The sequence below is a fragment of the Crotalus tigris genome, unplaced genomic scaffold (assembly GCF_016545835.1).
Source record: "Crotalus tigris isolate CLP2741 ecotype Arizona unplaced genomic scaffold, ASM1654583v1 scf7180000018154.1287802725:315790, whole genome shotgun sequence".
Taxonomy (NCBI): domain Eukaryota; kingdom Metazoa; phylum Chordata; class Lepidosauria; order Squamata; family Viperidae; genus Crotalus; species Crotalus tigris.
The window spans coordinates 21,624-160,729 of record NW_024096850.1 but is presented as its reverse complement, the minus strand read 5'-3'; the positions used below and the strand labels follow the sequence as shown (position 1 = coordinate 160,729).

The 139,106-nt window shown below is 47.2% G+C and overlaps 8 protein-coding genes across 16 annotated transcripts in view; 3 read left to right on the top strand and 5 right to left on the bottom strand.

Moving 5' to 3' along the window:
- Positions 1–5,928, bottom strand: part of PFDN6 (prefoldin subunit 6) — a 6,341-nt gene extending 413 nt beyond the window's left edge. Inside the window, exons 1-5 of one of the 2 annotated variants that reach the window (XM_039348440.1) lie at positions 5,771–5,841; positions 5,238–5,299; positions 1,023–1,150; positions 148–218; positions 1–59 (exon numbers count right to left, since the gene is read on the bottom strand). The exon at positions 1–59 is cut by the window's left edge and continues 66 nt beyond it. In XM_039348440.1, coding sequence (XP_039204374.1) covers positions 1–59; positions 148–218; positions 1,023–1,107 — 215 coding nt within the window. In that variant the 5' untranslated portion in view covers positions 1,108–1,150; positions 5,238–5,299; positions 5,771–5,841. Of the gene's footprint in view, positions 60–147; positions 219–1,022; positions 1,151–5,237; positions 5,300–5,770 lie in introns of both variants that reach the window. The other variant, XM_039348438.1, reaches the window with a different exon arrangement.
- Positions 5,929–20,246: 14,318 nt separating this feature from the next.
- Positions 20,247–28,630, bottom strand: LOC120310233 (H-2 class II histocompatibility antigen, A-R alpha chain-like). Its single transcript, XM_039348432.1, has 5 exons — positions 28,472–28,630; positions 27,106–27,384; positions 24,523–24,804; positions 22,492–22,642; positions 20,247–21,724 (listed from the first exon to the last, which is right to left on the bottom strand). Exons 1-5 carry the CDS (start codon positions 28,554–28,556, stop codon positions 21,721–21,723), a joined length of 801 nt encoding a protein of 266 aa, XP_039204366.1. The 5' UTR covers positions 28,557–28,630; the 3' UTR covers positions 20,247–21,720.
- A 7,375-nt stretch (positions 28,631–36,005) lies between these two features.
- Positions 36,006–52,876, bottom strand: LOC120310234 (H-2 class II histocompatibility antigen, E-S beta chain-like). 3 transcript variants are annotated; one of them, XM_039348433.1, is made up of 6 exons: positions 52,706–52,876; positions 49,244–49,516; positions 47,673–47,954; positions 47,399–47,512; positions 47,138–47,161; positions 36,006–36,059 (listed from the first exon to the last, which is right to left on the bottom strand). In XM_039348433.1, the coding sequence occupies exons 1-6, from the start codon at positions 52,794–52,796 to the stop codon at positions 36,046–36,048; spliced, it is 798 nt and encodes a 265-aa protein (XP_039204367.1). In that variant the 5' UTR covers positions 52,797–52,876; the 3' UTR covers positions 36,006–36,045. The 3 variants fall into 3 exon arrangements, with proteins under 3 accessions (XP_039204367.1, XP_039204369.1, XP_039204368.1); XM_039348435.1 differs by lacking the exon at positions 52,706–52,876 and adding an exon at positions 50,825–51,988; XM_039348434.1 differs by lacking the exon at positions 36,006–36,059 and adding an exon at positions 46,451–46,518.
- LOC120310236 (H-2 class II histocompatibility antigen, E-S beta chain-like) lies at positions 46,124–60,571 on the bottom strand. Of its 2 annotated transcripts, none has more exons than XM_039348437.1 (6): positions 60,407–60,571; positions 58,864–59,136; positions 57,315–57,596; positions 57,043–57,156; positions 56,779–56,802; positions 46,124–46,516 (listed from the first exon to the last, which is right to left on the bottom strand). In XM_039348437.1, the coding sequence occupies exons 1-6, from the start codon at positions 60,492–60,494 to the stop codon at positions 46,503–46,505; spliced, it is 795 nt and encodes a 264-aa protein (XP_039204371.1). In that variant the 5' UTR covers positions 60,495–60,571; the 3' UTR covers positions 46,124–46,502. The 2 variants fall into 2 exon arrangements, with proteins under 2 accessions (XP_039204371.1, XP_039204370.1); XM_039348436.1 differs by lacking the exon at positions 46,124–46,516 and adding an exon at positions 55,095–56,180.
- Positions 60,572–67,564: 6,993 nt separating this feature from the next.
- LOC120310232 (zinc finger protein OZF-like) lies at positions 67,565–76,167 on the top strand. Of its 3 annotated transcripts, none has more exons than XM_039348431.1 (5): positions 67,565–68,059; positions 68,254–68,387; positions 69,814–69,896; positions 70,714–70,840; positions 73,920–76,167. In XM_039348431.1, exons 2-5 carry the CDS (start codon positions 68,345–68,347, stop codon positions 75,053–75,055), a joined length of 1,389 nt encoding a protein of 462 aa, XP_039204365.1. In that variant the 5' UTR covers positions 67,565–68,059; positions 68,254–68,344; the 3' UTR covers positions 75,056–76,167. The 3 variants fall into 3 exon arrangements, with proteins under 3 accessions (XP_039204365.1, XP_039204364.1, XP_039204363.1); XM_039348430.1 differs by adding an exon at positions 69,557–69,687 and having other exon boundaries at positions 67,565–68,387; positions 73,923–76,167; XM_039348429.1 differs by adding an exon at positions 69,557–69,687 and having other exon boundaries at positions 67,565–68,387.
- A 5,879-nt stretch (positions 76,168–82,046) lies between these two features.
- Positions 82,047–88,321, top strand: LOC120310228 (zinc finger protein 93-like). The gene is made up of 5 exons (XM_039348419.1): positions 82,047–83,654; positions 83,853–83,979; positions 84,127–84,179; positions 84,835–84,961; positions 86,170–88,321. The coding sequence occupies exons 1-5, from the start codon at positions 82,152–82,154 to the stop codon at positions 87,795–87,797; spliced, it is 3,438 nt and encodes a 1,145-aa protein (XP_039204353.1). The 5' UTR covers positions 82,047–82,151; the 3' UTR covers positions 87,798–88,321.
- Positions 88,322–92,822: 4,501 nt separating this feature from the next.
- On the top strand, positions 92,823–100,616 carry LOC120310227 (H-2 class II histocompatibility antigen, E-S beta chain-like). Of its 3 annotated transcripts, none has more exons than XM_039348418.1 (6): positions 92,823–93,970; positions 95,144–95,416; positions 98,884–99,039; positions 99,283–99,396; positions 99,637–99,660; positions 100,279–100,616. In XM_039348418.1, exons 1-6 carry the CDS (start codon positions 93,886–93,888, stop codon positions 100,290–100,292), a joined length of 666 nt encoding a protein of 221 aa, XP_039204352.1. In that variant the 5' UTR covers positions 92,823–93,885; the 3' UTR covers positions 100,293–100,616. The 3 variants fall into 3 exon arrangements, with proteins under 3 accessions (XP_039204352.1, XP_039204350.1, XP_039204351.1); XM_039348416.1 differs by having other exon boundaries at positions 92,828–93,970; positions 98,884–99,130; XM_039348417.1 differs by having other exon boundaries at positions 93,636–93,970; positions 98,852–99,130.
- Positions 100,617–108,915: 8,299 nt separating this feature from the next.
- LOC120310243 (vomeronasal type-2 receptor 26-like) lies at positions 108,916–110,630 on the bottom strand (the record flags this gene model as incomplete). Its single annotated transcript, XM_039348444.1, has 2 exons — positions 110,612–110,630; positions 108,916–109,604 (listed from the first exon to the last, which is right to left on the bottom strand). Coding segments are annotated over exons 1-2 (708 nt in total), but the record flags the coding sequence as incomplete, so codon positions are not given.
- Between the last annotated feature and the right edge of the window lie 28,476 nt (positions 110,631–139,106).

Genomic DNA, 139,106 nt, shown 5'->3' with positions numbered 1-139,106 from the left:
ACCAGCACCGGCCCGATGAGCTTGTAGACCGCGTTAGAGGAGTCCAGCAGGTCCAGTTCCTGGAGGGGAGAAGAAGAGGAGGAGGGCTGTGGCCAAAAAGGGGGCTCAAGGCAGGGGAGGGGGAGGGACGACCAGCTTCACCCTCACCTCCTTCACTACATGGTTCTCCGTCAACTGAGCCTCCAGCTTCTGACGGGCGGTCATGCATTTGCTCAGATCTGCGAAGAGGGAAGAGAAGAGACCCCCCCCCTGTTTAGGGTCCTTCTGAGCGTGTTTCCAGAAGCCACACACCCCTCAGGTCCAACAGAGAGGAGACTTTTTCTAAGAGTTTCAAAGGAATCGAGATGGGGCTCTGTGGACCTCCCCCCCCAATACTGCCGAAAGGCTCTCAGATGGAGAAGAGCACTCGGGGTCCCTCTGAAGACCATCCACACCTTTGTGAACCTCTCCATAGAGGGACCCCAGAGGGATCCCTCTACGGGGGTCACAATCCTTCTGTCTCCGGTGCCAACTCTCCAGGATGCAAGAAGGGCTGATAGGCTCTGTCTGGTTTGGGGGAGCCCCCCCAAGAGGTCAAAGGAAGGAATGGAACCATGCTCCAGCACCCCAAGAGGCGGGCACTGAAGGGCAAAAGAGGCCACGGGGAGGTAAGGAAGGCGAAGGCGCTTGTGGGCTTCCAGATACCCTCCCCAGCCCTTGTAGACCCCACCTGAGCAAGCTCTCTGGATGTGTTTGGTGCCCACGCAAAGTGTGGGACAACAGCTCCTTTTCCCGCAGCCCAGCCGATGGGCTGCTGGCTGGGGAGGATGGGAGCTGCGGTCCATCCCATCTGGCTGGATCCCGACTGAGAAGCCATTTTTAAAAAGTGTGCTTCTAAAATGGCTGCCGTGTCCCGAGAGCAGGAGCCTGCAGAACGGCCTTGCGCACACGCTCTCCTTCCAGGAGCGACTGGAAGGAAGGGGAAGGTGGTCCAGGGGAGCGTCCTGGGACCCTCCTTCCGCGATCCGGGGAAAGGTCCCGACCTTTCTGCATCTGCTGATATTTCTCCAGCTCTGCCTGTAACTTCTTCTGCAGCACTTCGCCCATGGCGTCTTTCTCGCCTTGCATGGAACGAGGGCCTTTCTTCTTCTTCTTCTCCTTCTCCTTCAAGCTGCAATAAAGAACGCGAGGGCTTCAATCGTCTGGTTAAACCGAATTATTACATCCAGAGGTGTTTCCTTCCTGGCAGCTTCACAGGACAGATCAGGGGCATCAAACTCGCAACGTCACGTGACGTGTCGCGACGTATCCCGACTTTTTTTTTCCATTGCCGGCAATGGGGTGGGCGCGGTTTCACCACAACACATCCGGCTCACGGGCCGGCAGTTTGACACCCCTGGTATAGATAGAATTACAACAGCTTGTTTGGTTACAAGGGCCCTGAAAAAAGTGACTCCGGACCACTGAGTTCAAATCGCCAGGACCAGACGGATTACACCCCAGAGTTCTCAAGGAACTGGCAGATGTGATATCGGAGCCACTGAACTATATTTTTCAAAGATCCTGGAACACAGGGGAACTACCAGAGGACTGGAAAAGAGCTGATGTAGTTCCCATCCTCAAAAAAGGAAAAAAAATGGATCCAGGAAATTACAGACCTATCAGCCTGACCTCAATACCTGGGAAGATCCTGGAAAAGATAATCAAACAACGAATCAACGAACACCTAGAGGCAAACAAAGTCATTACTAAAAGCCAACATGGGTTTGTCAAAAATAGATCATGCCAGACAAATCTTATTGCATTCTTTGACCAAGTGACAAAATTAGTGGATCAGAGGAATGCTGTGGACATAATTTACTTGGACTTCAGTAAGGCATTTGATAAAGTAGATCACAACCTACTACTTGACAAGATAGAAAAATGTGGGGTAGACAGAACCACCACCAGATGGATCCGTAGCTGGCTGACCGGCCGTACTCAGCGAGTGGTCCTCAATGGAACTGCATCTATATGGAGGGAAGTGTGTAGTGGGGTGCCCCAGGGCTCTGTTCTGGGCCCAGTACTCTTCAACATCTTCATCAACGATTTGGATGAAGGGATAGATGGGGAACTCATCAAATTTGCAGACGACACCAAGCTGGCAGGAATAGCCAACACTCCAGAAGACAGGCTTCAGATACAGAAGGATCTGGACAGACTTGAACACTGGGCACTAACTAACAAAATGAAATTCAATGGTGAAAAAAGCAAGGTTCTACATTTAGGCAAGAAAAACCAAATGCACAAGTACAGCATAGGTGGCACCATGCTCAATAGTAGTAACTGTGAGAGGGACCTCGGAGTCCTAGTAGACAATCACTTAAATATGAGCCAGCAGTGTGCTGCAGCTGCCAAAAAGGCCAACACAGTGCTAGGCTGCATTAACAGAGGGATAGAATCAAGATCACGTGAAGTATTAATACCACTCTTCAATGCCTTGGTAAGGCCACACTTGGAATACTGCATCCAGTTTTGGTCACCACGATGTAAAAAAGATGTTGAGACTCTAGAAAGAGTACAGAGAAGAGCAACAAAGATGATTAGGGGACTGGAGGCTAAAACATATAAGGAACGGTTGCGGAATTGGGTATGTCTAGTTTAATGAAGAGAAGGACAAGGGGGGACATGATAGCAGTATTCCAATATCTCAGGGGCTGCCATAAAGAAGAGGGAATTAAGCTATTTTCCAAAGCACCTGAAGGCAGGACAAGAAGCAACGGGTGGAAACTCATCAAGGAGAGAAGCAACCTAGAACTAAGGAGAAACTTCCTGACAGTGAGAACAATTAATCAGTGGAACAACCTGCCTCCAGAAGCAGTAAATGCTCCAACACTGGAAGTTTTTAAGAAGAGACTGGACAGCCATTTGTCCGAAATAGCGTAGGGTTTCCTGCCCGAGCAGGGGGTTGGACTAGATGACCTCCAAGGTCCCTTCCAACTTTACTACTATTACTATTACTTATGACGGTTGCAGCCTCCCCCAGGCCACGTGGTTCACATTCGGAGGCTTGGCAACTAGTTCATATTTATGACGGTCGCAGCGTCACAGGATCCCCTTTTGCGACCTTCTGACAAGCAAAGTCAATGGGGAGGGAAGCCAGATTCACTTAACAACCGGGTCAGTAACTTAGGTGCAGCGATTCATTTAACAACTGGGTCAAGAAAGGGAGTTAAAATGGGGCAAAATTCACTTAACACATGCCTCACTTAACAGAAATTATTGGGCTCAATTGTAGTTGTAAGTCGAGTGCTGCCTATATCAGGCTGTCAAATTCAATTTCATTGAGGGCCGCATCAGCACTGTGGTTGCCCTCAGGGGGGCTGGGTGTGTGCGGCCTACTGGGTGGGCGTGGCCAGCTCTACAACGTTTGCATCAAGGGGGCCTGTGGGGGCCTTGGCAGGAGTGGGACAGATCTGAGGGTGTCTGGCAGAAAGGGGTGGGACCGGGGCAAGCGCCAAGGCATGGTCCATTTCTTCATTCCTCACAAAGGGTGACACCTCCCCAGCATGCACCCAGGGGGCAGGGCCAACACAGCAGGGGCTGGTTCCTTGTTGTTTCTAGCTGGCCTTGTGGAACTAAGACTGAATGCGTTTCAGCATAGATGGCCACCACAAAATTGTACATTGGCTCCCGGCCGGCCTGGGCCAGGGCCAAGGCAGCAGGGGCTGTTCCCTCACTGTTTCCAGGATGGCTTCGCGGGCCACATGAAACCACTTCGTGGGCCACATCCGGCCCCCGGGCCTTGTGCCTTGACATGTCTGGCCTCTGTGTGTGTGTGTGTGTGTGTGTGTGTGTGTATGACCATATCTGTATCTATATCTGAACATATCTATCTATCTATCTATCTATCTATCTATCTATCTATCTATCTATCTATCTATCTATCTATCTATCCATCCACCCACCCACCCACCCACACACACCTGTCCTTAATAACACTAAAAATGCGAATCCTGGGCATACACATATCAATAAAAATAGAAAAACGAACACCAGGATAAAAATAAACAAGACCGTTTAATATAAACAAGCTTGTAAGTAAAAGAGTTACTGAGTTTTCATTGGACAACTCTGATGACATCGGCAGTCTGGCCGACGAAAGCTCAGTAACTCTTTTACTTAGAAGCTTGTTTATATTAAACGATCTTCTTTATTTTTATCCTGGTGTTCGTTTTTCTATTTTTATTGATATCTGTCTATCTATCTGTCTGTCTGTCTGCCTGTCTATCTATCTCTTATATATATATATTCATGTATGTGTGTGTATGTATATAGGTCTTTGGTTATTCGGGTTTTCTCCCGCGTAAAATTGGAAGTGTCTTGGAGACGTTTCGACGAAGTCCCATTCGTCATCTTCAGGCTGGTGTTTTCAGCTTCGTGCTTCGAAGCTGAAGCTGAAAACACCAGCCTGAAGATAACGAATGGGACTTTGTCGAAACATCGCCAAGACACTTCCAATTTTACGCGGGAGAAAACCCGAATAACCAAAGACCTGTTACATAGAAACACCCGCGAAAACCTCACTCACTCTATATATATGTTCGTGTGTGTGTGTGTGTGTGTGTGTATAAATTATCTGTTGGGTGAGGCACCTGGTCCGCCAAATATAGATCAGTCTGTTCTGCGTTTCACTCCAATCTAGGAGCATGTTTTGCTGGCAGATGTCATAAACTGTAAACACTATAAATTTAAAATTTATAGTGTTCCTGAAATAGCTATACTAGTCTCCCACTAACTCTTTGCCAGCCACAAATTCTATATGTGTGTGTGTGTTCCATATGTGTGTGTGTGTATATACTGTGAATACTGTAAATTCAAAATTTTGTGGCTGACAAAGAGTGGGAGATATGTATGTATGTATATATGTATACGTACACATACAGACATGCACATACACTTGTATGTGTATAGATAAAAATAAAAAAAATGTGTGTACAGGTAACCCTCAACTTACGAGCACAATGGAACTCAAAATGTATGTTGCTAACTGAGATATAAGTGAATTCTGTCCCATTTTACGGCCTTTCTTGCCATGGTTATTAAGTAAATTATTGCAATTGTTAAGTTAGTGACACAGTTGTTAAATGAGCCTGACTTTGCTTGTCACGAAGGTCACAAAAGGGGATCACGACTGACCGTCATCAATATGAGTCAGTTGCCAAGCCACATGGCCCTGGGGATGCTGCGACGGTCGTTAAGTAGAAAAAGGGTCATACGTATCCCTTCTCAGTGATGCCGTAACTTTGAGACAGTCACTAAACGAACTGTTGAGGACTACCTGTATAAATAAAAAATAAAAAATGATAAATTGGCAGGGCTCAGCCACAGCAAAACCACAAAATAATAAGTTTGGTGGATTTTTTTGAAGGCAGAAGTATGACTGAGACCATGCTGCACTGCCTGGGGGGGGGGAATGATGCAGCTCCCCCGAAGGGCAGTTTCCCTCGCCCCTCCAAAAGGAGCGCCTGCGTTCCTTGGGGAGGATGGGAGTTGTAGTCCAGCCCCTCTTGAAAAGGGAGAGGGTCGCCTGGTTCCTCCACAGTCTCCCAGCCCAGGCACATGGAGCTCTGCCGGCCAGGATGATGGGAGAGGTAGCCCGCTGCCATCGCCCTCCCCCCGCCTGCCTGGGGGTGATGGACTCTGTAGTCCGACAGCTGGAAGGGGGGGCCCTCCAGGTCCTTCTGAGGGTCTCCCGGCAAGGGAAAGGGCAGCCCCGCTTCGCCGCGGACCATGGGAACGGCAGTCTCACCTCGGAATCGCGCAGCACCCGCCAACAGCTCCGCCCCCGCCGATACCGGCCGCCGCTCTGGCCTCGCGGGAGGGCGGAAACCCAGCAAACCGGAAGCCGCGGACGCCGCCACGGAGCTCACTATCACCCGGTTTCAAGATGGCGGCCGGGATTATTGCGTCGGAGGAGACCCTGCGGCGGCCACGTGACCGGACGGGCCCCGCCCCCGCAGTGCCCGCCAGCCTTTGAATCAACCTGAGTCAGAATAGAACTGGAGAGGGACCTAGGAGGTCTTCTAGTCGAGCCCGCTGCTCAAAAAGAAAAAAAGCCAGGAAATGAACGTGATTTATTTCATTTCATTTCGTTTGATTTATTTTATTTTATTATTTTATTTTATTATTTTATTTTGTTATTTTTATTTTGTTGTTTTTATTTTATTCTATTATTTTTTATTATTTTATTCTATTTTATTATTTTATTTTATTATTTTAATTTTATTTTATTTTACTCTATTTATTCTGTGCTCTTGAGATCTACGAAATTAAGAACGGTTGCTGGAATTGGGGATGTCTAGTTGAATGAACAGAAGGACTAGGCTAAGGGGTGAGATGATGGCGGTATTCCAGCATTTGAGGGGCTGCCACAAAAGAAGAGGGAGGGTCCACTTATTCTCCAAAGCAAGACAGGAACAATGGATGGAAACTAACCAAGGAGAGAAGCAACCTGGAAGTAAGGAGAAATTTTCTAACTACTTCTTCTTCTTCTTCTTCTTCTTCTTCTTCTTCTTCTTCTTCTTCTTCTTCTTCTTCTTCTTCTTCTTCTTCTTCTTCTTCTTCTTCTTCTTCTTCTTCTTCTTCTGCTTCTTCTTCTTCTTCTTCTTCTTCTTCTTCTTCTTCTTCTTCTTCTTCTTCTTCTTCTTCTTCTTCTTCTTCTTCTTCCTCTTCCTCTTCCTCTTCTTCTTCTCCTCCTCCTCCTCCTCCTCCTCCTCCTCCTCCTCCATCTTCTTCTCCTTCTTCTTCTTCTGCCATATCCGTTATCGGACGTTGGCGATCCTGTTTTTATCAGCAATTTTTCTAACAGTGAGGACAATTAATCAGTGGAACAACCTGCCTCCAGATGCTGTCAGTGCTTCATTACTGGAAGTTTTTAAGAAGAGATTGGACAACCATTTATCTGAAATTGTATAAGGTTTCCTGCCTGAGCAGGGGGTTGGACTAGATGACCTCCAAGGTCCCTTCCAACTCTATTACTCTATTCTAATCTAGGTAATATACTCTAATATACTCTTGTCTAGTCTTATTCCTATTCCTATTTCTATTCCCACTCCCATTCTCTACTCTACTCTACCCTACCCTACCCTATCCTATCCCGTATTCTATTCTATTCTACCCAGCCTACCCTACCCTACCCTACCCTACCCTAGCCTACTCTAACTCTACTCTACTCTACTCTACTCTACTCTACTCTACTCTACTCTACTCTACTCTACTCTATTCCATTCCATTCCATTCCATTCCATTCCATTCCAATTCATTCCATTATTCTATTCTATTCTATTCTATTCTATTCTATTCTATTCTATTCTATTCTATTCTATTCTATTCCATTCCATTCCATTCCATTCCATTCCATTCCAATTCATTCCGTTATTCTATTCTATTCTATTCTATTCTATTCTATTCTATTCTATTCTATTCTATTCTATTCTATTCTATTCTATTCTATTCTATTCTATTCTATTCTATTCTACTCTACTCTACCCTACCCTACCCTACCCTACCCTATTCTACTCTACTCCATTCTGTTCTAAATATTCCTCTTGTTCCTATGGTCTAAAACAGTGATGGCGAACCTTTTAGAGACCGAGTGCCCAAAAACTGCTCTGCCCCTGTCCCGCCCCACCCCCATCCCGCCCTCCCGCAGCATCACCCACCGCCTCCACGGCCCACCGCAGCAGATTGCCCAGGTGGCCCTCCGCCCGTGCCCTGCAACAACATCTGCATACGACAGGGCATGAGGGCGGAGTCTTGTCCCCGGTGCCCAGCTGCCATGTCCTTGGCTGTGCTACTCTGCGCAGGCCGTGCCCGGGGTCAACTCTCCTCTTGAGGGCTGCTGGTGAGGAGGGGGCCACGGGGGGAGGCGGGGCTGGGGTGACAGCATACGTGCCTAAGAGAGGGCTCTGAATGCCGCCTCTGGCACACGTGCCATAGGTTTACCACCACTGATCTAAAATGTCTTCCTGCCCAGAATCTCTTTAATAACTTCCAGAAAATTCCCAAAGGTGATTCTGGGGGAAACCCAGCAAAATTGTGCCAAATATCTATTTAGAAAACCAGAATCATGGTATCCGGCCCTCTCAATTCCTGGCAAATAGATGGGGAAGAAATGGAGGTAGTGACAGATTTTATTTTTCTGGGCTCAAAGATCACCTCAGGTGGGGACTGCAGCCAAGAAATTAAAAGACGCTTGCTCCTGGGGAGGAAAGCTATGGCAAATCTAGACAGCATTCTAAAAAGCAGAGACATCACCCTGCCCAACAAAAGTGCGTATAGTCCAGGCCATGGTTTTCCCAGTTGCAATGTATGGCTGTGAAAGTTGGACCATAAGAAAGGCTGAGCGCCAAAGAATTGAGGCCTTTGAACTATGGTGCTGGAGAAGACTCCTGCAAGTCCCTGGACTGCAATCGATCGAACTGGTCAGTCCTAGAGGAGATCAACCCCGACTGCTCTTAGAAGGCCAATCCTGAAGTTGAAACTCAAATACTTTGGCCACCTAATGAGAGGAAGGACTCCCTAGAGAAGAGCCTAATTTGGGAAAGATTGAGGGCAATAGAAGAAGGAGACGACAGAGAATGAGATGGCTGGATGGAATCACTGAAGCAATAGGTGTGAATTTAAATGGACTCCAAAAGATGGTAGACAGGAAGACCTGGAGGAACGTTGTCCATGGGTCGCGATGAATTGGACACGACTTCGCAGTTACCAACAACAACAAACATCTATTTAGAAGTCAAAGGATGCTTGTCCCTCTCCCTCTTTCTGCCAGAGGCAATTCCTTTCTCTCTCTTTCCTCCTACAGCTCAGAAATAGCATGTTTGTTATTTTAGGATTAAAAAAAAATCAGTTTCCAAGGTCTGAAAGGGGAATTAGTTACAGGTCATAAGAAACACATCAGCGTCACAAACCCTGAATTGTTAATAGAATCACTAAATTCCTGTTATTCCACCTACATTTTTGTCTACATTTACATTTGTTTATGAGACTTATATACGCTTTAAGTGCAAGCACTCTCTAAGCCAGTGGTTCTCAACCTGTGGGTCGGGACCCCATTTGGGGTCGAACGACCATTTCACGGGGGTCGCCAAACAGGCTGTCTGCCATTTTTTCCCCCCTTTTCTTTGGCCACGCCCCTGGCACCCTTTGATGTATAAGTGGTGTGGGGGTCCCATTAACATGGGGAACTGTATGAAAAAAAAAAAATTATGGGGTCGCGGCATTAGAAAGGTTGAGAACCACCCCTCTAACGGTGTACACCATAAGCAATTTATATATATATATTTACATTGCCCCCAACCATCTGGGTCCTCATTTTACCTACCCCGGAAGGATGGAAGGCTGAGTCAACCTTGAGCCGGTGAGATTTGAACCGCTGACCTGCTGAACACAGTCAGCTAAAGTGGCCTGCAGTACTGCACTCTAACTGCTGCGCCACCTCGGCTCTTACATTTGTTTTTTGTCATTTTAATTTGTTGTGCAATAATAATATTTATTTCTGTCAATTGGTAGAGTTTCAGAGGCCAAGCATTGTACTTGATTTGATCTGAAACTCTACCAATTGACAGAAATAAATATTATCTTTTATAGCTGTGTTTGTTGCCGTTTGGCCTTTTCAGGGAAATTATATTCCTTGGATAAGGAATAACCTCAAGCATTGTTAAGATTCCATGTCGGAGTCCACCTTTTCCAAAAAATAATATGTTACCACAGAGCTGAATAAGATTTTTCTTCCATAAGAGGGAAAACTGCCACAATTAAGATGAAAGGATAAAAGGAGAAGTTATCAAATTTGCAGACAACATGAAGCTGAGGTGAACAGCGAAATACTTTTGAACAGAGGTGGGGAACTATGACCCCTTAATGATTTTTGGACTTCAACTCTCAGAATTCCTGAGCCAGCCTGGCTTAGGAATTCTGGGAGTTGAAGTCCACAAGTTATAAAGGGGCCATAGTTCCCCATATCTGCTCATGATCCAGAAGGACATTAACAGACTTGAGCCTTGGGCCCTATCCAACAAAATGCAGTTCAGCGATAAGAAAATGAAGGTCCACAAGGTTTTGCTGGCCCGCTAATTTACTCACTTTCTCAAAGAATGCAATAAAGCATGTTCTGTTTTTGACACACACACGTTTGGCTTCTAGTAATAGCTTTGCTGGTTTCTAGGTGTACGCACCTCCGTTGCTTGATTATCTTTTCCAGAGACTTCCCAGGTGTTGATGTGAGACTGCACCCATCTCTGGACCAAGGGCCCTTGCTCAATGTCACATCTGACCACTCATCTGGAGTACTACAATGCGCTGCACATGGGGCTGCCCTTGGAGAGCATTTGGAAGCTCAACTGGAGTAGAATGCAGCAGCATGCGTTGTAAATGGTGCCAGTTATTTGGCGTGTGTAACACAGCAATTCCGTGAGCTGAATTATGTGCCAGTGTGCTTCCAGGTTCATTCAAGGTGCTGATTTAAAGGCCTTCATGATTTGGGATTGGGTTAATTGAAGTACCCTCTCTTCCCCGTTGTTCCTATCCGTTGGATCTGATCAGAAAAGACGAGCGTGCATCAGGTAAAGAATATTGGTTGGTCCAGAAAACATGTTTGTTTGTTTTTTGCTGTAACACCCAGTTTGGCAAACATTCTCCCTGCCCTGATTGTGATACCCTCAAATACTGGCTCACACACTGTTCCTAAGATAGCTCACAGTTTACTCAAGATCAACTGAGAGCAAAGGAAGGCAAACTAAAGAAGAGCTTGCCTGAATTAGTTTGGTGTTAACAGAAGTGCACCGAACAATAGTCCAAAATCAGTCCAAAGTTCCGAGTGCCGACTCAAGGTTGTCAGCCAGTCCAGAGGTCAGACTTTCACTGGAAGAATCCTCAGGAAAGTCACAGAAGAGCTAAATCAGGGGTGTCAAACTGCCGGCCCGCAGTTTGCATCATATGGAGGCCGCATCCATCCCAGCTCTGGCAAAGCAAAAAAAGTCACGATACGTCGCAACATGTCACATGACATGGCGAGTTTGACACCCGTGAGCTAAATAATATATGTGTAAGGACCCACCCCACTTTGCATCTTAAGAAGACAGAACTCTAGGAATCTTTCTTCCAACAGGCATCTTTATTAAGAGAAACTGGTTGCAGGTATTCTAGACAGGACTTGGGGGCCAAGCCCTACGGTTCAAGGTTTTAAGGGGTCCCCAGCAGCCCAGCCCACCCCACCATCTTTCCAGCGGCAATCTCAGGCGTTACATTTCCACCCCCTTTTCCTCACTGCCTGTGGAAGGGAGATTTCAGAGAGGAGCAGATCAAAGCTGATGGCCCCATTGTTAGTCCTTTTGGTGAAATCCACATTCAATCCCCTTTGAAGCTGTAGTGAAGGAAGTGAGGGCCATAAAGCCCCTTTGTTCACCCCCCCTTCCCCTTCATCGAATGACAGAATCCAGAGAGGGCAGAAATGGGGTTTTCCATAGGCGATAACTAGAGATGAAATATAATTGGATTCTGACAATATGGTTGTTTCCCTGCACAGGAACATGGGTTAGAGATGCCTCTTTTATCTGGCTTCAGCCAGCTGTCATTCCTCAAGAAATTTACTCCCCTACTTGGCGAGAAGCCTTATAGAACATCTCTGCTCTGCATTTCATTCTACTTGCCTGGTGTGGAGGCTGAGCGGCCTTATGTCATCCTGATCTAACTGCCCCAGCTGTTCAGGTGGTGCCCATATTTGATCAGCCTCCTGTGAGTTCTGGCTTGGGGGTCTCCTGAGGCTGACATTTCATGCTTTCATCTGGAGCAGGTTCTTCAGAATCAGATTCACAGTCTGAATCCTTAGCCTGGGCCATGGCATCACCCCTGGAGAATAGGATGGCGCCAACTCTGTTGGCTTTTTATTAGGCTCTGAAAACTTTGTTCTGTGCCAGCGTCGGAGGTGCCAAGGGTGTGCAGGGATTGGCTTCTTGGTTATGTTTCTGATTTGAGTTGTTGCATTGCTGTATTTAATTTTTCTAATATTTATGATTGTTCTTATTTATTAAAAAACTCTGCTGCTCAGAGGCACTTGCTGAGATGAGCAGCTACATAAATTAGATCAATCAATGTTTCATTTTATTAGATAGAGGCCAAGATTATTATTTTGCCTTTTTTCTGTTATTTAAAAATTAAAATTGTTCCTGCATTTGGTCTTCTGTTCTTGGCTCTGTTGTATCTCTCATGTCCCTCCTTCTTTCCTCCAGCCAAGCCCACCGTCACCATCTCCCCCACCAAGATAGAGCTTGCTTCCCCCAACACCATCCTCATCTTCACCGTGAGGGGCTTCTACCCCGTGGAGATCGAGGTCTGGTGGCTGAAGAATGGGCGGCCGGAGGAGGAGGGTGTGGCCTTCGGGGAGGAGCTCCAGAATGGAGACTGGACCTACCAGCTCCAGGTGATGCTGGAGACCCAGCCCCAGCGGGGGGGGGACGTCTACGCCTGCCAGGTGGAGCATGCCAGCCTGGAGGCCCCGATCATCGTCCAGTGGGGTGAGCCCCTCCCTCCCCCTCTGGGGACGCCCTCCTGCCCTGAGAAGGGGTGAGAGAGGCCCTCCCTGTGGGGGGGGGGGAGTTAGGATGGACCCTCCTGGGGGGGGGGAAGCTGGCCTTGATCCTCCTGCTCAGGGGAGGCTCCTTCTCCTTCCCCAGAGCCCGTTCCTCCAACTCTGCCAGGAACAAACTCTGGACGGGGATTATGGGGGCCATGCTGGGGGTGGCCTTCTTTGCAATGGGGCTCTCCCTCTACCCGAAGAGCAAGAAAGCTGAGTCTGGGGGACTAGAGAAGAGGTTTTGAGGATGGGACCATCTAGAGGAAGGATCTCATCAAGCATAGTGAGCTGATGGTCAAGAGGGTCCCCCTGACCCCTAAATCCCAAGGCTGATGGTCCCCCTGAGAAACTTGATTTTGAGGGGGGCTATAAATAGAGACTGTGCAACCTATTATGGGCTATCAATGCGGAGGGGGACCCCCTGAGTCCTCCAGCCCACGAAGGGTCCTGATTGGGTTTTTTTCTTTCTTCCAGCAACTTCCATCTCACCACCTGCAGGTGAGCATCTTCTATTTCCCGTCCATTAATTAATAGGCTTTTCTAATTCTCTGTTCTGCACACGCGCGTCCCCATTTTTTTCCCCATTAGGATTTTTGGCAGCCTTGGGACCCCAAATGCAGTGTAAGTAAACACAAAAAGAACACTACAAAACACTAGTAACTGACCTAGGGTGTTTCTAGGTATTGGGAAATTGCAAAAGGGAAGGGAAGGAGGGGGCATCCCATTCATTGGGGAAGGAGAGGGAGCATCCCTATTTTGTGATTTGCTGTTCCTGATCCCCCTCTCTCTTGATCTTTACACGTTCTGGTAAAAGCGCACCCAGCTCTCTCCTTGGCTGCTACCAGCATCCTAGCCCATCTTCTTTGTTAATTATGAAACATCTGCTAGGAGAGAGGGTGGCTTCCGAAATGGTGTAGGGTTTCCTGCCTGAGCAGGGGGTTGGACTAGATGACCTCCAAGGTCCCTTCCAACTTATTATTATTATTATTATTATTATTATTATTATTATTATTATTATTATTATTATTATTATCAATCATCGCACAGTCAGCCAGATGTTCAGACTGGATTTGGCATTTTGTCTACCTATCGAGTCCTTACCCAGGACCGGGGATAGGCAGATGTGGATGTTTGATGGTATTACAGATATCGTCGCAGGATGGAAGCAGTTCCTAGTAAGGCCGCCTTTTGCAATTGACTAATAGCGAATTTGTCAATGCCAATGGTGTTCAAGTGGTGCTCCAATTGTTTTGTGATTGCACCCAAGGAGCCTATTACTATTGGTACTACCCTTGCTTGCTTTTGCCACAGTCTTTCTATTTCTATTTGTAGATCTTTGTATTTTGTTATCTTCTCCAGTTCTTTCTCTTCTATTCTGCTATCTCCAGGCACTGCCACGTCCACTATCCAGACTTTTTTGTCTTTCTTTTCGACAATTGTTAAGTCTGGGGTGTTATGTTGCAGGTGCTTGTCTGTTTGAATTCTGAAGTCCCAGAGCAGTTTAACTTTATCATTTTCTATGACTTTCTCTAGTTTTTGCTTACAGGTATTATTATTATTATTATTATTATTATTATTATTCCCTCTAATTGTTAATTAGGGATCATTCTATCTTGTCAAGGTCACTCTGGAGTCTTCGTTTGAACCCCTCGGCTGAACCTGGACCCCCTTCAAGTCCTGGCAGATGAAATGGGGAAGAATCCCTGCTCCTAAAGGGGCAGATTCTCACTCCATCCAGTCCCTTCCCTTTCAACCACATCCCTGCAGTGTGGGCCTGCTTGGGAGGCAGATAGAAAAGGGGAGGTGGAAGCCCACTCTGTGTTTTTTCCCTGAAGACTCTCCAAACAGAAGTTATTTTCATTAAAAATTTTACTATATACATACACTATTACTAAAACTTGCGTCTGTTTATAACCTTCATCTGCGGTGTCTCATTGGGCAACCATGGAATTAAGGAGAAACTTGAATTAGCTGGTGAACAGCAACGGTGAGAGGGACCTTGGAGTCCTAGTGGATGATCACTTGACCATGATTCAGCAGTGTGCAGCAGCAGCCAACAAAGCTAATACAATCCTGGGTTGTATAAAGAGAGGGATCGAATCAAGATCACACAAAGTACGAGTGCCGCTTTACGAAACCCTAGTAAGGCCACACCTGGAATACTGCAGCCAATTTGGGTCACCCTATTACAAAGAAGATGTTGAGACTTTGGAAAAAAAAGTTCAGAGAAGAGCAACTAAAATGATCCAAGGCCTACAAAGAACGGCTGCAGGACTTGGGTTTGGCTTGTCTAAAGAACAGAAGAAACAGGGGCGACATGATAGCCGTGTTCCAGTAATTGAGGGGCTGCCACCAAGAAGAAGGGATCATGTTGTTCACCAAAGTACTAGAGAGCAGGACAAGAAACGATGGTTGGAAACTGATCAAAGAGAGAAGCCAACCTGGAATTAAGGAGAAACTTCTTGACAGAGAGGACAATTGACCAGTGGAACAGCTTGCCTCCAGAAATCGTGGGCGCTCCATCACTGGAGGTTTTTAAGAAGAGACTAGAGCAGTCACTTGTCTGAGATGGTATAGGTCAGGGGTAGGCAACCTTGGCTCTTTTATGACTCGTGGACTTCAACTCCCATGCTGGCTCAGGAATTCTGGGAGTTGAAGTCCACGAGTGATAAAAGAGCCAAGGTTGCCTACTCTTGGCCTAGAAGCTTCACTTTATTACTTGGCTCTTTTATGACTGGTGGACTTCAACTCCCAGAATTCCTGAGCCAGGCATGCTGAGGGGAAAGGGAGAGGTTTCCAAGCTGAACCAGGCTGGCTCAGGAATTCTGGGAGTTGAAGTCCACGAGTCATAAAAGAGCCAAGGCTGCCTACCCCTGCCCTAGGCCTAGGCCGCTTTATGACTCGTGGACTTCAACTCCCAGAATTCCTGAGCCAGCCATGCTGAGGGGAAAGGGAGAGGTTTCCAAGCTGAGCCAGGCTGGCTCAGGAGTTCTGGGAGTTGAAGTCCACGAGTCATAAAAGAGCCAAGGTTGCCTACCCCTGGCATACATAGGTTCTCCTGATCCAGCAGGGGGCTGGACTAGAAGGCTTCCATGGTCCCTTCCAGTTCTATTCTGATCGATCGCTTATTCCCCACCATCAGAGAGGGCGTCCAGCCTCCAATGACCACCAGATGGTGGCCGCGGCCCACAAGATCCTGGATCCGCCATCCCCGGCCAGCCTGGTAGAACCAAGAATAATCACCCCACGCTGCCTCCCCTAAAGCTGGGCGGGGCAGAGCTGAGCTCCGGGTGGGAAGAGGAGAGGCAAGCTATGGTTTACCGGGCCCGCTTCGTTTCCTTGCTTGGCTGGACCAGCGCAGCTCATTGGGCGGGGCGGGGAGGGGAGGAGAGAGGAGAGGAGGGTGGGCAAGGAGGACCCCGGCTCCCAGGGTGACTTTGGGCCACTCTCCCTCACTCCTCCCGTCCTCCCCTTCCTCTCTCGCTCTTCCTCTCGCTCTCCCTCTTCCTCTCGCTCTTTGTCTCTCTTTCTCCCTTTCTCTTTCCCTCCCTCTCCCTCTCCCTATGTCTGCCTCTCTTTCCCCCTCCTTCTTCCTTCCTTTCTTTCCCTCTCTCTCCCTCCATCCATTTGTCTGCCTCTCTCCCCCTCTCCCTCTTGCTCTATTTCTCTCCCCCCCACGCTCTCTCCCTCTCCCTTTCTCTTTCCCTTCCTCTCCCTCCGTCCCTCTCTCTCTCTCTCTCCCCCTTTCTCTTTACCACCCCCTTCCTCTTTCTCTGTCTGTCACTCCCTCCCTCTCTCTCTCTTGCTCTCTCTCTCTCTCTCTCTCCCTCTCTCTGGCTCTCTTTGTCTCCCTCCCGCATTTGCTCCCTCCCTCTTTCTCTCCCTGTCTGTCTGCCTCTCTCTTTCCCTCCCTCCTTCTCTCTCTCCCTCTCTCCGTCTTGCTCTTTTTCTCTCCCTCCCGCACTCTCTCCCTCTCCCTTTCTCTTTACCGCCCCTTCCCTCTTTCTCTGTCTGTTTGTCACTCTCTCTCCCCCTCTCGCTCTCTCTCTTGCTCTCTCTCCCCCTCTCTCTTCTTCTCTTTGTCTCCTTCCCGCGCTCTCTTCCTCTCCTTATCTGTCTGCCTGTCTCTTTGTCGCTCGCTTTCACGTTTGGGCACCTTCTGAGGCTGCGGGAACCCCGCCCGCCTTTGTCTTGTGACATCAGGGCGTGTAACACAATCCTTGGCTTTGTGAGGCCAGGCTGTCTGCCGGGACAAGCGTTTGTGCGTTAAGGCCTTTGCTTGCAAAGCGTCCTCCGTGCTGAATCCTGTTTCGGCCAGCAGCTTCTTCTGGGGCCACGCAAACCCCCCCCCCCCGCAATAGCGGCTGCTGGGGAGAGTCTGCCAAAGACCCACATATAACCCCCACCCCACTGATCACTAAAACACATGCTGTAGTCCTGACCCCCCTCTACACACACACACACACACACACACACACACACACACACACACACACTAGTGAAGATGGGGCGCTCCCCTGCTGCACCCCAGTTGCCAGCCCCCTCTCCTAAGGGTCAGGTCCAAGGACTGCAGACGCAGGACGTGGGTGCAAGACTGAAACGGGGGGGGGGCTTAGAAGACAGTGCCTCTGAGCAAGAGCAAAGTGCATTTTCTTCCCAGTGGAATCACCTCTCAGGATCAAAGGCAAAGGATTACCTGGGGGGGGTGGCTGGAATATTCCAGCAGCGGATTTTTGAGGGAAATAAAAATCGCCATCACGTATTGGCTTATTACCATCTGATAAAGCAGAAGGGGGGGTCCAATTTCCCCCCAGGAGAAAGTTGTTTGGCAACGCCCCGCCCCCTTTCTCCAGCCCCCCCCTTCCCGCTCCGCTGGACCCACGCCAGGGGGTTTCCTCGCTTGGATGGGACTTTCCATGAATTGCCCAATCACAATTCTGAAACAGGCCTCGTCACTAGTTGCCAGGCAGGGACAGTCTCTTTCTCGTCCGATTCACCACTTAGGCTGCGCGGCTGCCTTGAAAATTTCGCATCTCTGCCGAAGCGATTCTGTCCCCCCCCCACAATACTTTATTAAAGTTTAATATAGCATAAAATACAATAAAAATAAAGATTTAAAAAAGAGGAGGGAAGGATAAAAAAGAAAAGAAAAAAGGCGTTTTTTCCAGTACAGTGAAAATACTTACCTTTGACTTTTGAATTATGTTGTTGTTGTTAATGATTAATATTTATATGTTACTTATATGTGAGTGTGAAGGTTTAGACAGTAGTGGCCAAAATTGTGGAAACCTTTTGGGAAAAGTGTACATTTGAGGTTTGATGGCTAATAACACCACTTTTTTTTGGGGGGGGGGGAAACAGTACCATAAAATTATATATCAATGGAAAGATAATTTAATCAAGAATGTAATGCAACAAAGTTTGTTCAATCACCTCTACTGTATTCTATGAAAAGTTATAGCCAAATAACCAGAAAAAGGAAGCACAATTTGCTTAGGTTGATATCAGGTAGCTTTCCTTCATCTGATTGTAGCCAATGAGTGTGAGTGTTTAGAGAGCCAATCAGGTGTCATCTTGTTTTGGCAATGAGCCAATCAGATCACGGCAGGATTCAGTTATTGATGTCATGTATTGAAGCCGAGAGGAGGACATTGGTCAGTGAGTTATGTGATGGCTATCAAGTCGGTTGGGGTTTTTTGTGTTGTTTCATTTAGTGAGCTTGTAAAACATAATAAAATTAAATTAATGGTGCAAAGAGTTGACTGGTTGCCCAGAAAGCGATGTAAAATAGTATTATTAAGTGAACAAGGCTACAGTTATAAAGAAATTAGAAAAATTGGTGGAAACTTAACCAAAAGTGGCATTTCTACTGTACACTTTTCCCAAAAGGTTTCCACAATTTTGGCCACTACTGTACATATGTTGTATATAGCATGTTTTAAATGTGTGTTATGTATGCGTACACTTTGAGAGCAAGCAACTGAATTTCATTTTTAATCTGTCCTGTTGTGCCCGCAGGAAAAAAATGACAATAAAGTGTTATCTAATCTTATTATTAGTTATTTCTGCAACTAAATAATGATTCAGCCTTCAAACTAAAGTCTAATTTTTTTTCCTATTTCAAACCTAAAAAAAAGAAGTGATTTCCAAGTGGAACCGGGACTGAGTAAAAAATCTTCTCTTTGTTTAAAAAAATTTCTACTGCCGTACCAACCAAAACTATTTTTCCCCATTCATTTTTTTCCCATTGTGACAAATAACATATTTCTTTTTACACTTATTTAATTTTCTGCACTGTCATCTAAGGTTGTTGACTTAAAACAACAACAACAAGAACAACAACAACAAAATAATAATAATAATAATAATAATAATAATAATAATAATAATAATAATAATAATAGAAAATGATAAAGTTAAACTGCTCTGGGACTTCAGAATTCAAACAGACAAGCACCTGCAACATAACACCCCAGACTTAACAATTGTCGATAAGAAAGACAAAAAAGTCTGGATAGTGGATGTGGCAGGGCCTGGAGACAGCAGAATAGACGAGAAAGAACTGGAGAAGATAACAAAATACAAAGACCTACAAATAGAAATAGAAAGACTGTGGCAAAAGCAAGCAAGGGTAGTACCAATAGTAACAGGCTCCTTGGGTGCAATCCCAAAACAACTGGAGCACCACTTGAACATCATTGGCACTGACAAATTCGCTATTAGTCAATTGCAAAAGGTGGCCTTACTAGGAACTGCTTCCATCCTGCGACGATATCTGTAATACCATCAAACATCCACATTTGCCTATCCCAGGTCCTGGATAAGGACTCAATAGGTAGACAAAATGCCAAATCCAGTCTGAACATTTGGCTCATTGTGCAATGATCCATAAGGTTGGAAGGGATCTTGGAGGTCATCTAGTCCAACCCCCTGCTGAGGCAGGAGACCCTCTACCATTTCAGACAAATGGCTGTCCAATCTCTTCTTAAAAACTTCCAGTGTTGGAGCATTCACCCCTTCTAGAGACAGGTTGTTCCACTGGTCAATTGTTCATTTAGTGAACATTCAAAGTAACAACAACACTGAAAAAAGTGACTTATGACCATTTTTCACACTTATGAACATTGCAGCCTTCCCCAATGGTCATGTGATTCACATTCGGGTGCTTGTCCACTGACTCATATTTACGACGGTCGCCGTGTCCTGGGATCACGTGATCCCCTTTTGCAAACTTCTGAGAAACTCAACAGAGGAGCCAGATCCACTTAACGACCATCTGATTAATTTAACAACTTCAGTGATTCACTTAACAAACATGGGAAGAAAGGTCATAAAATGGGGCAAAATTCACCTAATACATTTGGGCTCAGCTGTGGTCGTAAACCAAGGACCACTGTGCAACAGCACGAATCACAAGGTTTTTTCAAAGTCTTTCCCCAACAATCCCCGAAAAGCAAACTTTTACTTCCAATTTGACGTTCCTTTTTCAACATCTGCAGAAGGGATCCTTCGGCCAGTCACGAAATCAACCGCTTTCTGGGTTAGATTTCTGGTAGGTTTTCTCGAACCCTTTCCCCCACCCCATAACCTACAAACCACAATCAACATCGCTTCCTTTTTTTCCAATCGCACAAAAGGGACGACACACAAGTTGAGTAATATCATCTTTATTGGAAAGAAGAAGCAGCCCAAAGCTCGGAAGCGTTCTGATTCTGCAGCGGTTGCAGAGCTGAAGGGGCTGATTTTGCAGGACAAAAGAGGGGTGGGTGGAATTTTGTGGGGGTGGGAGGGTGGGTGCAGAAGGAAGGCACTGTTCAAAAAAAAACCACACACCAAAAAAACCCAAAAACCCTTAATCATTCTACAGGCCGCGGAAGAGAGAGATTGCTTAAATCACTGTCCAGGGTCCTGACAAAGAAGGAAACGGACCTCTGGATTTGGCTACACAAAACAATTTTCACATTCTATTCAAAGGGAGCCAGCAGACTGCAATTGGATCATTGGGGGGGGGGGGTTATGACCTGGGATGGGAGCTATAAAAGTCAATGCAGTCAGAGATTGTTTAAGGGAGGTTTCTGAGATGGGGGGGGGGGACATTGAAGAGAGATGCTAAGGCAGGGGTAGGCAACCTTGGCTCTTTTATGACCTGTGGACTTCAACTCCCAGAATTCCTGAGCCAGCCTGGCCCAGCTTGGAAACCTCTCCCTTTTCCCTCAGCATGGCTGGCTCAGGAATTCTGGGAGTTGAAGTCCACGAGTCATAGAAGAGCCAAGGTTGCCTACCCTTGTGCTAAGGGATCACCTGCCCTTGCCTTCCTCGTGGACAAAGGGGTCCCAAAGAAACCCAGAAGCTGATCAGAAAGGGAGGGGAGAAAATAATACTCAAGAGGTAGGGGGGATGGGCACCACAGAGGGTGCCCCCTTCAGCTAGCCCTGGTTCCTGGGCTTGGACCAGGTGCCCCCTTCAAACTGGCCTTCTCCATCATTGGTGGCAAAGGACCCCCCCGTCCTGTGTTTTCTCTCAATAAAGGAGAATATTTGTTGCTGGAACTTGGTGGTTTTCTTGCAGACGTCTCACGACCCAACTAGGGAACATCATTAGAAGGGAAGGGAGGAGGAGGAGGAAGACTATGGGGTCCTTGATGTTCCCTGAGCTTGGTGGCTTTCTTGCAGACATCTCATTACCCAACTAGGGATCATTATCAGAGCTCAGAGCTTGGGGGGGTTGTTTCCTTGTAGACGTCTCATGACCCAACTAAGTATCATCATCAGTGCTAGGGAAGATGTTACCTAGTTTTGATCACGAAAGGTCTGCAAGAGGACAACCCAACTCAGACAGCACCCTTGCCAGCTTCTCTCCACTCCAAAACCCCCTCCCGACATTTCCCTCCAGTCCCAACGCTTGAAAGACGAGGCGGACCCCTGAGAAGGTTGCATTTCTCGGATCTCCGACAAGGCAAGTGGGGAAGAACATTGGCGGGGGGGGGCAGAGAGCTCCCCCTCCCTCTTCCTAGTTTACTCTGGAGTCGTCACAAGTGTCAGAAAAGAAAAAAGTGTGCAGCACAGGTAGAAATGCAGCTCACGGGAGGGGTGGGGGTGGGGACTGACGCTCGTCCCAATCCTGGTTTACCTGGAAGGAAGGAAAGAAAGAGGGAGGGGTGAGAATCCTGGATGGGGGGCCCCATTGGAGAGAAAGACTCGATGTGCCTGATCTCTGTGGGTCTTCCATGGGGGGAGGGGCTTCCCAGACTCACTCTTTCCTCTTCAGCCCCTCCCCCGTTCCAAGAGGGAGCCTCACCTGGTTGAGGGGCCAAGGGGGCAGAAACCAACCCATCGTGGCTTCCTCTCAGTGAATCATGCAGATGGTTCAACTAAGGTCTACGGCGGTGGGGCGGGGGAGAGGGGGGATCCAAAAATCAAGACGGAGGCCACGATCCTGCAATCAAAGCAGGCCCCTCCCCTTTCTAGTTCCGGTTGCCATCTTGATTGTTTTGATCTGCCGCAGAATCCTTGACTGCGAGGGGGGGGCGGTGTCACTAGATTGGCTCTCTTCAGCGTCTTGGTTTGTTTTTGTTATTTTTAAAAAGAATGGTGGTTTGTTGAAGAAGCAACAGAACCCGCAACCGTTCCGCACATCACACTCCGGATAGGAAGCTCTGCTGGAGCTCCCTCGTGCAAAAACCTCAGAGGGCCACTGGGGGGGGGGCACAGCAGAGACTCCCACTGGCTGCCCCCTAGTGGCTCTCTGGGGTTTTGCAGCCCAATATCTCCCCTGCTTCCTAGCTTTGCCTAACATTGGAGTCCTGATGTGAATCTTCCCCACCCCAACCTGGTGGATTCCCCCCTCCCTTGCCCTCCCCCCCCCCAAAGCAGAACTTGGAGGGTCCGGGAACTTACAGATGCCCTCGGCGGTAGCTGGCTTCTCCCATGTTCCTGCTCTTTATCATCAGGAAGGTGCCAACCACAATGCCCAAAATGCCGATCGCCAGGCCCAGGGCGCACACCACGTTCTCGGTCGTCTCCGAGAGGGGCTCTGGGATATTGGCATCTATGGGGAGGGGAAGGAGAAAAGGACAAGGTGGGGAGACTGCATCCAATCCCCTGTTCCAGAAGGCACGCAGGGATTCCCCGGGAGGTTCCAGAGTGAGGGGCGGAGGGGGAGGGGACAGCCAGAACAAATCAAATTTCAGCAAGTCACAGATGCCTAGAACCGCAAGGCACTTTGGAGGTCATCTAGTCCAAACCCCCCCCCCGCCCGCCCAGAGCAGGAATCTTCAAATTTTCTCAGACAAATGGCTGCCCAGCCCTTTCTTGAAACCCTCCAGTGAAGGAGCCAAACCGGTGCCCCCAGTGTGGCTTCAAGTGGCAGGTAGTTACCCTGCTTCTGTTCTGTTCTGTTCTATCCTCTTCCCTTTCCTTCTATATTCTATTCTGTTCTGTTGTTTTATTATTCTGCATTCTCTTCTATTCTACATTCCGTTCCTCTGTTCTATTCTATTCTATTCTATTCTATTCTATTCTATTCTATTCTATTCTATTCTATTCTATTCTATTCTATTCTACTCTACTCTACTCTACTCTACTCTATTCTACTCTACTCTACTCTACTCTACTGTTCTGTTCTGTTCTGTTCTACTCTACTCTGGTCTATATTCTATTATTCTATTCTATTCTATTCTATTCTATTCTACTCTACTCTACTCTACTCTACTGTTCTGTTCTGTTCTGTTCTACTCTACTCTACTCTGGTCTATATTCTATTATTCTATTCTATTCTATTCTATTCTATTCTATTCTATTCTATTCTATTCTATTCTATTCTACTCTACTCTACTCTACTCTTCTGTTCTGTTCTACTCTACTCTGGTCTATATTCTATTATTCTATTCTATTCTATTCTATTCTATTCTATTCTATTCTATTCTATTCTATTCTACTCTACTCTACTCTACTCTACTGTTCTGTTCTGTTCTGTTCTACTCTACTCTGGTCTATATTCTATTATTCTATTCTATTCTATTCTATTCTATTCTACTCTACTCTACTCTACTGTTCTGTTCTGTTCTACTCTGGTCTATATTCTATTATTCTATTCTATTCTATTCTATTCTACTCTACTCTACTCTACTCTACTGTTCTGTTCTGTTCTACTCTACTCTGGTCTATTCTATTCTATTCTATTCTATTCTATTCTATTCTATTCTATTCTATTCTATTCTATTCTATTCTACTCTACTGTTCTGTTCTGTTCTACTCTACTCTGGTCTATATTCTATTATTCTATTCTATTCTATTCTATTCTATTCTACTCTACTATACTCTACTCTACTGTTCTGTTCTGTTCTACTCTACTCTGGTCTATTCTATTCTATTCTATTCTATTTCTATCTATTCTATGTCTATTCTACTCTACTCTATCTACTCTACTATATTACTCTGGTCTGTATATCTATTTTATTCTATTCTATTTATCTATTCTATTCTATTCTATTCTATTCTATTCTATTCTATTCTATTCTATTCCATTCCATTCCATTCCATTCCATTCCATTCCATTCCATTCCATTCCATTCTCCTCTTCCCTTCCCTTCTATATTCTGTTCTGTTATTCTGCATTCTCTTCTATTCTGCATTCCCTATTCTATTCCACTCCTCTCCTTCTACTCTACTCTACTCTACTCTACTCTACTCTACTCTACTCTACACTACACTACACTCTACTCCTTCTACTCTACACTCCACTCCACTCCAGCCCACCCCACCCCATCCCATTGACAGTTTCAGGAGTGGGATTTTCCAAGGGGACACCCTCCTTTTCCCATTGGCTTAGATATATGGGACCCCCTGACCCAAAAGGCTGCCCTGTGTAAAAAAAGCCAAGGGGGCCTGATTCCCACCCAGTGCTGCTCCCTTCCTTCTTCTGCTTACTCCAAAGCTTTCCCACAGGCTCCTTGAGGCCCCAGTGATCCACCTCACAGATGTAGTTATCGTCCTGGTTTGGGACAAAGGTCAGGTAGGAGAACCGGCGGAAGGCGTGGTTCTTCTTGGGGTAGTAATCCATGGTCTGCACCCCTTCGGTCACCAGATGGCCGTTCTTCAACCAGGTCATGTTCAGCACCGGGGGAGAGAAGTCGTCCGCCATGCAGATGAGTACGTTGGGTTCCCCCAGCTCCACCTCCTGCTCCGGGTAAATCATCATTTTTGGAAGCTCTGCGGGGGGGGGGAGAGAGGAGAGGGGCCTCAGTTGGGGAGGGGGTTTACTTTGGCGTCCTCCACATGCGTGGTTGGCAAGCACGCTCGTGCGCAGCCCCATTTGTGCACCACTCATCCCAGTTCTGGAAGGCTCAAGACTCAGTAACAGGCTGTGGGCCACGGGCCGAGAGTTGGGGACTCCTGCGGTAAGCAGTTAGCAGCAGGAGAGAGAAGGTTGGGGGGTCCCACCTCCAGTTTGGACTGAGGGTTTGGGTCAGAGGGTCCCCACGGGGCATCAGGGATAGCAATGAGATTAATATTTGTTTTTATTTTATTTTGTGTTATTTATTGCTTGTTTGTTATGCCACCCTTCTTCCCCACATGGCATCAGGGATAGCAACAAAATTAATATTTGTTTTTATTTTATTTTGCTTGTTATGCCGCCCTTCCTCCCCACATGGCATCAGAGATAGCAACAAAATTAATATTTGTTTTTATTTTATTTGCTTGTTATGCCGCCCTTCCTCCCCACATGGCATCAGGGATAGCAACAAGATTAATATTTGCTTTTATTTTATTTTATGTTATATCATTTATTGCTTGTTGGTTATGCCACCCTTCTTCCCCACATGGCATCAGGGATAGCAACAGGATTAATATTTGTTTTTATTTTATTTTATTTTATTTTATTGTTTGTTATGCCGCCCTTCTTCCCCACATGGCATCAGGGATAGCAACAGGATTAATATTTGTTTTTATTTTATTTTATTTTATTTTATTTTATTGTTTGTTATGCCGCCCTTCTTCCCCACATGGCATCAGGGATAGCAACAGGATTAATATTTGTTTTTATTTTATTTTATTTTATTTTATTTTATGTATTTATGATGCCACACTTCTTCCCTACAAGCTGACTCTGGACAGCATACAATTTTCTAGAAAAGGGAGGGTACAAAAGATTCTGAGAAAATGCCTCCCAAGCTTGCTGCAGTTTTGTTTGGAAATATCACCCTCTCTCAACCCCCCTCTCCTCCCCCCCCCCCCGCTCGTGAAAGAATAAGCTAGGGGAATTCAAGAAAGGGAGGGGCGAAAAGGAACCAGTCGTCAAATCTAGATCGAGATCATAATCCGGCGTAAAAAGGGCGGAATGCAAATAGTAATTTAAAAAGAGAGAAGGGGAGGAGTGTTGCACATTGAGGGCAAAAGGAAGAGGCTGAATCTCCTCAAACCCCCCCCCCCCACGGAACCCTTGTCAGTTGTGTTCATGGGGAAGCATCTTCCAGGGATTCATCTGGAAGATGAAAAAAAAAAAAAACCCTTCGCAAGTGTCCTCCGAATTTCAAGTGGGCTCATAGAGGTATCTGTGTTCCCATGAGAGAGAGGGGGTAGGGAGAGAGAGGGAGGGAGGGAGGGAGAGAGAGAGGGAGGGAGAGGGGAGAAAGGGGGAGAGGGGGGAGAGAGAGACGGAGGGAGAGGGAGGGAGAGAGAGGGAAGGAGAGCGAGGGAGGGAAGGAAGAAGGGAGGGAGGGAGAGAAAGAGAGAGGGGAGAGAGGGAGGGAGAGAGAGGGGGAAGGAAGAAGAGAGGGAGAGAGAAGGGAAGAGGGAGGGAGGGAGAAAGGGAGGATGGGGGAGGGAGAGAAGTAGGGAGGGAGAGAGAGGAAGAGAGAGGGGAAAGAGGGGGAGAGAGAGGTGGAGGGAGAGAGGGAGGGAGAGAGAGGGAGGAAGAGCAAAGGAAGAAGGGAGGGAGAGAGGGAGGGAGGGAGAGAAAGAGAGAGGGGAGAGAGGGAAGGAAGGAAGAAGGGAGGGAGGGAGAGGGGGAGAGGGAGGGAGGGAGGGTGGGGGAGGGAGAGAAGTAGGGAGGGAGAGAGAGGAAGAGAGGGGAAAGGGGGAGGGAGAGGGGGAGGGAGAGAGAGAAGGAGAGAGAGGGAGGGAAGGAAGAAGGGGAGGAAGAGAGTGGAGAGAGGGAGGAAAGGAGGAAGAAAGAGGAGGGAGGAAAAGAGAGAGAGAGAGAGAGAGAGCAGAAAGAAGGGAGGGAGAGAGGAGGGAAGGAAGGGAAGGAGTGAGGCAGAGAGGGAAGGGGAGAGGGTGGGAAGGACCTCAAAAGAGTCAAGATGGCAGCTAGCCATGCCAAAGAACTGCAAGCCTTCCACGGCTCCATGGCTGCGGCCGCCATCTTGACTTTTCTGACCGCCCCACCCCCCTCCGGGGAGGCCAGGGCGCGGATGGGTGGGGGGAAGGAAGGAAGGAAGAGAGACACGCGCGCCCCCTCTCCCTCCCCACCCGTCCCTCCCTCGGTCCCTCCGTCCCCTGCCGGCTCACGGTTGGCGGCGGGCGTGTAGTTGGAGCGCTTCATCAGGATCTCCAGGTTGGACTGCAGGACGGCGATGTTCCCTTGCGCTCCCTCCGCCTGGAAGCTGGTGAAGCGCCCGAACTCCGGCAGCCGCCAGATGGTCCGCCTCTCCTGCAGGTCCACGTGGAAGATCTCGTCGTCGTCAAACTCGAACATGAACTCGGAGCTGCCGCTGGTGTTGCGGAGGGTCGTCTGAACGAAGGCCACCTGGGACAGGATCTCCTCGCCTGGCTCCGGGCTGTCCTGGGCTGGAAGCGGGAGGAGGGGGGGGAAGGGAAGGGGGGGAGGGAGGGGCCAATCAGGGCCGGGCCGGGACTCTCCAGCCTCTGAGTCCACGGAAAGGGGGCGGCACCTCTTGGCACGCCTCCCCTCTGGGTCACAGTCCCCTCCCCCCCACCGCGACAGCGAGGGGGGGCGGGGAGGGAGAGGAAGCTGCGCGCTCTCCGTTCCCCCACCCATCTCGGTCGAGGGGGGGGCAGAGGGTGGGGCGCCACCCGGAGGACAGCCATCCGTCCGAAAGGGTCTACTACGGTCTCCTGCTTGAGCAGGGGGTTGGACTAGATGACCTCCAGGCTCCCGTCCCACTCTTGTTATTCTAATTGGCGTTCCAGGGCACCCGTGGGGAGAGGATTAACTAGAAATAAAAATAAAGACTTGGGGGGGGGGCAGAAGGGTCTCCCCAGCTCGGGGGCGGGGGGGCCTCCTCCCCCTGTCCGCTCCCTTGTCTTGGGGGGGGGGCAAGCGGACGGGCGTGCGGTGAAAATGTCAGCTTCAGCTCCCCCCCCCAAGGAGGGCGGGGGGGGTCTGCCTTCTCTCTGCGCCCCGACTGGGTCCCGGACGGGCCGTTCTTGCCTGGAGAGGCGGACGACCGGGCCGATCTTGTCAGGCCGCAGGCGGTGGCTGCGTGCGTTCCCACGAAACTGCCGAACTCGGCCGATTTCCGGCTTCGCGGAAAGCCATGAACACGCTGGCTCAGGGCCGGCTTCGCCCGACACCTTTGCCTGGCTCCCCACCCGAGGGCCGCGCCCAGCGGGTTGCTGGCACCCCGGCGCAAGAAGACACGGAAAGCCCCCTTTCTGAGAATAGCCCGTCGTGTGAATGCACCCCGTTGACCTTCCCCACGGATCGGGTCGTCCCCAACTTTTCCAACTCGGACAACGCTGGGGTTTGGGGGGAAAAGTCGGGGGGGGCGGGCAGATATTCACCCCCTCTTCTCTCTGGGGGGGGCAGCCTCAGCTTCTTTTCCCTTCCCCCCACCCCACCCCCCCCGTGGGTGAACCTCTCTTCCCCCTCCCCCCCCGCTCTCCGAGGGACCCCCCAGAGAGGCGCCCCTACCTCTTCCGAGCTCAGCCAGAGCCAGGAGCAGCAGCAGCCACGCCAGCCCCTCCGAGATCCCAGCTCCGTTGCCTTTGCCAGCCATGGCGACACGGTCGTAGTAGCGAGAGGGCGAGAGAGAAAGTAGAAGCTACGCGCCGCCCAAGGGCAATTTAGCTCAGCCGTCGGCTGATAAGTGCGGCCCCGCCCGCGGGGCGACCAATTGGAAAATCGAGCGCCTGTGACGCCGTTGTCGCCAGGTAAAGATCTCCAGCAGGTGGACGGTCCCGTAGATAGAGCGCGCCCGGGCGCTGCAGCCTCCAGTCAGCCTCCCTGCAGTTCCCCCCCCCCCAGGACTCCTTGCCCGGGGTCTTTGGTTCCGGGGGGGGGGTGTCTGCTGGATATCCCCCTCCCCACAAGACGGGCGGAGGTGGGTTCGGCCTTCACCATTCCAAATGGGGCAGAAGGGACGGTGCCCTGCCGGCGTCTCTGATTCATTCATTCAATCAGAATAAAGTTGGAAGGGACCTTCGAGGTCTTCTAGTCGAACCCCCTTGCTCAAGCCATTCCACACAGGTGGCTGTCCGGTCGCTTCTTAAAAGCCTCCAGGGATGGAGCCCCCACCGCTTCTGGTGGCAAGAAGTTCCGCTGGTTAATCGTTCTCACCGTCGGGAAGTTTCTCCTTAGTTCCAGGATCCCTTCAGATCCTCCCCGTGCTTGGCTAGGGGTTCGTCAGCTGGGCCCCTCCAAGGATCGGGTGGCGAGAGTTCTAATTCTGCTTTGAGCGTGAAAGTCGGCTGGGTGAGCCAGACTCTCTCTCTCTTCTCTCTCTCTCTCTCTCTCTCTCTCCTCTCTCTCTCTCTCCCTCTCTCTCGCTCTCTCTCTCTCCCTCCTCTCTCTCTCTCTCTCTCTCCCTCCCTCTCTCTCCCCTTCCCTCTCTCTCTCTCTCCCTCTCTCTCTCTCTCTCTCTCTCCTCCCTCTCTCTCTCTCTCTCCCTCTCTCTCTCTCTCTCTCCCCCTCCTCTGCTCTCTTCTCTCCCTCCCTCCCTCTCTCTCTCTCCCTCTCTCTCTCTCTCCCTCTCTCTCTCTCTCTCCTCCCTCTCTCTCTCTCTCTCCCTCTCTCTCCTCTCCTCTCTCTCCCTCCCTCCTCTCTCGCTCTCCCTCCTCTCTCTATCTCTCTCCCTCCCTCCTCCCCCCTCCCTCCCTCTCTCCTCCCTCTCCCTCCAGCCCCCCAGGGTGTCGTTATGGGGTACAAGAGACTGGCCGAAAGATTAAGTTACATTCGCTGCCTTGCATTATATGTAAAAGTCACTTGAACTGGGCAGGAAATACATTTGATAAACAAATATAAAAAGACGGGGGGAGGGAATAAAAAAATGTAGTAATGCTATGGTAATTAATTATTTCCACAAAGAAGCTGAAGAAACAGTGTACCACTTGGTGAGCCCCTGCAAGAAGACCACAGGGACTGACAGTATAGCCAGAGGCGTGACAAAGTCGCAACAATGGAAGAATCTGCAAAAAAAACAACCACCACCATTTGCCTGCAAGTCAGAGCTTTTCTGAGAGCAGAAATAGACAAGTAACACAAAATGAGGAAGCTGGGACTTTAGAGCTCAAATAGACGGCGCCTGCCACACAACAGCCCAGAACTTGACAATTGTCAATAAGAAGGACAAAAAAAAAAAAAAAGTCTGGATCGTGGACGTGGCATCACCTGGAGGCAGCAGAAGAGAAGAGAAAAACTGGAGAAAAACTCACAAAATGCAAAGATCTGCAAATAGAAATGCAAAACAATGGTGGCAAAAAAAGCAACCGAACTCTAAATTTCCATCGCTAAGCAAGACGGTTATTCAGTGGTTGCACCACCTTTTTATGACCTTTTTTTTTTTGGCCACAGTTCTTAAACGAATCGCTACAGTTGTTAAATGAGTCATGCTTTCCCCACTAAGGTTCCTTGACAGAAGCGGCTAGGAAGGCCACAAATGGTGATCGCGTGATCCCAGGAGGCTGGGATCCTAAGTACAAGTCAGTTGCCAAGCGGCCGAATTTTGATCACATGACCATGGAGATGCAGCAAGGGTCCTAAGTGTGAAAAACGGTCATAAGAGTCACTGTTTCAGCGCCGTTGTAACTTGGAAACGGTTGCTAACTGAATGGTGGTAAGTTCAGGACTCACTGTAGTATCCGTAGCGACGGGGAACTTTGAGTGGCAATCCCAAAACATCTGGAGCACCCCTTGAATACCTCTCGTGGGCGTTGAACACATCGCCCTCAGTCAATTGCGAAAGGCAGCTTTGCTTGGAACGGCTTCAATCCGCAAGGGGAGCTTTCACGCCATCAAACGTCCGCCCGGGTCCTGGGGAAGGACCCGATGGGGTGGACAAAAACGCCAAATGCAGCCTGAACATCTGATGTGGGACCCAGCCCAACGCCAGCCGCCCCCCCCCCGGCGCCTCGGATCTTGCCGCCTCTTCAGCCGAGACAACCATCTCCTGCAAAGGACGCCAGCGGTTGGCTCCTCTGCCTGGAGACGGATGACGCTTCCAAAGCTCGCTTTTCCATTGGTTGGGGCGGAAGTGCGCTTTCTGGAAGTCAGAAATAGAGTTTCGCTGCGCTGCCGCTCCCCCTTCGCTCTCTCCCCCCGCTCTTTCGCTCCCCATTCCCTCCCTCTCCCTCAATCCCTCTCGCTCCCTCTCCACTCCCCCCTCGCTCTTTCCCCACCCTTCTCGCTCTCCCTCTCTCCCTCCCTGCCCCACTTCTCTTATTCCCCCACTCTCCCCTCGCCTTCCCCTTCCCCCTCCTCCCTCACTCGCTTTTCTTGCTCCCCTTCACTTTTCCCAACTCCCCCTCGCTCCCTTGCTCATTCTCCCCTCACCTCGCTCTTCCACCCCTCCCTCGCTTCCTTACTCCCCCACACTTTTCCCCCTCCCCTCGCTTTCTTCTCCCCCCACTTTTCCCCTCCCCCTCGCTCTTTCCTTGCTCTCCCCTACTTTTTTCCCTCCCCCTCGCTCTTCTTTCCCCTCACTTTTCCCCTCCCCCCTTCGCTTCCTTACCCCCCCTCACTTTTTTCCCCTCCCCACTTTTCGCTCTTGCTCTTGCTCTTCCTTACTCCACTTTTTCGCTCTTCCGTCTCGCTTCCCCACTTTTTCCCCTCACTTTTTTCCTCTCTTGCGCTCTCCTTTCCCCCCACTCACTTTTTCCCCCTCTCCCCTCGCTCTTCCTTTCCCCCCTCACTTTTTCCCCTCCCCCGCTCTTACTTTTCCCCCTCACTTTTTTCCCTCCCCCTCGCTCTTCCTTCACTCCCCCCCTCACTTTTTCCCCCCCCTCGCTCTTCCTTTCCCCCCTCACTTTTTCCTCTCCCCCCTCGCTCTTCCTTTCCCCCCTCACTTTTCCCCTCCCCCTCTCTCTTTCCTTACTTCCCCTCACTTTTTCCCCTCCCCCTCACTCTTCCTTTCCCCCCTCACTTTTTTCCCCTCCCCCCTCGCTCTTCTTACTCCCTCCCCTCACTTTTTCCCCTCCCCTCGCTCTTCCTTACTCCCCCCTCACTTTTTCCCCTCCCCCCCTCTCTCCTTGCTCCCCTTTGCTCTCCCTTGCTTTCCTCTCGGTCCCCCTCATTCTTCCTCACCCCCTTCTCCCCTCCCCCTCGTTCTCCCCCCTTCTTTCCTCGCCTCCAGTTTTCCTTCCTGCTCTGCGTGGGCGCCATTTCCTCCCTCCTGATGCAGGGCGGGGGCTCGGGCTTCCTCATGCATCTGAGACCCACAAAAAAGGGGGGGATCGGCCCCAAGGGAAGAGGGCAAGGCGGTTGAGGACCCCCAATTACATCCCTTGCGCCCTCGGGAAGGTGCCAAAATCTAAAGAGCCTCTGCAGCTAGAGATGGGGGAAAGGGGGAAGGGAGGTGAGACCCCCCCATTGCCCTCTTTAGGGTTTCGGACAGGGGGACTTGGGTTCCCACGAGGCCTTCCCAACAGCAGGATGTGAGAAAGGGGGGAGGGGGGGAGTTTCAGGGAGACCAGGCAAGGCTAAAAGAGGAATGAGAAGTGAATCTTTTGAGGGAGGCGAGTTCCAGAAAGGCTCACGGCTGAAGCTTGGTGCTTATTGCCTGGAGGTGTTTCAGCCCAGATGCTTCCTGGTGGTCTCCCATCCTCAGACCAACCAGGCTGATCCCTCTCAGCTTGGTGCGGCCATCTGAGGCTGGACAAGGTGCTGTCAGCTCTTGAGGGCAGATCTTAAAAATATTAGTTAACTCTTGGTGCTACCAGATCAGGCCAATGCTCAGAGCTCCACCCCTTTCCCAACTGCAGCAGGCAGACATCCCACAGGGTGTGTATCCTGGCCTGAATCCTTTCCAGGGATTGGGGGGGGGCGGCTGGAGGGGCCAGACTCCCCCCTGGCTCAGCACCAGCCTCGGCATGCCAGAGTCGGGTCACCCCCCTGCAGCTGCAGGAGGCGGCAGAGTCCGAATGTGCCCCCCAGTTGTGTGTCTGGACACAGCCAGTCGCACAAAGTCGATCGCACAGATCCAGGCAGCCTTGGGAGGAGGGGGGAGGGGCCTCCATCGCTCACCAAAGCAGAACTACTCGACTCTTTTCATGTATCCTCCCTAGCACGATTTTGATTTTCTCTTGAGTTCTTCCTGCCACCCCAGCCCTCAACACACACACACACACACACACACACAAATACACAGAGCAACTTTGTTTGTTTCTGCAACCCCCAACAGCTGCAGAGGCGCTCGAGTTTCGCTTCCCCACGCGCCCAGCCTGAAGCGCTGGGCCCCTCCGAAGCGGAACCGAGAAACTGGCCCTGATCCAGCAGGTAACTAGCCTGGATTCTTCTCCGGGGCAGCTCCGGGACTCTCCCGCTCCGCCTCCTGAGTCTCCAGGTGGGGCGGGCAGGCGGGCCGCCTCCCAGCTCCCGAGGAGATCCCGGACAGCTCAGGAAACAAACTGATGGAGGTTTGGACAAATGTCCATAAGCTTCGATTCTCCTCATTCACACATTACGTGCAGACTCGGCTCTGGAGGGTGGGGGAGAGGTTGAAGGGGCTCTAATGCCGTGAAAGGTGGAAGGAAAGAGAGGAAAAGGATGAGAAGAAGGGAGGGGGAGGGGCTCAGTTGCAGAATGGGGAGGGATGCTGACAGAGGACCTGGAGAAGTGGGGTGGGGTCAGGTCTCCCCAAAGAAAGTCTATCCATGGATATCTCCATTCCTTTCCCCACCAGTGAAAGCGCTGGTGATGGTGATGACTTAACACCAGCTCATTTAATGGCTGTTCAAAGTAACAACGACACTGAAAAAACTGACTCTTCACCTAATGTTTCTTCTTTTTAAAAATTGATATTGTTTTTAAGTTTTTTAAAAGTAATTTCACGTCTGTATCTGTGTTTAGCTTTGTGTAACCAACCCAGTCACTTGTTGTGAGATGGGTGGTTATATAAATTTGATATCTAGATGATAGAGTGAGTGAGTGAGAGAGAGAGAGAGAGAGAAGGAAGAGGGGGGTGGAGAGATAGATAGAAATGACAGAGAGATGATACAGAAGACAGACAGATAGATAGATAAATAGATAGATAGATAGGTAGAGAGATAGAGAGATAGAGAAATGGAGATAGAGAGATTGAGAGATAAAGAAGATATAGGGAGAGAGAGATGATAGATAGATATAAAATAGATATAATGATAGAGAGATAGAGAAGAGAGATTATAGAAATGATAGAGATAAGAGGGAGAAAGAGAGACAGAGGGAAGGAAGGCAAGAAAGAGGGAGGAAAGGAGAGAGACAAATAGTGATAGATAGATAGATAGATAGATAGATAGATAGAGTCATCTGTCCAGCTGCTGAATTCAACATTGAAGAAACTCTACCGTCCTGAGGTGCCATAAGAGGTAACCTTTATTGAATACACAACCTGACACTGAAGAAGTAAAATCAACTCTAGTTAGTTAACTCTGGATAGTTAATCCTAGCTTTTCATAACCCCGCCCACCCTGTGTTCACGTTGCCCAATCACATTCTTTCTGTTTGTTATGGGAAAGGTCCACTTCTCTGCCAGACATGTGATTCGGATGACCTTGGATCTCAAGGTTCATGGACGACTTCCTGAAAGTCCCATTTCTTTCCCAGACTCCCCCTCTCCCCTGTTTCTATGGCAAGTGGAGCAGCAACAGAAGTTAGCAAGCATCTTAGCAATTCAACCTTGACAGGGAGGAAGGAAGGAAGGGAAGGAGAGAGAGAGAGAGAGAGAGAGAGAGAGAGAGAGAGAGAGAGAGAGAGAGAGAGAGAGAGAGAGAGAGAGAGAGAGAGAGAGAGAGAGAGACAGATCTTGGGATTTCCAGACCTCTTCATCCCAGGACTAGCCTGGACTGGCCTTGCAGAGTTTCTGAGATCAGCCCAAGTGAGCGAGGCATTTTTACCTGCTGACAGGTAGCATTTCCTCTCTAGCTAATCCGAAAAACAATCCTTGAAGAGAGAAAATAGTCTGCCAGGTTTGTCAGAAACCTGTTTGATCTTCCACTTGGTGCAGAGTTTGCCTCCCAGTTGATGTCCGGGTAATTAAAGTCCACCATGACTAATTTGGTGTGCTTTCTACATGCCTTAGTTAACTGACTAGTAAAAAGTTCACCTATTTCCTCTGTTTGGTTGGGTGACCTGTAGTATACACCTATGGCAATGCCATTTCCCCCCTTTTATATTGACCCAAAGGCACTCAAGACAGTTTTCATCACTGTTGTGCTCCATTTCTGTAGAGATGTAGTTATTTCTTATACGGAGAGCAACTCCACCTCCTCTTTTATTTGGTCTGTTTCTTTTAAATCATTTACATCCCTCTAGCTGCGTGTTCCATTTGTGGGTTTCATCCCACCAAGTTTCCATAATGGCATCAATATCATATCTGCCCTCATTTACCTGAATTTCTAATTCACCCTGTTTGTTGCTCATGCTCTGTGCATGAGTGTTGTCTGAATGTAGCTACATCCTGCCCCCCCCCCGTTGCTGAGCGATGAGGGGAGTTGTAGTCCTAGCCCTCCCCAAAGGAACTCCCCCAAATTTATCCCTTACCAGACATGGCAGCTTGGGGTGGGGGAAGCGGGATGGACTGGAGGAGAGCTGTTCGTAGGTAGAACATGGAAGAAGGTGGAAGGGACCTTGGAGGTCATCTAGTCCAACCCCCCTGCTTGAGCAGGGGAGACCTTATACCAGTGATGGCGAAGGAAGGAAGGAGTTCCAGGGTTTTCCTACAATGTTTATTCTTTTATAGCAAAGTGAAGGGATTTGTAGGAAGAGTAATGAAGATGAAGCTGCTGTGGATTCAGAGCTGGGAGAAATGGGGGTGGGTGGGTTTGGAGCGACAGGCAGGCCTGGAGTCCCTGGGGTCAGTCTAGATGGCCTCCACCCCTCCCTCCCAAGAAAGGGAGGCCTTCAAAGGAAGCTGGGAGGGGGATCTCAGCAGGAGAAGCTCCAGGCTGCCGTTCTCCTCCTCCCCCCAATCTAAAATCTTGAGCTTCCATTTTTCAGAGGTTGCGAAAAAGCCAGAAATTCTTCAGCTACTGAAAAAAAAAAAAACTTCCTTTCCCATCAGGAATCAAGAAGGATTAATTCATGAGTGCTGTAGAAAAAAAGAGATGGGAAAGAAAATTAGAATGTAAAGGGAAACCTTCAGTGTAAATACCTTATTATTCCTCTCTTTCAGCCCCCCCCCCCAGACAGGCCCACATTGTAGAGGGGGGGTTGATAGGCAGGGGCAGAATGAGGGAGAACCACACACACCCCTTTCAGGGAGGAAAAGGATGCAAAGAACCAGCAATTCATCTTCTGGGGCTGATGGAATTTTCCCCAACTGAATTAATTGGGGGGAGGTTAATCAAGAGAGGAGGCCTCCCCCCCCCAAACATTTCATATTAACAAAGAAGATGGGGCCAGGATGGGGGGTGGCAGCAAAGCCGGGTGTCACGTTGCCAGGAATTGTGCGAAATGTCACAAGGAGACTTCCCTTCCCTTTTGCATTTTCCCAAACTTGGAAACACCCTGGGCCAGATTTTAATGTTTATGTGTGTGTGTTTGTTTTTGATTGCAATGCATTTGCAGGTCTCTGTAGGGAAAAGCTGCCCAAAATTTCAAAAATCTGTTGCATCCACAGCAAGGAGGTTTTGTTCAGGCACATTTTTTTTTTTTTTACAAAAAGGAACAATTAACGAATGTTAAGGAAACATCTATAACCTGAGGACAAACTCACCTGCAGGAGGCTGGATGGGAGTTGCTGGAAGGAAAAAAGAGCCAATCAGAACCCTTCATGGGCTGGAGGACTCAGGGGGGCTTCCTCCCCATCAATAGCCCATAATAGGTTGCAGGATGCTCACTTATACAGTAGACCCTCAAAGAACAGAATTTCCCAAGCAAATCTCCAAGGGGGCCTCCTTGCCATCTGCTAAGCTTGGTGAAAGGCCCCCCCTGGATGGTCCCCTCCCCACAATCTCTCATCCAGCCCCCCAGACTCACCGTTCTTGCTCTTCAGATAGAGGGAGAGCCCCATGGCAAAGAAGATCACCCCGATCACGGCTGCCACGATCCCCGTCCAGAGTTTGCTCTTGGCAGAGTTGGAGGATCGGGGCTCTGGGGAAGGAGAAGGAGCCTCACTGAGTAGGAAGATCAGGGCCAGCTTCCCCCCCAGGAGGGTCCGTCCCAGCTTCCCCCACAGGGAGGGTCTCTTCCCCCTTCTCAGGGCAGGAGGGGGTCCCCAGAGGGGGTGGGAAGGGAGGGGAGCTCACCCCACTGGACGATGATCGGGGCCTCCAGGCTGGCATGCTCCACCTGGCAGGCGTAGACGTCCCCCCGCTGGGGCTGGGTCTCCAGCATCACCTGGAGCTGGTAGGTCCAGTCTCCGTTCTGGAGCTCCTCCCCGAAGGCCACGCCCTCCTCCTCCGGCCGCCCGTTCTTCAGCCACCGGACCTCGATCTCCACGGGGTAGAAGCCCCTCGCGATGCAGAGGAGGATGGTGTTGGGGGAAGCGGGGTCCAGCTTGGTGGGGGAGATGGAGACGGTGGGCTTGGCTGGAGGGGAGGAGGGGGAGGAGGGACACGGGGGGGGGAGAGACACCACAGGTAAAGATTTCTATAGCAATAAAACTGGAACTCCCAATCAAGATAAAATTATAGTTAAAAGATGGGGAGGAGGGAACAGGATGCATGGCGGGGGAGGGGAGATGGCCTCTGCAGTCAATAACCCCCCCCTGTGTGATTCTACCCCAGGGGGGCTCCAGCTGAACTGGAGAATCTGAGTTTGTCTTCTGGGGTGTTGGTTGTTCTTTCCCTCCAGTTTAGTGTCATTGGCAAATTTCACGAATTTCCCTTTCAATTCCGTCCTCTGAGTCATTGCTGAAGATATTGGAGGGGCCCAAGACGGAGATAAAACATACCTACGTCCTGGGCAAGGGAGAGACCTTGCTGGATTCTCTCCCCCCCCTCCCCCTTCAAAAAAAATGTAATATTTGGATGGATTTTCTGGCGGGAACTTTTTCTGGGGAGGAAAAACTTTGGACCTTGGGAAGAAAAGAAAGATTATGTGACTGATGGGAAGGAGAGGGATGTAGTTTTTTCCCTTTGGATGTTTAGCTGTCATCATGTCAAGCTTTAAACAGTCTTATTTTGGTGCAGCCCTTGTTATCTTGTCACTTGCAAGAGAGGCAGGTGGGAGGGGGGATCAATCCGAGGGGTTTGGACCAGTTTAATATGGCAAGGAAGGTCCTGCTGGATTGTTCCTAGCAGAGGAAGGATTTCTCTCACAACAATTGTCTGGGGCTTAACTGTCTGTCTGTCTGTCTCTCTCTCTCTCTCTCTGTGTGTGTGTCTTTGTGTTTGTGTTTGTGTGACTTGCTCTCTCAGGGGGAGACTTTTAATCTGTCCTTCTGGCCCCAAAAGGCCAGAGATGGTTTCCAACTCCTTCCCTGCTGGGATTCTCTGCCCAAGGAAGTTCTGCATTGGGGAGGGGAATCTCTCCCGCCTGCTTCCTTCCCTGGGATCTTCAGCCAGAACCAGGACACCTTGTTGTGTAATCCCACCTTTTTTTAAATTGTGACTTAAATTTTGACTTTGATCTTTATTCATGGGTTACGTTCTATCCTACACCCCCCCAGAGCCCCTCTTTGGGGGAGGGAGGGGGCAGTTTAGAAGGATCCATCAATAGCAACAGATACAAATGAATAAATTTTGTAGATTTGAGAGGAGGGAATGTATGTAAGGAGTGGATCTTTCCCAGGGAGAATCCTAGTAAGTGAAAGGAAGGGGGGGGTCCCGGGATCCTCTCCCAAATGTCCCCTCCCCCACTCACCTCTCCGGCCAACCACAGAATTGCCCTGGAGAACCCCATAGTTGTGCCGGCAGAAAGAATCCACTTCGGCCCTCTTGATCTGCATGACAGCCTTATCGCTGTTCCAATAGTCCACATCAGGCTGCCCCAACGGAGTGACGGCCACGTATTTCCCGAGGTCGCCGTCGAAGTAGGCGATCTCCTGCCGGTTGTAGATGTACCAGTCCAGGTATCGCACCCGCTGCGTCCCGTTGAAGAAATGGCACTCGGACCTGCACTGGACCAGGAAATGGGCTGCAGGGAGGAGGAGGAGGAGGAGGAGGAGGGCCATCAGGAGGGACTCCAGGGCCCATCGTTCCCAGCCGCTAGCAAAGGAGGGACCCATACGCCAAGAGGGAGGTCGGGGAGGCCTTCCGTGAGAGACTGGCGGAAGACGCCCCCTGGAGGAGAGAGGGGGAACTCTCTCAGTGCCAGAGGGAGGACTTGCTGGGGGGGGGTCTGGAGGGGGGGAGGAACTTCCTGCTGGACTCCTCCATCCTCCCCGGGTGGAAAAAGGCAGGCAGAAGTTCAACTGGTCTAGCAGATCTACTCTCTGCAGGGAGCGTTGGATCTAAAGGGGAGGAATTGGGGGGGGGCTGAAACTTTTTGGGGTGGAGGGAAAGTAATATCCATACCCTCTCTTCCTTTGGGGGGGCGGGGAATATGGTAAAGGGGGCAGAATGAGTGACACTCCTGAGGGGTCCCAGCCCTTCAACTGCCCACCTTCCCTGGGTCCCCCCCAACTTATCTTTTACCCCCCCAATCTTCAGCCCAACTCCCTGCCTTGGGATGATTTTCGAGATTCAGACTTGTTTCCTCTCCCCCTCCCCAAAAGGCCCCCTGCAGCCCCCCCAGAGCATCTCAAAGGGAGGGTCTCCAGCCCCCCTCACGATAGGGATTGTTTTGGGGAGCCATGGGGGGCAATTCAGAGTCCCCCAAATCCTTCTCTCTCACTTCCCCCCTCCCTCCATGTCCCGATAGAGCAACGGGGGATTATGGGGTGGGGGTTTCTTGGCCTCCTCCCCAAATTCAGAGCCTCCCCCGGAAGGGACCGAAGCTCAACTCCGGCCTGACTTTGAAAGCCTCAAATCTGAGATTTGGAGATTAAAATTGACGTCTTTGAAGAAGCAAAAATACTTTGGCCAAAATGCAGCTTTTTCCTTGTGTGGATTCAGTCTGAAAATACCTCAGTTTCCCTCTTTCGCTTTCGCTTTCCGTCCCCTTCCTCTTTCCATGCAGCCGACTCCGACCCAGCCACTGGAGGGGCGAGAGAGGGGCCCGGCTGCGACACCCCACCTCGGCTACAATCGGGAAAGAGGGGGTCCCTCTCTGTCCTCTGGGGGGAAAGGGGGGAGAGAAGGGGGAGGAGACCACGCAGAGATCGAGGCTGTTGCCGGCTCCCGTCACTCTTACCCTCGACCCGTTTCCCAAAGTCACGTCTGGAGACCCAGCAGCTTTCTTCCCCCCTCCCCCACGACCATCTGGGGTGCTCCCCAACCATATCCTTCCCCCAGCCCCTCTCCTCCCCCTTCTGAGCCCCCTCCTTACCGGGGATCTCCTGCCCCCCTTCGCTTCCGGGGATCCGGGCCAGCGCCCCCGCCAGCAGCAGCAGCAGCAGCATCAGGGGGAGCCCAGCGGAGCCCATGGACGCCGCCCCACAAGCGCCCCAGAGAGAGAAGAAAGAGAGACGCGGAGGCTCCCAGCCCCAGAGGCGGAATCGGGGGGTCTGGATGGGGGGGGGGGGGGAAGGAGGCGTTTTCCTCGAACTTCGGAACTGGGAGGGCCCAGAAGAAGCAGGAGGACCAATCGGAATTCTCCCCTTTGTAGCGTCATCAATCTCCGGGCAGGGCCTCCTTTGATTGCACCCGATAGAGGAGATAGTTCGGCGCAGAGGGAGAAGCGGAGAAGCGGAGAGGGGGGGGATTTTATGGGGAGAGGAATCAGCCCTGGGACCCCCTCCCCAGAATCGACCCTCTTGAGGTTGGCTCCGTTCCTCTGGGTGGGAGTGGGAGGGGATATTTTGCCCGAAGAAGAAGAAAAAAAATCCATATCCATGGACGGGATGTATAAGAGGATCCGCGCAGGTTTTCTCCCTTGTGAAAGATCTCAATGCTATTTTAAGAAGGATGGAGGGATGGATGGACAGCATAGTAAACCAAACAATACATTTATAATTTATAAAATAACCCGGAAAGTTAATAGAAATTATGTGGACTTCAGTAATTCTATATACCCTAAAGTATAGGATTACAGCCTTAAGCAAAGTCTGAAAACCTCCCCCCCCCCAAACTATCCCAAAAACCACACATTCTTTTTTTTTTTATGTTTCACTACATCCATGGAAACCATTTTTTTCTAGGACATTCGGGTTGTGGTCAGTTCCGCAAAGGCGGGTCAGGCAGATCCTCCATTCCCGATTCTGTTCAAAAGAGCTTTGGGGGTCCAGAGGGGGCCTGAATCCTTCCAAAGGAATGGGAGGGGGACTGGAAGGGTCAAACTACCCCCTGGCCCAGCACCAGCCTCAGCAGGCCAGAGCCGGGTCCACCCCCCCCCCCGCAGCTGAAGGAGGCTGCACCACAGTTGTGTATACACAGCCAGTCGCCCAAAGTGGGTCCCAGATCCAGGCAGCGTCTGGGGGGGGGGCTCCATCGCTCGCCTGATCAAAGCAGAACTCCTGGACTCTTTTCATGTTTCCCCAGGAAGATTTTGATTTTCTCTGAGTTCCTCCTGCCCCCCCCCAGCCCTCAATACCCCCCCACACACAGAGGAACTTTGTTTGTTTCTGCAACCCCCGACAGCTGAAGGAGTTTCGCTCCCCGCCCCAGCCTGAAAAGCTGGGCTCCTCCGAAGCGGAACCGAGGACCTGGCCTTGATCCAGCAGGCAACAAGCTCGGATTCTTCCCCAGGACAGCTCCGGGATTGTCCTGCTCTGCCCCACGGCTGAATCTCCAGCTGGGGCAGCCCCCCGAAGATCCTTCGCCCTGCCGACCCCCGAGGAGACCCCGGACAGCCCAAGGAACAAACCGAGGGAGGGTTGGAGAAACGTCCCCGGAGGCCCAAAGGTCCCGAAGGCTCCGATTCTCGATTCTCCTCCTTCACACGTTACGGGGAGACTCGGCTCTCGTGTGTGTGTGTGTGTGTGTGTGTGTGTGTGTGTGTGTGTGTGTGTGTGTGGAAGAGGTTGACGGGGCTCTGATGCCGGGAAAGGTGGAAGGAAAGAGAGGCAAAGGATGAGAAGCAGGGAGGGGGAGGGGCTCAGTTGGAGTGGGGGGAGGGGGATGCTGAGGAGGACCTGGAGGAGGGGGGGGGTCACAGGTCTCCCCAGAGAAAGTCTATCCATGGAGGGGGGGGGGATTAAACGTTGACATCAACTTGATGGCACCTAACCATCATTAGCCTGTCTGGTTATAGGAGATCTCTAGTCTTTTCCCCACCAGTGAAAGCTCTGGGGATGGTGATGACTTAACAATATTTCATGCCTGTTCAGAGTTACAAGGGCACTGAAAAAAACTGACTCTTCACCTAATATTTCTTCTTTAAATTTTTGTTATTTTATTTTTTTTAATAATTTCATGCATATACCTGTGTTTAGCTTTGAGTATCCAACCCAGTCACTTGTTGTGAGATGGGTGGTTGTATAAATTTGACAGCTAGATGATATAGAGAGTTAGAGGGGGGATAGATAGATAGAGACGATAGATAGATGATAGAGAGAGAGAGATGATAGAGATAGATGAGAGATGGATGGATGGATAGATAGATAGATAGATAGATAGATAGATAGATAGATAGATAGATAGATATGATAGAGTTATAGAGAAGAGAGATAGGGAGAGAGATGATAGAGATGATAGAGATGATAGAAATGATAGATGGATAAGAGATGAGAGAGATGATAGATAAATAGATAGATAGATGATAAATGGATGGATGGATGGATGGATGATAGATAGATAGACATATAAGATAGAAAGAGATAAAAGAAATGATAGAGATTAGACGGAGACAGTTGGAGGGGGAGAGTGGGAGGGGGAGAGTGGGAGGGAGAGAGAGAGAGAGAGAGAGAGAGAGAGAGAGAGAGAGAGAGAGAGAGAGAGAGAGAGAGAGAGAGAGAGAGAGAGAGAGAGAGAGAGAGATATTCTGGGATTTCCAGACCGCATCATCCCAGGACTAGCCTGGACTGGCCTTGCAGAGATTCTGAGATCAGCCCTGCTGAGGGAGGGATTTTCACCTGCTGACGGGGAGTCTTTCCTCTCCAGATCACCCGAAAAGCCCTTGTGGAAGAGAGAAAATAGCGTATCCCTAACAAGACTCAAATGAAGGAGCTGCTGCTTCTTTACCCGTCATATAAAGTGTTTGATTTCATCTTCCAAAATACGTTCTCCTTGGGGCACACTGATCAAAATGGGTGAAATAATCAAATTGGTTAATTCCCATTTGAAAAAGCATGCTTTCAAACCGGCGCAAAGAATGGCAAGAACACTGGATTAAAAAAAAAAAACAATGTAAAATTATGGGAAACAGAAGGAGACCATTTTTCCTAGGCAGCAAAAGGAGGGAAAGAAAGGGAGCAAATGGATCAGTCTCCAAGGAAGGATTTGGCCCGAAGGCTTTGAATTAAAGCGGTCAGGAGTCTCCTGGCCTTTCTCCACATCTGATTTCAGTGCCCGGGGAGACGCCCCAGATGGGAAGCATCCAGAATCTGCTGTGCAAAAATATAACAGAATAACAGAATAACACAGCTGGAAGGGACCTTGGAGATCCTCTAGTCCAGCCCCTTTCCCCTATACCACTTCAGACAAATGGCTGTCCAGTCTCTTCTTAAAAGCCTCCAGTGATGAAGCCATCACAACTTCTGGAGGCAGGTAGTTCCACTGATTAGACTAGACAAAGGCAATTTCTCAACCGTTCCTTCTATGTTTTAGCCTCCAGTCCCCTAATCATCTTTGTTGCTCTTCTCTGCATTCTTTCCAGAGTCTCAACATCTTTTTTACATTGTGGGGACCAAAATTGGATGCAGGATTCCAAGTGTGGCCTTACCAAGGCCTTGTAGAGTGGTATTAACAGTTCACCTGATCTTGATCCTCTCACTCTGTTAAGGCAGCCTAGGACTCTTAGGGAGATTGGAGTCCGGTGGGGCTGACCGCCTAGTTCCCTTCTCTACTTTATGGGGGACAAAGTTGTCTGCTAGGTTCATCAGGAGCCAGCTGGATCTCCCACTAGGCGCAAAAAAATGTGTCCCAATTGATGTCAGGGTAGTCAAAGTCCCCCATTGCTATTTTGCTGTGCTTTCTCCATGCCTTAGTTAACTGACTAATAAAAAGTTCATCTATTTCCTCTGTTTGGTTGGGTGGCCTATAGTATATACACCTATGGCAATGTCATTTCCCCCCCCCCCTTTTATATTGACCCAAAGGCATTCAAGACAGTTTTCATCACTGTTGTGCTCTATTTCTGTAGAGATATAGTTATTTCTTATAGAGAGAGCAACTCCACCTCCTCTTTTATTTGGTCTGTTTCTTTTAAATCATTTAAATCCCTCTAGCTGTGGGTTCCATTCGTGGGTTTCATCCCACCAAGTTTCCGTAAGATCATATATCGTATCTGCTCTCATTTACCTGAATTTCTAATTCACCCTGTTTGTTGCTCATGCTCTGTGCATGAGTGTTGTCTGAATGTGGCCACATCCTGACCCTCCCTCCCCCCCCTTGCTGAGAGATGAGGGGAGTTGTAGTCCTAGCCCTCCCCAAAGGAACTCGCCAAAGTTTACCCCTCACCAGACATGGCAGCTTGGGGTGGGGGAAGCGGGATGGACTGGAGGAGAGCTGTTCATAGGTAGAACATGGAAGAAGGTGGAAGGGACCTTGGAGGTCATCTAGTCCAACCCCTGTGCTCGAGCAGGGGAGACCTTATACCAGTGATGGCGAACCTTTTAGAGACCGAGTGCCCCAAAACCACCACCCCACCACTGTCCCCGCTCTGCCGTGCCCACTGGATCACCCATCACCTCCACGGCCTGCCACAGATCACCCAGGCAGCCCAGCAGTGCCATGGTGGCCATGCCCTCTGCCTGTGCCCTGCACTAATGATCTGCGTGCAATGGCGTGAAAGGGCAGAGTCTTGTCCCCTCTGCCCGGCTACCATGTCCTTGGCTGCGCAGCATTGTGTGGGCCGTGCCCAGGGATGACTCTCCTCCAGAGGGCTGCTGGTGAGGAGGGGACCATGGGCAGAGGTGGGGCTGGGGCAATGGTGTGTGTGCCCACAGAGAGGGTTCCAAGTGCCGCCTCTGGCACCCGTGCCATAGGTTCCCCACCACTGCCTTACACCATTTATGCCATTGAGCAGGATACCCTAGTATAGGCCTATACCAGGAGTAAGCAACCTTGGCTCTTTTATGACTCGTGGACCAACTCCCAGAATTCCTGAACCAATATGGCTCAGCTTGGAAACCTCTCCCTTTCCCCTCAGCATGGCTGGCTCAGGAATTCTGGGAGTTGAAGTCCACGAGTCATGAAAGAGCCAAGGTTGCCTATCTCTGGCCTAGGCCTAGGCCGCTTTATGATTCGTGGACTTCAACTCCCAGAATTCCTGAGCCAGTCTGGCTCAGCTTGGAAACCTCTCCCTTTCCCCTCAGCATGGCTGGCTCAGGAATTCTGGGAGTTGAAGTCCACGAGTCATAAAAGAGCCAAGGTTGCTTCACTCTGGCCTAGGCCTAGGCTGTTTTATGACTCATGGACTTCAACTCCCAGAATTCCTGAGCCAGCGTGGCTCAGCTTGGAAACCTCTCCCTTTCCCCTCAGCATGGCTGGCTCAGGATTCTGGGAGTTGAAGTCCATGAGTCATGAAAGAGCCAAGGTTGCCTATCCCTGACCTAGGCCTAGGCCGCTTTATGACTCGTGGAATTCTGGGAGTTGAGGTCCACGAGTCATAAAAGAGCCAAGGTTGCCTACCCCCTGGCCCTATACCATTAGAATCTGAGTCCCAATGAGGGAGGGAGAGGGAGGCGTTGGGTGCCAAGAAGGGGCAGGACCCTCCCGTTGTGGAGCGGCAGCCTCAGGTGCTCCCAAATGGCTCCCCACGTGTGCTTGGGGAGGACTGCTGACATTCTGGTCCTCAAAAGAGGGCTTGAGGGGAAGCAGAGCATGGGGGGGTCCTTCCCCTCCCTGGGATCAGCCCACCCTCCTCCCAAACCAGTTCTGGGTTCGGATTCGAACAGGATGGTCAGTCTACAGGCAGGCGAGACCTCAATCTGGGGAGGGGGAGGGGAGAAGGAAAAACCCTCCTGGGGGGCAGAAAAGAGGAGTAGGAAGAGGAAGGAAGGAGGAGTTCCAGGGTTTTCCTACAATGTTTATTCTTTGATAGCAAAGTGAAGGGAAGGGATTCGGATGAAGAGTAATGAAGATGAAGCTGCTGTGGATTCAAAGCCGGGAGAAATGGGGGTGGGTGGGTTTGGAGCGACAGGCAGGCCTGGAGTCCCTGGGGTAAGTCTAGATGGTTTCCACCACCCCCCTCCCAAGAAAGGGAGGCCTTCAAAGGAAGCTGGGAGGGGGGTCTCAGCAGGAGAAGCTCCAGGCTGCCGTTCTCCTCCTCCCCCCCAATCTAAAATCTTGAGCTTCCATTTTTCAGAAGTTGCGAAAAAGCCAGAAATTCTTCAGCTACTGAAAAAACAAAACAAAAACCATCCTTTCCCATCAGGAATCAGGAAGGATTAATTCATGAGTGCTCTAGAAAAAAAGAGACAGGAAAGAAAATTAGAATGTAAAAGGAAACCTTCAGTGTAAATAACTTATTATTCCTCTCTTTCAGCCCCCCCAGACAGGCCCACATTGTAGAGGGGGGGGGTTGATAGGCAGGGGCAGAATGAGGGAGAACCACACACCCCCCCCTTTCAGGGAGGAAAAGGATGCAAAGGACCAGCAATTCATCTTCTGGGGCTGATGGAATCTTCCCCAACTGAATTAATTGGGGGGAGTTAATCAAGAGAGGAGACCTCCCCCCCCCAAACATTTCATATTAACAAAGAAGATGGGGCAAGGATGGAGCATGGCAGCAAAGCCAGGTGTCACTTTGCCAGGAATTGTGTGAAATGTCACAAGGAGACTTCCCTTCCCTTTTGCAATTTCCCAAAACTTGGAAACATCCTGGGCCAGATTTTAATGTTTCTCTGTTTCTTTGTTTTTAATTCCAATGCATTTGCAGGTCTCTGTAAGGAAAAGCTGCCCAAAATTTCAAAAATCTGTTGCATCCACAGCAAGGACGTTTTGTTCAGGAACATTTTTTTTTTACAAAAAGGAACAATTGACGAATGTTAAAGAAACATCTATAACCTGAGGAGAAACTCACCTGCAGGAGGCTGGATGGGAATTGCTGGAAGGAGAAAAAGAGCCAATCAGGACCCTTCATGGGCTGGAGGACTGGGGGGGGGGCTCCCCATCGATAGCCCATCGTAGGTTGCAGGATGCTCACTTATAGAGTAGACCCTCAAAGAACAGAATTTCCCAAGCAAATCTCCAAGGGGGCCTCCTTGCCATCTGCTAAACTTGCTGAGAGGCCCCCCTGGAGGGTCCCCTCCCCACAATCTCTTATCCAGCCCCCCAGACTCACCGTTCTTGCTCTTCAGGTAGAGGGAGAGCCCCATGGCAAAGAAGATCACCCCGATCACGGCTGCCACGATCCCCGTCCAGAGTTTGCTCTTGGCCGAGTTGGAGGATCGGGGCTCTGGGGAAGGAGAAGGAGCCCCCCCTGAGCAGGAGGATCAGGGCCAGCTTCCCGCCCCAGGAGGGTCCATCCCAGCTTCCCCCACCGGGAGGGTCTCTTCCCCCTTCTCAGGGCAGGAGGGGGTCCCCAGACCAGGAGGGGAGGGAGGGGAGGGGCTCACCCCACTGGACGATGATCGGGGCCTCCAGGCTGGCATGCTCCACCTGGCAGGCGTAGACGTCCCCCCGCTGGGGCTGGGTCTCCAGCATCACCTGGAGCTGGTAGGTCCAGTCTCCGTTCTGGAGCTCCTCCCCGAAGGCCACGCCCTCCTCCTCCGGCCGCCCGTTCTTCAGCCACCGGACCTCGATCTCCAAGGGGTAGAAGCCCCTCGCGATGCAGAGGAGGATGGTGTTGGGGGAAGTGGGATCCAGCTTGGTGGGGGAGATGGAGACGGTGGGCTTGGCTGGAGGGGAGGAGGGGGAGGAGGGACACAGGGGAAGAGACACAACAGGTAAAGATTTCTATAGCAATAAAACTGGAATTCCCAATCAAGATAAAATTATAGTTAAAAGATGGGGAGGAGGGAACAGGATGCATGGCGGGGAGGGGAGATGGCCTCTTAAGTCAATAACCCCCCGTGTGATTCTACCCCAGGGGGGCTCCAGCTCAACTGGAGAATCTGAGTTTGTCTTCTGGGGTGTTGGTTGTTCGTTCCCTCCAGTTTAGTGTCATTGGCAAATTTCATGAATTTCCCTTTCAATTCCCTCCTCTGAGTCATTGCTGAAGATATTGGAGGGGCCCAAGACGGAGATAAAATATACCTACGTCCTGGGCAAGGGAGACACCTTGCTGGATTCTCTCCCCCCCCTCCCCCTTCAAAAAAAATGTAATATTTGGATGGATTTTCTGGAGGGAACTTTTCCTGGGCAGGAAAAACTTTGGACCTTGGGAAGAAAAGGAAGATTATGTGACTGATGGGAGGGAGAGGGATGTAGTTTTTTTCCCTTTGGATGTTTAGTTGTCATCATGTCAAGCTTTAAACAGTCTTATTTTGGTGCAGCCATTGTTATCTTGTCACTTGCAAGAGAGGCAGGTGGGAGGGGGGATCAATCCGAGGTGTTTGGACCAGTTTAATATGGCAAGGAAGGTCCTGCTGGATTGTTCCTAGCAGAGGAATTCTCTCATAACAATTGTCTGGGGCTTAACTGTCTGTCTGTCTGTCTGTCTGTCTGTCTGTGTGTCTGTCTGTCTCTCTCTGTGTGTGTGTGTTTGTGTGTGTTTGTGTGTGTGTGACTTGCTCTCTCAGGGGGAGACTTTTAATCTGTCCTTCTGGCCCCAAAAGGCCAGAGATGGTTTCCAACTCCTTCCGTGCCGGGATTCTCTGCCCAAGGAAGTTCTGCATTCGGGAGGGGAAGGTCTCCCGTCTGCTTCCTTCCCTGGGATCTTCAGCCGGAACCAGGACACCCTATTGTGTAATCCCACCTTTTTTAAAACTGTGATTTAAATTTTAACCTTATCTTTATTCAAGGGTTACGTTCTATCCTACACCCCCCCAGAGCCCCTCTTTGGGGGAGGGAGGGGGCGGTTTAGAAGGACCCATCAATAGCGATAGATAGAAATGAATAAATTGCCTGGATCTGAGAGGAGAGAGTGTATATAAGGAGGGAATCTTTCTCCGAGAGAGTCCTAATAAGTGAAAGGAAGGGGGGGGGGTCCTGGGATCGCCTCCCGAACGCCCCCTCCCCCACTCACCTCTCCGGCCAACCACAGAAATGCCCTGGAGAACCCCGTAGTTGTGCCGGCAGAAAGAATCCACTTCGGCCCTCTTGATCTGCATGAAGACCTTATCATTGCTCCACTTGTCCACATCGGGCTGCCCCAACGGAGTGACGGCCACGTATTTCCTGAGGTCGCTGTCGAAGTAGTCGATCTCCTGCCGGTCGTAGATGTACCAGTCCAGGAGTCGCACCCGCTGCGTCCCGTTGAAGAAATGGCACTCGGACTTCCACTGGACCAGGAAATGGGCTGCAGGGAGGAGGAGGAGGAGGAGGAGGAGGAGGAGGAGAAGGAGGAGGGCCATCAGGAGGGACTCAAGGGCCCATCGTTCCCAGCCGCTAGCAAAGGAGGGACCCGTAAGCCAAGCGGGAGGGGGGGAGGCCTTCCGTGAGAGGCTGGCAGAAGACGCCCCCTGGAGGAGAGAAGGGGAACTCTCTCAGTGCCAGCGGGAGGACTTGCTGGGGGGGGGGGTTCTGGAGGGGGGTAGTAACTTCCTGCTGGACTCCTCCATCCTCCCCGGGTGGAAAAAGGCAGGCAGAAGCTCAACTGGTCTAGCAGATCTACTCTCTGCAGGGAGCATTGGATCTAAACGGCGAGGAATTGGGGGGAGGGCGAAACTTTTTGAGGTGGAGGGAAAGTAATATCCATACCCTCCAGTCTCTCTCTTCTTTGGGGGGGGGTGGGGAATATGGGGAAGGGGGCACAATGAGTGACACTCCTGAGGGGTCCCAGCCCTTCAACCGCCCACCTTCCCTGGGTCCCAACTGATCTTTTACCCCCCAATCTTCAGCCCAGCTCCCTGCCTTGGGATGATTTTCGAGATTCAGACTTGTTTCCTCTCCCCCTCCCCAAAAGGCCCCCTGCAGCTCCCCCAGAGCATCTCAAAGGGAGGGGCTGTAGACCACCTCACGATAGGGATTGTTTTGGGGAGCCACAGGGGTGCAATTCAGAGTCCCCCAAATCCCCCCTCCCTCCAGGTGCCGATAGAGCAATGGGGGATTATGGGGTGGGGGTTTCTTGGCCTCCTCCCCAAATTCAGAGCCTCCCCCGGAAGGGACCGAAGCTCAACTCCGGCGTGACTTTGAAAGCCTCACATTTGAGATTTGGGGAGAAAACGTGAAGTCTTTGAAGAAGGAAAAATACTTTGGCCAAAATGCAGCTTTTTCCTTGTGTGGATTCAGGTCTGAAAATGCCTCAGTTTCCCTCTTTCGCTTTTGCTTTCCCTCCCCTTCCTCTTTCCATGCAGCCGACTTCGACCCAGCCACTGGGGGGAGGGAAGAGGGGCCCGGCTGCGACACCCCACCTCGGCTACAATCGGGAAAGCGGGGGTCCCTCTCCGCCCTCCTGCGGGGGAAGTGGGGAGGGAAGGGGGAGGAAACCACGCAGAGATCGAGGCTGTTGCCGGCTCTCGTCACTCTTACCCTCGACCCGTTTCCCAAAGTCACGTCTGGAGACCCAGCAGCTTTCTTCCCCCCTCCCCCACGGAGCATCTGTGGTGCTTCCCAACCATATCCTTCCCCCAGCCCCTCTCCTCCCCCCTCTGAGCCCCCTCCTTACCGGGGATCTCCTTCCCCCCTTCACTTCCGGGGATCCGGGCCAGCGCCCCCGCCAGCAGCAGCAGCATCAGCATCAGGGGGAGCCCATGGACGCCGCCCCACAAGCGCCCCCAGCGAGACCAGAGACAGAGACGCGGAGGCTCCCAGCCCCAGAGGCGGAATCGATGGGTCTGGCTTGGGAGGGGGGGAGAGGCGTTTTCCTCGAATTTCGGAACTGGGAGGGCCCAGAGGAAGCAGGAGGACCAATCGGAAGTCTCCCTTCTGCAGCGTCATCGGTCTCCGGGCAGGGTCTCCTTTGATTGCACCCGATAGAGGAGATAGTTCGGCGCAGGGGGAGAACCGGAGAAGTGGAGAAGGGGGGGGATTTTATGGGGAGAGGAATCAGCCCTGGGACCCCCTCCCAAGAATCGACCCTCTTGAGGTCAGATCCGTTCCTCTGGGTGGGACTGGGAGGGGATATTTTGCCCGAAGAAGAACAAAAATCCATATCCATGGACGGGATGTATAAGAGGATCCGCGCAGGTTTCCTCCCTTGTGAAAGATCTCAATACTATTTTAAGAAGGATGGGTAGATGGATGGACGGATGGATGGATGGATGGATGGACAGCATATTAAACCAAACATTAAATTTATAATTTATAAAATAACCCGGAAATTATGTGGACTTCAGTAATTCTATATACCATCAAGTATAGGATTACAGCCTTAAGCATTAAAGTCTGAAAACCTTTCCTCCCCCCCCCCGCCAAACTATCCCAAAAACCAGACATTCTCTTTTTTAATGTTTCACTACATCCATGGAAACCATTTTTTCTGGGACATTCGGGTTGTGGTCAGTTCCGCAAAGGCGGGTCAGGCAGATCCTCAGTTCCCGATTCTGCTCCAAAGGGCTTTGGGGGTCCAGAGGGGGCCTGAATCCTTCCAAAGGAATTGGGGGGTCTGGAAGGGTCAAACTCCCCCCTGGCCCAGCACCAGTCCCGCAAGCCAGAGCCGGGTCCACCCCCCCCCCGCGCAGCTGAAGGAGGCTGCACCACAGTTGTGTATACACAGCCAGTCGCCCAAAGTGGGTCCCAGATCCAGGCAGCGTCTGTGGGGGGGGGCTCCATCGCTCGCCTGATCAAAGCAGAACTCCTGGACTCTTTTCGTGTTTCCCCAGAAAGATTTTGGTTTTCTCTGTGTTCCTCCTGCCACCCCAGCCTCAACACTCCCCCCCCCCACAGAGGAACTTTGTTTGTTTCCACAACCCCCGACAGCTGAAGGAGTGCTGGAGTTTCGCTCCCCCCCCCGCCCCCGGCCTGAACCGCTGGGCTCCTCCGAAGCGGAACCGAGGACCTGGCCTTGATCCAGCAGGCAACAAGCTCGGATTCTTCCCCAGGGCAGCTCCGGGACTGTCCTGCTCTGCCCCACGGCTGACTCTCCAGCTGGGGCAGCCCCCCGAAGATCCTCCGCCCTCCCGATCCCCGAGGAGACCCCGGACAGCCCAGGGAACAAACCGAGGGAGGGTTGGACAAACGTCCCCGGAAGCCCAAAGGTCCCGAAGACTCCGATTCTCGATTCTCCTCCTTCACACGTTACGGGGAAACTCGGCTCTTGGGGTGTGTGTGTGTGTGTGTGGAAGAGGTTGAAAGGGCTCTGATGCCGGGAAAGGTGGAAGGAAAGAGAGGCAAAGGATGAGAAGCAGGGAGGGGCTGGGGCTCAGTTGGAGTGGGGGGAGGGGGATGCTGAGGAGGACCTGGAGGAGGGGGGTGGGCACAGGTCTACCCAGAGTCACGTCTGGAGACCCGACAGCTTTCTTCCCCCCTCCCCCACGAGCATCTGGGGTGCTTCCCAACCATATCCTTCCCCCAGCCCCTCTCCTCCCCCCATGAGCCCCCTCCTTACCGGGGGTCTCTTTCCGCCCTTCACTTCCGGGGATCTGGGCCAGCGCTCCCACCAGCAGCAGCAGCATCAGGGGGAGCCCAGCGGAGCCCATGGACGCCGCCCCACAAGCGCCCCCAGAGAGAGAAGAGACAGAGACGCGGAGGCTCCCAGCCCCAGAGGCGGAATCGGGGGGTCTGGATTGGGGGGGGAGGAGGAGTTTCCCTCGAACTTCGGAACTGGGAGGGCGCAGGAAAGCGGACGGACCAATGGGATTTCTCCCTTCCGCAGCGTCATCGGTCTCCGGGCAGAGCCTCCCTTAACTTCGCACGATAGAGGAGATAGTTCGGAGGAGAGACAAGCGGAGAAAGTGGGAGGGGGATCCTTTCAGTCCTGGGGGGGGGGGCTGTAACGTCGGGAGGGGGCTGTTTCATGCCAGCTCCGGAGGGGAGTGTGGATTTCCCTTTGCGCCCCCCCACCGCACGATTCTCAACCAGTCTTCCTTTCTCTGTGGGCCTGGAGGGGTAGACTAGATGCCCTTTTGGTTCCCACAGGGCCTAGAGGGAGCCCAGGCTGGAGCTGCTGAGACTCCGGAAGGGAAAAGTGGAGCCAGAGCTTGATGGATCCTTTTGAGTCCCCCCCCCCCGCTCAGTATGGAAGGAGGAAGCCCCCAGCATTAGATGAGAAGAGGGGAGGGGCAGCCCCACAGCCAGCCAGGACTTGGGAGGGTCACCTAGACCAGTGTTTCCCAAACTTGACAATTTTAAGGCATGTGGACTTCAACTCCCAGAATTCCACAGCCAGCATTGCTGGCTGTGGAATTCTGGGAGTTGAAGTCCACATGCCTTAAAATTGTCAACTTTGGGAAACACTGACCTAGTCCAGTGGTTCTTAACCTTTTTGAACGAATCGCCCCCTTGAGCCAATGAGGAAGTTGTCATCGCCCCCTCCCCCAACATAACCTCTCAATCACAACATAGGAAATAATTCTTCAATTTATGCAAACCCTTTTTTTGTTTTCTTTAAAATTGTCATCAGGACATATCGATGCAAATCATTTATTTCCAGTCTTTTCCCCATATCTCCCATATTCTGGCCAATGGCGTGCCACTGAATGGGTAGAGGCTGCTGTGCAATGCGCATGAAGATAAGCGATGCGTCTTCACATATGTACGGCATTCTGTACTGAAGCTAGCTGGAGGAACATTTGAAAACACAATTCAATCCACTAATAGCGAGCGATCTGATGTTTTTTACGACAGATATACAGCAATTCAGTGTACGGAAAAAGTCTCAAAAGTGTCCCCCAAACTTCTCGCTCCATCGCCCCCATATCACCCCCTTTTCGTTCCTTCACCCCCCTGAAAAATGAAATCGCCTCCTGGGGGGCAATATCGCCCAGGTTAAGAACCACTGACCTAGACACCCACATAACCTGACGCACCTAGACGCACGCATGCACGCACACACGCGCACACACACACTCTCTCTCTCCAATCCGAAGAAAACCCTGAGCTAAACCAGGAAGAGAGGAAGAGAATCTGCATGATCCCAAGAATCTGCAAGAATCGGCCCCTTCCGATTTCCCTCCTCTCAGCCCCAAATGTGACGGGATCTCCCTCTTTCTTTCTGGGGTTCAGGATCCCCCTTTTTTTCTGGCAATGCAGAAAAAAATTTTAACCTTCTTTTTAATACATTTTTTATTTATTTATGGGTTATAATTTGCACCACCCAGAGCTCCTCTTTTTTAAAAAACAAGTTTTATTAATTTTTATTAATTTATTAATTTTTCAATTTTTACATCCAAGTAATTAGAAAGAAATGTAATGATTGGGTAATCAAAAATCCAATGGTAGAATCATTCATATATATCTCAGGTTACCTCCTTAAAAGTTCCCTCTCTATTTCCCTTAATTTTTATATCATATTCAAATTAATACATTTCTAGATAGAGCTCAATCAATTAATACAATTATCAGTAAAATTTTATTTATACATATCCAAATCCTGTTTTTTAAGTTTTACTTAATTCCAATTACCATATTCCAATTTGGCCATTAATAACCGTAATAATTAAACTTCGGGTAACCTCAATTTCCCTCATTCCATTACCAAATAATTATCGTATCTAGAATACGTATATTATTCCGAAAATTAAATTCTTACTTTATTTCACAACTATATTCTATTTCTCGTCCTAATAGCTCCTCATTTGCTTATAAAATACCTTTCAGTGTCACAAACCCATTTCCATATTACAATTCAAAACTATAATCTGAGAATTAATTTTCATTCTCATTATAAATCTAGGTCCTAACTATTAAATGAATCAATATCTCTAAAAATCTCCTTAACCCATTAAGTAGAGTTTTAAGCTATTCCATCATCAATCAAGAAGGGAAGGAGAAGAAGAGACTTTCAACCTTATTTTAATACATTTATTTATTTGTGGGTTATAATTTACACCACCCAGAACTCCTCTTTGAGGGAGAGGGTCAATTTAGAAATATCAATAAATGACAATAATAAATGAATAAATTTCATAGGCCTGAGAGCACAGAATAAATCAGGGGCAGATCTTTATCCGGGAGAGTCCTAATAAACTTTAATTTAATCCTAATAAATAATAAATGAAATGAAAGCGGTGGGGGGGAGGGGTGTCCCAGCTTTGCCCCCCCTCATGGAACTCTCTTTCCCACACTCACCTCCCCAGCCAACCACAGAAAGTCTCTGGGCAACCTCGTAGTTGGGCCGACAGAAGTAATCCACTTGGGCCTTTGCGTCCTGCAGGATGCCCTCATCTCTGTTGAAATTACTACAAATCTGACACCTTTTCTTTCCTTTGTCCACAACAAAATACTTAATATTTTACATGACTATAAATCTCCTCCCATTTGAATGCGTTCTGATTTATAGAGAACTACTAGGCCTCCCCATAACTTGACAGGAACCTCACATAGTCCTTTAAGTGTTTGGGTGGACCTCTGGCCCACTCTGATCTTCTTAGAACAGGTGTGCTTGCCTGATCAGCCAGATCCCCTGCCAGGCTCGTCAGACCAGGACTTTGATGCCCCCTATATTCAGGTGACCCTCCATCATGCTGACTGGCCGGATCCTGTAAACCCAGACCAGAGTTCCTTGGTGAGGTGGAATTCCCCACGTCCACTATGGATTCGGAGGAAGAGTGATGGAGATGAAGCTGCTGTGGGTTCAAAGCAGGGAGAGATTTGGGTGTCTGGAGGGACAGGCAGGCCCGGAGTGCCTGGGGTCAGTCTAGATGGTCTCCATCCCTCCCTCCCAAGAAAGGGAGGCCCTGAAAAGAAAGCCGGAGGGGTCTCTGTAGGAGAAGCTCCAGGCTGTCATTCTCCTCCTCCCCCCAATCTAAAACTTTGAGCCTCCATTTTTCAGAGGTTGCAAGAAAGACAGAAATTCATCAGCTACTGAAAAAAAAAAAAACATTCTTTCCCATCAGGAATCAAGAAGGATTAATTCATGAGTGCTGAAGAAAAAGAGAGACACACACAAAATTAGAATATAAACCTTCAGTGTAAATAACATATTATTCTTATAGCCCCCCCAGGAAGTCCCACACTGCAGGGGGGTGGTTGATAGGCAGGGACACAGTGAGGGAGAATTGCCCCCCCCCTTTCAGGGAAGAAAAGGATGCAAAGGACCAGCGATTCATCTTTTGGGGGTTGATGGAATTTTCTCTAATTGATTTAATTAAGGAGAAGGCCTAATTAATCAAGAGAAGGCCCCCCCCCTAGATGTTTCAAAGAAGATGGGGCCAGGATGGAACATGGCAGCAAAGCCGGGTGTCACTTTGCCAGGAATTGTGTGAAATGTCACAAGGAGACTTCCCTTCCCTTTTGCAATTTCCCAAAACTTGGAAACATCCTGGGCCATATTTTAGTGTTTCTGTGTGTGTTTGCTTTTGATTGCAATGCATTTGCAGGTCTCTGTAGGGAAAATCTGCCTATAATTTCTAAAATCTGTTGCATCTGCAGCTAGGAGGTTTTGTTCAGGCACATTTTATTTTAAAAAAGGAATAATTAACGAATGTTAAGGAAACATCTATCACCTGAGGACAAACTCACCTGCAGGAGGCTGGATGGGAGTTGCTGGAAGGAGAAAAAGAGCCAATCAGAACCCTTCATGGGTTGGAGGACTCAGGGGGTCCCCCTGCCCATGGATAGCCCATAATAGGTTGCAGGATGCTCACTTATACAGTAGACCCTCAAAGAACAGAATTTCCCAAGCAAATCTCCAAGAGGGCCTTCTTGCCATCTGCTAAGCTTGGTGAGAGGCCTCCCCTGGATGGTCCCCTCCCCACAATCTCTTATCCAGTGCCCCAGACTCACTGTTCATGCTCTTCAGGTAGAGGGAGAGCCCCATGACAAAGAAGATCAACCCGATCACAGCTGCCACGATCCCCGTCCAGAGTTTGCTCCTGGCAGAGTTGGAGGATCGGGGCTCTGGGGAAGGAGAAGGAGCCCCCACCCTGAGCAGGAGCATCAGGGCCAGCTTTTCCCCCCAGGAGGGTCCATCTCAGCTCTCCCCCATAGGGAGGGTCTCTCCCCCCTTCTCAGAGCAGGATGGGGTCCCCAGAGCAGGAGGGGAGGGAGGGGCTCACCCCACTGGATGGTGATGGGGGCCTTCAGGCTGGCATGCTCCACCTGGCAGGTGTAGACGTCTCCCCGCTGGGGCTGGGTCTCCAGCATCACCTGGAGCTGGTAGGTCCAGTCTCCATTCTGGAGCTCCTCCCCGAAGGCCATGCCCTCCTTCTCTGGCTGCCCGTTCTTCAGCCACTGGACCTCGATCCCCATGGGGTAGAAGCCCCTCGCGGTGCAGAGGAGGATGGTGTGGGGGGAAGCAGGGTCCAGCTTGGTGGAGGAGATGGAGACGGTGGGCTTGGCTGGAGGGGAGGATGAAGATGAGGCACAACCACAAACGTAAAGCCAAACAATAGCAATGCAGCTCACCATCTCACATTCCCCTGCAACTCAGACTAACCTGAGCACAACAAAGCCCCCACCCAAACAGAACACCCCCCCAACCAATCAGAGCACAGCCAACCCCCCATCCAATCAGAACACAGCCAACCCCCCATCCAATCAGAGCACAGCCAAGCTCCTAACCAATCAGAACACACCTCCATCCAATCAGAACACAGCCAAGCTCTCATCCAATCAGTTCATACCCCCACTGGCAATTAAAAGGAAGAAACAGCTAGGATCACACATTGCTCCTAGAAGCACGAAGCCGAAGACACCAGCCTGAAGATGATGAATGAGACACTTCCAATTTGACACGGGAGAAAACCCGAATAACAAAGACCTACATACAAACACCCGCGAAAAATGTAATATTTGGATGGATTTTCTGGAGGGAACTTTTTCTGGGCAGGAAAAACTTTGGACCTTGGGAAGAAAAGGAACATTATGTGACTGATGGGAAGGAGAGGGATGTAGTTTTTTCTCTTTGGATGTTTAATTGACATTGTGAAAAGCTTAAAAAAGTCTTATTTTGGTGCAGCCTTTGTTATCTTGTCACTTGCAGGAGAGGCAGGTGGGAGGGGGGATCAATCCAATGTATTTGGACCAGTTTAGTCTGGCAAGGAAGGTCCTGCTGGATTGTTCCTAGCAGAGGAAGGATTTCTCTCAGAACAATTGTCTGGGGCTTAACTGTGTGTGTGTGTGTGTGTGTGTGTGTGTGTGTGTGTGTGTGTGTGACTTGCTCTCTCAGGGGGAGGGGGAGTTCCTATACTTTTAATCTGTCCTTCTGGCCCCAAAAGGCCAGAGCTGGTTTCCAATTCCTTCCGTGCTGGGATTCTCTGCCCAAGAAAGTTCTGCATTCTGGAGGGGAATCTCTCCCGTCTGCTTCCTTCCCTGGGATCTTCAGCTGGAACCAGGACACCTTGTTGTGTAATCCCACCTTTTTTTAACTGTGATTTAAATTTTAACCTTATTTTTATTCATGGGTTACTGTTCTATCCTACACCACCCAGAGCCCCTCTTTGGGGGAGGGAGGGGGGGCGGTTTAGATACAAATGAAAATTTTTTGTGGATTTCAGAGGAGAGAATATATGTAAGGAGTGAATATTTCTCCCAGAGAATCTTAATAAGTGAAAGGAAGGGGGGGGGTCCCGGGATCCCCTCCCAAATGCCCCCTCCTCCACTCACATCTCCGGCCAACCACAGAATTTCCCTGGAAAACCCGGTAGTTGTATCGGCAGACGGAATCCGCTTCAGCCCTCTTGATCTGCAGATAGACCTTATCGTTGTTCCACTTGTCCACATCGGGCTGCCCCAACGGAGTGACGGCCACGAATTTCCCGAGGTCGCTGTCGAAGTAGTCGATCTCCTGCCGGTCGTAGATATACCGGTGCAGGAGTCGCACCCGCTGCGTCCCGTTGAAGAAATGGCACTCGGACTTCACTTGGGCCAAGAAATGGGCTGCAGGGAGGAGGAGGGCCATCAGGAGGGACTCTAGGGCCCATCGTTCCCAGCCGCTAGCAAAGGAGGGACCCATACGAGAAGCCGGGGGAGGTGGAGGCCTTCCGTGAGAGACTGGCGGAAGACGCCCCCTGGAGGAGAGAGGGGGAACTCTCTCAGTGCCAGCCGGAGGAGGACTTGTTTGGGGGGGGGGTCTGGAGGGGGGGAAAGAAAGAGGGGGAGGGGAGGAACTTCCTGCTGGACTCCGCCATCCTCCCCGGGTGGAAAAAGGCAGGCAGAAGCTCAACTGGTCGAGCAGATCTACTCTCTGCAGGGATCGTTGGATCTAAAGGGGGAGGAATTGGGGGGGGGGGCTGAAACTTTCTGGGATGGATGGAAAGTAATATCCATACCCCCACTCTCTCTCTTCCTTTGGGGGGGGCAGGGAATATGGGGAAGGGGGCAGAACGAGTGACACTCCTGAGGGGTCCCAGCCCTTCAACCGCCCACCTTCCCTGGGTCCCCCCAACTTATCTTTTACTCCCTAATCTTCAGCCCAACTCTCTGCCTTGGGATGATTTTCGAGATTCAGACTTGTTTCCTCTCCCCCTCCCCCAAAGGCCCCCTGCAGCCCCCCCAAGAGCATCTCAAAGGGAGGGTTTCCACCCCCCCTGACGATAGGGATTGTTTGGGGGAGCCATAGGGTGCAATTCAGAGTCCCCCAAATCCTCCTCTCTCACTTCCCCCTCCCTCCAGGTGCCGATAGAGCACTGGGGGATTATGGGGTGGGGGTTTCTTGGCCTCCTCCCCAAATTCACAGCCTCCCCCGGAAGGGACCGAAGCTCAACTCCGGCCTGACTTTGAAAGCCTCAAATTTGAGATTTGGGCATTAAAATTGAAGAAGCAGAAATACTTTGGCCAAAATGCAGCTTTTTCCTTGTGTGGATTCAGGTCTGAAAATGCCTCAGTTTCCCTCTTTCGCTTTCGCTTTCCGTCCCTTTCCTCTTTCCATGCAGCCGACTCCGACCCAGCCACTTGGGGGGGGGGGCGAGAGAGGGGCCCGGCTGCGACTCCCCACCTCGGCTACAATCGGGAAAGAGGGGGTCCTTCTCCGCCCTCCTGCGGGGGAAGTGGGGAGGGAAGGGGGAGGAGACCACGCAGAGATCGAGGCTGTTGCCGGCTCCCGTCACTCTTACCCTCTGAAGACCAAACAGTTTTCTTCCCCCCTCCCTCCACGAGTCTCGGGGGTGCTTCCCAGCCCCCTCCTCCCTCCACTCAGCCCCCCCCTTACCGGGGGTCTCCTTCCCCCCTTCGCTTCCGGGGACTCGGGCCAGCGCCCCCACCACCAGCAGCATCAGGGGGAGCCTAGCGGAGCCCATGGATGCCGCCCAGAGACAAGAGGCAGAGACGCGGAAGCTCCCAGCCCCAGAGGCGGAATCGGCAGGTCTGGATTGAGGGAGGGGGCGTTTTCCTCGAACTTTGGAATTGGGAGGGCCCAGAAGAAGCAGGAGGACCAATCGGAATTCTCCCTTCCGCAGCGTCATCAATCTCCGGGCAGAGCCTCCCTTGACTTCGCACGATAGAGGAGATAGTTCGGAGGAGAGACAAGCGGAGAAAGTGGGAGGGGGATCCTTTCAGTCCTGGGGGGGGGGGCTGTAACGTCGGGAGGGGGCTGTTTCATGCCAGCTCCGGAGGGGAGTGTGGATTTCCCTTTGTGCCCCCCCCACCGCACGATTCTCAACCAGTCTTCCTTTCTCTGTGGGCCTGAGGGGTGGACTAGATGCCCTTTTGGTTCCCACCGGGCCTAGAGGGAGCCCAGGCTGGAGCTGCCGAGACTCCGGAAGGGAAAAGTGGAGCCAGAGCTTGATGGATCCTTTTGAGCTCCCCCCCCCGCTCAGTATGGAAGGAGGAAGCCCCCAGCATTAGATGAGAAGAGGGGAGGGGCAGCCCCACAGCCAGCCAGGACTTGGGAGGGTCACCTAGACCAGTGGTTCTTAACCTGGGCGATATTGCCCCCCAGGGGGCGATTTCATTTTTCAGGGGGGCGATGGAACGAGAAGGGGCGACACGGGGGCGAAGGAACAAAAAGGGGGCGATGTGGGGGCGATGGAGCGAGAAGTTTTGGGGACACTTTTGAGACTTTTTCGTACAGTGAATCGCTGCATATCTGTCGTACAAAAACATCAGATTGCTCGCTATTAGTGGATTGAATTGTGTTTTCAAATGTTCCTTCAGCTAGCTTCAGTACACAACGCCGCCGCCGTACATATGTGAATACGCATTGCTTATCTTCATGCGCGTTGTGGAGCAGCCTCTACCCATACAGTGGCGCGCCCTTGGCCAGAATATGGGAGATATGGGAAGAAGACTGGAAATAAATTATTTGCATCGATATGTTCTGATGACAATTTTAAAGAAAACAAAAAAAGTGTTTGCATAAATGGAAGAATTATTTCCTATGTTGTGATTGAGAGGTTATGTTGGGGGAGGGGGGCGATGACAACTTCCTCATTGGCTCAAGGGGGCGATTCGTTCAAAAAGGTTAAGAACCACTGACCTAGACATACAGATACCCTGACGCACCCAGACACATGCAGGCACGCACACACACACACACACACACACACACACACACACACACACACACTCCAATCCGAAGGAAACCCTCAGCTAAACCAGGAAGAGAGGAAGAGAATCTGCAAGATCCCTTGCTCAGAACGTCTGCAAGAATCGGCCCCTTCCGATTTCCGTCCCCTCAGCCCCAAATGTGACGGAATCTCCCTCTTTCTTTCTGGGGTTCAGGATCCCCCCCTTTTTTTGGCAAAGCAGCTCCGCATGAAGATCCTGGAATAAACTTTGGCCGTTTCTCCTCCGCTTGGATAACTTCGACGTCTATCTGCCATAATTTCAAGGTACTCTTTTTCAACAACCAAAGACCTACATATATATAATAACAATAAATTTGCTGCTCAAAGCACGAAGCTGAAAGCACCAGCCTGAAGATGACGAATGGGACTTCGTCGAAACGTCGCCAAGACACTTCCAATTTTACGTGGGAGAAAACCCGAACAACCAAAGACCTACATACAAATACCCTATTTTTTGTAGTATGGTGACAGAAATTGGTTGCAGTATTCCACCCGTGGTCTCACTTTTCTCTACAGTAGCCAAACCCAAATCCTGCAACCGTTCTTCATATGTTTTAGTCCCTAGGCCGCCTCGCCCACGCCCGCCGCCGCGCCTCCGCCTAGTCCAGTGTTTCTCAACCTTGACAATTTTAAGGCATGTGGACTTCAACTCCCAGAATTCCACAGCCAGCAATGCTGGCTGTGGAATTCTGGGAGTTGAAGTCCACATGCCTTAAGATTGTCAAGGTTGAGAAACACTGGACTAGTCCGTAGTCCGCATCCTCGCCCGGCGCTCCAGACGCGCAGGGATTAAAAGCAGCGAGCGGCGCCGCCTAGAGGGGAACGGGCGGAAGCGTCTGGCGCAGGCGCCTTTCGGAGCTGAAGCCAAAGTGCCGCCAGGACTGAATGCGGGCTTCGGGGACGGGGAAAGGCGGGAGGGGGAGGAGCCCCAAGTGGGAGGGGGAAGAGCCAGCCTGTGAGAAGTAAGGGCGGAAGACAAGCGCAGTTTCTAGGATTCCTTTTAGGCTGGGCAAGAGGGTCCTTTGGTTGGGGGGGGAGGAGGAAAAGAGATTTCTGCCCCTCTGAACCTCCCCCCCAAATAATTGCTTTGAAAGCAATCAAGGAAAACAGGCCACTCCCACCAATCCAAGCTGGGGCAGCTACCGGATATAAAGCAAATCGCACTCCTCACTAGCCCTGATCATGTTATCTAGTTGGGTCACGAAAGGTCTGCAAGAAAGGAACCAAGCGCAGAGGGCACAGAGGACTCCGACTCAATCTACAGATATTCTCCTCTGCTAGAAGCCATTGTCTTTTGAATGCCTGCCCCAGGACTACAGATCCCATCCTCATCAGCTGACCCTGAGACTTCTCCATTTCCCACAAGGTTCCCCCCCCTCCCCCAGTCTGGGACAAGATAAGATAAGGTAACCTTTATTGTCAACGGATCATGACAAGCATCTTCTCCTTCCGCCCGTCTGAACCCACACGAAATGTCAGTCTCATCTGAGGCCTTGAAAGCAATAAAACATGCCCCTCTGTGGGGATCCTGAAGCATTTCTCCACACCCTGAGAGTTAAGAAACCAGACACAGACACACAGTCGTTGCCAACACTTCCTGGGACACCACACAAATCCACCACCCAGTGGCTTTTCAGTCACCCCGCATGGACCTCCCCAGAGGAATGTTTCCAGTCATCTTTGAGGAAGAGGGAAAGATACAGATGAAAAGGGAAAAAAAATCATTGACTTCTGACTCTTTGGCACAGTAAAATAAATAACAACGTACAACCTCAATACAACAATAGACTAGACTAGACTAGACTAAGGTTAGGTTGGAATAGAACAGAAATAGAATATAGAATAGAATAGAATAGAAAAGAATAGAATAGAATTAAGATAAGGAATAGAATAGAACAGAACAGAATAGAATAGAATAGAATAGAATAGAATTAAGATAAGTAATAGAATAGAATAAAATAGAATAGAATGGAATAGAATAGAATAGAATTAAGATAAGGAAATAGAATAGAATAGAATAAGATAAGGAATAGAATAGAATAGAATAGAATAGAATAGAATAGAATTAAGATAAGGAATAGAATAGAATAGAATAGAATTAAGATAAGGAATAGAATAGAATAGAATAGAATAGAATAGAACAGAACAGAATAGAATAGAATAGAATTAAGATAAGGAATAGAATAGAATAGAATAGAATAGAATTAAAATAAGGAATAGAATAGAATAGAATAGAATAGAATAGAATTAAGATAAGTAATAGAATAGAATAAAATAGAATAGAATGGAATAGAATAGAATTAAGATAAGGAATAGAATAGAATAGAATTAAGATAAGGAATAGAATAGAATAGAATAGAATAGAATTAAGATAAGTAATAGAATAGAATAAAATAGAATAGAATGGAATAGAATAGAATAGAATTAAGATAAGGAATAGAATAGAATAGAATTAAGATAAGGAATAGAATAGAATAGAATAGAACAAAATAGAATAGAATAGAATTAAGATAAGGAATAGAATAGAATAGAATAGAATTAAGATAAGGAATAGAATAGAATAGAATAAAATAGAATAGAACAGAACAGAATAGAATAGAATAGAATTAAGATAAGGAATAGAATAGAATAGAATAGAATAGAATAGAATAGAATAGAATAGAATAGAATAGAATAGAATAGAATAAGATAAGTAATAGAATAGAATAGAATAGAATTAAGATAAGAATAGAATAGAATAGAATAGAATAGAACAGAACAGAATAGAATAGAATAGAATTAAGATAAGGAATAGAATAGAATAGAATAGAATTAAAATAAGGAATAGAATAGAATAGAATAGAATAGAATTAAGATAAGTAACAGAATAGAATAAAATAGAATAGAATGGAATAGAATAGAATAGAATTAAGATAAGGAATAGAATAGAATAGAATTAAGATAAGGAATAGAATAGAATAGAATAGAACAGAATAAATAGAATAGAATTAAGATAAGGAATAGAATAGAATAGAATAGAATTAAGATAAGGAATAGAATAGAATAGAATAGAATAGAACAGAACAGAATAGAATAGAATTAAGATAAGGAATAGAATAGAATAGAATAGAACAGAATAGAATAGAATAGAATAGAATAGAATTAAAATAAGGAATAGAATAGAATAGAACAGAACAGAATAGAATAGAATTAAGATAAGGAATAGAATAGAATAGAATAGAATAGAATAGAATAGAATAGAATAGAGCTGGAAGGGACCTTGGAGGTCTTCTAGTCCAGCCCCCTGTTCATGCAGGAGAACCTATTCCGACTCAGACAGGTGAGTGTCTAGCCTCTTCTTAAAAATCTCCAGTGATGGAGCGGGTTCTCTACCCCCCTTCGCTTCTGGGGATCCGGACCAGCATCAGGGGAAGCCCAGCAGAGCTGATGGATGCCGCCCCACCAGCGCCCTCAAAGAGTGTGGAGAAAGCATAGAAGGTATCCCAGCCCCAGAGACGGAACCCGGGAGGTCTGGATTGCGGAGGAGGGGGCGTTTTTCTCGGATTTCGGAATTGGGAGGGATCAAAAGAAGGGTCGCCAACTTCTGATAACGGAAATGGCAGAAGAAGAAGAAGAAGGAGAAGGAGAAGGAGAAGGAGAAGGAGAAGGAGAAGAAGAAGAAGAAGAAGAAGAAGAAGAAGAAGAAGAAGAAGAAGAAGGAAGAAGAAGAAGAAGAAGAAGAAGAAGAAGAAGAAGAAGAAGAAGAAGAAGAAGAAGAAGAAGAAGAAGAAGAAGAAGAAGAAGAAGAAGAAGAAGAAGAAGAAGAACCAATGGGAAGTCTCCCTTCTTCAGCGTCATCGGTCTCCGGGCAGAGCCTCCCTTGACTTCACCCTGTGGAGGCGAGAGTTCCACGCAGAGAGAGAAGCGGAGAAAGTGGGGGCGGGGGGCGGAGCCGGGGGGAGGATCTTTCTTCGTTGGAAAGACCCGGGGCTTCTGCTGGGTTCTGGCTTCGTGTTGAGGGGGGGGAGGGGAGGTCACCTGTGGGGCGATTAAGAAGGAAGTTCTCCCCCCTCCCCTTCAGGAGATGAACCCCCCCCCCCAGGAGCAGATCCGGGCAGATCACGGACGATGCTGGGCCGGCTGTGGGGGATTCAGCCTCTCGCCTGAGGCAGGAGGAAGGGAGGACACGAGGGGAGGGGGAGGACATCTGGACTGACCCTCCTGAACCCCCACCTTCACTTGGTCCCCCCTCCCACTTTTCTTCTTCCTCCTCATCCTCGGCCCAGCTACCTGGGTGATTTGGGCAGGGATCACACCTGCTTCCTATCCCCCTCCCCCAAAAGTCCCCCCCCCGCAACCCCACCCAAGAGCCTCTCAAAGGGAGGGTCTGCAGCCCCCTTCCCCAAAGGGGGAGTTTGGGGGAGCCAGTTTCGGAGAAGGAATTCAGAGCCCCTCCCCCCATCCTTCTCTCTGAGTTCCCCTCTCCTCCCGTTTGAGCAATGGGAGAATATGGGGGTGGGGGGCTTTCTCAATCTCCTCCCCAAATTCAGAATCTCCCCCCAAGAAGGACCGAAGCTCCACTCGTTGCCTCACATTGGAGATTCAGAAGAAAAACTGAAGTTTTTGAAGCTCCAAAAATGCAGCTTTCCTTGTATTTTGGGTTACGCGTGTAGATTCAGGGGTGGAAATGCCTCAGTTTCCCTCTTTCCCTTTCCGCCTCCTTCCTCTCTCTCTCTAGGCAACCGACTTTGGGGGGGCTTTGGAGCAAGAATAGGATAACAGAGTTAGAAGGGACCCTGTAGGTCATCTAGTCCACCCCCCCTCCCAAGCAGGAGACCCAGTTCTGACAGATGGCAGTCCAGGCTTTTTTTGAAAACTTACAGTACTTCTGAAGGCAACTTAATTGTTCCCACTATCAGAAAATTTCTCCCTTTATTTCTAGGTCGAATCTCTCCTTGGTCAGTTTCCATCCGTTATTCCTTGCCTGGCCTTCAGGTGCCTTGGAGAATAGCTTGACTCCCTCTTCTTTGGGGCAGCCCCTGAGATATTGGAACGCTGCTATCTTGTCCCCCCTCGTCCTTCTCTTTGTTAAACGAGACATCCCCAATTCCAGCAACCGTTCCTTATATGTTTTAGCCTCTAGTCCCCTAATCATCGTTGTTGCTCTTCTCTGCACTCTTTCTAGGGTTTCAGCATCTTTTTTACATCGTGGGGACCAAAACTGGATGCAGGATTTCAAGTGTGGCCTTACCAAGGCCTTGTAAAGTGGTATTACCACTTCCCGTGATCTGGAATCTATCCCTCTGTTAATGCAGCCTAGCACTGTGTTGTATGTTTCTGCCTCCAGTCCCCTCATCATCTTTGTTGCTCTTCTCTGCACTCTTTCTAGAGTCTCAACCTCTTTTATTTTTAACAGTGTGGAGACCAAGAGTGGTATTATTCATTACTTAATTTCGTGGTGAGTTACCCAATGACGATAAAGATATATTCTATTCAGTCAGTAGCTCACGCGATCTCGATGGGATCCCTTCTGTTAGAAACGTAGGGAAGGGCTCGCGCTGACCGATCGAGCGGTTGGCCATCATTCAAGTGGATTTCAGCTCCTCGGCTGCCGTTTCCTCTACCCGACGGAGTCCCGGAGCGCGGAGATCAGCGGGGCCTGCCGGAGATCAGCCCGGCTCTTCTCCCCGCGTCCTTTCCTCCCTCCGGTTGGGACCCTCGCGCTCCGTCCGGCTCCTCCGTTGCTCTGCAGGGCCGGCCCCGGAGGAGGAGCCAAGCCCGGCCGGGCGCTTCCTGCTCGGCCGCAGAAGAGGGGGCGGGGGTCCCTGGACTGCGCGGGGGAGGCGGGGAGGGTCTGGAAGAGCTCCGTCCGAGACCCTCCCAGCCACCCCGTCTGCCTGCTCCGCAGGCCGGACTGCCACTGCCGGTGCCCGAGCCCGCAGGACCCCCCGGCCCGGGTCCGCGACCCCCTATCCGCTCCCCCCGGGAGCAGGGAGGGAAGCGCCGCGGAAGGGCTAGGAAGCGGGGAAGTCGGGGGTCGGCCCGCGCCCCCTCCCCATCGGCCGGCCGAGCGGAGGCCCGGGGGCGACGGAGGACCCCGGGAGGGGCGCCTGCGGGGGGGGGGAGAAGCGGGAGCGGCCGGGGAGCAGCTCAGCCGCTCCCCTCGCTCTCCGGGCGCTCGAAGGGGAAGCCCCCTCCCCGGCCAAGGCCCGTCCGCGCTCGGCTTTGGGGCTCGCCGGGCTCCCGCCGTCCCGCGATCCAGCAAGGAAGCGAAGCCCCCTCCCCACGGCACGGCGTGCGACGTTGGCTGGATCGAGGTCTGCTTGTGGGAAGGGTCTCCAGGGTCAGGCGGAGGAAGGGGCCCCTGGGATGGGGGGCCAGCACCCCGGTGAGGAGGAAATGGACAGGGGCCCCTGGGCCCACCAGGGTGGGGGATTCTGGGAAAAAGGCCTCCGGAAAAAGAGCCTGGATGGCAAGGCAAGCCACCCACACATCGTGGATCACCGCTTAGGGGACTTCTGCCACCGGGAGGCCACGGGGCCACGGGAGCCGGGCAACTGCCGCCTGCACAGCCGGGCCCATGGGTGGCAGCAGCTGGAGAGATGCAGCAAGGCGCAGATGCTGGACCTGGTGCTGTTGGAGCAGGTGAGACCTGGTTTGGATCCTGGTTTGCTGAAGAAATGGCCCACTGTAACAAGGCCTAAAGTATAGTTTAAGAGGAGCAAGGCTGCTCCCAGATGAGATGGGGGACCAGCGTGACCTTTGACTTTCCCTGAACTACTTGTCCAAAGTCTCTTTTTTCTTTTTCTTTCTTTCTTCCTTCCCTCCCTCCTTCCCTCCCTTTCTCTTTCCTTCCTTCCTTCCCTTTCTTTTCTTTCTTATTTTCCTTCCTTCCTTCCACACTTCCTTTCTTTCTTTCCTCCCTCCCTCCCTTTCTCTTCCTTCCTTTCTTTCTTCCTTTCCTTCTTTCCTTCCATCCATCCTTCCTTCCTCTTTCTTTCTTTCTTTCTTTCCTTTTTCTTTCTTTTCTTTTCTTTCTTCCTTTCTTTCTTTCCTTTCTTTCCTCCCTCCCTCTTTCTCTTCCTTTCTTTCTTCCTTTCCTTCCTTCCATCCTTCCTTCCTTCCTCTTTCTCTTTCTCTCTTTCTTTTTTCTTTCTTCCCTTCCTTCCTCTTTCTTTCTTTCTTTCTTTCTTTCTTTCTCTTTTTTCTTTCTTTTCTTTTCTTTCTTCCCTTCCTTCCTTCCTTTCTTTTTCTTTTCATTCTTCTTTTCCTTCCTTCCTTCCTTCCTTCCTTCCTTCCTTCCTTCCTTCCTTCCTTCCTTCCTTCCTTCCATACTTCCTTTCTTTCTTTCCTCCCTCCCTCCCTTTCTCTTCCTTCCTTTCCTTCCTTCCATCCATCCTTCTTTTCTTTCTTTCTCTTTCTTTCTTTCTTTCTTTCTTTCTTTTTTCTTTTCTTTTCTTTCTTCCTTTCCTTCCTTCCTTTCTTTCTTTTCTTTCTTTCCTCCCTCCCTCTTTCTCTTCCTTCCTTCCTTTCTTCCTTTCCTTCCTTCCATCCTTCCTTCCTTCCTTCCTCTTTCTTTCTTTCTCTTTCTTTTTTCTTTCTTTTCTTTTCTTTCTTCCCTTCCTTCCTTCCTCTTTCCTTCTTTCTTTCTTTCTCTTTCTTTTTTCTTTCTTTTCCTTCCTTCCTTCCTTCCTTCCTTCCTTCCTTCCTTCCTTCCTTCCTTCCTTCCTTCCTTTCTTTCTTTCTTTCTTTCTTTCTTTCTTTCTTTCTTTCTTTCTTTCTTTCTTTCTTTCTTTCTTTCTTTCTTCTTTCAGGGCTCTGAGTCATTCCTGGAGGCTGCCACTGATTCCTCCCCCTTGGAGAAGGATCTCTCCCACCCCCGCAGGAAGCCTCTCTTGGTGGGCATCAAACACGAGGAACCTCTGCTGGACCCCCCCCCCATTGGGTAAGCAAAGGATCCTGAGCATGAATTGAAGAGCTGCAGAATGCCCTCCTTCTCCTCCTCAGGGTGTTTCTTGAGGGCCTCATCTCCCCCACTTCTTCAAGGCCTGCCTGGTTCTCCCCCTTGCAGGCAACGCAGCCATGGGCCTGGAAGTGGCTGAAATGTTTCTCCATCCAGAAGGGACAGAAACAGCAGCTGCACCTTCAGTTCAGGTAGGAGCAAAGGTCGGGGGGGGGGGAGGACGACATAGAGACTTCTGACATGTTTTGGGGGCTCTGGAGCATCCCCTCTTCCTTCACTGAGAGGCTTCTGGACAAAATCTCCCTCTTGGGCGACTTGCTGGGTTGAGGCAGACTCAGGTTTAAAGTTCTTTCCGTGTTTTTCCGGCCCTGCTTTTTTTTCAGACTCCCCAAATATAAAATTTATTGATTTAATTTTAAGAAAATTTATTTGACTGCCCAGCTCATTCTCAGGGACTCCAGGCAGCTTGGAGTAATCTGCTGAGCAACCGAAGTAATGGAATAAATTAAACAATAAATAGTGCATCGATAAAATCTCTTAAAATATAAAAAGAGAAAGGGGCAGCTGGAATATGTGACTTCTGATGATCCATGATGAAAGGAAACACCAGCCAGGACTTTTGGGGGTCACCTTGTGTGGGACCTTCCCCACGAACTGACATGACTCCTCCTCCCGTCATGATGTCACCTGGCCCTGCTTTCATCGTCCACGGGATGGGGTGGGGGAGGGGCTAGTCATCCTCCACAGCCACCATTCTGGATCAAGTGGCGTTGCTGGAGACAGATCCAGAGGGGATCCCAAGCATCCTCAAAAGCCCTACAGGTGTGTAGAAGAGGTGATGATGCCCCCCCCCAGCGCCATGTGCATCACCCACTTGCGAGGCCAAAGAGAACAGAGAACATGGAGTACCAGGGCTGGAAGTGAGAAAGGCCTGGACAGCCTCACCCTTAAATCCCAGACGGCCTGTCCCACATGAAAGACCCCAACCGAGGCATCTCCTTTTTCCAGAGCCCCGTGTCCTTTGAGGAGGTGGCCGTGTATTTCACCAATGAGGAGTGGGCCCTCTTGGCCGCTGGCCAGAAAGCTCTCCACCGAGAAGTCATGCTGGAGAACTCGCGCAACGTGGCGTTCTTCGGTAAGGCCTCTTCTCGGTTCAGGGCGCCAGAATTTAGGGATGGGTGAGAACCTGGATTGCAAGCCTTTGGCACCTCTTGTGCTTGGACCCCCAAGAGAGGCAGCAAATCTTCCAGCTAGAAATGGAGGTTGCAGCTGGGGGACAGAAAATGTCTCTCCTGCCGAGATGCTTCCTGCATTTCGTGCTCCATTCCTTCGTGGCTGGGGGTTCCAGGAGGCCTTCCGTCTGATCCAGGCTGATCTTTTTAGGCCTCCTCGGGGTCTCCTTAGGCTGAGGTTGAGGGTCAAGGCAACCCTGACTCCATCTAGGAGAAACAGTGGTTTCTGAGGAACGTCTGTTTGTACCCGGATGCAATTCCCGGATCCACCCTTCCACGTGGGAGAACACAATTTTTCCTTCGTACCGAGAGAGTTCTCAGTTCCAAAACTGAGCCCAAAATTTCTGTTGTTAAGTGAGACATTTGTTAAGTGAGTTTTGCCCCATTTTACGACCTTTCCTGACATGGTTATTAAGTAAATAACTGCAGTTGTTAAATTAGTAATACGGTTGTTAAGTGAATGTGGCTCCTGCCCCCATGGACTTAGCCTGTCAGGAGGTCGCAAAAGGGAACCACATGATCCCAGGATACTGCAATGGTCATAACTGTGAGTCAGTTGCCAAGTGCCTGCAATTTTAATCACGTGACCTGCAATTTGATCACGGATGCTGCAATGGTCGTAAGTGTGAAAAATGGTCAGTGCCGTCATAACTTCAAATGGCTACTAAATGAACTGTTTTACATTGAGGACTCCTATATTTGTAAGAATTTTCCACAATGATGTCATAAGCTCCGACAGAAGAGAATCTCGGTAGCTCAGGGTTGAACCGTGGAGTCCTCGGTGTGCTACTTTGATGCTGTGTGGTTGTAACATCTGTTGGCTGTTCCAGAGATACTTTTGACAATGTTACTCTTTTCATAGCTAGTATTGGATGTGCTGTGGTTGGTTGAGTGGGCGGGCACTTTGTGATAAAGTTGTGTGGTTATATCCATTTTGCTGGGAAATGGCAGTCTGTGTCCTTTTTCTGGTGTTCTGGGTTGCTGCGGTGCATTTGTAATTATCTGAATAATATTTTAACATAGCAACTCTTGTGCAAGAATAGAATAGAGTTAGAAGGGACCTTAGAGGTCATCTAGTCCAACCCCCTGCTTAGGCAGGAAACCCTATACCATTTCAGACAAATGGTTGTCCAGTCTCTTCTTAAAAACGTCGTGTTGGAGGATTCACAACTTCTGGAGGCAGGTTGTTCCACTGGTTAATTGTTCTCACTGTCAGGAAATTTCTCCTTAGTTCTAGGTTGCTTCTCTCCTTGATTAGTTTCCATCTGTTGCTTCTTGTCCTGCGGCAAGGGGCTTTGGAGAACAGGTTGACTCCCTCTTCTTTGTGGCAATCCCTGAGATATTGGAAGACTGCTATCATGTCACCGCTGGTCCTTCTCTTCATCAGACTAGACATACCCAATTCCAATAACCATTTTAGCCCCTGATCATCTTTGTCACTCTTCTCTGCACTCTTTCGAGGTTGGGTTGTTACTCTGTGTTGCTTTGTGCCTGGAAGGAGAAAGTTATGGTGTCATTGTAATAGTCACATGAAGTGTATCATTTGTACACTATATGTGTCATTTGATTGAGACAACTAGCCACAAATCATCGTTTGTCTGGGAGAGAAGTGCGGCACTGCGAGGTCTGGATTCTCATCCCTCAAATGTGAAAAAGTCTGCAGGGACTCGGGGAGGGCAGGGGAGAGGGTGCATTCAGGCTGCGGATGGCCCACCTCTGCTCTCAATCAGATTTTTAACTGTTTTGATTCAAAACTCGCCTCTAGACAAGATGGCCGACAGACAGATAGAATGAATGAATGAATGAATCTACACCAGAGGCAAGAAAAGGGCTGACGGCATAATCTGCCTGTCAGGGAATGGCACCCCATTTGGTGTCCAAATGAAGTCAGAGACACGGACACAAATTTGTACCGTACTTTCCGGCGTATAAGACGACTTTCGCAAGTGTTAAAATCGGCGCCGAAGTCGGGGGTCGTCTTATACGTCGAGTTGTCTTATACGCTGGAAATAATGGTAGTTTCCAGCATATGACTTTCTAGGCATGCGACTCGGCGCCGAAGACAGGGGTCATCTTATACGCCGGGTCGCCTTATATGCCGGCATATATGGTAGTTTTATAGAAATAAACATATTTAATATCTACATTTACAGCAGACAAGATAGTCAGGCGCATCCCTACATCCTGAGGTAAATCACAGAACAGCAGACAGAAGAAAAAAAAGGTGGGGAAAAAGGGAAACTCCCCCTTCTCATGCAGCAACCAATCATAGCACAAATTGCCTCAGACAGGAGCCCACACTCTCCAACTAATCAACTACAACTGTGTGTCCTGGCCCTTTATCCACTTTACTGTTCCAGCTATTAATTTAAATATCTTAACACTGCCCATTTCCAACTTCCAAACTGAGCCCCTCTTGTTTATGGATACATAGTCCTTGATTTACAACCATTTATTTAGTGACCATTCAAAGTTACAACTGAAAAAAGGGGACTTATGACCGTTTTTCACACAACCGTTGCAGCATCTCCATAGTCATAGGATCAAAATTTGGACGCTGGACAACTGGCAGGTATTTCTGACAGCTACAGTGTCTCACGGTCATGTGATGCCCTTTTTGTGACCGTCTGACAGGCAAGTCCATGGGGAAGCCTGATTCACTTAATAACCGTGTTATTCACTTCACAACTGCAGTGATTCACTTAATTGTGGCAAGAAAGGTCATAAAATGGAACAAACCTCAACTCACTTAACAATTGTCTTGCTTAGGAACAGAAATGTTGGGCCCAGTTATGATCCTAAGTCGAGGACAGAGGTGCTGCAGATAGAGGGAGGAATGTGGAAGCAGGGCCAGAGAAACATGGCATTAACAGCTGATCTGAGATCTGTTAGGTTTGCCTTCTGACCAGGTTTCTATTTCTATATTTCTATAATTCTATATTTCTATTTCTCTCACTTTCACTTTCACTTTCTATCTGCCAGCAGGAGATGAAGGGAAAGGGGGCAGCAGCAACAACAGCAATGTCAGCAGGTGCAGGATGTCACCGGTGGTCCCCAGCCATCCTGGGATGAAGGAGTCATGGAGAAAGCAGAAAGAAGCCAAGGAGCCGAGGGGAAACCCAAATGAGAAGCCGAAGGAACCGCTCTCCCTGGGGGACAGTCCTCAGAAAGCACCATTGCAGCAAAGAAATGGCAGGAAGAGTGTCCCCAACCAAGTGGAACTCTGGCCAGGTCGGACAGAGCAGAAGCAGCACTGGTGCCCAGAGTGTGGGAAGAGCTTCCGTCAGAGCTCACACCTGTTGTCCCACCGGAGTATCCACACAGGCGAGCGACCGCACCAGTGCTGGGAGTGTGGGAAGAGCTTCCGTCAGCTGGCCTACCTTGCCTCGCACCGGAGGATCCACACAGGGGAGAAGCCCTTCCGCTGCCCCGAGTGTGGGAAGCACTTCAACCGGAGCACCAACCTGACCTGCCACCGGAGGAAGCACACAGGTGAGAAGCCTTTCCTCTGCCCCATCTGCAACAAGGGCTTCTGTGACAAGTCAGGCTTCAACCTCCACCAGCTGATCCACTCCAAGGACAAACCACACAAGTGCCTGACCTGCGGCAAGACCTTCATCCGGCGCTCGCAGATGACTTCTCACGAGGGGATCCACACAGGCGAGAGGCTCTTTTGCTGTCCCGAGTGTGGGAAAAGCTTCCACCGCAGCTCCAACCTCACCTCCCATCGGAGGATCCACATGGGGGAGAAACCCTACGGCTGCTCTGAGTGCGGAAAGAGCTTTTACGACAAGCAGCACCTTCCGCGGCACCAGAGGAGGCACACAGCGGAAAAGCCCTTCTCTTGTACTAAGTGTGGGAAGACCTTCAGCCAGAAGAGGAACCTGGTGAGACACCAAAAGCTCCACAGTGGACCAACACCGCCTCCGTCCTCGCAGTGGTCAAAGAGGTTCTGTAACAAACGGAAGCCACGGAGGCATCCAGACACTCACGGGAAGGAACGAGGACCCTTCATGTCCTGGAGTGTTGAGGTGGCATCTGACGGAGTCCTGGTCCTGCTTCCCTGCCAAGAATTCGCACATGGAGATCAGTATGTCACAATTTCTCAGATCAAATGACAGTTATTATTGCTCCATTAGTCTTTGGTTTGACAATTTCTCCTTTTTAAAAATCTCTTGCCAGTTAGAGCAGGGGGTTAGACTAGAAGACCTCAAAGGTCCCTTCCAGCTCTATTCTGACTGACTGATCATTTGTGCCTTAATTCTGTGCTTACAGTCCTGGCACGCTTGGCTGACAGCAGTGCTGAGCGTGGTTCTTTCAACTCAGCTGTAGATGTAAGAAGATTCATGCTGGAGAGATCAAGTACTCTCATATATTCTAATTCCCTCCCTTTCTCACATGTACTGGGTATCTATATCACTCAGGGTGGCGTGCAACACTCACAATTGGTATCAATGCAATTATAAACTGTAGAAAGGCCAAAAATGCAGACTTAAAAAATAATGTGAAATGGCCAAAGGAAGTCACAAAATCTGCAAGGCAGGTTGACAACACAAGAGGTTGTACAATTGGCACGTAACAACTGCCTTGCTTAGTACAGAAAATTCTGGTCCAAATTGTGGCCGTAAGTCAAGATCCGCCTGTACTTGGGTCAGATAATGGAGGTCATATCTCTGTCCTGGAGATCAATGAAGCCTCCAGTTAAGGGGAAAGGAAATTGCAAAGCCAGGAAGTGCAAACACAGAGCAAGTACTTTGCCTCTCTGGATCAGGCCCCCATCTTCCACTTGTGAGCAAAAGTGGAAAAAAAGTGGTGTCTTCCCACTATGTGAACTAGGCAGATATTTTTTGGGACAGCACAATATGCAGATCCTGACATGATAGCCTCGATGCAAGGGTTGGCGTTCTGTCAAGCTTCTCGTCTTGAGGACTCAGCGCCACACCCGGAGTCCCCCAGATGAACTCAGGGAGAGACCAGACCACCAGGGTGGGAATCCATTTCCAGAGTTGGAGATCAGGGATATTCGTCCCTTTTTCCATGCTGGAATGCTCCATGGTGGAATTCACTGGGTGATCCTGGGTTCGAGTCTTCCTCTCCCAATTGAAGATCACGCTAAAAAGCAGTACAGCTGCAATTGCTCCTAATCATTCTGATTAACCGTTTGTTTGTTTTTATGTGGAGTTTTTCCAGCCGTAAACATTTTGTATAATAAACAATTACATTCGCAAAATGGGCATTTTCAGTTCTTTTTTGTAATATTCTTCCAAACAGAACTGATCCTTTCCTCACAACAACTCCATGCTGGTGTCAAAACCATGGACCTCCCCAAACCGAGTTAATTATAGTCGATTCTTCTTATTTGCAGTAGCGAACATTCTGTAAAATTGCTAATAATGTGAATTAGCAACTTCTGAGACTTCACGTGTGAACGTGGGCATTGACTGATGTAAATATTTTGCCGCTCTGCATATCCACCAATCCCTGTGACGTCGCTGCAAGTATCGATTTTGCTATTACTGTAAAAATATTTTTTCCAAGTTTTTTATTAATTTTCTTATATTATATTTACATATTTGAAAAGTAGCGTGCCGGCTGAGCACAGTAATTCCTTTCTTTCCTTCCTTCCTTCCTTCTTTCTTTTCTTTTCTTTTATTTTCTTTCTCTGTCTCTTTCTTTGTCTTTCTGTCTCTCTCTCCTGTTTTTCTCTGTCTCTTTTTGTCTCTTTCTTTTTCTTTCTTTCTTTCTTTCTCTGGTCTCTCTGTCTTTCTTTCTCCCTCTCTTTCTCTCTTTTCTCCCTCTCCCTCTCTGTCTCTTTTTCTTTATCTCTTTTTCTTTCTTTCCTTTCTTTGTCTCTCGCTTTCTTTCCTTTCTTTCTCTGTCTCTCTGTCTCTTTTTTCCCTTTCTTCTCTCTCTCTCTCCCTCTCTCTCTCTCTGGTCAGTCACTAAACAAACAGTTGTAAGTCAAGGACTACCTGGAGCGTGACCTCGGAAGGATGGAAGGCTGAGTCAACCTTGAGCCAGTGAGATTTGAACTGCTGAACTGCTGGCAGCTGGCAGTCAGCAGAAGTAGCCTCCAATACTGTGTTCTAAGCACTGTGCCACCAATGCTGTTCATAGCCTTGATGGAAGATGTTGTTGGGGGAAAGAGTGGGGGAACTCCAAATCTGTGGGCTGTCTTTCCTGATTCCCCTCCCCCCCCACACTTAATACAAGTTCTGGCAAAATGACACCAGCTGTCTTCTGCCTACCAACATCACAACACTTAAATCAAGCACTGGAGAAGACAAACTGGGATACTTGATGGATGTAAAAAATCAGGAGGAATCTGGTTGTACCTGACTGACAAATTGTACTTGTAGGTCTTTAAACAAAATTGGTTCATGGGAAAGGGTACGATGAAAATCTCTTGAATTTTTGTGAAGTGTCCCACAAAGAAGGCGTCTGCCAGTCTCAATTAAGCCCTGAATCAACCATTACAAATTGGGAGTACATCCTGCTAACAGCAGGGTGGAAGCTTTCTTTTGCAGCCCCTCGGTGAACCTCAGCCCCGTTTGAGAAATCCCTGCTCCTTCATGGTTTTTTCCTCCCTGATCTCTCTCCACCTGGGCCCTGCTCATCAACCACCCCTCCTGTGAGGGTCTGCCTCGGGAGGGGTCCCACCATTTGCTTGCACATTTTCTCAAAAATGTTATTTATTTATTTCAAAGTTTCTGTATACAGTACTCGGTACTCATCATTTGGTTCTGGGAAATATGACAAATACTAAAAACAATGAATACCAAACAAACCACATGATTATTCCCTCTACATTGTGTTTTTATTCTCTGTAACCTATTTAGAGTCGCCATGAGTGAGTAGACAGCTATATAAATTTTCCAAAATAAATAAAATAAATTAGAGCATAACTTTTTGTTTTCAACAAAAAGGCTAGCGAGTCATGAGGTAATTGTCATTGACAAGTTCTAGCTTGCACATGAAGTACCAAACAAACAACAAGTACTGAGACTACATTTTCACATCAAAATGTGTTGAGTATCAAATTCAATGAGTTTGAAAGCAGTCTAGTACCAAGATACCGTTGTATTCTCATTTTCTTCCCCATCTCTTTTTTCCACAGCACTCATGAATTAATTGTTCTATTCCTGTGATCATGTGCAAAAATACATTTGTTTTGTTTTTGCTGCTTGCCAAATTTTCATCCTCCATTGTTTCCATCAGGGATGCAAAGCTGCATGATCCGACTGCAGCCTGGACCTTAGGACCTCATGGACACTGAGAGCTGCAAGGGTCCCCGGAGGTCTTAGGACCTCATGGACACTGAGAGCTGCAAGGGTCCACCCGCTGGTCCAAATGGCTGTCCATTCAGGGCTTGGAAGCCCCTTGTGATGCAGCTCCTTATTTGGATATCTCCTACATATCTTCCATCCACTGTTCTTCCCTTGGGAGCTATGGGAATAAATCCATCCTGTCTGGCTCCGACAGCTCTTTAAACCAGCCAATGTTATAATGTGTTGTATTGTGTCATTGTACCAAGAATTGTGTCAGCCCAAAAGGGTTATCACAAGATTGATGAAAGTACTGATGGGTTTGTTGGAAAGAAGGCACATCTGGAAAACAAGGACAGCTTCAAATTGTGTTGATCTTTTGAGAGCACAGCCAAGTTCAGTTCCCCTCAAATATTTAAAATAAACCAACACAGTCATTGTTTTTCTTTTATGAAATTATCTCTTTTAGCCTTGTGGTTCTTGCAGGATCAGGATGGATTTAGCATCCCTGGGCATGCTTGCAAACTTTCAATAGGAGGAAACTGAATATGCAGGAACTCTCATTTATTTTTCCATTTCCAGGGTTTTTACACTGCCCTGCTCGAGGGGACGCCTGGTTGTTTAGAGTCGACAAAATTGAGGCATATTGAATAAGTGCCTTTCAAGAAGTGCCTTTGGCTCTGCAACAGAGGCAGGCCCTCCCTCCATCTTCCATGTCCTGCAAAGGGACCTCACTTTGGGATTCTGCTTCCCCATTCAACAACTTTTGGGGGTTCGGGGGTGAAGGTTCATTCTTCAAGCTTGTGGGTTGGTTTTCGACCATTTCATTACCAGGCTAGGATACATCTTCAGCAGAGTTTAGGGGATGTCTGTGTCAGTGCTCTTCTGTTTATAAGGGCTTCAGGTATGGGTGTGTCAAGTGAGGGTCTTGTGATGGGTCAGGTATGAGTCGTCAACGAGAGACTTGTGATGGGTCTTGTGATGGGGAGGTTACTTCAGGTCAGGGTGTTTGGACAGTGAACTGCTAGTGGTGGGGAGGAGGCTTGCGTGGGATGGTTGAGGGTTGATGCTGTCTCTGGTTGGCTGTGCGGTTGATTTGGATTCTGCGGACTTAGTAGGCAGTTTTGTAGGTTGATGTGTCTGTTGATGGAATTGCTTGTGGAGTGCCAGGTTTCGATGAACTCCCTAGCGTACCAGGTGGTAATGTGGCTGATGGTTTTGGTGTTGCTCCAATCGAACTGATGCTGTTGGGGGTCAGTGTGGGTAGAGATTAAGGATTTGGGATCATGACATTTGACTGCCAGCTGGTGTTCATGGATCCTGGTTTTTAACTGATGTGATGTTTTTCTCACGTAGAATTGGTTGCAATAGTTACAGTTGATCTTGGGGGTTCAGCAGTCTTTCCTCCTGATCAGGCAAAATCTGCATTAACTTGGTCACTCCAGGCCCTGCCTCCTGGAAGAGGTCGAGAAATGGCTTTCCCCACCTGAGAGGCTTTAAGCATGGGTTGGACTCCAATGCCCATGGCTGACTGGGGAATTATGGGACCCCAACTGGCATGGCTGACTGAGGCATTACGGGACTCCCAGAATTCCCTGATCAAACATGGGAGTCAGAGTCCACCTGTTATGTATTGAGTTTGAACTGAGGAACAGGTGCATGGAGCTGCACTGAAACCATTAGCAGGCCAGTCGCCTGCTAACCCAGACAGGCTGTCTAGAAGTTAGTTAGTATGTATTTAAGCAGGAAAATACGTTGCATTCATTGGCTGACACCGCCCCTTGCTGAATGTATAAATAGGGGCGGAGCCATCTTGGTTTGAGTTCTGTTTAGCTGAAATAAAGAAATACCTGTTCATTACTCCTGTCTCATTTTCAATGCCTACCAATGCAAGAAACAGAACACCACCCATCTTGAAGTCGCTCAGGCAGAGAATATTGTCTTAGACCAGTGGTTCTCAACCTTTTTAATGCCGCGACCCCCAACCGGTCGTAAGTCGAGGACTACCCAACCGGCCGTAAGTCGAATACTACCCAACCGGTCGTAAGTCGAAGACATTCCCTGCCCGGGAGCGCCGTGCATGCGTGGTGCCGCCCCCTGCGCCAGCTGAGGCGTAGCTGGCAAGCGGCAGAGATGAAGCAGGCCGACCACCAGCTGGGCCACCAGCTGGCTCAGCCCAAGGGAGGTAAGGCACCCGCAGGCCCCACGCATGCCAGCAACCCTCCCTGAGCCTGCCGGCCTCCCACCTCCCACCCCTGGCCCTCTTTTACTTACATTTTTAGTAGTTGCTCAGCAGGGAGGGGTGGAAACTTCCAGACAGCTCGCCTTCGCTGCAGACAACTTGCAGCACCGTTTGCAGAATGGGACTTTTGGCGGGCTCAGCAGGGCAGAGACAGCCTGGACCATTCCTATTGGCTTTGGAAAGCCAATAGAATTAGACTCTGTTCAAGAGAGTCTATTCTATTGGCTTTCAAAAGCCAGTAGAATAAAAGGGAGTAGCACAGCTAAGGAAAAGGGGAAAAAAATGGCGGACTGCGTTTGGCGACCCCCGTGAAATGGTGTTCGACTCCAAATGGGGTTGTCACCCACAGGTTGAGAACCACTGTCTTAGATGCTGTCTTCCTCAGGTAGCGATAGGGTTGGGGAGCTGCCAATCATTGCAGCACAAGTAGGCTCCTCCTCCCTCTATATATGCTGGTGCAGGGCAGGGCAGAGGCCAGTGAGATGGGAAGGTTTATTAACCTAGGGGGCGGCACATGGGTGCTGCCGCGCAGGGGGCGCCGCCGCGCATGAGTGCCGCACAGGGGGGCCGCCACGCATGCGTGCCGCGCAGGGGCACCGCCGCGCATGCGCACCGCCTGCTTATGACCGGGGTCGCCGTATAAAAAGGTTGAGAACCACTGATTTAAAGTTACCTCATGTGGCATATGCGCTGTATATATAATGCCATATTTGTTTTCTGAGGTTTTCGCGGGTGTTTGTATGTAGGTCTTTGGTTGTTCGGGTTTTCTCCTGCGTAATATTGTCTCTATAAGGTTCCCTGCTGTTTTCTTTACCTCAGGTTACCTCAGCAATATAATAGAGATTACCTGAAACGAAGGCCTGAGGAGGGGAGGAAGAATAATTGAATTCTTTGGTGAAGTAAAATTGGCCCGAAAATTGACCCAGGTGCTCAGAATTAAAAAAACCGGAGGGCAACTAGGGGTGAGGCAGGAACCATTTGGACAAAGGAGTTTTTATTGTAGGTTACCTCTTTATTAGTCAGTTTCTGAGGCTGGGCCAAAATCTAAAAAGGTGCCATCTTGAGTTTTTTTAACCGCCGAGAGGTTTACCTGCCAGTTTTTATCTCAGCAATATAATAGTGAGAGATTACTTCAAACGGAGGCCCAAGAAGGGCAGTCAGAATAATATTCAACTCTTTCGTGAGTTAAAGTTTTCCCGAAAATTGACCTAGGCGCCCAGGAGCGCGGAAGAAGCAAAGAGTCTGAATAATAATGTTCAAATTATTACTTTTATTAGTCTGTTTCCCAGGCTGGGCTGAGATGAGGAAAGCCAAAATGGCAACTTGCCAGCCACCATCTTGATTTTTTTGACCGCCGAGAGGGATAGAAGATTCTCGCGTAGCCTTCATTGGGGGAAGGTGGGCATAAAAGGATCCCGGCGCCGGGGACCGCGAGAGGCCCCTTATTCGCGTGTTGGCGCTTTCCGAAGACTTGGGAGGCGGAGCGAGAAGACGTTGAATGACTGACGGAGGAATTCTGGGAGTTGAAGTCCCAGAAAGCGGTTGTGTGTGTGGGGGGGGGTTGGAGGCGGAAGGCAGCGCGCGGGCGTCGGCGGAGGGGTGGGACTTAAAGGCTGCTCCGCTCCGTCTTCCCCGTCGGCAGCGGGGTAGCCGCGCGCGCCCTCTTGTGGCCGGAGTTGGGAGCGGGAGCGCGCAACGGCGGCGGCGATGGCGGCTCCGGGATTGGCGGTAGCGGAGGAGGTTTCCACGGAGCGGCTGGCGGAGGTGGAGGCCCTGCTGGCGCAGCGGGTATCGGAGCCGGTGCGGGCGCGCTGGCGCTGGGAGATCAACCTGGGCCAGCCCAACCTGCAGCGGTTCCGGGCGCAGCTGAGCGAGGCCCGGCGGGGCAGGGAGACCCTGCTGGCCCGGGACGCGGCGCTCTCGGAGGCGGAGCAGCAACGGCTCCAGGGCTTCCTAAGGCTGGAGATGGCGTTGCTCCGCTGGTTCCAGGCGCGCGGCGAGCGCGAGGCGGCCCGGCGGGCCCGGCGGAGGAAGCCCGGCGGCGGTGCGGGGAGAGCGGCCGCGTCTGCCGCGGGCGGCGAGGGATCTGCTGCGGCGCCGCCGGCCCGGGCGAAGGAGGAGGAGAAAGCGCCGAGCGAAGACAAAGAGCCATTGGGCCCGCCGCCGATGCCTTCCGAGCCAGCAGCCGCAGCCAGGACTACTTCGGTGGGGAAGGTGGCAGCTCTGCGGGAGGCGCTACTGAGCGTGGTGACCGAGCTGGAGGCGGCCGAGGGCCGGGGGCGGCCGATATGGGCGGCGCGGAAGCTGGAGACGGCCCTGGCGGCGTTCCTGGACGACCGGCTGTGGGAGAGCCTTCGGGAGCTGGGCTTGGCGGTGCGGAAGGAAGGGCGCGCTCGGGTCCGGCAGCTGCTAGCCCTGCGGGAGGTGCTGGAGGAGGAAGGTTGGGCCGAGAGCGCGGAGGCGCTGCGGAGGGAGCTGGAGGAGTTGAGGACTGGCCTGCAGGAGGTGCCGCTGGAGGAGCTGCAGCCGCTGCTGGAGAAGGCAGAGGCACTGCTGCGGAAGACTGACTGCTGGGAGGTGGCCTGCCTGGAGAAGGGCCTGTGGGCTGGACCGCTGGAGGAGGCCGAGGCGGCCCGGAGAGAAGCTGAAGCCCTGCGCCAGACCCTCCGGCAGGTCCCCTTGGGGCAGGGTGAGGCAGCCCTGCGGAGGGTTGGGCAGGAGGCACCGGTGAAGGAGGCGCATCTCCTGTGGGAGAAGGCAGCGGCCCTGGAGACGCAGGCCCTGGCCTTCTGGTCGGACACACTGAAGCAGGCGGAGGAGATGCTGGACCAGGTGGATGCCCTGAGGAGCGCTCTGCAGAACTCCTCTCTAAAGGAGGCCCTCTGGGAGAAGGTGGAGGAGCTGCGGGATGCCTTGCGGGAAACCACCAGGGAGAAGGTGGGCCTCCTGCCCTTGGACCTGTGGGGCAAGAGCCCGCGGGAGATGTGCAGCCGCCTCCACAAGCTCTGCCGGGATTGGCTGCAGCCGGAGAAGAAGACCAAGGCTCAGATGCTGGACCTGGTGATCCTGGAGCAGCTGCTGGCCGTGCTGCCTACAGAGATGGCCAGCTGGGTGCAGGAGTGTGGAGCAGAGACCAGCGCCCAGGCAGTGGCCCTGGCTGAAGGCTTTCTGCTGAGCCAGGCGGAGAAGAAACATCAGGAAGAGTTGCAGGTGAGGGGACATCCTCTGAAGCTATGCATTAATCGAGAGTATCTTTGAATTGAGCATTTTCTCCATTTTTTCCCCCCAGAATATGTATTTGGGGCACTTGCTCCATTGTTCCATCTTCATCAAGAGTCAACGGTTCTGCAAAGTTGAGAGATTTTAGCTGAAACCTTATTTCTCTTTTCGATCCTCCTGGTATTTCAGGTGCAAAAGCCATTTCTGGAGGCCATCCCCAGACATCCTAAAGGGAGGAAGGATCTGCCAGATGCCTCTCAAGAGCTGCCTTTCAGGGACATCCCCCAAGAAGATCCAAGTTGGGACACTTCAGGAGGTAAAGGGAGCCCTTCCAAGGGACCTGACAGTCTCAAGAAATGTCTTGTTGGTCTCGTGGTGTCTGAGTCCTTCACGTAATATTTTAAAAGTCTAGCACTATGTAGGTCCCATGCAGAAAATTAAATTATGCCCATGTTGTTTTTAGGATTGTCACCTTTTCCTGGTGGAACTGAAAGAGTGGCTGAACCTCCAGTTCAGGTAGGAGAGAAACATTTAAGGGATCATTTGGACTCCTCTTTCCCTCTGGGATTCAACAGCGTTACTGCTCTTTAAGCAGCCTGAAATGGAACGTGGCAGAATTGGTTAGGAGATCTCTTTCAAGTCATGCTCTTGTCAACTGGCACAGGGATCCAAGAGTAGTACATCACCCTGGAGGGTGGCTGGAGGATTTTCCCTCCATCTTTTTAAATTCTTTAATCTTGTCTTTTTTGTATAGATTGCATAGTTTGTTATCTGTAAACTACCCAGATTCACTTTAATACTAAAGATATATAATTTGGGTTAATAAATAAATCATACCAGACAAAAAAAATCAGAAAACAATATTCTAATCCAGAAACTATAAAAGAGAAAACCAACCCTCTCCGCCATCTAACACTGGCAGGGCAAGCTACTATATAAAAACAGAGAGAAAACCTCAGACTCACTTGTGTTGATGATGTTGTCTAGTCAGGTAATAAAATGTCTGCTAGCAAACCACCAAGCTCAGCTCAACACTGAGCTACATATATTCTTTTCTCTTAGATGATAATTTGTACGAAATCTTGGGGGAATTTGTTGAACAAAGGGTATGAGTTGTAAAGCCTTCCTGGACTACTAATGGAGAAAAGTTTTTTTTCTTTCCCTTTTCCAGGGTCTTGTATCCTTTGAGGAGGTGGCTGTGTGTTTCTCCAAGGAAGAGTGGATTCAGTTGGATCCCCGTCAAAAAGCCCTCCATGGGGAAGTCATGAGGGAGAACTTGAGGAATGTAGCCTCTCTAGGTAAGGGCACAGGCATGTAGAAAAGGCATTTTGTGGTCACATGAAACCAGCTCTTTGGCATAAACCCAACCACACTTTATATGTGGGAGAGGGAGAAGATCCATTCTACAAAAATTCTCCTCTGCTGGTTCCAAGACACCTTACACTGAAGCACAGAGTGGTTGAGGGACAGTGCTGAAGGCAGAAATGGGCCTATAAAGGGGTATGGGGACCACAGTGTCCTTTGTTGACTAATTCAAATTAATCCTTGTGATTGGACAGAGCAAGCTGGATATAGCAAATTATATGCCTAGTGAAGTCAGATGTAACTATGACGTTATAGGGCTGGATTATATAGTGTTTTTAATAGATCAAAGGGATACTTTCTTCCTAGGGCATTACTATTTTCTGCTGTGCAGAGCTCTACTTGCCTCTCAGGATCTTTTCTTGGTTGATAAAACATTCCTTGGTCTTTTTGGTGTTTTATGGCTGAGTTGAAAGTTTTAGTTTTCCTAGGAAAGTGGTTTTTTTGTAATGAAAGTAAAATCCAATTTGACACCCCCATAGTGACCAGTACTTTGTTTGTCTTGTAAACATGCATTGAGTTAGGGTTTTAGGGTTTTTTTTCTATTTGAAACCAAGAACTTGAATGTGTGGGAAAATGTATGTAGTGCAGAATAAAGAGAAAATCATGGATAGCAAGAGGCAAATATTATATTAATCCACTGTGCAGTATTGGTCTAGAACAGCGGCTCCCAACCTTTTCTGTACCCTGCACCCCTCGAATGCTTCTGATATATTCTCGCACCCCTTACAAAAGTTCGAAATAACGGCAATGAATTATGCATATATACTATAATTTTGAAAACCCAAGTTTTTGTACACCCTGGAATATCGTCTTGCACCCCCAGGAGGTGCGAACACCCCTGGTTGGGAACCGCTGGTCTAGAATGAATGGCTTTTAAAATTGTTTTTACTATCCATAAAATATAAATTTATATCCCATGCAATTTTATACAATATTATAACACTGTCAGGAATCTGCATCAGGTCACTCAATTTGATAAGCTTTAAGTCAGATTGTTTCATGTTGGTCAGAATAGCCTATAAAAATACTACAGAGGTTTTTGCAGTATTTGGGGGGGTTGAGATCCTCAATCATGTCATATGTTTTGGTGATTTATTTCCTTCTTTTAGTTTAAACACACTTATTTTCTTTTTCTCTGAAGATGCTGTTGGGCAAGAGAATGTGGGCTATAGGCAAATACTAGAAGCTCTCAGACGCAAAGAAAGAAGAGACCAAACTGAACTAAAAAATCATGAGAGAAACCAGTCAAAGGATGGGAGCAGAAAGTATTCCATTTTTCAGTGCAATGAAATTCAAGATGAAGCAGCCCCGCACATCCCTAAAGGAAAAAGGACAAAGTGTTTTGGGAAAAGTGTGAAAACATTTGGAGAAAATTTAGATTTAAAGGAACATGATCAAAGCCACGCTAAAGAAGAGGAGGATCAGGACAGGGAAGATGAAAAAAGTTACAGTTGGACTTTCATTCTTTCATTGCGTGATAGAATCAACATGGGGGAGAAACCCTACAAATGTAGAGAGTGTGGGAAGAACTTCAGGAGCAGCAGCCAGGTTACTTCCCATAGGAGGATCCATACGGGAGAGAAACCCTATAAATGCCTGGAGTGTGGGAAAAGCTTCAGCTGGAGCAATGACCTGACTTGCCATAAAAGGATGCACACGGGGGAAAAACTTTATAAGTGCTCTGAGTGTGGGAGGAGCTTCAGGAGGAACAGTCAGCTTGCTTATCATAAAAGACTCCATGCGGGAGAAAAACCGTACAAATGCATGGAGTGTGGAAAGAACTTCCTGTGGAGCTATCAGCTTACTTCCCACAAAATGATCCACACAGGGGAGAAACCCTATAAATGCCCTGAGTGTGGGAAGAGCTTCAGGAGGAGCAGTGAACTGACTTCCCACAGAAGGATCCACACCGGGGAGAAGCCTTATAAATGCATGGAGTGTGGGAGGGGTTTCAGAGGAAGCAGTGAACTGACCTCCCACAGGAGGGTCCATACGGGAGAAAAACCGTATAAATGCATAGAATGTGGGAGAACTTTCAGGAGGAACAGCCAGCTTGCTTATCATAAAAGACTCCACTCGGGAGAGAAACTGTACAAATGTATGGAATGTGGGAAGGACTTCTTCTGGAGCTATCAGCTTGCTTCGCATAAAATGATCCACACAGGAGAGAAGCCATATAAATGCATAGAGTGTGGGAAGAGCTTCAGAGGCAGTCGTGAGCTTTCTTGCCATAAAAGGATCCACACATTGCAAGAATTGCACAAATGTTTGGAATGTGGAAAGGCCTTTGGGAGCAGCAGTGAGCTCACTTCTCATAGAAAAATCCACCCAAGGGAGAGACCATACATATGTATGGAGTGTGGAAAAAGCTTCTCTTGGAGTTCTCAGCTTACTTCCCACAAAAGGACTCACTCGGATGAGAATCCATATAAATGCGTAGATTGTGGGAAGAGTTTCGGGGAAAGTAGTGAACTTACTTCCCATAAAAAGATCCACTTGGGCGAGAGACCGTATAAATGTATGAAATGTGGAAAGAGCTTCAGAAGGAACAGCCAGCTTTCCTGCCATAAGAGAATCCACACGGGGGAAAAACCATTCAAGTGTGCGGAATGCGGAAAAAGCTTCCGTCAAAGCAGCCACCTCATTTCCCATAAAAACATCCATACAGGAGAGAAATCTTATCAATGCATGGAATGTGGGAAGGCCTTCAAGAGGAGCAGCGAACTCGCTTCCCATAAAAGGATCCACATGGGGAAAGAAGCCATATGAATGAATGGATTTTCAGCAAGAGCAGCACCCTTGCTTCATATGAAGGATTCAGACAGAAGAAAAACTGTATAAACGTGTGAACTCCAGGGAGAGTCCCAGTGAAGCAGGCAGCTTCTCTAGACTAGACTTGCCTGGTTCTTTTATGCATACCTTGTCTTGGTACGAACTCCTTGCTGCCTTAAGCCCGATTTTTGCCAAGACCTGAAACCAACAGCCACAAGAAAGAATTAGTTTACTGGGGGAAGATTTCTAACAATAGGGGGTAGGTAGTTTTACATAAGTTGAATGGGCTTTTGTCATACTAATGTGCCAACACTGTTGCACCAAAAAGAATACTGTGCTTTAGTTTATGCTTTATGATGTTCACAGTCTCAGATGTTTTGACACCAGCATATAGAATTCAAGTAATCCTCAATTTATGACCACAATTGGGATCAGAATTTCCATTGCCAAGCAAGGAAGTTGTTAAATGAGTTGTGCTCAATTTTACAACATTTTTTTGCCACAGTTGTTAAGCTAGTCACTGCAGTTGTTGAGTGAAATGTGGTTTTTAAGTGAATCCGGCTTACCCCATTGACTTTGCTTGTGGAAGGTGGTGAACTCATGATCCTGGGATACTGTAGCTATCATGAATACATGCTGGTTGCCAAGTGATTATAAGTTAAGGACTATCTGGGAAACAAGCAGGGTGAACTTAATATTCTAATACAGAAGGGCAGATAAGCTTGTCACTGGCATCACTAAAACTTCTGTTAAGAGTGGGCAAAAGTAAAATCAAAGAAATGGAACTGATTGTAATTCTCAATAAACCATCTGGGAGGCAGAATATATGAGCAAGGACTTTTGGTGTCAGGTGACCAAACGTTACCAGAAGCACATCATAGTAATTACAATTTCAGCTACTCTGACAAGGAATTCTAATTCTGTTCAGAATCAGAAGATTCCTCCTCTCTTGTTGACGACTTCAGAGAAGGGATAAGGGGATCTGCTCTCAACCTAATACTTTCCAATAGGGAGACAGCTAGAAGTGAAGACGGATGGGTCCCGGAAGAAAGCGACTATATTATGCTTGAATTCTTGATATTAAGGGAAGGAGGAACAGAAAAGAACCAGAGTTTTCGTGCTGGACTTCAGAAGAGTGGATCAGATCCAGGGTCATGAACAAGAGAAGGATAGGAAATTCTGTAGAAGAATATGTTGAAGGCATAACAACAGAAGGAGATATGGTAGACTTTCAAAGATGCTCTATCATTCTATAAATGCTAGAAGGAAAAAAGGGGGAGAGAAATCCATGTTCAAACAGAAGGAGTGGGGTGGTTCCTGTACATAAAGGTGTGTGCTCTGGAGCAAGGAATCTGGAAAGTATCTCCTTTAAGGGGAACAAAGGATACAGGGTGGAAGAACAATTCTTAGGCAAGAAATCCATTATAAATTATTTTTTCTTATAACTTGTAAATGAGCAATCACCAAGTAAGCAAATGTTGGAAGGAATTACATTGGGGTGCTGTGGATGATGCTTGCGATAGGTCAGCAAGAACTGGCAAAAAGAATGAAGACCCAAAAATAGCCTTAAATTCCAGTTGTATTGCTTAGATTTCAGGGATGGCTATTCTGTGCTGCCTCTGTAAGATCAGGAGGAAGCCTCTGTCTGCATCATCCAGTGACAATCCAAAACCACGAGAAGAGGGACACTATATTGCCAGAGGAATGAATGGATGAAGATGGGTGACCTTTTGTAGCAGGCCCAATATGGGCACTTTGTCTCCTTAGAATATAAATAGCCTCTCTCTAGTAGTCTCTAACAAGGGCCTGCCACAAAAAAGAGGAAGTCAACCTATTTTCCAAAGCACCTGAAGGCAAGACAAGAAGCAACAAATAGAAACTTATCAAGAGAGAGCTAACCTAGAAATAAGAAATTTCCTGACAGAACTATCAGTGGAACGGCTTGCCTCAGAGGTTGTGGGTGCTCCATGACTGGAGGTTTTTAACAAGCAATTGAAATGATACAAGTCTCCTGCTCGGGCAAGGAGTTGGACTAGAAGACCAATTTCATACATTCCCCTTGGAAGACAACGTTCAGGCACCTGGAGATTGGACAACAGGGAAGGTACCAATTGCAGAAAAAAAACCCCAGACTTCCAGAAAAAAAGAAGGCAAGTGTTGGTGATAGGCGACTCATTGCTCAGAGGAATCGAACCAACAATTTATAGAATGAACCATCAAACTAGAGTGATTAGGGTGTTTTCCAGGAGCAATTATCAAAGTTGAGAGTAATGGGCTTATTAAAATAATTAGATCCACAAATTATTATTCCTTTCTCCTCTTTCATGTGGGGATGAATGATACAACAAAGTCCCTGGAAACAATATCAAGAGATTATGAGCAACTAGGCATGAAAACCAAAGAGATGGGGGCACAGGTGGTGTTCTCTTCCATACTCCCAATGAAAAGTAGGCATCCAATGAGAGAATGCAAAACCTTAGAAGTAAACCCCAGGCTTAGGGTATGGTGCTGTCAAAAGAACTTTGGATTCTTGGACCATGGTCAACAATACCTACATGAGGAGCTTCTGGCCAGAGATGAACTACATTTCACAGGAAAGGTCATCTTTGGAAACCAACTGCTTGCTTTATCCGAAGGGCTTCAAAATAAAACTGAAGGGGGAAGAAGTTTTAGAAGCAAATTCCAAACTCAAATCTCAGGGCAATCAATCAAATGGAAAGAAAGAAGGGAAACTCAGACACAAAATGTAGGGTTAGTCAAAAAGGACTCAGAAGCCTATATACCAATGCTCAAAGTCTGATCAGGGTGAATTTGATATCTTAGTATATGAGAGCAATTGTAACATTATTGCCATTACCGAAACTTAGTGTAATAAAGCCCATGACTGGAATGTACAGCTAGAGACATTCAAACTGTTCAAAATAAACAGATCTAACAAAAGAGGGAGTGGAGTTGCACTATATCTAAAAATTCACTTTGGCTCTATAGAAATGCAACAAAACAAGGATGAAAACCTTGAATGCATTTGGATTAATATAAAAGGAAAAAAGAATTGCCATTGCCATAGATCAGTGGTGGTGAACGTATGGCAAGGGTGCCAGAGGCAGCACTCGGAGCTCTCTCTGTGGGCACACATGCCATTGCCCCAACCTTGCCTCTGCCCGTGACCCCCTCACCAGCAGCTTCCCTGGAGGAGAGTTACCCCTGAGCGTGGCCCATGTGGAGCAGCACAGCGAAGGATATGGCAGCCAGGCAGCGTAGACAAGACTGCCCTCATGCCCCAACGTGCACAGTTGATGCTGCGGGACATAGGCAGAGGACATGGCGGCCGTGGCACTGCTGGGCTACCTGGGCGATCTGCGGCAGGCCCTGGAGGCGGTGAGTGGCTCTTCAGGCAGGCAGGGTGGGGCAGGGGGTGGAGCAGGGGCGGGGCCAGTTTTTGGACACTCAGTCTCTAAAAGGTTCACCATCACTGCCATAGGTGTATATGTTACAGGCCACACAAACATAGGAAATAGATGGACTTTTTGCTAGTCAGTTAACTAAGGTATATAGGAAGCCCACCACAATAGTAATGGGGGATTTTAACCACCCTGACATCAAGTGGAAGACAAACTCTGCACCTAGTGAAAGATCAAACAGATTCCTGACATTTCTAGCAGACAAACTTTGTCTCTCCAAAAGCAGAGAACTAGAGTCAATAATACTGGTTTAATTCTCACTAATGGATATGAAATAATAGAGGGGGTTGAAGTTACAGGAACTCTGGTGGAGAGTGACCATGCAATATAATGAATTTCAAGGCAAGAATTCTTCCTTAAAGAACATTTTATTCAAGAAACAAAGTATCGGCACTACATAGTTGAGCCCAAAGCTAAATTCCCTTCCCCCCCATACAAAGTAACAAATTGCAATTCCCATCTCCAATAAGCAAGTCATAAATCACATTCTCCAATTTGCCTGAAATGCAGGCTTTCTCCCCAGCTCCTCAGCCCGTCAAAACGTTATCAGTTCGAGTTCCCAATGAGGAGCGTTATTATGGCTAGCTGAGCTCAAGCATTCACCCCAACCCACCTTCTACACCTGATTTCTAAAGAGAAGAAAAGCATGTTAAAAACAAAGCAGAAATGGCCCAGGAAGGATCCCTGCAGATTTTCTTCCTCTCTTCCTGGTTCAGCTGAGGGTTTTCCTTCGGACTGGAGTGTGTGCGTGCGTGCGTCTGGGTGCATCGGGTATCTGGGTGTCTAGGTGACCCTCCCAAGTCCTGGCTGGCTGTGGGGCTGCCCCTCCCCTCTTGTCATCTAATGCTGGGGGCTTCCTCCTTCCATACTGAGCGGGGGGGGGGGGAGCCCAGAAAGACCCCTCAAGCTCTGGCTCCACTTTTCCCTTCCGGAGTCTCGGCAGCTCCAGCCTGGGCTCCCTTTGAGAGGGAGGGCATCTAGTCCACCCCTCCAAGTGCACAAAGAAAGGAAGACTGGGTGAGAATTGTGCGGTGGGGGGGGCGCAAAGGGAAATCCACATTCCCCCTCCGGAGCTGGCATGGAACAGGCCCCCCCCCCCCGCAAGACTGAAAGGATTCCCCTTCCACTTTCTCCGCTTGTCTCTGCTTGGAACTACCTCCCCAATCGGGTGAAATCAAAGGAGACTCTGCCCGGAGATTGATGACGCTGCAGAAGGGAGAATTCCGAGTGGTCCGTCTGCTTCTTCCGGGCCCTCCTAATTCCGAAGTTCGAGGAAAACGCCTCCTCCCTCAATCCAGACCCCCCCGATTCCGCCTCTGGGGCTGGGAGCCTCCGCGTCTCTGTCTCTCGTCTCTCTGGTGGCACTTGTGGGGCGGCATCCATGGATTCCGCTGGGCCCCCCCGATGCTGCTGCTGGTGGTTGGGGCGCTGACCTGGATCCCCGAAAGCCAAAGGGGGGGAGGAGACCCCAGGTAAGGAGGGGGCTGGGCGGGGGGAGGAGGAGGTTTGGGGAGGGGCCTGGGAAGCACCCCCGATATTTGTGGGGGGAGAGGGAGGAGAAAGCTGTTATTATTATTCCCATTTGGGGCGTCTCCCCTGGGCGCTGAAATCAAATGTGGAGAAACGCCAGGAGACTCCCGACCACTTTAATTCAAAGCCTTCGGGCCAAATCCTTCCTTAGAGACTGATCCATTTGCTCCCTTTTTTTCGCTCCTTTTACTGCCTAGGAAAAATTGTCTCCTTCTGTTTCCCATAAGACCCCCCTAACTCTGTTTTACATTGTTGTTTTTTTTTAATCCCATGTGCTTCCCATTCTTTGCGCCGGTTTGAAAATATGCTTTTTAAAATGGGAATTAACTACTTTAAAGGGCCCTCCCCCCATATTTCCTTCCAGTTTGGGGGGAAAAGTGGCCCCACCGGGATCCAACGTTCCCTGCAGACAGGCCGAGTGCTGGACCAGCTGAACTTCTGCCTGTCTTTTTCTGCCCTGGAAAAATGGAAGGGTTCCCTCACTAAGCTCCTCCCCTCCCTCATTTTCCTCCCCCCCTCCCGACCCCCACTAAGGGGGAATCCCGCTGGGACCGACGGTTCCCCATCTATCCTTCAGGGGGCGTCTTCGGTAGCCTCTCGCGGCAGGTTTCCTTCCCCTCTGACAAGCCTGTGTCCCTCCTCTAGGAGAGTCTGGGAACCATGGGTCCTGGAGTCCCTCCTGACCCTCTTCTTCATCCTCCTCGTCCTCCTCCCCGCAGTCCCTTTCCTGTACCAGGGGACGTGCGAGTGCCGCTTCCTCTCCTCTCCCGGAGCTGGCATCAAACACCTCCCTAAAATGCAGCTCCCCCACCCAGACTGAAGGGATTCCCCCCCCCCCAACTTTCTCCGGTTCTATCTCGGCTTCGCACTATCTCCTCTTGTGGATGAACTCAAGACAGACTCTGCCCGGAGACCGATGATGATGAAGAAGGGAGAATTCCCATTGGTCCTTCCGCTTTTCTGAGCCCTCCCAATTCCAAAGTCCGAGGAAACCGCTTCCTCCCCCCAAGCCAGACCCACCGATTCCGCCTCTGGGGCTGGGAGTCTCTGCGTCTCTCTCCCCGCTCTTTGGGGGCGCTGGTGGGGCGGCATCCATGGGCTCCGTTGGGGTCCCTCTTTTGTTGCTGATGGGGGCGCTGGCTCGGATCTCCGGAAGCGAAGGGGGGAAGGAGACGCCCGGTAAGGAGGGGGCTCGTAGGGGGGAGGAGAGGGGCTGGGAGGGGCCGTCAGTGCTCCTGGGGAGGGGACTGGGGAGGGGGACCTCGCGGACTCCGAATTAGCGCCTGAGCCCCGAAGTTTCTTGTACTGAAAGAGGAAGGAGACGGAAAGCGAAAGCGAAAGAGGGAAACTGAGGCGTTTTCAGAGCTGAATCCACAAAGGCCAGCAAATGTATAAGAAAAAGAGGGTTTTTTTTTTTTGGCAAAAGTGTTTTTGCAACCTCAGTTTTTCTTCTGAATCTCAATATTTTTAAGGATAGGGAAGAGTTGAGCTTCGACTCCTTCTTGGGGGAGACTCTGAATTTGGGGAGGAAACCCAGAACCCCCCACCCTATAATTCCCCCATTGCTGAATCAGGACCTGGAGGGGAGGGGTGAACTGAGAAGGATATGGGGGGGGGGTCTGAATTGCTCCCCTAAATTGGCTCCCGAAAACTTTCCCTTTAGTGAAGGGGGCTGGAGCCCCTCCATTTGAGAGGGTCTTGGGGGCTGCAGGGGGGTCTATTTGGGCGGGGGAGTGGAAAGATGCCTTGAAAATCACCCAAAGGCTGCTAGTAGGGCTGAAGATGTGAGAAGGAAATTTTAAGGTACTCAGGGAAGGTGGGGGTTGAAGGGCTGGGAGAGCCCAGGAGCATGGGTGTGGGTGTCCTGATTGTGTCCCCTCCCCAACCCACCCCCAACGGAAGAGGGAGAGGGAAGCGTGGATCTTACTGTCCCTCCAGCCCAGAGATTCCTAGGGGGTCTCATCCCTCCCCCCATATTTCCTGTCACTTTGGGGGAGCAAAGAGGCCCCACCGGGATGCCACGTTCCCTACAGAGCTAGGCCGAGTGCTGGACCAGATGAACCTCTGCCTGACTTTTTCCACCCTCAGGAGGAGGAGGGGTTCCCTCACTAAGCTCCTCCCCTCCCTCATTTTCCTCCCCCCTCCAGACACATCACTAAGTGAAGGGGATCCCGCTGGGACCGACGGTTCCCCATCCCTCCTCCAGGGGGCGCCTTCTGGCATCCTCTTGCTGCAGGTTTCTCTCCCCCCCTCTGACAAGTCTGTATCCCTCCTCAAGGAGAGGCTGGGAACCATGGGCCCTGGAGTCCCTCCTGACGCTCCTCTTTCTCCTCCTCCTCCTCCTCCCTGCAGCCCATTTCCTGTACCAGACAAAGCATGAGTGCCATTTCCTCAACGGGACGCGGCGGGTGCGGTTCCTGGACAGGTACTTCTATGACCGGGAGGAGTACCTCCGCTTCGACAGCGCCCGCGGGGAGTTTGAGGCCGTCACGGCGTTGGGGAAGGTGGATGCGGAGACTTTCAACAGGGATAAGCACAAGCTGCAGTTCCGGAAGGCCCAAGTGGATCGCTTCTGCCGGAGCAACTACGAGGTTGCCCAGAGCAATTCTGTGGTTGGCCGGAGAGGTGAGTGGGGGAGGGGGAGTTCCATGGGGGGAAATGCAGGGACCCCCCTTTTTATTTCATTTATTAGGACTCTCCCGGATAAAGATTTGCCCTTATTATTCTGTGCTCTCCGATCTACGAAATTTATTCATTGGTATTTATTGAGATTTATTGATACTCCTAATCCCTTCACCTCCCTCAAAGCGGGGATCTGAATGGAGTAGTAGGATATAACATTACCCCTAAATAAAAGTGTATAAAAAATAAGGTTAAAAATTAAATTGCTGTTAAAAAGTTTGAAATTCTACAAGGATGACAATGAAACATGCAAAAGGGAACAAACATTAATACTGAATTTCAGGCATTCATTCAGCCTCGGATTGTTTAGTTCCAGATTCCTGGCAAATTGCCTACATTTCTTGTTCTAGTTTTGTTTGTTCATATTAAAAAAACTTATTTATTTCTATCAACTGATAAGATTTCATTGTGCAAAACAAGTGTTTCATCTGCAGTTGTTGCCATTTGTTGTTGCCAGGCTCTCCAAAAATAATAGGCTACCAAAGAATTAAATAAGATCTTTCTTCCACGAGAGAAAAACCGCCAGATCCCAAGAGAAAAAGGCATTTTACCAGGTGAAGCTGGGCATCTGCTCCTTCTGCTCCTTCTGAAAATTATGGAATATTTAAGGGGAACCGATACAGATTTTGTTCTCCGCATATTCAGTCTGGAATTTATTTTTACTCCTAAATTCTTCCCTGCAAACCTAGGAGGATAATTAACTGTTCATAAAAAAATCCTGACCGGATCCCAGGATTCAATTACAAATAACCAAACCTTTAAAAATTGCACGTTCTTAAACTTTATATAATCAGCTGTTCATCAGAGAATCCCTGAACGGAGAGAAACATTGCTAGCAAAAGTTCTCTGATCTGGAGTGGATCTAAGAAGGACCCTCTTGGGGGGGCTCACTCAGCCCGCCCCCCATTAATCCACCCAAGAGTTGTGCCATTTGCTGAAGGAGAAGATCAAGAGGGATCCCTTCCAAGGCTCTTCTGTGATCTTGGGATCTGCCTGATCTCCTCAGCCACCAGCTGACCCCACCTTTCCTTTCCCCAAAATCCCCCCCCCAGATCCTTTCCGCCCTCCCTGTCCGGAATGGGGCAACTCACCGCAGGACAATTCAACAATTTTATTTAATTATTTAAAATAATTTTTTTTTTAAAATTTTGTCCTTCACATTTAATTTCTTTCCTCCCTTGGCCTCCTTCCTTTCCTGATTCTCTTTCTCCATTTCTTCCATATTGTGTAACTTTTGTGCTGCGTTGAGTTGGCTGAGTTGTCCTAGACCCCTCCCTGCCCCCCCACCCAGGCAGGAGGGTGGGACCCCTCCCCACCTCCCTCCCCAGGGGAAATGGGGCTGGGAGGGAGGCCGGAAGCTGCAGGGAGAGGTTGGGGGGGGGAACCTGGGCAGAAAAAACCAAAGGTTCAAGTACAGATTTGGCGAAATCTGGCTCAAAATCAGGGGGTCCTCATGGGGAGCCTCACACTGGAGGTAGTTGTTGAATTCAGAGGCAATCCCCCTCCCCCCTCACACCTCCTGTTCCTCCCCATCTTTTAACTATAATTTTATCTTAACTGAAAATTCCACTTTTATTGCTATATAAATATTTATCTGTTAGGATTTTAATGTTTTAATGCTGTAAGCCAGGGCTTTTCAACCTTTTCACCGACTGTACCACTTTTAGGATATATGGCAATATTTGAGTACCACCTAGCAAGGTGTCAAACACTTGATGACCCAAAAAACAAAAACAAAACTGTTTAAAGTTGCAATTCCACTGAAATGACTTATGATCATTTTTCACACTTATGGTCACACAAGCAAAGTCATTGGCAGGGCTGCTGGTGGCCAAGTGCTAAGGCGGGACGTCCTTCCCTCCTTCCCTCCCTCCTTCCCTCCCTCCCTCTTTCTCATTCTCATCTCCTTCTGAAGGAAGAATTTGACCCCTCCCATTTCCCTTCTTCCATAGATTCATTGAACAAGGAAAAGCCTCCAGAGACAGAAAAGACAAGCCATTGAGGGAACTAGCTTAAAAAGGTACATTCCCCTTTAACAATTAGCTACTGGCTAGAAAGGAAAGTTAAGGAGCCCAGTGGGCACTTAAGGAAGAAAAAAAATGTAAGTATGGCTGCTGGCTAAGGCAGCCTTCCCAAATGGCTCCATTCGTAAGTAAAGGAATGCTACAGGCAAAATCCATTCAGGAGAAAAATACTTCAAAATCCCTTGCAGCACAGCTAACAATAGCAGAGCAATAGAAGCGAACAGGAGACATCAGCCATCAGCCAAATAGAAATTGCCAAACATTCCTTAAGAACAGAAAGCCTCCATTGCACAAATCCCAGAACTTCAGAGTCACAAAAGCACATAAGAATCCTTCCACTCTCCATCTCCCTCCTTGCTTCACCTCCAGCCGGTGCTGCCTTTCTTTATTGCTGCCTTTCTTCATTCCTCATGGAGGGCAACCCCTCCTCCCTACGTTCCTTGCCTCTTCTTTGCTGCCAGCACAGGTGGCTGCCACAGAAGTTGTAGATCCACTTGTGGCTGGCCTGCTTGATCTCCTCTCCTCTCCCCCCACCCTCCTTCTTCTTCTTTCCATTCCATGCAGCTATAGCTGACTTCTCCTCCTCCCAAGGCTGCTTCTTTTTCTCTCTCTCCTTCTCCTGGCCCAAACTGCCTCCTTTTATAGCTCTCCTGTCTCCGGCACCTCCTCCTCCTTTTTCATGGGGGAGGGGGGTGAGCCGGAAGTGAGCCTGGGGCCTTTGCTTCGCCCCAGCCACTCTGCAGCTCTAGAGGACTCTCACAGTAAGTCCTTCCCTGCGCTGGCTTGCTCCCTCCCCCACTACACTTGGTTGGGCAGGGCAGCATACCATTTGCCGTGTTCATGTACCACAGGTGGTAGACGTACCACCGGTTGAAAAGCCCTGCTGTCAGCTGCCTAGAGTCATTTTATCATGAGATGATGGCAAACACATTTAATAAATAAATAAATGTTCCGGTATTCTACCTATTTTTTTAAAAATGTGCTTTTCTTTTGAATGGGATCCCTGCAATTCTCCCAAACATGCTGTGTGTGTCTTCCCCGTCTTCTGGGTCTCTTTCCGTCTCCCCCAAATCTGGCAGGAAATTCCTTCCGTTCCGGGGTGTTTCCAGTATTTATTCCTGTTGGACTTGTGCAATTTGATGATGGAAACTGATCCCAACCAGGAACGATTTATGTTTTTCCACCTTTCAGGATCCCATTTAATTTCTTGCTGCAATTTGCTTTGGAAATGACTTAAAACAAATACTATTTTCAGGACTGAAAAGGACTCTTGGCCTGAACTAACTAACTTGGTTTCCTGTTCTGGCCCCTCCTGTGTCTCCCCCCCATGTCCCTTCTCCCCCTTCCCCTCCAGCCAAGCCCACCATCTCCATCTCCCCCACCAAGCTGGATCCCACTTCCCCCAACACCATCCTCCTCTGCACCGCGAGGGGCTTCTACCCCATGGAGATCGAGGTCCGGTGGCTGAAGAATGGGCAACCGGAGGAGGGCGTGGCCTTCGGGGAGGAGCTCCAGAATGGAGACTGGACCTACCAGCTCCAGGTGATGCTGGAGACCCAGCCCCAGCGGGGGGATGTCTATGCCTGCCAGGTGGAGCATGCCAGCCTGGAGACCCCCATCACCATCCAGTGGGGTGAGCCCCTCCCCTCCCTCCCCTCCTGGTCTGGGGAGTCCATCCTGCCCTGAGAAGACCCTCCCTGTGGGGGAAGCTGGGATTGATCCCCCTTGGGTGGGGAAGCTGGCCCTGATCCTTCTGCTCAGGGGAGGCTCCTTCTCCTTCCACAGAGCCCCGTTCCTCCAACTCGGCCAAGAGCAAACTCTGGACGGGGATCGTGGCAGCCGTGATCGGGGTGATCTTCTTTGCCATGGGGCTCTCCCTCCATCTGAAGAGCATGAATGGTGAGTCTGGGGGGCTGGATGAGAGATTGTGGGTAGGGGACCATTCGGGGGAGGCCTCTCAGCAAGCTTAGCAGATGGCAAGGAGGCCCCCTTGGAAATTTGCTTGGGAAATTCTGTTCTTTGAGGGTCTACTGTATAAGTGAGTATCATGCAACCTATTATGGGCTGTCGATGGGGAAGGGGACCCCCTGAGTCCTCCAGCCCAGGAAGGGTTCTGATTGGCTCTTTTTCTCCTTTCAGCAACTCCCATCCAGCCTCCTGCAGGTAAGTTTTTCCCTAACTTATAGATGTTTCTTTAACATTCGTTAATTGTTCCTTTTTAAAAAAATGAAATGTGCCTCAACAAAACCTCCTTGCTGTGGATAACACAAATTTTTGAAATTTTGGGCAGCTTTTCATTACAGAGACCTGAAAATGCAGTGCAATCAAAAACAAACACACACACAAACACTAAAATATGGCCGATGTTTCCAAGTTTTGGAAAATTGCAAAAGGGAAGGGAACTCTCCTTGTGACATTTCACACAATTTCTGGCAAAGCAACACTTGGCTTTTCTGCCACCCCTCATCCTGGCATCATCTTCTTTGTTAATATGAAATGTCTGGGGGGGGGGGAAGTCTCCTTTCTTGATTAACTCCCCAATTAAGTCAATTGGGAAAAATTCCATAAGCCTCTGGAGATGAATTGCTGGTCCTTTGCATCCTTTTCCACTTTGAAAAAGGGGGGGGGAACACTCCCTCATTTTGTTCCTACCTATCAACCACCCCCACGCAATTTGGGCCTGTTGGGAGGGGGTGGCTGAAAGAGAGGAATAATAAGTTATTTACACTGAAGGTTTCACTTTATTTGCTATCTTTCTTCCCCATCTCTTTTTTTCTACAGCACTCATGAATTAATCCTGCTGTTCTTCCTGATTCCTGATGGGAAAGGATTTTTTTTTTCAGTAACTGATGAATATCTGGTTTTTTTGCAACCTCTGAAAAATGGAGGGTCAAGATTTTAGATTGGGGGGAGGAAGAGAATGGCAGCCTGGAGCTTCTGCTGAGACCCCTCTGGCTTTCCTTTGAAGACCTCTCTTTCTTGCGAGGGAGGGGTGGAGACCATCTAGACCAGTGGTTCTCAACCTTCCTAATGCCGTGACCCTTTAATACAGTTCCTCATGTTGTGGTGACCCCCAACCATAAAATTATTTTCGTTCTATTTCATAACTGTAATTTTGCTACTGTTATGAATCGTAATGTAAATAGCTGATATGCAGGGTGTATTTTCATTGTTACAAATTGAACATAATTAAAGTGATTATAGTGATTATAATTATAAAGATTATATATTAATAATGATTAATCACAAAAACAATATAGCAATGCTTGCTGGAGAAGCTTACTCTTCCTTGCTCAAAAATGTTGGGAGCGAGGGAAGGGGAAGGAAGGAAGGAAGATTGAAGGTGAAAGGAAGGAGTTGAAGAAGGAAGAAGATTGAAGGGGAAAGGAAGGAGAAAGAGATTGAAGGGGAAGCGATGGAGATGGAAGGAAGGAAGGAAGATTGAAGGGGAAAGGAAGGAGATGGAGAAGGAAGGAGATTGAAGGGGGAAGGTGCTGCCAAGGACGCACAAGCAGCTCCGCACAATTGCCTGGGGAGGGGGGAGGCTCTCTGGTGGAGAGCCAAGTGGCAGCACATCCGGGGCCTCGGAAGCTGTGTGGAGGATCCGCGTGCCTTGGAGCCACCGGCTGCCCTCTCACACCTGCCAACCTGGAGCCCCCCATTCTCATCCCGGCACCTCTTGCCCTCTCCCAGTTGCTCCCCCGGGACCTGCCCGCCCCTCCAGCCTTCTGAATGCCATCGCAGCAGCAGTGTCGCGGGAGCCCATTTCCATGCCACGCAGCCCATCGCACGCGAGAGGGCGCGGCCGGAGTGCCAGCTCCCACTCGGAAGGCGCTGCTTCTCCCTTCCCTTCCCGGCACGGCCGGCTGGCCTCCGACGCACATGCGGACATCACCGCTGCCTCGCCCTCTTCCCCGCCCCCTGGCCGCTTCTGAGGCCCGGAGCCTGGCGAGCTGGGAAGGAGCCACTCCTGCCTGGCAGCCCCATGGCCGCGCTGGGCGCCAGAGGGCTGAGGTGGCCTCTGACGGCAAAACAGGCTGGCCAGGTGACGCGGGGGAGGCTCCCGCACGGTGCGGAGTGCGGCCGGGGGTGGAGTGCGGCCGGGCAACCAGGAGGTGTGGAGACTGGCTCAGCGCTGCAGTTCAGCTCAGCCGGCAGCGGCAGCAGCAGTGGAGCGGCCCAGCGGCAGCGCCAGCAGCGGCCCAGACCCAGCACGGCTCGGACTGGCCGCTGAGCCAGCCCAGGACGGCGTCGGGGGCGCACGCGATGGCGCTGCGGCAGCAGGAGCAGGTGCTGTCGGAGGAGAAGGGCGCCCTGGAGGCAGAGGAGGAGGAGGAGGGCAGCGGAGGAGAGTGGCGGCAGCGGCCGGATAGAGGAGCGGTGTCTCGGTTTCTAAAGACCATTGGAAATATGTGTTTTCCGATGGTCTTAGGCAACCCCTGTGAAAGCGTCATTCGACCCCCAAAAGGGTCGCGACCCACAGGTTGAGAACCGCTGCTCTAGATATTCATGGAATGATAAACACAATTGTTTAATATTGTGTTAAATGATCTTGATCTCCAAAAAAGAAACTCTTCTTCTGCCAAATCTTGCAGACATTAGTATCTTTGTTTCTCAGCCTCCACTGTACATTTTAATCTATTAAAAAAGACTATTCTCCTTAAATCCCATTTAAAAGTTCTTCAAAAATAACTTGAACTTTCAGTGTACTTTGAAGGTGTAAGTTTTCTATGTTATTGCTGGAAATGGTATAGAACAGTGATGGCGAACCTTTTAGAGACCGAGTGCCCAAACTGCAACCCAAAACCCACATACATCGTCGGGTGCTGGGTGGGTGTGGCCATTGGGTGAGTGTGGCCCATTGGATGAGTGTGGCCCACTGGGTGGGTGTGGCTGCGGTAGTAATGGCAGACTAAAAAGTTCAATCAATCACTTCCAACTTTGCAAGATCTTTTTTTTCCCACAAGAAGTTGAAACTGACTGAATGATTGAACCTTTTTTTTTTGTACATGGCGGTGGAGGCCTAAAGGGAAAAGGTTTTATAAAACCCAGCTGAAGGCCTAGGACTGGGGTGATGGCGCGCTGCCCACAGAGAGGGCTCTGAATGCCTCCTCTGGCACCCGGGCCATAGGTTCGCCACCACAGGTATAGAATATCATCAAAGAAAATGAAAAGACTCCAGATTTGAGGCCTCATTTCAGATAATAAAGGGCATTTAGCCAGTTTTTTTTTTTATCCCAGCATGATAGGAAACAGTTATAAGACTTTGCAGGTGTGCTTTCAAAACAAAGACAGTATCTTATGAGGGGAAATGCCAATATTATCAAGTAGAACTTATGATAGAAAGAGTTTTGCTTACATTCCTTAATTAGTGTTCATTCTTTTATGGTGTTTGGAAAGTTTTACAGAGAGAGGTGATACCAAAGGGAAGACGCAAGAATGGAAGAACAGCAATATTTGCAATATGACAGAGATTAAAAAGAAAGATACTCAAATTTCATAAATGTGGCCAAAGAGATAATTCTGCTTTCATTTGCAGTATTGGTAACACTTGTTCTCCCAACTCACAATATTTGCCAGTTAAACAACCATAAAAGAAAGATTCAAATGTAAAAAGTGATAAGAGATAAGAACCCAAAATTTCTGCTTTTAAATTCCTGGATGTTTCCATTCTAGTTCCATCAATTTCTAGAGAAGAGGAAATTGTACAATCTTTCCCTGATAAAAGTGTACTTGGATCAGAATGGAGACCTAGCAGCAGATCTGATAATCGTTAGTATGGTGGTTCTTCCCAAGGAGGATCCCATCAACAAGCGATAGGGGAGATTTGATAGACAAAGACTTACAATCAACCAAGATGCTTTGTCACAGTTAAAGTTGCTCAACAAGGTGGGGAAAATATTGATGTTTTTTCTCTTTTTTCCAAAGCTGTTTCAAATGGGCTAAACCCAATCAAAAAAAAAAAGTGGATAACCTTCACTGAGAATTGAATGTGTGGAGTAAAACCTCTATAATTTTCTTAGGCAGATAAGCATGCTTCAGTTCTATTGACCAAGGCTTTCCTTCTGATGCTGTCATGCTGAATCCTGTTGTAAGCTGATCCAAAATGAGATATGCAGTGTTTATTGTTTAGGACACAAATCATTGCTGTTTAGTGTCCTTTCGACAGTTTAGTATCACCATAAAACTGCTGAGACAGGGCCTCATATGCTGGAGATTTTGGTGTTAATAGCTTTAAGTTCGCTAGTTTTTTGTCTTCAAATATCAAAGGTGAAGGCAATTCTGTTGACCAGTCCCTCAGATTTGAACTGAATCCAATGAAATGGAATCCAGACTGGATGAAGGTTCTGTTGATCCAATAGTTAATTAAGCTTCATCTTGCCTTCATTGGAGTCAGGGGTCTCCCAAAATTGCAGGCCTATAGTCTAGGATGTTTTTAATCAGCTGAGAACATGCTTATAGCTGCCTCTCCCTAACCCCAGTGGGATAATGGAATTTATGAAGGAGGTCCAAGTCTTTCAGTTCACATGAAATAATAATGACTGATATGATATGAGCTCATTTATGGATTGATTGATTAAATTTATTTGCTACCCATCTCACGATGATAATGGCTTGAAAAGGGAAGTACTGAAACATGACTTTGGCAAAAAAGAAATCTTGATATCAGGAGTAAAAAAGGGCAATTTCGAGGGAAATATTATTTAGATTTGGGCATTGGCTTGTAAGAGTGGACTTCATCTGAAAATCACTTGAACGCAACTGTTTATCTTGATTGTTAGCTTCCTTAGGACACACTGAGAGGCTATAAATCAAACTAATAATAAATATGAGTCTATATTTCCCTTTCAAATTGTGTCACCTAACTGTATTCTCTCAACAGAGAGGAACTTGTGTTGGATGCATTGTGTTGAATATCCCTTTCCACACAGGTCTCACACTCGTGACCCTGTGGTGCATCAAAAAATGCCGACTCACCCTGATTGGTCCAGAATGCAAAGGCATGCACAGTGTTGAGTTTCCATGTGTTCTTCCATAGAACATCCCTGCTATGTAGGCTCCACAGAATCCCAGTTTCTTTCCAGGTGCAGTTAAATTCACCTTCCAAACCCTCCATTAGACAGAAACAGGGTATCTGCAGGGTTTCCTCTGCTTCAGGATATCTGCTTGTCCCACCAGAGCAGATAAAATTGGCATCCAAATGATCTATTCCCTAAAAGATTCCCACTCTATGGATCATCAGAAGCCTGCCTTTTCTGCTGCAGTTCCTGCCCTATTGGACTTACTCCCCCTTGAAATTGAATAGGCCCCCCATCCTCTTAAACATCTGGAGACTTGTTACTTCTGCCAACCATTTGGGATAAGGTGAGGTCAGTGCAGAATAAGAATCTGGTGGATTATCTCAGAGAAGGGAGGTTGCAGCACCAGATAGGTTTTCTTTTAAATCTATGTTGTTGCTGTTCTTTTTATAGTTGTGTGCATTGGGGATTTTTGTTGTTGTTGTAGTGTAAGTATATTCCATTTACTGAGACTTTTCTGTCTCTCTATATCACATTTTATCCAAAGTTTTTTTTAAAAAATTGAAGGACTATAAAAGAAATATTACTTTCTTTTCTTAGATACCACAAAATGCACCAAATGCACAGATGATCAATATCCAACCAAGAACCGAGTCCAGTGTATCCCCAAAAGAATAACCTTCCTGTCCTATGAAGAACATCTCAGCATCATCCTCATCTCCTTTGCTCTACTCTTGTTCCTAATCACAGGCTTTGTTTTATTCATATTCATTAAATACCTTGAAACTCCTATTGTCAAAGCCAACAACTGGGACCTCTCCTTCATCCTCCTGGTCTCCCTTCTGCTTTGTTTCTTATGCTCCTTGTTCTTCATTGGCCGACCAAGGAAAGCCACCTGCCTTCTCCGACAAACAGTGTTCAGCATTGTCTTCTCAGTAGCCGTGTCATCTGTGCTGGCCAAAACAATCACAGTAGTGCTGGCATTCATAGCCTCAAAACCAGGCAATAAAGTGAAAAGATGGTTGGGGAAGAGCTTAGCCAACTCCATCATCCTTTCTTGTTCTGCTGTCCAAATTCTCATCTGTGCCATGTGGTTGGGAATTTCTCCCCCATTTCCTGACTCTGATCTGCACTCCTAGCCTGAAGAGATTATCCTTCAATGCAACGAAGGCTCTGCCATCATGTTTTATGTTGTTCTTGGCTACATGGGCTTCCTTGTTGCCATTTGCTTCACTGTGGCTTTCCTGGCAAGGAACCTTCCTGGAGCTTTCAATGAAGCTGATCACCTTCAGCATGCTGGTCTTCTGCAGTGTCTGGGTTTCCTTCCTCCCCACCTACCTGAGCACTAAAGGAAAATACATGGTGGCCGTGCAGATCTTCTCCATCTTGGTCTCCGGTGCTGGACTATTGAGCTGCATCTTCTTCCCCAAGTACTACATTATCATCCTGAGACCAGATCTAAACACTAAGGAACATCTAATGGCCAAAGCAGGGGAATGATTGTGAAATTGTTTCTTAGGCTGGTAGTGTGGAAGTCCCATTCGTCATCTTCAGGCTAGTGTTTTCAGCTTCGTGCTTTGAGCAGCAATGTGTGGTCTTAGCTGTTTCTTCTTTTTAACTGCCAGTGGGGGTATGAACTGATTGGGTGGGAGCTTGGCTGTGTTCTGATTGGGTGGAGGTGTGTTCTGAATGGTTAGGGGCTTGGCTGTGCTCTGATTGGCTGGGGGAGTGTTCTGTTTGGTTGTGCTCAGGTTAGGGGTTTGAGATTTTGGGCTGCCTTGCTATTTTTTGGCTTCGCGTTTGTGGTCGTGCTTCCTCTTCGTGGAGGGTGTCAGTTGGCTTCATGTATGGATTGGAGGGGTTTAAAGTGGCTAATGATGCAGCTGTGGTCTGGCTTCTGGTTTGTGGTCGTGCCTCGTCATCGGTGTGGCTTTGGGTTTGTTTTTTGCGTGGATGTGTGGTGGTGACCTCCTGTGTGGTTTTTGTGAGTGTGGGTCTGGTATCATTTTTTGTGTTAGGGAGTCGTTTGTCAATAAGGGTGGGTTTCCAAATGGCTGGTAGGCGGGAGGTATCATCTCGCTTGTTCATGCTGTGTGGGCGTTTTTCTATCTCGATGGCTTCTCTGATTATTCTGTTATTAAAATGTTCACTTTTGGCAATGGTTCTGGTATTTTTAAAGTCAATTTCATGTCCTGTGGCTTTAAGGTGTTGGACCAGGGAAGATGTTGGTTCCTCTTTTTTGACTGAGTTCTTATGTTCTTCAATGCGTGCACTTATTCTTCTGTTGGTTTGTCCGATGTATGTGGTGGGACAAGTGGTGCATGGGATTTCGTATACTCCTTGATTTTCTAATTCAATTTTATCTTTGGGGTTTCTAAGGATGGTGGATATTTTTCTGTTTGTGCAGAATGCTGTTTTGATGTTGTGTTTATGGAGGATCTTACTGATTCTGTCTGTGGTGCCTTTTATGTATGGGAGGAGGGCTTTGCCGTTTTCTTGTTCTTTGTCTTGGATTTTAGTGGGGGTTTCTTTTTGGATTAGGTTTGTAATCTTATTTCTATGGAATCCATTGGATGTTAGTACATTGGTGAGAGTGTGTAGTTCGGGTTTTAGGTGTTGTTCGTCAGCTAAGCGTTTTGTTCTGGAGATGAGTGTCTTGGCTACAGAGTTGATCTGTGCTGGGTGGTGGTGTGAGAGAGCGTGCAGATAGCGGTTTGTGTGTGTTTTCTTCTGGTAGATGGTGTGTCCTAGGGAGCCATTGGATTTCTTGTAGACTAAGACATCCAGGAAGGGAAGTTGGTTGTTAGCTTCTGTTTCCATGGTGAACTGTATTTTGGGGTGTAGGCTGTTGAGGTGTGTGAGGAAGTTGTCCAGTTTTTCTTTCCCATGTGGCCAGATTATGAAGGTGTCGTCTACGTATCTGAGCCAGAGTTTGGGTTTGTGATCCGATTTTTCTAGAGCTTGGGTTTCAAAGTGTTCCATGTAGAGGTTGGCAATGACAGGTGAGAGGGGTGATCCCATGGGTGTTTTCTGAGGTTTTCGCGGGTGTTTGTATGTAGGTCTTTGGTTATTCGGGTTTTCTCCTGCGTAAAATTGGAAGTGTCTTGGCGACATTTCGACGAAGTCCCATTCGTCATCTTCAGGCTGGTGCTTTCAGCTTCGTGCTTCGAGGAGCAAAGTGTGTGTATACACACACACACACACACACACACACACACACACACACACTAAAAATAAAAATAAAAATATGACTCTTGGGAATATCCATACTATTAAAACAATGATCACCAAGAGAATGCTTTAAGAGAATAAAATTACATACACACACAGGTAAAAAAAGGATATATGCAGTGTTATCTTAATTTTAGATGTCAAAAGGGTCTCTCTCTCTCTCTCCCTCTCTATCTGCCCTTGGTCTGCCACTCCTCTTTCCCCACTCTCTTTCTTTCTCTCTCTCTCTCTCTCTCTCTCTCCCTCCCTCTCTCTCGCTTTCTCTTTCTCTCCCTCTCTTTCTCCCCCCTTCCTATCTGCTGCTCACCTGGCAAGCTTCAACAAGCTCAGGGGTAAGCAACCTCGTCTCTTTTATGACTCATGGACTTCAACTCCCAGAATTCCTGAGCCAGCCTAGCTGGGCTAGCTAGCTCTCTCCTGCCCTTCCTGCTTCCTGCAGAAACGCAGCAAAGGGAGGAGCTCCGCCCAGTAAGCTTTTCAGCTCCTCGGAAAACACTGTGAGTGCACTCTCTTTTACACACACACACACACACACACAGAGAGAGAGAGAGAGAGAGAGAGAGAGAGAGAGAGAGAGAGAGAGAGAGAGAGAGAAGCAGGGAAGCGCAATTGCCTCTCTCTGTCTCTGTCTCTCTCCTGCAAAGGCAGAGGAGGCTGGGAGCCACAGGGGAAGGCTCAAAGAGCCGCATGCGGCTCCGGAGCCGCAGGTTGCCGACCTGTGACCTATGTGCTTAGGACAAGGAGGGCTAGCAACAATTTAAAAACACAAATATTAATTATTAATTTGTTTTATTATTTGATGATTATGTTGGATTTTAATTTTATTAATCTAATTCTGTATTTCATTGGATTTTAAATAACCATAATAGTCAAACAGGCAAACTAAGCATATAAACCAAGAACAATTGCAATCAATAATTAAATTTCAAGAACCCAAGAAATAATTACATTATCAGTTCCCTACTTTTATCATTAGATCATCCTTAGTGTTTAGATCTGGTCTCAGGATGATAATGTAGCACTTGGGGAAGAAGATACAGCCCAACAGTCCACTACCAGAGGCCAAGATGGAGAAAACCTGCACGGCCACCATGTATTTTCCTTTGGTGCTCAGGTAGGTGGGGAGGAAGGAGACCCAGACACTGCAGAAGACCAGCATGCTGAAGGTGATCAGCTTGGCTTCATTGAAAGCTCCAGGAAGGTTCCTGGCCAGGAAAGCCACAGTGAAGCAAATTGCAGCAAGGAAGCCCATGTAGCCAAGAACAACATAAAACATGGTGACAGAGCCTTCGTTGCATTGAAGGATGATCTCTCCAGGCTGGGAGTGCAGATCAGAGTCAGGAAATGGGGGAGAAACTCCCAACCACATGGCACAGATGAGAATTTGGATAACTGAACAAGAAAGGACGATGGAGTTGGCCAAACTCTTCCCCAACCATCTTCTCATTATCTTCCCTGGTTTTGAGGTCAGGAAGGCCAGCACCACCATGATAGTTTTGGCCAACACAGAAGACACAGCTATTGAGAAGACAATGCTGAACATTGTCTGTCGGAGAAGACAGGTGGCTTTTCTTGGTCGGCCAATGAAGAGAAAGGAGGACAAAAAGCAAAGCAGGAGGGAGATCAGGAGGATGAAGGAGAGCTCCCGGTTGTTGGCTTTGATGATGGGAGTTTCTAGGTATTGGAGGAATATGATGAAAACAAGGCCTGTGGTGAGGGACAAGAGTAGGGCAATGGAGATGAGGATGATGCCCAGATGCTCCTCATAGGACAGGAAGGTTATTCTTTTGGGGATACATTGGACTCGGTTCTCATTTGGATATTGAACATTCGGGCACTTGGTGCATTTTTCTGTATCTGAGAAAACAAAGTAATATTTAAAGTTTCAAGAAAATCTTTGTATGAGATGTGATACTGAGAGATAGGAAAGCCTCAGTAAATTATACATACTTGCACTTAAACTTCAGAAAAAAAATCCCCAGTATATACAAAAAAAACCACCAAGAACAACAAGAAAATAAAATTAAAAAAAATATCTGGTGTCACAACTTCTGAGGTAATCCACTAGATTCTTATCTTAGACTGACATTACTTTGAGTTTGTTTCTTTGTTAATTTTTAATTTTTTGTCAGATGATGGACATATGTTTTTTATCTGCAAACTCTTTTTAACCTATAAAAAGGAGAAGATGAAGCAATATATTTCCATACTCTCTAGATTTGGCAACAAATTTAAAGAGAGAATGAATTCAACACTGGTATCAATGAATATTTAGTAGATTGGTCTTTTATTAGTTCTCCTCCTCCCTTCTGTTCCTTTTAATCCCAACACTGTATATTAGACTTTTTTTCTTTCAGAACCATAACTATATTCCTTTATTTGTTGGTGTTATAAATGTTTGTATCTCACTATTTAACAACAAAGAAAATTGGAAAGATGAGAAAAGTTAGGAAGGAAACATCCACTTGATGATTTTATGCTGAATCCTCTGTTTGGTTTTCATTTGTTCCTTGAACCCAACCTCTCTCCCTCCATTGTTCTTCCCAATTAGATATTTCAGCTGATAAAGACTTATAATCTTGATAACAATTAACTGATTAATTGAAGGATTGATTGATGTATCTTTTGGCCTTTAATGTAAAATTGGTTTACGTGAGCAAAGAGCATTGATCTAAAATCATTCCTCAAGTTATAAAGAATACAGACGTTTCTAAGAAATCCAAACTGGCAAATAAAACAAGATTTCCTACGCAATCTACAACATCCTTCTTTCTACCTCACTCTTCAAGATATTTTTCTTATAAATCCCACTTAGGGAAGAAGTTGGACACCATTAAAATTGAGAACAAAACAATTAAACTTACATGTGTCTTTACCATGCATATTGATCAAAGTTTCCCTGTGGTGTCACCCACCTTCCTGAGTAGAGATGGTCCCCTCTGGACAAGGAATGCAGTTGTAGCAGCAAACTGGCTCTCCTTCTCGAGTCTGCTTGACAAATCCAGGAAAGCATTTTTCCACACATTTAGACTGAGGCAGAGACTAAACAGAAAAAGAAGAAATGCCAAAGAAAATATATCAGGACTCACCATCCATGTAAGATGGAGGTAGATATGTACATCAGCCAAGTCATCTCTGGAGTTCATGTAGGCAAATATGAAATCTCTGACCACTTCCAAATGGTTGCAGGAGATACAATTGCAGGCAGATGCTTCATTCAGTTCCTCCCTTTTTCTTCTGATATATCAGATTACAATAAAGTAGCTTTCTACTTAACAAAGTCTGGAGGGATGAAACTGAGAAAACATTTAAGCAGTAAGTGGCAACCGGTGGGCTCCTCCTCATAGTGGAATTAACATGCATTCCTCCATTCTTCATAAATGCTTGATTTTAAAATATCTACAAACACTAAATTTTAGAATGAACTTTATTGTAATATGTATATCAAATTTTAATTTCATTGGATTTATTAAACTAGAATAAAACTGTGATGAAGAAATAAACTTTTGACCAGTAGGATCTGGCAAGTTTTTTTCTTTGAAAGCAGTCCAAAATTATCTCCAATTAAGATAAAAAGGAAAATTTCCTTACAAACATGGGCTGTCAACCTTAAAGATGCTCTTTATTTGTATGTATATTTGTTCAGTTTATATGGCTGCCATGCCAGTGAACTAAAACTAAAACTGGCTGACTAATTTCTAAAACTATAGTGAGGTGAGATGGAGGTGAGGTCATGAGAATGTGTCCCTCAAAAAGGGTGAGTCAGGCATCTTTTGGTGCCCCACATGGGTCATGATTGTGAGCCCTTTGTGGGAAATGGATACTCAACCCAAGGTATCCAACACAATGTCCTTTCTGTTGAGAGAATAGAATTAGGTGACACAATCTGACAGGGAAATACACACCCATATTTATTATTAGTTTAATTTGTAGCCTCTCAGTGTGTCCTAGGGTAGCGAACAATCAAGATAAACAGTTGCATTCAAGGCATTTTCAGATGAAGGGCACTCTTACAAGCCAATGCCCAAATCTAAGTAATATTAGGTTCTCCTGCTTGAATAGGTTCTCCTGCTTAAGCAGGGGGCTGGACTAGAAGACCTCCAAGGTCCCTTACAGGTCTTCTCTTCTATTCTATTCCCCTTGAGATTGTCTCTTATTATTTCTGATATCAGGATTTTTTTTGCACCAAAGCAATGTTTCAGTACTTCAGTTTGCAAGTCATTATCATGGTGAGATAGGCAGCAAATAAATTTAATCAATCAATCCATAAATGTGCTCACATCAGATCAGTCATTATTATTTTATGTGAACTGAAAGCCTTGGACCTCCTTCCTAAATTCCACTATCCCAGTGTGGGTTAAAGAGAGGCAGGTGTAACTATGGACTCAGCTGATTAAAAACATCCCAGACTATGAGCCTGCAATTTTGGGAGACCCTTGACTCCAACCAGGACAAAGATGAACCTTATTTCCAAATTGGACCAAGAGGACCTCCATCCACTCTGGATTCCCTTTCCTCAGATTCAGTCCAAATCTGAACTCAGGGACTGGTCAACAGAATTGCCTTCATCTTTGATATGTGAAGGCAAAAAAACTAGTGAATTTGAAGCTATTAACACCCTGTCTCACCAGTTTTATGGTGGTACTAAACTGTTGAAAAGACACTAAATAGCAATGATTTGTGTCCTAAATAATAATCACCCTACATCTCATTTTGGATCAGCTTACAACAGGCTTCAGCATGACAGCATCAGAAAGAAAGCCTTGGTCAATGGAACTGAAGCATGCTTATCTGCCTAAGAAAACTATAGAGGTTTTACTCCACACATTCAATTCTCAGTGAAGGTTACCCACTTTTTTGACTGGTTTAGCCCACTTGAAACAGCTTTGGAAAAAAGAGAAAAATATCAATATTTTCTTTACCTTGTTGAGCAACTTTAACTGTGACAAAGCATCTTGGTTGATTGTAAGTCTCTGTCTTTCAAAAGTCCCCAACTGCTTGTCGAAGGGATCCTCCTTGGGAAGAACTAACCTACTAATGATGGTCAGGTCTGCTGCTACGTCTCCATTCTGATCCAAGTACACTTTCAGCAGGGAAAGATTGTACAATTCCCTCTTCTTTAGAAATGGATGGAACTAGAATGGAAACATCCAGGAATTTTAAAAGCAGAAATCTGAGGGTTTTTTAAAAAAATCTCATATGGTCTTTTTACATTTGACTCTTTCTTGTACTGTTGTTTAACTTGCCAATATTGGGAGTTGGGAGAACTAGTGTTGCCAATATCTTCAGAAGTCAAGAACAAAGGTTCAACAATACTTCTCAACCATATAGTATATTGACAAAAACTATAGTGAGGAGATATAATTGACAGAAATTGTCAATAATATAGAACATTTTAGGAAAGTCACAAATCAATTGAAGAAAAGCCCCAAATATCTAGAGTATTCATAAATCCTTGAAAACAACAGGGTGATTAGCAGAAAGCAAGGTTTTGTTAAGAAAAAATTTGCAAGGCTAATCTTCACTTAGGTAGAGGAGACAGGAAAAATGACCAGATAGACTAATTCTATTTTATTGTAAGACTACAATAACAGAATCTTGTAAGTGTGAAAGTACAAATTTTTCACCGTCTCTTTTGACAGTCTAAGTTTTTTTCTCAACTGTTATGCAGCATCTCTTTCTCTGGTTCTTCAAATTCATTCCCACATATCATTACACTTCTAAACAGATCGTGTGAATGCTGGTGGTATAACTTGTTTTTAGCAAATAATTAACAAAATGCTTCATGATGTGATGAATGGGGATTTAGTTAATTGAGTGCTGGATGGTATGAGATAATTAAGTGGAGAAAAGTGTCTCAAAAATTGTATCAAATAATTTTCAACCTTACTGATAAAATTGGGGAGTTATGAAAAACAATTAGACACTGGTCATTGATTCTTCCATATTTTCCATTAATAAAGAAAGTAGATAAATCATGATTTTGTGATGCAAAAATTCAATAGGAAACTAATTTTTAGCATCTAGTACTTGATACATGATTGTATGAATTAATGAATGGCAGCTACAATCTGTATTAAGATTTCATTTTAGTTTTTCTCACATTATTCTATATGTAGAATGGTTACTGATTATAATAAAAAGGTAGTAATATTTTAATGATATAATAATAAACATCTTATTTATGTCATTTATGATCCTGTGGAATCATATAAGGTCCTCTTGCAGGCATCGCACTTGGAGAAGACACTGCACAAAAATTTCACCAGCTTTAGTCAGGGACAACGAAGGGGAGGAAGAGATCAAAGGAGCTGATTTTAGCCTTGAGGAAAGACAACAAGGAGAAGAGCTATGTTGGTTTATAGGGGCTTAAAATCAGGAATCTGGGAACATTTTTTCAAATATACAAAATGTCTTGGTTGTAGAAGGGACAATGCAATGCTCTTCTAATAAGTAGGAGATGTTGTGCAGAAGCTTAAGATATTAAACCACAAAGCTCAGAAAGCACCAAAGACCTTGAAAAGGAATTTAGTTTGATGGATCCTTGTTGGGACCCCATACCTTCCACGGCTGCAGCCTCGGAGCCCCCAACCTCTCTTCTCCCTCCTTTCTTCTCCTCTGGCATAAGGACGCAGCATTTAAGGCATGGGCCAGGATCTTAATGACACTGTAAGCAATGAATGTATTTGGGATCGTCTTCCTATTCTTTAGCTTTTGGATCTCCTTTGGAGCTTTCTGGGTGCATCTTCTCCGCCCTTTGACAGAAAAGGTGTGTTTTGAAACAGAACAGTGAAAATACTCATCTTGAAATTCACTTTCCACAAAGAAAGGATCTTTATAGGCATCATCTTTTCTCCAACTCTTTTTCCACTGAAAAGGAAAGGTCCAAATACTATGGACGTACTTGAGATACCAATCCTTTCGCATGACATATACTCCAACCATTGTCATGATCCAGACTTTCCCTTCAATGGGTCCTGGCAAAGCTTCAAATGTTGAATGGAAAGGAAGAATTCTGTTCCGAATGGGAGCAAATTCTATGAAGTGAACAAAGATGTTGACTTGACTCCACTTTGAGAGGGCATCCCTGAGAGGTGCTGTATGTCCAGTAGTTGAGAATCGTTGTGATATAACAACACAAATTCTATTCTTGACAAGCATAGGAGTAAAGGTTCTCATGAAATTCTCTCCCTTCTCTGTGTCTGGAGCAAAGAGACCAATCAGGGTCCATCCAAAATGGAGAAGCAGTAGGACAATTGCTGGGTACTGGAACCCTTCTTTGGGGAACATCGGATGGAAAAAAGGGAATTGATTTTTATCACTCAGAACCTCTGAAGCAATTCTAGAATTGATCTGAAAAAAATAATGAAGAATTGTGTGTTATATTTTGGGTCCTACAAAGTCCCAATTTTTAGCTTTTAATAAATCCAATATTTTTCTTATGCACATATTAGAACAGTTTCTTGTTGAGTGGACATTAGGCCATATCACGATACAGAATGTAAAAGACAGAACATTAACAAAATAACATGTAAATGTAGAATTAAAAAAATAGTGTAATAGAATAAGTATAAAGAATGAAAATGGTATTTCTTTATGACCCCAGAATTTATCACAATTGGACTATAATTTCCTTCCAAAAAGGCTTTATTGTATATAATTTTTGAATTCTGAACACAGAGGAAATATGTTTATTTTTAATAGGATCCCAATAGATTAGTTCTCTAAAGTGCAGTCCAAGATTTTGATCTCCCTCTTTCTTAATAATAATAATAGTAAAGTTGGAAGGGACTTTGGAGGTCATCTAATCCAACCCCCTGCTCAGGCAGGAAATCCTATACCATTTCGGACAAATGGATGTCCAGTCTCTTCTTAAAAACTTCCAGTGTTTTTTATACAATTTTTTATACAGTGTTTTCTTATACAATTGACATTCATAATAATAGATGTATTGCATCTTCTATCTCTGGAGCTCCACAAATACAAGTATATTCATTGTAAGGTATTTGAAAGATTTAAGTCAATAGTTATCAATTTGGAAGGTACATTTGTAGCAGCTGTTGCATTTCAATGTGCCAACCTTACAGAGGATGGCTATATTTTTCCTTGTTTTGAAAATCTTGGATTGTTTGTGCAACAATTTTTTAAGATTTTTTCTTCAGTTGTAAAAAGACAGGGAGACCACAGTTCCTAATATAATTAGTCAGTTATACACTTCAAGAACTTTTTAATTGAAATTTGTTTTTTTCTAGCAGAGTTTGGGGACTCTGACAGTTTCCATAGCATTAATTTTATAAAAAAAAATACATGCCCTAATTTTATAAATTGTATAAATTCTCAGTTCAGCTCTCACAGCAGCAGCTGAAGTCCTTTTATCCATCCTCAAGATACTTCTCAGATGATGTGACGGGATTTGTTCTAGAGATGATATAAATTAAATCTCAAATTCATACTTTAGGCTAAGGAAGCTGGATAGCTATGATTTTTTTTAATATTCTTTTAACAGTGCATTCACTTGTGCCTTCTAAATGAGCTCCTTTGATGTTGAGGGAGCCCAGATCCAGTCACAGAGAAAAGTTCCCCCAGGTAAGGAAAGGTGTGAACTTGCTCTGTTGCCTCCTCATCTATTCGCCCTATATGGTAATGATTTCATTTTCCAAAGATCATAACTTTTGATTTTGACTTATCCATAATCAGATAATTATTATAAGAATAGGAGCCAAGTCCTCTTAACAGCACATGCAATCCAAATTTCATATCAGCAGCAACCTTTACTTGCCACATGTTAAGAATTAGTCTTCTTTTTCATGGTTCCAACGAGCACAAAACACACTCTCAAACAAGAACATAAAGTAATTGGTTTGGAAGGGACCATGAAGGTCTTCTAGTCCATGCCTGCTCATAACAAGTGATCCTATACCATTCCAGACAAAAGGAATTTCCAGTCTCTTTTTGAAAACCTCAAATAATGAAGCACCCACAACTTCATGAGGCAAGCAGTTCCACTGATTAATTGTTCTCACTGTCGGTGCTTGTAGAAAGGGCTTTGAGCAGGGTCAACATTCTGAGCTCCATTTTAAGGGCAGTCAGTTTCTTCCATAATATTTCTTTGCTTCTTGTGTCAAATGCTATAAAGGCAGCAAACCATTATTTCCTCTGACTGATATTTTTATAGTTAGATGGCTCAGGACAAAACAATTGTCAAATCTGCTTAAAGACTGCTCGTGCTTCTACAAGGAATGCAGTTTTCAGCCACAAACTATCAACTTTATTCAAGGGGAAGCTGGCATGTATTTAAACCACAATATCTGTTAGACAAATGGGCCTGGAACTGCTAGGGTCCTTTTTATTCCATTTTTTAAATATATAAGAACTACAATTGCCATCTTCGACTCAAATGGGTATGGCAGGTATTATTTATATATGTCAATGAACCTGTCAATGGAGGTCCCACCAGCTGGAATATTTCTTGAATTGTTCAGCTGGTAGAAAACCTTCTCCAGAGGCTATATTGTTCTTCTGACCTTTTATGATGAATTTGATCATGATCATTTTAGGGCAAACATAGTTAAGATGTTGTATAATATATTTTTAGCTTTTTTATATATAAAATAGTTAATCAATGTTAATGCTCCCTACACATTCATAACATATATATGTTTCATCAACAGTAAGAAAGATAATCCAGTGGAACTATAAATCTGGGATTTGTTCTTGATTGCGAATATCATTGTCATGGGTCTGACTAATGAAACACTTCCAAGAATTTTCCAGCCAAGGTGAAAGCTATAATCGAATGGCAGCCCCCAAAGACTCGAAAACAGCTCCAGAGCTTTCTGGGTTTTGCCAACTTTTATCGTCAATTCATCCCCTCTTTTGCCGAGATTGCCCTACCCCTTATAGAACTACTCAAAACAGGCAAAGGAGGAGGGAAGCCAAGACTGGGCCAACCACTAGCATGGACGATGGGCTGTCAAACAGCTTTTGAGAATTTAAAGAGACTATTTGCTGCTGAACCGGTCCCAAAGCACCCCTGCCCAGGGACCCTTTGTGATTCAAGCCGACACCAGCAATGTGGCAGTTGGAGCTGTGTTACTGCAAAAGGATATTCTTGCTTTGACAATCATTACTTTGGCTAATATCATGACACAAATGTGAGCTTTCCATCGGTGCTACATCTAGTCATTGTGCAAAAGACTCATTGATTCAACACAAAGCCTCTCCTCACCTTCACAAGTGTGTGGCAGAAGCCCTCAAAGCATTCAGGATGGTGTCATGGTGTCATGTTTCTGTTTTCAACCTTGCTCCTCCCTCCCTCCCACTGTTACCTCAGTCCCCAGTCATGAAACCTACAAAGGCCACAGTGAAAAGGAGTTATTGGATCCCATAGAGAAAAAAATTGTTTTGATCTATCACTCGCACATCAATTTACCAGATAGAGGAAAAACAAACACAAACCTGGGCGACTTTGTAGGGACCTCCTAATGTTGACATCTGGATGGAGATGTCTTCAAGAGCTCCATCAACAAGAGCCAAAAGGTTGTCCTTCCTTCCACAGCTGTAGTTGGGAACATTGGCTTCTCCAGAAGAGAGCATGTCAAGCAAGGCATCTGAAGTCCCAAGTGTGTTTGAATAGTTGTCATAGAGGTTGTAGCCAAGTGTGCGATTGTACAGGAGCTGGTGATGTTTATTAACCACTACAATATTGAAAATCATGCGTAGTATTCTTTTCTCTTCATAAGGTAAACTAGTGTAAAACCATGCTCATGTTAATATTAACATCAAGAGCAAAAACTAAATACCTTTTCTTTACTTAATCCTCTTTTTCTCCACAAGTTAACTGAGACTTAATCCAATATTGATCCAAAATCAGGGCCAAATAATAGTCATCCATTACCATTTAATATTGTAAATGTTGAGAAGAGAGGATGGAGATAGTTTTCCAAAAGGATTAAAATTAGAAATATTCTATTAGTAACAGTATTAATTTTCATCAGCCCAGTAAACAGGTTGCAGAATATTTGTCATTAAAGTAGCACAATCATAAAAGGAATTGATAATTGACCCAGAAAAGTGATTCTTTTTTTATTAAGAATTTTTTATTTTTCCAAACTCTCCCCCATACATATACTGTAATACTTATCAGATGTTAACATACATTCCCTCCACACTCACATACGAGATACTTTTAACAAAATGAAATAAATACATACACATGACTTTTGGTGTTGCTCGCCCATTTCCCCTTTCACCGTATCCACACTCCTTCTTCTCTACCTTCTTTCTCCCTTTCTTCTCTTCCCTACTTCCCTCTTCTTCCTCTCCTCTCCTTCACCACTCTTCTCCCCTTTCCTCTCCAGAAAAGTGATTCTAAAAACAAGTCATTCTCTATTCCTATAAAAATCAGGCATAGAATATCAATCAGAATATGGAAATAACCTGGGCAGTGGAAATTTAAACAATCACTACTTTCAACAAAATTTAGTATTCTAGTCATGAATTTAGGATTGAACAGGGAGAGGAAAATAATGTGGACTTTTTTCAGGTTTTAATTGCTGTGTGTTTGGACTGAGCCTCTCCCAGAAAACAAGACAAAAGAAGGAAGCCCTGGAAATCAAAAGGAAGGATTCAAAAAAATAGTTAGGTCCTGCAATATAGGAGTAAGTGAAATAAAAAAGGAAAAAAAGCAGAGTGTTAGAACTGCAAATGGAGGGAATGAAACTCCATTGTATGACTTACAACTGAATCTGACTAGAACGAGCCATGTTGAAAGGTAACGTTGCAGGTGCTATTTCTGATGCAGAGATGACTATACCAATGAGAAGATCTCCTGGCCTATAATAGCTCCACGGCTTTTCTCCATCCTGGTGGTCCAAATTCAGTGGGCATTTCATTCTCAGCTTCCCAGAGAGTGTCTGGGACACCAGCAGCACCAGAAGCAGAAGCAGGAGGTCCATAATTCATGGGGTGGAATCAATCTCCTTCCTCTTTCTAAAAAAGAATTCAAAGCACTCTGAGAGGGTGGAATATCCTGTAGCTTTCCAGCGATAAACCAAAAGAAAGAAAGTACATTCAAGATCCTACCTGTCCAATATCTTGAGCCACAAAAAGCATAACCTGTGATATTTATCCTTTTCTGATGCAAGATCCCTTCCATGTTGCTCCAGTCTGATGTTTACATCACAGGCAGTCACTGGAGACATAGGAGAAGAGGTCTCAGAGACAGGGAGGGTGATGATTGCCCTGAGAAGGAGCTTCTGCTCTTGGGACCCTGAACTTCTTCCTTGTAAGGAGGGGCAGCTGGAGAAAAGCAGGTTAGAGAAAAGTCACAGATAGACTCCTTGGGGCAGAGTTCTGTAGTGTTCTTAGTCCTTCCTGTTAGGACATGTCCAGAAAGTCATGCTGGATGGAGATAGGTCAGCAGTCAGGAAAGTGACTTCTGCTGTTCTTCAATGGAGTCTCTTGCCTCCAGAGGCTGCTAGGGAAGGTCACCCAGAGTTATGGAGTTTGGTACCACTATAGGATGGTGACCCTTAACCATAGTGATGGCCTGCTCTAATGCCATGGAAGCACTCAGTATCCTTGAATCCAGCCTAATATTAAGAGTAGGGCCTGTCTGGGATTTTCTAATAGAATAGAATAGAATAGAATAGAATAGAATAGAATAGAATAGAATAGAATAGAAAATAGAATAGAATAGAGCTGGAAGGGACCTTGGAGGTCTTCTAGTCCCCACTCAAGCAGGAGAACCTATACCATCTCAGACAAATGAGTGATGGAGCGCCCATGATTTCTGGAGGCAAGCTGTTCCATAGGTTAATTGTCCTCACTGTTAGGAAGTTTCTCCTTAATTCCAGGTTGCTTCTCTCTTTGATCACTTTCCAGCCATTGTTTCTTGGCCTGGTGCTTGGAGAATAACGTGACCCCTCATTTTTAATGAGATCTCCATGTATTAATCTTAAATTGGAGCTGATTTTATAATTCCTTATAACTGAAGTGAAATTTTATTTGCCATCTGTTCTAGGAATATCAATTTTTGCATGAGAGCTGACTAAGAGGCGGGAAAGTGACAGCATGTGGATCACATCATTGGCTAAGAGAGAGAAAATTGTAGAGTGGATAGAAGTTTTTGTTTTAGTTTCCTTGACACTTCCTGTGTTGTCTTTCCGTATTGATACATTGAGAGCCATTAAATTTTGAAGTTTCTTGGTTTAAGTAATAAAATTGTGCTGTAAGGTCTGCAGCTGAGATGGTGGCAGTGGTGGTTGGTGTGACCTGGTTTCTTGTCACAACCACCCAGAAGTTGGTTTAGGGCAGGGGTAGGCAACCTTGGCTCTTTTATGACTCATGGACTTCAACTCCCAGAATGCTGACTAAAGAATTCTGGGAGTTGAAGTCCATGAGTCATAAAAGAGCCAAGGTTGCCTACCCCTGGTTTAGGGGGATCTTGTGGCAGTTCCTCTGGTTGTGTAGATGCACTTGGTGTGGTGCAACACCTGTGACATTCCTATCTCTGAGGCTTTGCTTGAAACTCCACCCCAGAAGACATCCAAGTGCTTCAGATGTATAGTTCAGAGTCCCTGGTTTATCTTGGTCGATTGTTGATGGATTATGTTTCTCATCTGGAGGGGGGATGTTAATGTGGACAGCTTGGCCTAGAAGGGAGAACTGGGGGTTTGTCCAAAAAGTAGTGACCCCCACTGCAAAACAATCCCTGGAAGGCCTCACACCCTCTGTCAAGACTTGGTCTAGATAATAAAATGGAAAACAGCCATGAATCAGACTGGTCCCTTAGCCAAAGAAGTCATAAGATCCTCTTGTCCCCAAATGGGAAGCTTTCAGCATTCCGCTATGGGAGTGGGAAAATAATCCAAGATAGAAAATGGCAGGAGGGCATCCCTGAGGCTTCGCTGTCCAGACAACTAAGGAGCTGCAGGAAGAGCCCACCTTCTCTCGAAGCTACCTAGAGACCAACTGTCCTTGCCACCTCCAATAATAGGGAAAGAGTGAGAGGTGAATGCCAAACTGGGAAGGAAGGAAAGCTGGAGGTCCATTCCATGGTCTTCCCTCCCTTCCTTAAAAAAAAAAAACTAAGGAGAAGGGAGAAAGGAGGACAATCCCTCTTTCTGACACTTTTAGTCATAGCTGGAGATGTATTTGGAATAAAGTTTTCTGTGCCTTCAGATGTTTTATGCAAGAGATCTCTTTGTGTTGATTTTCCATCTAGGGTTTTCATCAGTTCCAAGATCAATTCAAAATGCCTTGAGATTTTTGATAAGGTGACCAAATGAACCAGAGAGGCTTCACTAGTTACCAGAGTGGTGGATTCAACTGAAAAAGGATCTGTTGCCTGAAATTTGTATTTTTTAATTGTAGGCCAGTATTTCTGCCCAGACCAAGGATGAGAAAAACAAGTTGTTGGAGGAGTGGGAATGTGTTAGCCAATTAGAAACCTAGAAACAAGGTGTGCTATTGGGATCTTGAAGTTCTCACTTCTCAGTTCAGTATATTTTATAAAAACTGCTATGGCAATGCAACTGATGTGTGTTTACTTAAGACAATAACACATTCTTAAAGATAGAGAAGATGGGTGGATATTCATTAATTATGAATATTCATGCTTACATCATCTATTACCTAGATGATGTTTCCTCCTCCAATTTTTCCTTACCACAAGACCCCTGAGAGGCAGGTGGGTTCGGGTGACTGACTGATTTGGAGTGTCCATGGCCAGAGGAAGCAATTCACATAGGACAAAACCAGTGATGGGATTCAGCCAGTTCGCACTAGTTCGGCAGATCCAGTAGCTAATTTTTTGTTGCCCAGGTCCAGAACGGACTTCTGGAAATGGCATCCACACAGAGAACTGGTTGTTCACATATTTGAATCCCACCACTGGACAAAACCCACATTAATGAATGCATAATGAGAAAGCTTCACTGATCAGAGGCAACTTGTTCCTCATAGAAGGGTCTACATGGAGGAGAAATTGCCAATATCTGGTATGTGGAAAGAGCTTTAGGCTGAGCTGTTCCCCGAGTTCTAACAAAATTCACCTAGGAGAGAAACCCTATAAATGCACAAAGTGTGGAAAGAATTTCAAGATGAGTTGCTTCTAAAATACGTTCTGTGCGGCAATGTTCCTTTTAACCGTATGAAATGTGGAAACTTTGGATTTCAGTTCTAAGGCAGTTGTCAACACTGCTAATATTGAATATTCTTGCTTTGACAATATATGCAGAACTGTCTGGTATTTTTAGAGTTAAATCAGGTGACAGCGAAAGGGGAGGAGAATATAAGGAAAGCCCGGGGAAAAGAAACGGAAGTGAATCTTTGCCCTCCAAGTTAATTGGAAGATGTGAATCATGACCCCAAAATAGGGGAGGGGAAATGCCTGGAATGTTATGTGCAAAGGAAGGGAAATTCAGATCCTGGCATTTCCACCATGCCGTGCTGACATGTCTGCAACACTAATAAAGGCTTTTTAGGCTAAACAAATGCCTGAAAGTTCTTTGAAGTGTTTCGTTAACCAGACACATGACATCATGCTAAGATCTCAATCCTTTTCAAACGACCTGGGGTCCTGAACTCCGTCCACTTCCTCTAAGCTTGAGAGGAGCTGGTAAAGATTCAGGGAAAAAAATCTATCATGAGAAAAGGGTGTTTACTTGAAGACAGCATCCTGTGGGAAGATGAATTTTGGCAGACAAATACAAATCAGTGGAATGGCAGCCAGCCAGGTGAGGGAGAAAGAATTTGGCAGATTGCCCAGCTGAGAGCAAAGACTTCAAAAGCAGAATGCAGAGATAACGAAGTTTTGGGTGAGTCGCTAGAAAGATTTCAAAACCCAGAAGTGAAAAGCAGAACTCAATTCCTGGAGAGAGGTGCCTATACCCCTCCCATGACCCAGCAGATGAATGATCAGCAGCAGCTGAGCATACCACAGCTAACAGAGGCCTTGCAGCAGCTTGGGGTGGTGCAAAAGCCAGGAGAGCGACAGCCGGTGGGCCCGCAGATGAGGAAGGCCCAGCAACAAAGCCCACTCATCCATCAGACATTGAGAGGCCTATAGCAGCAGGGGGCACCACCAGCCCCCGCTGGCCAGCAGCCAGTGGATCAGCAGGCAGGATGGGGCCAACAGCCCCAGTGGGGGCCGCAACAGCCTGTATTGGCACCACCTTTCAGAGCAGCCTTCGATGGGGACTCAGAGAAGCTGATTTTTTTTTCTGAACCAAGTGCGTTCTTACTTGAATCGCTGGGCCTATCTCTACCCGGAACCAGGTGCCATGGTCGATGTCTTTGCATCCAACCTAGAGGGAGAAGCATCTGAATGGCTGAACAATCTATATAGTGAGCAAGCCCCCAAACTGGGAGATCCCCACCTTTTCCTCCTAGGACTGAGAGAAAGATTTGAGGACCCATCCATAGGCCTCAAAGCAGCAGAACAAATCCACAAAATAAAACAAGCCGGCAGGCCTGCCCTGGAGTATGTGCGAGAGTTCCACAAGATAGCAGGCCGAATAGAGGGGTGGCCCGAACAATCCCTGATTCAATACTTCATCAAGGAATTAGACCAGTGATCCTCAACCTTTCTAATGCCGTGACCCCATAATACAGTTCCCCATGTTGTGGTGACCCCCAAGTGGGTGTGACCACCAATAAGAGGGAGTAGGACAACTAGGGAAAAGGGAAAAATGGCAGACAGCATGGTTTGGCGACCCCCGTGAAATGGTCATTCGACCCCAAATGGGGTCCCGACCCACAGGTTGAGAACCACTGAATTAGACGATCACCTCTCTCAGGCCTGCATCTATCGAGAAGTACCTGATCGGCTACAGGAGTGGTACCAGACAGCAGTGAAGCTAGATGTCAAGCTCTCTTGCTATAAGAAGCCTCCCCCACATGAACCTGAGCAGCAACCAGAGCTATCCGGACAGCAATCACCCCCACGGAAGCCTTCAACTACTGCAATGGCTGAGAGACCCAGGCCACCTGTCCAGTCCCCTACCCCCGAATGCAGAGCAGATCAGAACCAGCAATGCAAAAGAAACCTGCTCAGCGGCTAACAAGAAAAAAATCCAACCGGCTCACGCAGGAACCTGTCGCCCAGATTACACCCTCCCACACAAAAGTATGCTGGGACTCTGGGTGGACCGGCCCCTGCTCTACACTCCTTTGACAGTGATGATGGTGAAAACGACCCGATGGTGAGTCGACAAATCCCGCCTTTTTCACTGACCTCCAAACTTATAATCCCTAAGTCTGGAGCACAAATGGATTTAAACATGCTAATTGATTATGGATGGACCCGCTGCATTATTAGTCTGCCGTTTCCTATGAAAATGGGCATAAGGGCAAAACAGCTTTCCAAACTGGTGAGGTTTGAGCAAGACGATTGCTCCCTGATGGGAGGGATTCTTGTCACACAATTAACCAAGCCCTTACACCTAGAAATAGGTGCACACTGGGAGTTTATTTGCTTCCTGGTGGCTCCAAAAATGACTGAGGCGGTGATCCTAGGGCTAGCCAGGTTAGACAAATGGAAGCCGTTTATCTGGTGGGAGAAAGGAATGAGAACTGTGAGACTACCTATAGGCCTGATCCCCCCATTGATTCAACAGATTTTCCTGGGCATCTTAGGCCATCCAATGAGCGAGCGCATATGGCTGCCTCACTGCCTCCAGGCGAACCAGTCATCCCCAATGAGTACTGGGACCTGGCGGAGGCATTTAGTGAAAAAGAATATGATGCCCTACCCCCTCACAGACTCAATGACTGCTCCATCGAACTGGTGCCAGGAGCCAAACTCCCATGACCAAGAATGCCATGTCCCCCCTCAAAATGGAGGAGATGCAATGATACGTGAACAAAAACCTAGTGTGGGGGTTTATCGAATGGGCCAAATCTACTGTGGGAGCCCCTGTGTTGTTCAAAGAGAAAAAAGATGGGTCTCTTCATCTCTGCGTAGACTATAAGGATCTCAACGCTGTGAGTGTGGAAAATAAATACCCCAACAAACCGAGAACTAGTCATTAACATATGCTTTAACTACATTACAGGATCTTCCTTTTTAAAGGGGGGCGGATGTCAACGCTGCTAATATTGAATATTCTTGCTTTGACAATATATGCAGAACTATATGGTATTTTTAGAGTTAAATCAGGTGACAGCAAAAGGGGAGGAGAATATAAGGAAAGCCCAGGGAAAAGAAACGGAAGTGAATCTTTGCCCTCCAAGTTAATTGGAAGATGTGAATCATGACCCCAAAATAGGGGAGGGGAAATGCCTGGAATGTTATATGCAAAGGAAGGGAAATTCAGATTTTAGCATTCCACCATGCCGTGCTGACGTCTCTGCAACACTAATAAAGGCTTTTTAGGTTAAAAAATGCCTGAAAGTTCTTTGAAGTGTTTTGTTAATCAGACACATGATAGCAGGGCAAAAATCTGATGCTAGCATATGATTGGGGTGCAAATATAGATGGGAGGATTGAGGGGGAGAGAGAGAGAGAGAGAGAGAGAGAGAGAGAGAGAGAGAGAGAGAGAGAGAGAAGAAAGGGAAGGTGAGGGATATGGGAGAAGGCAAGAAGTGGGGTAGGGAGGAGAAACTGATCCTTTAAAGATCAAGCCAGTCTTATGGCTCCATAAGAGTCAGCTTACCAGAAAACAAGGTGGAAAGACTTTGGGGATCTTTTGAGAGACTTTGTAATCCTTAATGAAGGGATGAAGCTGGGAAATATGGAAAGTGAGTTATTTTGCTTTGTCTAGAATTGTCATATGATTTAGGGCTTTTTAAAATCCTTTTTATCCATGTGTTCTCTTTATGACCTTATTTTCTTTTAACAGCTTTAGTAAAGTTCATATTTGTTTAATCTGGGAGTTGACCCATGGCCTTCTTGTACCTGCCTTAGCTTGGTTGAGCTACTGACTCCCCAAACCAGACCAGGATACATTTTGTCTTCAATTTACATCAGTCACATTAACTTGAATATTGATATGCCAAAACTGTCAGGAAGTAACAGGCCATAAATAAATGTCTGCTATTGGAAACAGCTCCCAAGAAGTCAGATGTCTGTTCAGCACCTCAGCACAGAGATGCTGGAACTGGAGGCTATGAGCTAGGAAGCCATGAAGAAGATGGGACTTGATCTGGAGTTGAAATGAAGGGAGATTGCTGAGAAAGAGCACCTCAGGAGAAAGAGAAGGAGCACCAAAACTGGTGATAGTTGTTGAAGTTGCAACACCAGGTCATCTTCACTAACTCTCTTCTTCCCAGTAGAACCCATAACTTGGGTAAATGGAAATACCCATTCATAAAGAACCATGAAAGAGATGAGATTCAGACCTCACTAACTATCTCTGAAGATACCTGCCAAGCTTACATCACGATAAAGCCAAGGAATTGATTCATATATCTCTTATCTTGAAGAGTTGATTAAGCCAGATATTGGTTGACATGTGTGTTGAGGAAAACCAATAGTTTAAAAAACATAATATTTATTCATTTGTTTGTTTACTTATTTATTTATTTATTATTAATGTATTTGATGATTATCTTGAATTCTTATTTAACAAACTTCACATATTTATTTCCTTTAGTTTTAATAAATATAAGTTGTCAAGGAAATCCAAAGGAAGAATATATAACCAATAACAATGGATAATTAGAAGTTACCAGCCTAAGAAACAATTTCACAATCATTCCCCTGCTTTGGCCATTAGATGTTCCTTAGTGTTTAGATCTGGTCTCAGGATGATAATGTAGCACTTGGGGAAGAAGATGCAGCTCAATAGTCCAGCACCAGAGGCCAAGATGGAGAAGACCTGCACGGCCACCATGTATTTTCCTTTAGTGCTCAGGTAGGTGGGGAGGAAGGAAACCCAGACACTGCAGAAGACCAGCATGCTGAAGGTGATCAGCTTGGCTTCATTGAAAGCTCCAGGAAGGTTCCTGGCCGTAAAAGCCACCGTGAAGCAAATGGTAGCAAGGAAGCCCATGTAGCCAAGGACAACATAAAACATGGTGACAGAGCCTTCCTTGCATTGAAGGATAATCTCTTCAGGCTGGGAATGCAGATCAGAATCAGGAAATGGAGGAGAAACTCCCAACCACATGGCACAGATGAGAATTTGGACAGCAGAACAAGAAAGGATGATGGAGTTGGCCAAGCTCTTCCCCAAACATCTTCTCAATTTATTACCTGGTTTTGAGGCTAGGAATGCCAGCACTACTGTGATTGTTTTGGCCAAAACAGATGACACAGCTACTGAGAAGACAATGCTGAACACTGTTTGTCGGAGAAGGCAGGTGGTTTTCCTTGGTCGGCCAATGAAGAACAAGGAGGATAAGAAGCAAAGCAGAAGGGAGACCAGAAGCATGTAGGAGAGGTCCCGGTTGTTGGCTTTGACAATAGGAGTTTCAAGGTATTTAATGAATATGATTAAAACAAAGCCTGTGATTAGAAACAAGAGTAGAGCAAAGGAGATAAGGATGATGCTGAGATGTTCTTCATAGGACAGGAAGGTTATTCTTTTGTGGATACACTGGACTCGGTTCTCGGTTGGATATTGATCATCTGGGCACTTGGTGCATTTTGTGGTATCTGAAAAAGAAAGTAATATTTCTTTTATAGTCTTTCAAATTTCAAGAAAAACTTTGGATAAGATGTGATACAGAGAGACAGGAAAGTCTCAGTAAATGGAATGTACTTACACTACAACAGCCAAAAAAATCCCCAATACATACAACTATTAAAAGAACAACAACAACATACATTTAAAAGAAAATCTGTCTGGTGCTGCAACCTCCCTTCTCTGAGGTAATCCACAAGATTCTTATCCTGCACTGACCTTACCTTATCCCAAATGATTGGGAGAAGTAGCAATTCTCCAGAGGTTTAAGAGGATGGGGGCCTATTCAATTTCAAGGGGGAGTGGGTCCAATAAAACAAGAACTGCACCAGAAAAGCAGGCTTCTGATAATCCATAAAGTGGGAATCCTTTAAGGGAACAGAACATTTGCATGCAAAATATTATGTGCTCTGGTGGGAGAAGCAGATATCCTCAAGGAGAGGAAGCCCTGCAGATACCCTGGTTTTGTCTAATGGAGGGTTTGAAAGGTGAATTTAATTGCATCTGGAAAGAAACTGGGATTCTGCGGAGCCTGCACAGTAGGGGTGTCCTATAGAAGAACACATGGAAACTCAACTCTGTGCATGCCTTTGCATTCTGGACCATTTTATAAATTGCAGGTGAATCCTGAATCCTCTGTTTGGTTTTCATTGTTCCTTTAACCCAACATCTCTCCCTCTATTTTTCCTCCCAGTTAGATATTGCAGCTTATAAGGATATATGGTCTTACTCAAGATTAACTGATTAAATGAATGATTGATAGATGTATCTATCAACCTGTAATGTAAAGTTGGTCTACTCTAGGTAAACAAAACCCATTGATCTAAAATCATTCCTCAAGTTACAAAGAATACAGATATTTCTAAGAAAGATAAATATGAACAGAAACATCCAAACTAGGAAATGAAAGAGATTTCCCATGCAATCCACAACATCTTTCTTTCTACCTCATCCTTCAAGATATTTTTTTTTATTCTTCCCATTATGGAAGAAATTGGACACCATGGAAATTAAAAACTAAACAATCAAACTTACATGTGTCTTTAACATGTATATTGATCAAAGTTTCCCTATGGTCTCATTCACCTTCCTGAGTGGAGATGGTCCCCTCTGGACAAGGAATGCAGTCGTAGCAGCAAACTGGCTCTCCTTCTCGAGCCTGCTTGACAAATCCAGGAAGGCATTTTTCCACACATTTAGACTGAGGCAGAGACTAAACAGAAAAAGAAGAAATGCCAAAGAAAATATGTTAGGATTCACCATCCATGTAAGATGGAGGTAGACATGAACATCAGCCATGTCGTCTCTGGGCTTCATGTAGGCAAATATGAAATCTCTGACCACTTCCAAATGGTGGCAGGAGAAACAATTGCAGGAAGATGCCTGAATGTTCCTCCCTTTTTCTTCTGACTTATCAGATTACAATAAAGTGGTTTCTACTTAACAAAGTCTGGAGGGATGAAATTGAGAAAAGGTTTAACCATTAAGTGATAACCAGTGTTTCCCTCCTCATAGTGGAATTAACATGCATTCCTTCATTCTTCATACATGCTTTATTTAAAATATAATATCTAAAATACTAAATTTTAGAGTAAACTTTACTATAAAAGATTTATTAAATTTTCATTTCATTGGATTTATTGAAATAGAATAAAACTGTGATGAAGAAAGAAACTTTTGACAGTAGGATCTGGAAAGGATTCTTCTGGAGTGCATAAAACTTTGCATGGCTACTTCCCTTTGAAAGCTGTCCAAAATTATCTCCCAGTTAAGAAAAAATGGGAAATTCCCTTACAGATTGTCAACCTTAAAGATATTCTTCATTCATATATACACTTGTTCAGTTTATATGGCTGTCATGCTGGTGAACTAAAACTAATACTGGCTGACTAGTTTCTAAAACTATAGTGAGGTGAGATGGAGGTGAGGTCATGAGAACGTGTCCTTTAAAAAGGGTGAGTCAGGCATGTTTTGGTGTGGTACATGGGTCATGAGTGTGAGCCCCGTGTTGGAAATGGATATTCAACACAAGGTATCCAATACAAGGTCCTTTTTGTTGAAAGAATACAATTAGGTGACACAATGTGACAGATAAATACACACCCATATTTATTATTAATTTGATTTTTAGCCTCTCAGTGTGTCCTAAGGCACCTAATAATCAAGATAAACAGTTGCATTCAAGAGATTTTCAGATGAAATGCACTTTACAATCCAATGCCCAAAGAGAGGCAGGTATAAGCATGTTCTCACCTGATTAGAAACATCCCAGACTATGAACCTGCAATTTTGGGAGACCCTTGACTCCAACCATGACAAATATGAACCTTATTCCCAAATTGGACCAACAAGACCTCCATCCACTCTGGATTTCCTTTCCTCAGATTCAGTCCAAATCTGAACTCAAGGACTGGTCAACAGAATTGCTTTCATTTCGATATTTGAAGACAAAAAACTAGTGAACCTGAAGATATTAACACCAAAATCTCCAGCATATGAGGCCCTGTCTCACCAGTTTTATGGTGATACTAAACTGTTCAAAGGACACTAAATGGCAATGATTTGTGTCCAAAATAATAATCACCCCATCTTTCATTTTGGATCAGCTTACAACAGGGTTCAGCATGACAGCATCAGAAGGGAAACCTTGGTCAATAGAACTGAAGCATGCTTATCTGCCTAAGAAAATTATAGAGGTTTTACTCCACACATTCAATTCTCAGTGAAGGTTACCCACTTTTTTGACTGGGTTTAGCCCACTTGAAACGGCTTTGGAAAAAAGAGAAAAGACATCAATATTTTCCTCACCTTCTTGAGGAACTTTAAATGTGACAAAGCATCTTGGTTGATTGTAAGTCTTTGTCTTTCAAAACTCCCCAATAGCTTGTCGATGGGATCCTCCTTGGGGAGAACTAACCTACTAGTAATATCCAGATCTGCTGCTATGTCTCTGTTCTGATCCAAGTACAGTTTAATCAGGGAAAGATTGTATAATTCCCTCCTCTTTAGAAATGGATGGAACTAGAATGGAAACATCTAGGAATTTAAAAGCAGAAATCTTGGTTTCTTATCCCTTATCACTTTTTACATTTGAATCTTTCTTCTATGGTTGTTTAACTTGCAAATATTATGAGTTGGGAGAACAAGTGTTCCCATTACCTTCAAAACTGAAGTACAAAGATTCAGCAATATTTCAAATCATGTAGTATACTGATACAATGTATATTGACAAAATGTAATTGACAAAAGTGGTCAATCATATATAACAATCTATTAAAGGTCACCAATCAAGTAAACAAAATACACAAATAACGAGAGTATTCATGAACTCCTTGCAAACAATAGGGTGATTACCAGAAAGCAAGGATTTGTTAAGAAGCAAGTTGCCAGGCTAATCTTCATTCAGGTAGAGGAGATAGGAAAAATGACCAGATGAAGTAATTCTACTTTATTGTAAACAAAATCTTGCAATGTGAAACTACAAATCTTTCACCATCTCTTTTGACAGTTAAAAAATTTAGGGAGGACTTTTTCTGAGTTTCTTTCTCTGCCTGTTTCGCAGCTGTGGGTTCCCCCTCCCAAACCATCTTCCTTGCATCCCTTTCTCTGATCCTCCTTAACAGATTATGTGAATGATGGTGGGATAACTTATTTTTAGGAAAGAATTAACAAGATGCTTCATAATGTGATGAATGGAGACCTAGTCAATTGAGTGCTGGATGGTATGAGATAATTAAGTGGATATAACTGTCTCAAAAATTGTACTCAAATAAATATTAATATTACTGATAAAATTGGGGAGTTACAAAAAACAATTACCGTAGACCTTGGTCATTATTTCTTTTATATTTTCATTAATAAAGGAAGTAGATAAATCATGATTTTGTGATGGAAAAATTATAACAACACTTGGAGAAAGTTATTTTGGTCTCCTTTAAAAATTCCCAGCTTCTCTCAGGTCCCTGTAGATCACTGTCAGGATGATACCAGGTCCTCTTGCAGGCACCACACTTGGAGAGGACACTGCACAAAATTTCCATCAACTTTAGTCAAGGACAAAGAAGAGGAGGAAGAGATCAAAGGAGTTGCTTCAAGTCTTGAGGAAAGACATCAAGCAGAAGAGCCATGTTGGAATAGAATAGAATGGAATGGAATGGAATGGAATGGATTAGAATAGAATAGAATAGAATAGAATAGAATAGAATAGAATAGACCTGGAAGGGACCTTGGAGGTCTTCTAGTCCAGCCCCCTGCTCAAGCAGGAGAACCTATACCATCTCAGACAAGTGACTGTCTAGTCTCTTATTAAAAATCTTCGGTAATGGAGCAACCATGATTTCTGGAGGCAGACTGTTCCAGTGGTTAATTGTCCTCACTGTTAGGAAGTTTCTCCTTCATTCCAGGTTGCTTCTCTCTTTGATCAGTTTCCAACCACTGTTTCTTGTCCTAGTTTACTGGAGCTTCAAATCTGAAAAAGTCTGTGAACTTTTTTCCGAATATATAAAAGATCTTGGTTGTTAAAGGGAGGATGCAGCATTCTTCTGATAAGTAGGAGATGTTTTGCAGAAGCTTAAGATCTTAAACCACCAAGCCTGGAGAGCAGAAAAGACCCTGAAAAGGAATTTAGTTTGATGGATCCTTTTGAGGTCCACATACCTTCCACGGCTGCAGCCTCGGAGTCCCCAACCTCTCTTCTCCCTTCTTCCTTCTCCTCTGGGGTTTGGATGCAGCACTTAAGGCGTGGGCCAGAATCTTAATGATGCTATAGGTAGCACTATCATTTATGATCTGCATCCTATTCTTTTTCTTTCTGATCTCCACTGGTGCTTTCTGGGTGCATCTTCTCCGGCCTTTGACAGAAAAGGTGTGTTTTGAAAGAGAACAGTGAAAATACTCAGCTTGAAATTGAGGGTCCACAAAGAAATCTGTTTTAAAGGCATTATCGTTTTTCCAACTCTTTTTATACTGAAGGGTAAAGCTCCAAATACTATGGATGTGCTTGAGACACCAATCCTTTTTCATTGAAAATCCTCCAAGCAGTGTCATGATCCAGACTTTCCCTTCAATGGGTCCAGGCAAACCTTCAAGTGCTGAATGGAAGAGAAGAATTCTGTCCAAAAGGGAATCAAATTCTATGAAGTGAATAAAGACGTTGACTTGTCTCCACTTAGAAAGGGCATCCCTGAGGGGTGCTGTATGTCCAGTCATTGAGAATCGTTGTGATATTACAACACAAATTCTATTCTTGACAAGCATAGGAGTAAACGTCCTCATGAAATTCTCTCCCTTCTCTGTGTCTGGGGCAAAGAGACCAATCAGGGTCCATCCAAAATGGAGAAGAATTTGGACAATTCCTGGGTACTGGATCCCTTCTTTGGGGAGCATCGGATGGAAAAAAGGGAATTGACTTTTATCACTCAGAGCCTCTGAAGCAATTCTCTCACTAACCTGAAAAAAGCAATTCTGTGTTATATTTGGGGTCCTACCAAGTCCCAATTTTTAGCTTTTAATAAATCTAATATTTTTCTCATGCACATATTAGAACATTTCCTGTTGATTAGTCATTAGGCTGGCTGTGGAATTCTGGGAGTTGAAGTCCACATGCCTTAAAATTGTCAAGGTTGAGAAACACTGCATTAGGCCATATCAAGATACAGAATATAAAACACAGAACATTAACAAGACTCCATGTAAAAACAGAATTTAAAAAAATAAGTACAATAGAATAAGCATAAAGAATGAAAATAGTATTTCTTTATAACCCCAAAATTTACCACAATCAGACCATAATTTTCTTCCAAAAAGGGCTTTATTATATATAATTTTTGAATTCTGATCACAGAGGAAATAGTTTTTTTTAATAGATTGTTTTTCAATAGATTGTTTCTCTAAAGTGCAATCCAAGATATTGATCTCCTTCTTTCTTAAATAATTATCATTAAAATAATAGATGTATTACATTTTCTGTTTCTGGAGCTCCACAAATACAAGTATATTCATTGTAAGGAATTTGGAAGATTTAACTCAATACTAGCAAGGTACATTTGTAGCAACTGATGCCTTTCAGTGTGCCAATCTTACTGAAGATGGCCCTACTTTTCTCTCTTTTGACCATCTTGGATTCTTTGTGTAGCATTTTTTTTAGGTTTTTCTCGAGTGGCAAAAAAGACAGGGAGATGACAGTTCCTAATATAAAATCAAGAATGTTTTAAATGAAATTTGTTTGTTCTAATAGCGTTTGGGGACTTTTATCAGTTTCCCTACCAATAATATTATTAAATTATATGCCCCAATTTCATAAATTGTAAAAATTCCCAATTCTGCTCTGAGGGCAGCAGCTGAAGTCCTTTTATCCACCCTCAAGATACTTCTCAAATGATGTCATCGGATTTGTTCTAGTAGTGATATAAATTAAATCCCAAAGCTCAGCTCAATATAAGTGCGTAATGGAAATGTTGGTATTTTGTATTTAATAATTCAGTCTAAGGAAGTCACACACCTATAATTTTTTTTAAAAAAGAAATTAACAGTGCATTCACTTGTGCCTTCCAAATGAGCTCCTTTGATGTTGAGGGAGCCCAGATCCAGTCTCAGAGAAAAGTTCCCCCAGGTGAGGAAAGGTGTGAACTTGCTCTGTTGCCTCCTCATCGATTAGCCCTATAGGGCAATGCTGTCATTTTCCAAAGACCATAATTTTTGACTTTGACTTATCCATAATTATTATGAGAATAGGATCCAAGTCCTCTTAACAGCACATGCAACCCACATGTCATATTGGCAACACCTTTGCCTTACCTTTAGTTACATATCAATCCTACTGCTCATGGCTCCATTGACCCCCAAACACACTCTCAAACAAATAAACAAAAATGGGATGGAAGGGACCATGGAGGTTTTCTAGTCCAACCCCGTGCCCATAGCAAGAGATCCTATACCAATCTAGACAAAAGGAATGTCCAGCCTCTTTTTAAAAATCTCCAGTAATGGAGCACCCACAACTTCATGAGGCAAGCTGTTCCACTGATTAATTGTTCTCACTGTCAAGGCTTGTAGAAAGGACTTTGAGCAGAGTCAACATCCTGAGCTCCATTTGAAGGGCGGTCAGTTTCTTCCATAAAATTTCTTTGCTTACTGTGTCAAATGCACAAAGGCAGCAAACCATTATTTCCTCTGATTGATATTTTTATAGTTAGATGGTTCAAGACAAAAGAATTGTCAAGAGTGGATCACATCTGCTGGTTCTTCTACAAGGAATGCACTTTTCATCCACTTACTATCAGTTCTTTTCAAGTGGACATTTGCAAATAGTGTAGTCACAATATCTGTTAGAGAAATGGATCTGGAATTGCTAGGATCATTTTTAGTCCCTTTTTTTATGTATAGGAATTACAATTGCCATCTTTGACCCAAATGGGTATGGTGGATATTATTTATATGTGCAAATGTATCTGTCAATATTTCTTGAATTGTTCAGCAGCTTGAAATTCCTCTCCAGAGGCCATATTGCTCTTCAGACATTTTATGATGAATTGGATCATGAGAATTTTAGGGCAAAAAATAGTTGATATGTTGCCTAACACAGGGCTTTTCAACCTTTTCACCCATTGTACCACTTTTAGGATAAGGCAATATCCTAGCAAGGTGTCAAAAACTTGATGACCAAAAAAAGAGGAAAAATGACAAAGTACAGGTAGTCCTCGGATGACAACAATTCGCTTAGTGACTGTTCGAAGTTACAATGGCCCTGAAAAAAGTGACTTATGACCATTTTTCACACATATGACTGTTGCAGCATCCCCAGGGTTATGTAATTTACATTTGGATGCCTAGCAACCGATTCATACTTATGATGGTCACAGTGTCCCAGGGTCATGTGATCACCTTTTGCAAATTTTTGACAAGTGAAGTCAATGGCCAGGGGATCATGGCCAGCTCATCACTCAGGTTGTGGGATGCCTGTGGGGGGTGCGGATGGGGATGTGGAGGGGGATGCATGGGTCTCTATTGGAGAGGGGTGGGACAGGCATGGGCGCTTTCTTTCCCTCACTCAATCCCTCCCATTGTCCCCTCCTTCCTTCTTTTCTTCCTTTCTTCCTTCCCTCCCTCCCTTCCATTGTCCCTCCTTCCCTCCCTCTCATTGTCCCTTCCTTCCTTCCTTCCTTCCTTCCTTCCTTCCTTCCTTCCTTCCTTCCTTCCTTCCTTCCTTCCCTCCCTCTCATTGTCCCTTCCTTCCTTCCCTCCCTCTTTGTCCCTTCCTTTTCCCCCTTCATTCCCAGGAAGGGACAAGGGGAGGGGGAAAAGTTGCCAGCCCAGCTGTCAGCTGTGCTTCCGGTGGCCATGGCTTGAAAAGCCTGGTTTTGGCAGGCAGAAGCGCATTTTCCTCACTGTGTGGAGTGGCTGGGTGAGGCAAACCAGCAACATCCTGAACCTGCCTGTGTGCACGCAGAGGCAGAGGAGAGCTCCTGCCCAGCTCACTTGCTCGCACTTCACCAGAAAACATGCTGCTTGCTAATTTAGCAGAAGCACCAGGATCAGCGCCAGGCTCCAACTGATCCGTGCTTCTGCTAAATTAGCAAGCCTCATGTTTTCTGGTGAAGCATGAACAAGTGAGTTGGGCAGGAGCCCAAGAGAGCAGCTACTGCTGATCTGCGCTTCTGGGTGTCTCTGCAGAAGCGTGGCTCAGTTGTAGCTGCAGACGCCAATCCTGGGCTCCTACCCAGCTCACTTGCTTGCGCATTGGGAAAACATGCTGCTTGCTAAGTGAAGCCCCAGGATCAGCGCCGGGCTACAACTGATCCACACTTCTGGGCGGCTGGGCAGGAATCGTTCGCTTGCTGGCCCTTCCCCCCAAAACACGCCACTTGCTCACTCACCTTTCATCGCTCGCTGTTCCTCTGAAAACAGGCCGCTCGCTCTGTCTCTCCTCACTGCTTCAGTAAGAAAAGGCTCTTCTCTTCTCACTGCCCTCTTCCTCCTTTTCTCTTCCGGGTGCACCAGAAGCTCCAATTACTATGTCACCACATGACAAATCCTAGGGATTCTGCCAAGCTCTGCAGCTCCAGCTGATCTCCTCCAGGTCTGTGCAGCTCTGCTTTAACTGGATCCCTCCCCCACTCCAATTAGCTAGGGCTCGCATACCACCAGCCAGGTGCTAAAGTACCACTGATGGTACTTGTACCACGGGTTGAAAAGCCCTGCCCTAACATATTTGTAGATTTTTAATAAAATGGTTGGTTAATGTTAGTGGCCTGTAAAGCTTCATAATACATATATGTTTTATCATCAGTAGGAAACGTAATCCCGTAGGACTCTGTTTAAAAATCTGAGATTTGTTCATGATTGAGGATATCATTATTTTGGTTAAGACCATATAAAAAATGTGAGATTTCCATCAGTACTGCACATTCCTATTGTACAGAAGATCCTTTGACTGGACACAGAGCCTCTCCCTCACAAGTCTGTGAAGCAGAAGCACAAGCAGAAGCCTCTAAGCAGTTGGAATGATGTCATGAAAAGACAGGTCTCTTTTGATCCTTGCTTCCTCCCGACTGTATACCCCAATCCTTATTTATAATACTTAATAATGCCATGGTGAAAAGATTATTTGTAGCAGAACCAGTTCTTAAACACCCTGATGAACCTTTCATCATCCAAGCTGATGCTAGTGATGTTGCGGGGAGCACAATCCTCCAACAAAAAAACCTCAGGGGGGATCTGCAGCCCTGCGCCTACACTTCACGAAAGCTTTTGGGAAAAGAGAGGAGATGGGCTGTTTGGGAGAAAGAGGCTTTTGTAGTGAGATTTGCGTTATTAACTTGGCGCCATTTCTTGGAAGGGAGTAAAGTGCCTTTCAAAGTATAGACTCATCATTATTATTATTCAAAATAATCTTGAATTCCATAGAGAAGACATGGTTGGATCTATCGCTTACACACCAACACATCAGTCACTTTACAGAAAAGGAAGGACAAACACAAACCTGGGGGACTTTGTAGGTGCCTCCTAATGTTGACATCTGGATGGAGCTCTCTCTGTCAGCTGCATCAACAAGAGCTAAAAGCTTCTCCTTCCTTCCACAGCTGTAGTTGGGAACATTGGCTTCTCCAGTAGATAGCATGTCCAGTAAGGCATCTGAAGTGCCGAGGGTGTTATCATAGTTGTCATGGATGTTGTAGCCAAGTGTGAGATTGTGCAGGAGCTGGAGATTCTCCTTTAGCAGTTCAATATTGAAAACCATAGGTAGTAATATTAGCTTTCCATAGGATAAACTAGTGTAAAACCATGATCATATCAATATTAGTATCATCGAGCAACATCAACAACAATACTTTTTCTCCATTTAATCATCTTTTTTCTCTACAAACCAGCTGAAACATAAGCCAATACTGATCCAAAACTAGAGGCAAATGATAGTCACCCATCACCTTTTAATAATGTTAGTGTTGAGGATGGGGATAGTCTTCAAAAAGAAACATACAATTATTTTGTACTAATATTCATAGCCCAGAATAATTGTCATTAAAGAAGAACCACCATTAAAGGAAGAAGATTTTTGATGTGACCCAGAGAAGCTGTTCTAAAAACAAGTCATCTTCTATTCCTCTAAAAATCAGACACTGCATATCAATCAGATATAAAAATATGGAACCATTTCAATTATTACTTTCAACCAAAGTCAGTATTCCAGTCATGAATTTAGGATTGAACAGAAAGAGGAAAATAATGTGGA

Excerpts from the sequence above, each read along its gene's own strand:
- LOC120310233 (XM_039348432.1), bottom strand. The coding sequence starts at position 28,556 with ATGGCTGGCAAAGGCAACGGAGCTGGGATCTCGGAGGGGCTGGCGTGG. Across the intron at positions 24,805-27,105 it reads CTACACGCCCGCCGCCAACC|AGCTTCCAAAAATGATGATT; the intron begins GTGAGCCGGCAG and ends CCCCCCCCGCAG. Across the intron at positions 22,643-24,522 it reads GCCTGTGGGAAAGCTTTGGA|ATGCCAATATCCCAGAGCCC; the intron begins GTAAGCAGAAGA and ends CCCTCCCCATAG.
- LOC120310228 (XM_039348419.1), top strand. The coding sequence starts at position 82,152 with ATGGCGGCTCCGGGATTGGCGGTAGCGGAGGAGGTTTCCACGGAGCGG. Across the intron at positions 83,655-83,852 it reads AACATCAGGAAGAGTTGCAG|GTGCAAAAGCCATTTCTGGA; the intron begins GTGAGGGGACAT and ends CTGGTATTTCAG. Across the intron at positions 83,980-84,126 it reads AAGTTGGGACACTTCAGGAG|GATTGTCACCTTTTCCTGGT; the intron begins GTAAAGGGAGCC and ends TGTTGTTTTTAG.
- LOC120310227 (XM_039348416.1), top strand. The coding sequence starts at position 93,886 with ATGGGCTCCGTTGGGGTCCCTCTTTTGTTGCTGATGGGGGCGCTGGCT. Across the intron at positions 99,131-99,282 it reads CCCCATCACCATCCAGTGGG|AGCCCCGTTCCTCCAACTCG; the intron begins GTGAGCCCCTCC and ends CTCCTTCCACAG. Across the intron at positions 99,397-99,636 it reads CCATCTGAAGAGCATGAATG|CAACTCCCATCCAGCCTCCT; the intron begins GTGAGTCTGGGG and ends TTCTCCTTTCAG.
- LOC120310236 (XM_039348437.1), bottom strand. The coding sequence starts at position 60,494 with ATGGGCTCCGCTAGGCTCCCCCTGATGCTGCTGGTGGTGGGGGCGCTG. Across the intron at positions 59,137-60,406 it reads AGGGGGGAAGGAGACCCCCG|CCCATTTCTTGGCCCAAGTG; the intron begins GTAAGGGGGGGG and ends TCCTCCCTGCAG. Across the intron at positions 57,597-58,863 it reads TTCTGTGGTTGGCCGGAGAT|CCAAGCCCACCGTCTCCATC; the intron begins GTGAGTGGAGGA and ends CCTCCCCTCCAG.
- LOC120310234 (XM_039348433.1), bottom strand. The coding sequence starts at position 52,796 with ATGGGCTCCGCTGGGCTCCCCCTGATGCTGCTGCTGCTGGTGGGAGCG. Across the intron at positions 49,517-52,705 it reads AGGGCGGAAAGAGACCCCCG|CCCATTTCCTGGTCCAGTGG; the intron begins GTAAGGAGGGGG and ends TCCTCCCTGCAG. Across the intron at positions 47,955-49,243 it reads TTCTGTGGTTGGCCGGAGAG|CCAAGCCCACCGTCTCCATC; the intron begins GTGAGTGGGGGA and ends CCTCCCCTCCAG.
- LOC120310232 (XM_039348429.1), top strand. The coding sequence starts at position 68,323 with ATGGGTGGCAGCAGCTGGAGAGATGCAGCAAGGCGCAGATGCTGGACC. Across the intron at positions 69,688-69,813 it reads CTGGACCCCCCCCCCATTGG|GCAACGCAGCCATGGGCCTG; the intron begins GTAAGCAAAGGA and ends TCCCCCTTGCAG. Across the intron at positions 69,897-70,713 it reads CAGCTGCACCTTCAGTTCAG|AGCCCCGTGTCCTTTGAGGA; the intron begins GTAGGAGCAAAG and ends TCCTTTTTCCAG.